The sequence below is a fragment of the Thermobia domestica genome, chromosome 16 (assembly GCF_964235325.1).
Source record: "Thermobia domestica chromosome 16, izTheDome1.hap1.1, whole genome shotgun sequence".
NCBI classification, from domain to species: Eukaryota; Metazoa; Arthropoda; class Insecta; order Zygentoma; family Lepismatidae; genus Thermobia; species Thermobia domestica.
The window spans coordinates 37,795,487-37,932,509 of NC_137469.1; the positions used below are offsets into that span (position 1 = coordinate 37,795,487).

Consider the following 137,023-nt stretch of genomic DNA (forward strand, 5'->3'; position numbering starts at 1 on the left):
ACCCCCCTTAAATTTTGGAAATTGCCAAATCTAAAAATTTGGTATGGTAGCCTAGGACCATAGTATGTACCTCTATTAGTATTGGGGGTCTATGTCGTTCCCTTTCATAGGTAAAAAATTGTCAAAAAGTCAATTTTCGGAGGTTTTTGACCTAATTTATCCCCTTGGATGAGGTGTTATTACCCTATATAGTTATATGGGCGTATACAGGGGTCCATTCCCTTTCATAACATATGGGTACATTAATGCACCCCTTTAAAAATTTGGGAGGGGTACCTTGGCCCACCCCTTAAATTTTGGAAATTGTCCAATTTAAACATTTGGTATTATAGTATAGGACCCTAATATGTATCATGATAAATTTGGATGGTCCACCTCGTTTCCTTTTAAGGGTACAAAATTGCCAAAATATAAACGTAAGCAATACGTTGTACCACGTGTTTGGTTTTCGACCTAATTTATCTCCTTGGATGAGGTGTTATTACCTTATATAGTTATATGGGCGTATACAGGGGTCCATTACCTATCATAAGACATAGGTATATTAATGCACCCCTTGAAAAATTTGGGAGGGGTACCTTGGCCCACCACTTAAATTTTGGAAATTGACCAATTTAAACATTGGGTATTATAGTACAGGACCCTAATATGTATCGTGATAAATTTGGGTGGTCCACCTCATTCCCTTCTAGGGGTACAAAATTGCCAAAAATTCAAATTTCGGGGGTTTTTGACCTAATTTATCCCCTTGGATGAGGTGTTATTACCCTATATAGTTATATGGGCGTATACAGGGGTCGATTACCTTTCATAAGACATGTGTATATTAATGCACCCCTTGAAAAATTTGGGAGGGGTACCATGGACCACCCCTTAAATTTTGGAAATTGACCAATTTAAACATTTGGTATTATAGCACAGGACCCTAATATGTATCGTGATAAATTTGGGCGGTCCACCTCGTTTCCTTCTAGGGGTACAAAATTGCCAAAATATAAACGTAAGCAATACGTTATACCACGTGTTTGGTTTTTGATCGATTTTATCCCCTTTGATGAGGTGTTATTATCCTATATAGTTATATGGTCATGTATAGGGGTCCATTACCTTTCATAAGATATGGGTATATTTGTGCACTCCTTTAAAAATTTGGGAGGGGTACTTTGGCCCACCCCTTAAATTTTGGAAATTGCCCAATTTAAACATTTGGTATTATAGTACCGGATCCTAACATGTATTATGATAAATTTGGATGGTCCACCTCGTTTCCTTCTAGGGGTACAAAATTGTCAAAATATAAACGTAAGCAATACGTTGTACCACGTGTTTGGTCTTTTGGCCCAATTTAACCTCTTGGATGAGGTTCTATTACCTTATATGGTTATATGGTTATGTATAGGGGTCTATTCCCTATCATAAGACATAGGTACATTTGTGCACTCCTTTAAAAATTTGGGAGGGGTACTTTGGCCCACCCCTTAAATTTTAGAAATTGCTCATTTTATATATTTGGTATTATAGTACTGGACCCTAACATGTATTATGATAAATTTGGGTGGTCCACCTCGTTCTCTTTTAGGGGTACAAATTGCCAAAATATAAACGTAAGCAATACGTTGTACCACGTGTTTGGTATTTTGGCCCAATTTATTTCCTTGGATGAAGTCCTATTACCTTATATGGTTATGTATAGGGGTCTATTCCCTATCATAAGACAAAAGCACATTTGTGCACCCCTTTAAAAATTTGGGAGGGGTACTTTGGCCCACCCCTTTAATTTTGGAAATTGCCCCTTTTACATGTTTGGTATTATAGTATAGAACCCTAATAAATTTTACTATAAATTTGGGTGGTTCACCACGTTTCCTTTGATGGGTACGAAATTGCCAAATTTTAGTACAACCACGTGTTTGGTTTTGGCTCAATTTATCCCCTTGGATGAGGTCCTATTACCTTATATGGTTATATGATCATGTATAGGGGTTCATTCCATATCCCCTTAAATTTTGGAAATTTTCCAATTTAAGCATTCGGTATCATAGTACATGACCTCAGCATGTATCATGATAAATTTGGGTGATCCATCTTGTTCCCTTTCATGGGTAAAAATTACTAAAATATAAACATAAGCAATATGTTGTACCATGCGTTTGGTTTTTGGCCCAATTTCTTCCCGTTGATGGGGTTCTATTACCTTATATGTTTATATGGTCATGTATATGGGTTCATTTCCTATCATAAGACATGGGTACATTGACGCACCCCTTGAAAAATTTGGGAGGGGTATTTTGGCTCATCCAGTCGGTTTTAGAAATTGTTTTAATATAAGCATTTGGTATCATAGTACAGGACTTCAATATGTACCACTATAAATTTGGATGGTCCACATCGTTCCCTTTCATGGGTAAAGAACTACCAAAAATCGAATTTCGGAGGTTATTGACACATATTTAGCACGTTATATGGTTTATTACCTTTATATGTTTATGTTCCCTTTTAAATTTGGGAATTATCAAATAACAAAATTCGGTAAACGTTTTCTAGGACCCATTGGTGTTCCTCTTATGGCCAAATATTCAAAATTTAAATGTTATTGACCGGTTTTATTATTGAATAAGTACAGGATTTATTACTTTTTTCATAAGACACAGGTGTATTTGTGTACCAATCTTAAATTTTGGGATGGGGTACATTTCTTATTGTCGTATCAATAATTGGTAATTGGATAGTATATCATTCATTGGGTAAATCATTGTGATCACGTGATCAGTTATTAACCTATGATGGGATTAGGAGTCTAGGACATTGGTACATTAAAACTTTGTAGTATAATTTAAGAATTGTCAAATGAAATTACGTCATTGGTTTTGATTATTCACGCCAAATATAAACGTAAGCAAGACGTTGTACCACGTGATTGTCCTTGATGAGGTAGTGTACAGGGATTCATTTCCTTTGTTGTGGTACTTCTTAAGTTTGAGTACACACACTTCTAGAAAACAGTTGGTTCTACTCAGGTAAACAATTGACGGACATTATTGACCTTATTGAACATATAATAATATGATTAACTCTAAGACTTAGGTATATCAGGAGAAGTATTCTTTAAATTTGGGAATGGTGATAAACAGAATTTTAACATAAGGCGCGAAATTAGAAACAATACATTGAACTTTAGTCACAGCTCATAGTCTAAGATCATTGGTGGTGATTGATTTGAAATCTGATAGCTATCCTTATTGAATCTTATGACTCATAGACGAAAGGCAATACATGCTACAACACTGGCAAAGTTATTGTTAATGCAATTTGATTGGTTGATCACTATCTTTCCTGCAATCTGATTGGTTGATCACTATCTTTCATGCAATCTGATTGGCTGATGATTTTCAAATCTTTGCTGTATTCAGTTTTAAGTTTTGTTTAACATTTAAAAATCTTGGTTTCGTTCAACATTTTGCACTCACTGATAAATATGATCAAAACCGTTTATTTGTTAATCGAATAGTTAAAAACCGGATAAAGTTTGACGGTTAACCGTGAAACGTAAAATTTTTTTAGTTTGAAATTTTTTTGCTTGAAATTTTTTTTGTTTGAAAATTTTTTCGTTTCCAAATTTTTTTTGTTTCAAAATTTTGTTTGAGATTTTTTCGTTTGAAATTTTTTGTTTGAAAATTTTTTCGTTTGAAATTTTTTGTTTGAAAATTTTTGTTCGAAAATTTTGTTTAAAATTTTTTGTTTAAAATTTTTCGTTTCCAAATTTTTTGTTTGAAATTTTTTGTTTCAAAATTTTGTTTGAAATTTTTTTCGCTTCAAAATTTTGTTTGAATTTTTTTTTGGTTTGAAATTTTTTGTTTGAATTTTTTTTTCGTTTCAAAATTTTGTTTCAAAGATTTTTGTTTGAAATTTTTGTTTCAAAGTTTGAGTTGACATTTTTAAAAGTTTGTGCACCTATTAGTAAAGAACCGGAACTGTTTAGAACAAAAACCTTTGACAACATTGTGGTGCAATAGTACACGTCAGAACCTGGGGTTGTACTTGAAATGAAAAAACACAATTCATTGAAATGGATCATTTTATTACACTCCACATACATCCATACCAGATAGTGGTTCTGGATATTGTCGATACAATGTATTTTGAACTTCTTGCACTAGTTTGTCTTTAGCATATAATTTTAATTCCAGTTGAAGTCTTTTAAGGTCTAATGCAATATCAATTGGTGGAAACTCAATGTCCATTTGATCACAAATAAACTGTTTATCAATACAGGTATGCACTAGCCGGAACTGTTTAGAACAAAAACATCTGCCAACGTTGTTTATCATGGTGCAATAGTACACGTCAGAACATGATAATGCAACGACATCGGTTTTGCATCATCGTTCGAGTTAGTATTCATGATAACGTCATCATGGCTACTTGTCTGCAGTTTCTAAATACGCGTGATGTGATGAAATCATTTACCAAGATTACTGATTTACAACAGAATGTACCTTATAGAATCTTAGCTAGCCAAATGATCCCTACAAAGTTTGGATTAAGAATCGTAGTGAAGCTTGAAAATGATAAGAATATAATTTTACCAGCAAGATATTTACCCATGGAGGCATCAAAACAAGAAGAACTGCTGCGTTTCTTAAATACTGGATCTGTATCTTTATGTTACAAAGGATTCTTGGGTCGAAGTCATCAACTTGAATTTAGTACACAGCCAGATTCGTCAGCCATTGTGATGAAATCATGAATTCAAACGTCAGCACATCAGACATAGTTGTATGAATGTGGTTGGTCGGCATGACGTCAGCAACTGTGATGAAATCATGAATTCAAACGTCAGCACATTTCTTACCAATGACGTCAGCAATAATTATAAACCAGCAAATACAGTGTCATCCCACGAAATCATTTGAGCAAGTGTTTTTCAGGAGGAAAGATGTGTACTTCTAACGATAAAGAGTTCATCTTCGCAAGCTATTATCCAATAAATATATTTCAAACAAAACATGTGATGATTGGTATCAGTGCTAGAACATTTGAACCTGTGTTCGATTGGGCAAAGCAGAACAATTTGGTGTACAACTGACCTGTGAAGAATGGCACGAATCGACCAAATGAACGATGAGCTAAATGTGACCATAGTCAAATCATTAGGCTCAAATCATGAAGTGGTGCTGCGTACAGTCCTCGAAGAGAAGATGGTGCTGTTACGTAAAAAGAGTACATTCCATGTCCCTCGCAACATGGTGTATCTAACACAAACTGAATGGAACAAATTCATCAGCGTATTTCAGTGTGTGAAACATGCAGTGGAAATGTGCAACAAAACAAGTATATTCCTTCAAAAATGTGTTATGCATATTGTACAACATGTATCTAGATATTGTGATGGTTGTCAACATCGTTCGTGGGTGCATACCTGTATTGATAAACAGTTTATTTGTGATCAAATGGACATTGAGTTTCCACCAATTGATATTGCATTAGACCTTAAAAGACTTCAACTGGAATTAAAATTATATGCTAAAGACAAACTAGTGCAAGAAGTTCAAAATACATTGTATCGACAATATCCAGAACCACTATCTGGTATGGATGTATGTGGAGTGTAATAAAATGATCCATTTCAATGAATTGTGTTTTTTCATTTCAAGTACAACCCCAGGTTCTGACGTGTACTATTGCACCACAATGTTGTCAAAGGTTTTTGTTCTAAACAGTTCCGGTTCTTTACTAATAGGTGCACAAACTTTTAAAAATGTCAACTCAAACTTTGAAACAAAAATTTCAAACAAAATCTTTGAAACAAAATTTTGAAACGAAAAAAAAATTCAAACAAAAAATTTCAAACCAAAAAAAATTCAAACAAAATTTTGAAGCGAAAAAAATTTCAAACAAAATTTTGAAACAAAAAATTTCAAACAAAAAATTTGGAAACGAAAAATTTTAAACAAAAAATTTTAAACAAAATTTTCGAACAAAAATTTTCAAACAAAAAATTTCAAACGAAAAAATTTTCAAACAAAAAATTTCAAACGAAAAAATCTCAAACAAAATTTTGAAACAAAAAAAATTTGGAAACGAAAAAATTTTCAAACAAAAAAAATTTCAAGCAAAAAAATTTCAAACTAAAAAAATTTTACGTTTCACGGTTAACCGTCAAACTTTATCCGGTTTTTAACTATTCGATTAACAAATAAACGGTTTTGATCATATTTATCAGTGAGTGCAAAATGTTGAACGAAACCAAGATTTTTAAATGTTAAACAAAACTTAAAACTGAATACAGCAAAGATTTGAAAATCATCAGCCAATCAGATTGCATGAAAGATAGTGATCAACCAATCAGATTGCAGGAAAGATAGTGATCAACCAATCAAATTGCATTAACAATAACTTTGCCAGTGTTGTAGCATGTATTGCCTTTCGTCTATGAGTCATAAGATTCAATAAGGATAGCTATCAGATTTCAAATCAATCACCACCAATGATCTTAGACTATGAGCTGTGACTAAAGTTCAATGTATTGTTTCTAATTTCGCGCCTTATGTTAAAATTCTGTTTATCACCATTCCCAAATTTAAAGAATACTTCTCCTGATATACCTAAGTCTTAGAGTTAATCATATTATTATATGTTCAATAAGGTCAATAATGTCCGTCAATTGTTTACCTGAGTAGAACCAACTGTTTTCTAGAAGTGTGTGTACTCAAACTTAAGAAGTACCACAACAAAGGAAATGAATCCCTGTACACTACCTCATCAAGGACAATCACGTGGTACAACGTCTTGCTTACGTTTATATTTGGCGTGAATAATCAAAACCAATGACGTAATTTCATTTGACAATTCTTAAATTATACTACAAAGTTTTAATGTACCAATGTCCTAGACTCCTAATCCCATCATAGGTTAATAACTGATCACGTGATCACAATGATTTACCCAATGAATGATATACTATCCAATTACCAATTATTGATACGACAATAAGAAATGTACCCCATCCCAAAATTTAAGATTGGTACACAAATACACCTGTGTCTTATGAAAAAAAGTAATAAATCCTGTACTTATTCAATAATAAAACCGGTCAATAACATTTAAATTTTGAATATTTGGCCATAAGAGGAACACCAATGGGTCCTAGAAAACGTTTACCGAATTTTGTTATTTGATAATTCCCAAATTTAAAAGGGGAACATAAACATATAAAGGTAATAAACCATATAACGTGCTAAATATGTGTCAATAACCTCCGAAATTCGATTTTTGGTAGTTCTTTACCCATGAAAGGGAACGATGTGGACCATCCAAATTTATAGTGGTACATATTGAAGTCCTGTACTATGATACCAAATGCTTATATTAAAACAATTTCTAAAACCGACTGGATGAGCCAAAATACCCCTCCCAAATTTTTCAAGGGGTGCGTCAATGTACCCATGTCTTATGATAGGAAATGAACCCATATACATGACCATATAAACATATAAGGTAATAGAACCCCATCAACGGGAAGAAATTGGGCCAAAAACCAAACGCATGGTACAACATATTGCTTATGTTTATATTTTAGTAATTTTTACCCATGAAAGGGAACAAGATGGATCACCCAAATTTATCATGATACATGCTGAGGTCATGTACTATGATACCGAATGCTTAAATTGGAAAATTTCCAAAATTTAAGGGGATATGGAATGAACCCCTATACATGATCATATAACCATATAAGGTAATAGGACCTCATCCAAGGGGATAAATTGAGCCAAAACCAAACACGTGGTTGTACTAAAATTTGGCAATTTCGTACCCATCAAAGGAAACGTGGTGAACCACCCAAATTTATAGTAAAATTTATTAGGGTTCTATACTATAATACCAAACATGTAAAAGGGGCAATTTCCAAAATTAAAGGGGTGGGCCAAAGTACCCCTCCCAAATTTTTAAAGGGGTGCACAAATGTGCTTTTGTCTTATGATAGGGAATAGACCCCTATACATAACCATATAAGGTAATAGGACTTCATCCAAGGAAATAAATTGGGCCAAAATACCAAACACGTGGTACAACGTATTGCTTACGTTTATATTTTGGCAATTTGTACCCCTAAAAGAGAACGAGGTGGACCACCCAAATTTATCATAATACATGTTAGGGTCCAGTACTATAATACCAAATATATAAAATGAGCAATTTCTAAAATTTAAGGGGTGGGCCAAAGTACCCCTCCCAAATTTTTAAAGGAGTGCACAAATGTACCTATGTCTTATGATAGGGAATAGACCCCTATACATAACCATATAACCATATAAGGTAATAGAACCTCATCCAAGAGGTTAAATTGGGCCAAAAGACCAAACACGTGGTACAACGTATTGCTTACGTTTATATTTTGACAATTTTGTACCCCTAGAAGGAAACGAGGTGGACCATCCAAATTTATCATAATACATGTTAGGATCCGGTACTATAATACCAAATGTTTAAATTGGGCAATTTCCAAAATTTAAGGGGTGGGCCAAAGTACCCCTCCCAAATTTTTAAAGGAGTGCACAAATATACCCATATCTTATGAAAGGTAATGGACCCCTATACATGACCATATAACTATATAGGATAATAACACCTCATCAAAGGGGATAAAATCGATCAAAAACCAAACACGTGGTATAACGTATTGCTTACGTTTATATTTTGGCAATTTTGTACCCCTAGAAGGAAACGAGGTGGACCGCCCAAATTTATCACGATACATATTAGGGTCCTGTGCTATAATACCAAATGTTTAAATTGGTCAATTTCCAAAATTTAAGGGGTGGTCCATGGTACCCCTCCCAAATTTTTCAAGGGGTGCATTAATATACACATGTCTTATGAAAGGTAATCGACCCCTGTATACGCCCATATAACTATATAGGGTAATAACACCTCATCCAAGGGGATAAATTAGGTCAAAAACCCCCGAAATTTGAATTTTTGGCAATTTTGTACCCCTAGAAGGGAATGAGGTGGACCACCCAAATTTATCACGATACATATTAGGGTCCTGTACTATAATACCCAATGTTTAAATTGGTCAATTTCCAAAATTTAAGTGGTGGGCCAAGGTACCCCTCCCAAATTTTTCAAGGGGTGCATTAATATACCTATGTCTTATGATAGGTAATGGACCCCTGTATACGCCCATATAACTATATAAGGTAATAACACCTCATCCAAGGAGATAAATTAGGTCGAAAACCAAACACGTGGTACAACGTATTGCTTACGTTTATATTTTGGCAATTTTGTACCCTTAAAAGGAAACGAGGTGGACCATCCAAATTTATCATGATACATATTAGGGTCCTATACTATAATACCAAATGTTTAAATTGGACAATTTCCAAAATTTAAGGGGTGGGCCAAGGTACCCCTCCCAAATTTTTAAAGGGGTGCATTAATGTACCCATATGTTATGAAAGGGAATGGACCCCTGTATACGCCCATATAACTATATAGGGTAATAACACCTCATCCAAGGGGATAAATTAGGTCAAAAACCTCCGAAAATTGACTTTTTGGCAATTTTTTACCCATGAAAGGGAACGACATAGACCCCCAATACTAATAGAGGTACATACTATGGTCCTAGGCTACCATACCAAATTTTTAGATTTGGCAATTTCCAAAATTTAAGGGGGGTGGTCCTACGTACCCCTGCCAAAATTTAGGGGGTGGGCCAAGGTACCCCTGCCAAAATTTAGAGGGGGTGGTCCTAAGTACCCCTAGGTCATTGCCCCCGGGCCAGGTCATTGACCTTTCACCCCGGTCATAAAAGAGAGTGAGGATGAGTCATTCGGGCGAACGTCGCCCACTACTACTACGGGTCTTATCATTTTCCTGTTATTCGATCACAAAGATAGCTTTCTCTTTTATATCTTTTACATTTGACATTTACAAACCAATTACAGTTTACATATAACATCTAAATCTTTCATTTGTAAATTCAATTCTTGAAAAATTCCAAAGAACTATAAATTAAATCATTTTTTCAGCATAAAATAAATATGTATTTGCAGTTTCTTGTTCCAGTAGTCGTAGGCAGCAAAAGAAACACACCAAAAACAGATCTCTTGCTATGTCGAAAACATAGGTGTAAATAGCAACCCCGCTGCGCGGGGGGCGCAAAATATACAGAAAGTAGGGCTGAAAATATATAGAAAGTGTTGCGGTAGGGCGCTGAAGCTTCAAGTTATGCCACTGCTCGAAAGTTCGGAATAAATAGACCAATTGCGAACGGCTTTTTTGACTGTAGAAAGGCCGAAAAATACCGAAAACCATTTCGAAATAGGTTCACTCGCTCCAATATTATGTTTCAAATGATATGTAAGAGGTGGCTGTGAACTTTTACTGACGATTGTCCTAAGAGAACAAAATCTGGCTTGTTAAGGAATCGTTTGAATTCCTGAAAACGACATATTCTCAGAAATCAGAAATGGATGTAATTAGGGGGTATCATTTGGGAGAAAAAAGAGGGAAGTAACTCCCTACCCCTGAGTTTGAGAAATACATATTTTTGACCAATTATTTACTAATATAGTAATAAAAAAACGTGAAACTTTTATGTTCATGGAAAATCTTACCCATCAAAAGCAAAATCTGAAATTACGGTGGTATATGTAATCCAGGCAGTGAGGAAGCACTGAACATACTTTTGGGAAATTACAATATCATATAGGGGAAAGGGTAGCTAACCTTAGGCCCACATCCAAACATTGGGCTACAAGATATTTTGAATTGCCTCTCAGAGGCGAAAGTATGATCATTTTCAATTGGACATGGCTCAATTTACTTGAGTTTGGCCACTTACGAAGTGAAAGTAAGAAAATTACAGTACTTTCAATTCCTGGATGTTTACAGTATTACTGTTTGTTGACAGTATTACTGTTTTTTGACAGTATTACTTTCATTCATATAGTTTTTCTGTGGTTTAATCAGTGGTTCTCAACCTTTTCGAGTCTAGCGCCCCCTTAGGAAATGCGATTGTCTAGAGCAGCCTCCGTCATCCTAACCCAATCTATCTCACGCACTAGACTGAACGGAAGACTTGGACGAAGCAGTCTGAGAACCAGAAAATGACGTTAGTTCTTAAAACCAGCCTTGAAGAATACCTAGGTATTATATACGAGTGAAATAAAATTGGGTTTCTAAAATTTGTTTTACATTAGCCATCTTTCTCCTTACACCCCTTCTATCAAACGCCGTCTAAATAGTCTATCACCCCAATCGTTCCTTTTTATTTCAGCGCCCCCTTTTGGAAACGAGAACACCCATGTTGAGAACCACTAATTTAGATTATAAAATGGTGATTTTGTTAACATAAAAACTGAGAATTGAAACATTAAAAGAGAAAGAAAAGAAAAGCACTGTAATTTCCTATGGAAATAACCTTATTTTTAAGTTTTCAATGGCGACTCTTTGTGTAGTTTGTAATTTGCCTCAAGTTCAAGAAAAAATTGCTTCATTAAAGTTGAAAAGAGACATTAAAGTAGAAACAATCATGAGATTTTTCCTTACTTCCCTCCTGTATTTCTTAGTTCCTTCCTCCACCCTACTCAAAAGTTTATTTTGCTGCATGTAGCTATTTCACTATTCTGTTCTTTGTAACATGATTACTTTATTTTTCATATTTCAATCCAGCTGTTTACTTGTCTCGAAAGGAGTTACGGCTGGAGACATATTGGACAGTTGCTTCCTACTCTTCAATTTGCTGTTGACAATTAATTTGGACAATTGAGCGGAACGAGCAAAAAAAGTACAAGTACTACTACAACTACTACTAGACCCTACTACTACTACTACTACTATTATTATTATTATTACTACTACTAGGCCTACTGTTACTACTACTACTACTACTACTACTACTACTACTACTACTACTACTACTAATAATAATAATAATAATAATAATAATAATAATAAGAAGAAGAAGAAGAAGAAGAAGAAGAAGAACCCAGGACTCTTTCCTGGCTATACTCACTACCAGCATTCCACTAAGAAAAAACTATTTCTTTTGTCGTTTTAAAACTTGGGGGGGGAGGGGTTACAAAATTAATATTTCAAGTTAAGTCGATTTGAAAGCTGGAACAAGAATGTATTATATGAAGTAAAAAGGCTATAGAATAACAGATAGCAGCACTTATATATTTATCTTAATTGAGAAAACTCACCTAAATGTTGGTTCCACGGAGCACGGACCCCAATGGATCCAATGTGAAACCAGTCTTCACTTTTCAATCATAAACTGAATGTTTTATAGAACCTAATAGTTGGCATTATAATATTGAAATAACGGTTTAGAGATAAATCATACGAGAATATTTATGGTAACGATTTTTTAATAATGAACTATTGTTTGATTGTAAAACAAAACAAAAATTATGTAGGAACAATCAATCTTTAAATATTGTTAGAAAAAAATATAAAATATTCCAACGATGTCTTTCATGTCACCAAAGTTCAAATAAAGAAAAAAAGTAACCTAATTACGTCCGAAATCTACCATTCTGCAATGATATACTGTTCCAATATACAGTAAACTGCAACATTTTATTGAGGAAATAACAGTTCGTCCCATCTCTTCTGCTTATTTTCACACAAAATAACATTTTTTATGTAATAACTATAGCCCGGCTTTATATACAAAATGCATATTTATATTAACATGCAGCAACATATGGAAAGTATCTTTTTCTTGCCGATGGTATTTTGTTTTGAGATGCATATGTTAGCGCATATAATTGCATATTTTGAGTGAATTTCAAAGTGCATGCATGTTTTTCTTTAAAGTTTGCAGGATACTGCATATTTCGTAAACTTTGCAGGATACTGCCATATTTCCGAATTTTATTGCTGCATACTAGCAGCATATTTCAGAGTATATTAGAAGAAAATAGGTTACATTTAAAGTGAACTGAATCATTTTGTAAATGCAGATTTTTTTTTTTTTAATTTTTTAATAGCATTGAGTTTGTTGTTCACAATCCTAGGTAAATTAACTTTCAATTGCTTTCAAATTCGGTGTTTTTCACATGCACCAGTGACTTCTGCTGATGTAGAAAGGAACTTCACGTTTCTCACTGATAAACGCAGAGGATTTACAGAGGAAAACCGAAGGAAGACATTAATACTTCGTTGCAATAGAGGTCATTAAGGCATTAAAAAAAAATGAAATTTTATTTCCTTAATGTATATTTCAGTACATATGTTGAATTTTTAATGCATATTTTATATATATATATATTTTTTTCTTGCATATCTCTGGGTTTGTTTGCGCATGGAAATCCGGGCTCTAGTAGTTACTATACTTTCAAAACTCGTGAAAAATTTCCACAGATCGTAAAGAGTGCCAATGGAAAAAAAGGGTGAATATGTGGACAGAGTGCATTCAGATTTAAAAAAAAAGTTGCTATTCGAATAATATTGAAGAACAAAAAATATTTTTGTATGAAGGTTAATAGTAGTAGCAGTGGCGTATTTAGGGGGAAACTTCCGGGCTTAAGCCCCCCTTCGAAATCTTACTTACTATAGTAAAGCATATGAAATATCTTGCAGAATTTTCACATTTTCAGGCAAAGTCCCCCCCCGAAAATTAGCAAATCCCCCCCCGAAATAAAATCGTAAATACGCCACTGAGTAGTAATAATAATTGTTCTGAGAATATAATGGTTAGATTTGGTTCCAGAAATTATCATTTACAATTTAAACTAAAACTATAGTTGACTGGGTGAGAGAATGATTATCTATGATACACAAAGTCCTTGCTTCAATCCCAGGCTGTGTAGGTTTGTGATTGAGAACAATGCATTCGTAAGTTTCCTCAGGATTATCCCGCCTCCTCCCACATTCTCATTCCACCAATTATCTCATAAGTATTCAGTCGTTACTCATTTGTTTCCTGTAACCCAATGGGTTGGACGTGAAACTAAAGATTTCAGTTCGTTTTTAAAAGTTTCATTAGTCACATACAGGGTGGCCCAAAAGTAAGTATACACTCCTGCATTGATCAAGTATAACATTCTAGCTTATAGGTTTGTTTGCTTCGGCTGTTCCGAGCTTAATATATAAGTAAAAAGACATTAAGAACAAATAATAAAGAAACTAAGTGTACCTTATTCATAACAATAAAAAAAAATGTTATATGAAAAGCAATGAGTAGAGCAGTACGGGACTGTATACCTACTTTTGGGCCACCCTGTATTTTAGGAGTGAGAATTGCATTTTATGTATGAGTATATAGTTGTGATAAATCTTTCTATCGCGTTGATAGAAATTTTTAAACTTCGAGAAAGAAAATATATTTTTATCCCATTACCAAGGGCGGCTTGCCTATAAGTGCTGCAGAGCTGCAGAACTACCAGCTATTTTAGTGGCACAAATGTATTTTCAATTGAGTTGAATTGTGTTTAATTTAATCAAGGTAATAACACGTAATGATGATATTTGGTCTAACGGTGTCCTGAAATTGTACTGCTGGATATGCTACATATCGTAGTATTACTGGAAACACCTTCTGAAGCTTAATAATATTGCAAGAGCTGTGCACGGATTGCCCTATGCTTTAGCATTGAAACCAAAATCTTCACCAGCCGCACTGTATTATGTTTTCCTTGTCTCTTAGATAGGATTTACTAGAGCTGCACTCCCAGCAGCTCAGAACTCATGAATACTTCCGAAGAAGCCGAAGACACACGACGTGATGTACATGAGGCTCCCTTCTCTTGTTTTTGATAACGGTGTTCAGTGTAATTGTTGTGCGCTTTGAAAGTAATAGTATTCCATGTTCAAGTTTGTGCAAATTTTCTGAACAAACACAATTTGTGTGACAATTTTAAGGAAACCGTAAACCTTTTGCAAATGCTTCAATTAAACCAACGACAATAGCTGAAGCAGAACGTTACTTCTCTAATTTTAAAATAGTTAAAACATTTTTGGGAAGCACAATATGTCAGGAAAGAATCAATGCTTTGGCTGCCTTATCAATCGAGCGTGATTTCATATCCATCATGCCGAGCTTTAATGATAGAGTAAAATGAAATGAAATGAAATCTTTGAGTTTTACGTCTCACGGTTCTGCCGGTTAGGCTAAAGGAGACGGTGATGATGAGAGATGAGTGAAATGGTGGAAGAAAGTGGGAGGAAACGGGAGAACCCCGAGAAAACCCACGAGCACGGTGTTTGTTCACCACAAAGTTCACTTGGCGGGGGCTGGAATAATGATAGAGTAGTAGGACATTTTGTACAGCAGAAGACACGTCGGATAAACTATTTACAAACGATAAAATATTTATAATTCAACAGTATTAATACAATTTCTATCTGTAGACATTACGTAAATCCGAAATTGTTATGGTATCGGAAAACAGTGTTTCTTACGATATGGGTATGGTATTTTTAAAGTTTGTTACACGCAACGGTGGCGTATTTAGAGAGAAGCTATAAGGCTCAAGATCCCCCGAAATTCATTTAAACTTGTAGGCATCCCAAAGGAAAAATTAAGTGCTTATTCATATGCTGTGCAATGCTTCTCCCGGAACAAAATCCTAAATACGCCACTGACACCCAATAAGCAAAACAATAGTGTTTTGGTTGCGATACAGTAAAGTTGTATATATATATATATATATATATATATTTGTTAATTTCAATTATAATTGTCATTTACGTATAACGATTAGAGTGCTAAAAGATATGCGGTTCGTGTAGATTTTATAATTACTGCAAACGGGAAATTTAATAATAATAAAAAAAAAAAAAAACACTGTGCAGAACTACCTCAGATTATGGTATCGAGCCGCTACTGCCCATTACCAAAGTTTTTATTACTACCATATTGACACACAGTATTTCGCATAGTTACTTATCCATGCTACTATTACTAAGTACCCAAGATAGCAGTTCACTTCTTCAATTTAGCTAACAGAACTCACCTTAGACTTTCATAAAGAATATTTAAAACACACAGCAAAGAAGTGTTGAGTGAATTGACAATGCAATGCGAATGTGATTTTATCCCAAATCAAAACTGTTGCTGCAGTGTTTGTAGGTCTTTTTATTTTTATTTTGAGAGAGTATTGTTTTCTTTGCTGTAAGAGTCAATTCAGGGTACTCAAGAAGGACAGGGGTTCAATTCTCCCCTCCCTCGAGTTTGAGAAATACACTCTTTCTAATCAATTTTGTATACTAGTATACTAATAAACAAAAACATGAAACTCTTATGTCAGTGGATAATTTTGCTCTCCATCCTGGCAAAATCTGAAATTACGCTACTATACTCAGACTAGAGACCGGACGTTAGGCAAAATGCCTATTCTTTAATATTAAAGATATGATCAAAAATAACGTTTTATAGTTTCAATTTAAGCCAATTTTATTTTGCCTATTTTGCCTATTACGCCCTTTTCTGCCTAAATAATTGCTTTAGTGCCTAATGTTGTCTATTCTATGCATTTTCTTCAAAATAAGACTTTATTTGGAAAAAAATATATGGTTAGTATTTCAAGAAAGGATTCTGCCTCTTCCGAGGCTGTCTATTGTGATAAGATGCCGTAAAACTTTGAACTGCTCTGTACTGATAAAGTGTTATGTGTAGTGACAAAGTTCTGTATAGAATGTATTTACCAAATATACACGGAATACATCTCAAAATTCGTTTGGGACGCTGGATCAATTGCAAGAAACCATGTCTCGCTATATGTTACTGTCTTTGCTCTATAGTAATCAATGTTAAACCGAAAATGCCTAATTTCTACCTCTATCCATGGGTAAGTAATCTTCATTAACGAACTTTTCGAAATCATTATTTTAGCTATCGATCCCAGGAGACGGAATTCAATAATTAACTTGCATTTAGTAGTTCGCGTGTGAAGCAAAACTCGTACGGGCGTACGAACTAATATTACAATATTGTAAATCCTACTTGGGTGATCCTGATAAATCGATGTGTGTTTGCCATACTGTATTTGGTTGCATTAGGTAGTAATCCTATGGAACAGAGAACGTTGAAGTATTGAAAGTCTAGGTCGTGTTATATGAATAGTTTTCGTATGTTGAGAAAGTGGTATCAGTATACCTTAATATTGAAAACAAGAAAAGATCGAAAACTATCCAAATACTGAAAACTATCGAAAAATCCCGACATTTCAAACTATCGATCGATACATCGGAATATCGCAAGTCCTACCCACGACCCTGTGCACCAAAGGTGCGCGTGTTAGCTAATAGGCTAGCGGGAAGAGCTGTGCCCAAACTCACGAAATCGGCGCTCACGAGTTCGGAACTCACGCTCACTCGACCTCAACCTCACGAAGTGAGCGTGAGGTTGAGTGAGTGTGAGGTCAGGCTAGTGAGGTAAGCATGAGGTTGAATGAGCGTGAAGTCAGGCTGGTGATGTGAACGTGAGATCGAGTGAGCGTGAGGTTAGGTCAAAGTGGTCACCTCTGGTATGCTATACCACCTATTTTTTCTGTGATGAAGATATACCGTCTCTGGTTTTTAGTGATGAAGACATACCGTTACTGGAAAATGGATGCTAATATACCTTTAATAAATCCGTTTTTATACACAGTAATTCATGAATAGCTTTACACGTCAGAGATTTAATTTCTTATTTAGAAAGAATTTCTAAGTTGTCAACATCAACATATTTCTTGTTTTTCCTACCTTAGTTTTTAAAATGAGGTGTCTCCAAAGTAGTTCACCTCTTGCTTCTGTGCAAGAACTCACGTTGGATATGTTGGTTGCAGATAAGGGTCACATGGCAGAAAGAAATGAATTATGAGCCCAATCCAAACAAAAAGTAGTGTATCGAGGCGACTCGTTGAAATTGAGATCGGAAAGTATTGAGTTCGTCGGAACTTCTTTTGTGCCTACAATACTAAAGAAATACATAATCGAGTCCGATATTTAAGAGGAAAATATGTAGTTTATGCAATCAAAAATCTGTTGTTTTTGTTAAAAAGTATTTTTGCGTCTTCCTAATAATTAGATAACACCGTGAATAGGCCTACGTGTGCACTGAGCGTGAGTGTATCCCTAGTGTTTAGATCTTTGAGGTGATTGCTTTCATTTGAATTTGATGTTGCTAGTTAATGGAAGTTTTTAGTAAATAAGAAAGCAATTCTCTTACATGCTTCCCCAATAAATTCATTTATCACTAAGTTAATCCTCATGACATAAATTTCGCTGCATTTCTTGATTATCTTACTAAAGCACAATGGGAGGCCAAATTTAAAGAATATATGTAGCTGACATAAAATAATGGTGGATTTGGTTGTTTTATATGTACAAATGTGAAGGGAACTTTGGGTGCATTCAAATCTTAAAATTTGAGGATGGGCTGATTTAGAGCTTGTCTGCTGAGGAGGGGGCTGACCTACCGGAGGTCTGGAATACTCTTCATCCGAGTTGGGGTCCGGGAGTTGTACCACGAGAAGTTGCTTAAAAATTGTTCATACAAAAACTCGATTTTTGAGCATTTTTAAAAAAATAATTCACTATAATATGAGGGAATATTCATTTATTTTTCTTAGAAAGTTGGGGGCGGGGGCAAAGCCTCTCCGTGTTCCCTTTGCCCGTAACTATATAATAGCTCTCCCATGGTTTTGATTCATTGTGTAAATAGAAATGCAATCTTCCAGGCAGCATACCCTGATTGTATTTCAATACTTAGATAGCCGGTATGTCGAGTCAAAATTGTAATGAAACATACCACCGCTGCTTTTCTTCCACTTCGAACATTGGGCCTAATGCCAAGTTATAGTGTCGTGTACATAATTATATAACATACACTATTATATAAGTATAAATACATTATTATACATACACAAATATACGTCGTTTACTTATGCAGAAGTTATTGCCTCACAATTCTTTTTGAACTTGTTTTCGGACATACTAAATACATCTACTACATGAAATCTAATCATTCGTTATATGAAGCTCACATGTGTCAAAGAGGACCCGGGAGACCCTTCATCAACTTGACTTGAGAGACACGGTGCTATACACACGAATTTTGAGCCAACAAATTACCACCTGTTTCATTCCCTCAACAACCACCTCCGTGGGAGACCTATAGCAAATGAGGGAGCCCTGCGGAATGCATTCACGGACTTCTTTGCATCTACGACCACTGAGCTTTATCACCAGGGTATAAGATGCAAGAACATCGGTAAAGGGTATTGGGTGCTGACGGAGATCACTTCGAAACATAAAGATATATACCGTGCACCGTATTGCTCTTTGTTTATCACTACTCTACAACGGTAAGAATTTTTTGGTTACATTGTATCTAACAATATGACCTTTGAAATTTTAAGAAAAAAGAAAAAGTTATCAAAAGTTGAAAATTTTCTGCTCTGTAGATACTTTTATTTTAGTCCAACTCGTTATATTTTACTGACAATAAAAAAGACTTCACAAAATCACTTTTAATGAAAACAATTTTATATACAAAGAATAACAAATCTCTTTATTATACATGTTTATATAAATTACATATGTTCATAAATACATAATTGTTCTTCGGAAAACAATTCGTAATTATCTACTCAGTCTTAGAAAAAGCGCGTGTTTACACTCTTTGGAATCAGCTGGGAAATATTTCTCATAAAATTCCTGTATAAATTCTTCCACTTTGAAACCAAACTTCTGATACAGAATAAGAGCTGGATTAGTGGCTGACACATGAAGTGTTACATCCTTCCCCATACACGTCTGAAAGAGTAAAATTTATTAGAACAAGTCCAGATTAAAATAGCAAGCATATTCCTACTATTCAATAAACGAGCAGAATAAGTATCTTACACATTTTGGTTTAAGGAGTGCAATAATAGAGACAGTTCCGATGCCGTTTAATTCCAAGTTCATCTCCTAGTGGGGATAAGACCCCTAACAGTGTGTAGGAAGGGTAGAACAGGTAAAAGTGATCAAAAATGATCGATATTAGTGTCGAATCCACATTTTTCGGGCTCGCTAAGATGATTAGTCACACTCTCGATACCGTTAAAGTTCAAATTAGTCCCCATACACATATAGAAGGAGTGAGCAATAAGACGACCGAGATTGGTGTCGAATCCCTTGTTTTTGGGGTCGCTAAGCTGTGTGTCAATCTCGATGTTATTTAAGCCCAAGCCCCTTTAAGTAAGAACGGGCATGTCAGTTGGCTCAGAATTTACAGGGGCATCGCCGAAGATGTTGCTCGTACATGTTCCAGTGTAACTTTGGAAAGCCTGGAGCAATTTCAACCAAATTTGGTACATATATGACTTACATAGTGTGGAAATAAATCAGCAAAAGGGGTGGGTTTTAGGAGCTGACATGTAACAATAAACTAGTGATCTATATTAGTGTGGAATCCATAGTTTTTGGAGACGATGACATGAATAGTGACGCCTCCAATGCTGTTTAAATCCAAGTTCAGCCTCATCGGCATGGGAAATGGAAAGAGGTAAAATAAAATAAAATATTCACCTCAAGTTCGGATTTTTAATCGTATCAATTTGATTAAAGCGCGTATTCTAAGGGAAGGGGATACGATATTTCAAAATTAATGCCAGAAGTAGAGTATCTTAAGGGTTTTTACCAGTACACTTTCATTGATATGTGTATCCTAAATATTTTCCATAAATTTATTCTCTCCGTGCGAAGAACGGACATTTTAGCTATTTAATACACATATATGAACGTTTGAAACGTTTTCATATCACGCTTTAAATCGGACTTATTTTAAATCCCATATTTACAGGTAATATTCTTTTCTGAATTTATCCAACTCGAATGTGATATGTCAGAATTTCAAATTCTTGTATTATTTTAAAATTATACTCTAAAAATAAACACGGAAGTCGTAATGTGTTATTAAATATCTTGATCGAGTAAGTTTCTTTCATAACTTTACCTACTACAAAAAAAAAAAAAAAAAAAAAAAATCCTTATCTATATTACTAATGTGTTTCATGCATCAAATACCATGCTCAGCAGCCTCTAGTATTATTTCATACATGTTCTATCAACTGTTCTCTTCCCTCATATGTCATTATGTAGGCCTCCCAGCAGGACATTGGAAAAAATATAGGACAGTTTGGTTTCTACAATAGAATATTATGTTCTGAAGCATAGAACAAAAAAATATAAATACACATTGTAAGAAAAGGCCAGCTTCACCCCAATGGACAACTACTTGTTATTGAAAATAGTAAAAACATATATATATATATATATATATAATACAGCTCCAATATTGTTAGAACATATTCGCACTACCTCAGAAGAAAAAGAAATAGGCAACTCTTATTTATAGGATTACCATAGCATTTAACACTTTTTACATTTTTCATACATAATTTTGAATACGTAAATTTAACTAATGCACGCACTACCTTCCTACTATCCTTCTAGTTCTTTTGTTTACAGATGAACTTTATTTTGACATTATTTTTCATTACTTCATAGCTTTCTATTTTTTAAAAAAAAAAATGATAACTTATTTCTCCCTAATAAAATATTTGGATCTAATTAAACATTGAATTATTTGATCAACATATTTCCCACTGAAATAAATAATGCAACAGCATTTCATTCATCATAGCTCTGCAAATTGTATATACACTTCTAACAACTGTTATTCAACATAAATTTCACGATATTTCCAGGATTTTCACCATTTTTCTGCTTTCCATGACTTTTCCACAGCGTTTTCACGACACACTTTTATTTCCAGGTTTTCCAGGACGTGTGGGAACCCTGCATATTATGCACAGCAATATTGCAAGGCGTTGCGATATGTTGGTGAATACCAACACACCTCAATGCCTAGCCAATACTGCTGCACACACTGTTGAAAGAAAATGCTAACACAGTTTGCGTTATAAGAAACTGGAGCATGACAAGTTTCATTGGGGAAGAATAAGCACATACGAAACAAAGAGAGAAAAAAGTGGACGTGGGAGGATAGGAAAAAGCAAATTAATAAAAAAAGGAATAGTGAGGATAAGTGACTAGTCCCTCAGGAAAAAAAGTGCTAAGACACAGCATATTGCTAATATGTAGCAATTTAAATCATCATTAGAACTGATCTTTGCTTGTATTTTTAATAATTCAATCAGTGAAAAATATAGGAAATAAAGGGCAAGATTAAAATATAGAACATATATAGGACAAATATACACAAATTTCCAAACTATAGGAAAAATAGGAAAACAGGACAGCTGGGAGCCCTGGTCATTTTCACTTGCCCCTAGTGTTCTTTGATGCTAGCTATAGCAGTGCACTCATATAATTCTAATCTTATTTATCACCACGTAATTTCAAAATCTTACCTGTATTAAGTGATATAACATGAAACTTCCTATACCAGCCTTCCTCCATTCTGGTCTCGTAAACAAAAAGGATATGTATGTTTCATTATAGTTTACGTCAGGTATCAGAAAGGCAAATGCTATTATCAGTTTCTTATATAGAACGACGCAACTGAAATCCGGATATTGAAGACATTCTGATACTGAAAAGAAAGAAATAATTAGTTGGTACACCAATATTCTTTTCGAATTTATTGGCGCGAAATTTGAGTAAACGTTCTAATATAAGTCCGTTACAAAATTTTGAAAAGTCCAACACCAATATGCAAAAATCAATAGACCAAGAACTACAGAAAAAAAAAAAAAAAAACCGGATCATCTTACCTACTCTAATTGGGTTAGTCCCTTCTTGAATGGGGAGAGGAGAGAGACAGACAGAAAGGAAGGAAGAAAGAAAGAAAACAGAAAGACGTATTTTTTGGCTGAGAACATTTGTTTCCCAAAGCAATATGATAAAAAAGTGCAATAAACCAAAAAAACTGCTGGTTCTCTAAACGTAAATGGAAACTAAATGTGGTTACACTTTCCGTGTTGTGGTTACTGATGTGCAAGGAAGTGACTAATTTAATTTGTTACGATCTTATCTTCTTATCCTTGATCTCAATAATTTCAAATTTCAATCCATGTTGAGGATCTTCCATTGAGTACAGTTGCATGTGTTGTATAAAGAAAAGTAAAATATTAGTTGAAGAAGCTAACAAAATGAATAATGAGCATGTCATTTGTGAGAAAGCGGAGAATTTGTCAGTATCCAGAACTACTTGGTTTTTCAATATTACATCCTTCATACCAGAAACAAAGAATCTTTTTAAGTAACTGGAAATCGGATAAGGCTTATTAGATATGTGTGATTGGTTGATGGGAGTGGGAGTCAGCATCAAGGCTGTATGAGACATGGATCTACAGCTTAAGATGGAATTCAAATCACACCAGCTCTTACGGAATTGAACCAGAGTATCCCATACTGAAGCAGCCTACTGTAATTATATAGCCATGGACGATTAACGTGCACGACGAAAAAAAAAAAAAAAATAATCATAACTATTTAATTTTCAGTAAAGCATTATCCATACTGCAAGAAGAAACAAATTATTACTAAAATATGGTCATATCATACAGTATCGAGTGAGCACGTAGATCCAATAAGCCTTATCCGATTTCCTTTTATTTATTTATTTATTACATCACCTGCTGTTATGGTCAGAGGAAGGTATCCACATATGTTAGCGTTAAGAGAACACAAACAATGGACACAATATGTAGTTAACTGAATATTTTTAGATAGGCAATACATAAATAACGAATCTGTTTCAGCAGAACAAAAGCTATTGATTGTTATTGGAAGGGAACGACATACATTTTAGCGCCATAAAAGTTCGATTCACTCGATTATATCGGAAACTACGCATAGGAATTAACCCTCAAACATATCATTTTGTTCAGTTTGACGTCATCGACTGATATATGTATCGACTTTGAACTTGAACATTTTGAGCATATCTAATTAACTTCCATCTTGTTAGTATCTTACTGAAGTGCTCGATGAAGGTTTTACCTTAACAAGTAGCATGTTTCTCGTGTAGCATCATTATTCAGGTTTACAAACAAATTCGTTTTTGTTGATTTTTCTCGAAAATTATGTATGAACATTTACTCTACTCATCCATATCATTTTATTATCTTAATGGGATTTATCGGTTGGTATATCGATTGGTATTAATTTATCAGCCATTTTCGACTCTTTATATATATATATATATATATATATATGAAACTCCTATATAGCAGACATTAACGGGGAACATAAAACTGTCCATTATTCGGAAAAAGCTTAGGTTACAACACAAGGAAAATTACTGCAATGTACAAACAAATTTAGGCAACATTATCTTACTGTTTATTTTCATACGTAATGTATGTATACTAATGCAGTTTTCTAAGTATAGTAAAAGGAAATTTCAGTACAGGTCCTTCTTCTATACTGTACTGTACTCGATTCCTACGTCTTCCAAATGGATCATTTGTAACCAGACGAAGATAAAATGCACGACATGTCATTTCATTGTTCAAACTATGCTGAAAATTGCTACTAAACAGTATGCACTATCTATCTATGTATCTATATATCTATGTATCTATATAAATATATCCCTCAACAATGAGCTGGGTAATAGTTTTCAGTGTCCGCGTCCGTTATTGAGAATGTCCACTATTCAGAAGTAACTTTTCCATTGTACCGAATAATATTCTGCCAGGGAATTGAAAAGTGGCCGTTATTGGGAGGTATCAGCTTTTTAGAAGTGCCCGTTAGGAGAAATTTCCCTGTATATATCGTTAAACACTAACAATATTATAGAATTTAAGATTTATAGTCACTCTGTGTTTAAATTACTATTCCTCGTTCTAACACTGTAACACATTGAATATAGTTTTTCTCGGACAATCAGCCAAGTGAATTCTATATCGTCCAACGTTTCGCGAACCGACAACATTGTTCCCGTCTTCACGGTAAAGTATGAGAGACCAAAAACAGAAGCCTTTATTATATAGGTGACGGCAGGAAAAGGGCGAAATTTGATTGGTCTATGTGGACGTCCAATCAGTGTCAGTCTATGGACTAAATTGTGATTGGCTGGTTGAGTGGGTTAGTTGGCAAACTCCGATTGGTTATTTTGTATATGTTTTCTTCCAATGAGGGAAAGCCATGTTTGGCTGCGTTGAAGATTGGTATCCTTATTAAAGTTGCTGCATTCTTCTAGTATTGCTATTGCTTTACTAGTTGCTGCTTTCTTTACTTTTCTTTCCTAGTAGTCTGAACACTTTACTATCAAAGTTGTTTCAGAGAAAGAGATGTTGTATCATTCAGTTATGCTATGCTCTATCAATTCTGATTTTTTCTTTTTTTCTTTTTCTTTTTTTTTTTTTTTTTTTTGCTTGCTGTAGTTTGATGTAATCGGAATGTTCTTTTCATCGAATTTCAATTGTAACACATTTTTTAAGCGCCCTTGATCAAAGTCCAAAACAGGACATTTATTCTCTTAATATATGAACTATTGATACCGAACTATTGATACTAGCATTTTATTACCTTCTCATAACGCGAATGGCTATAACTTTAACTTAAATATGGAGATGAAAGAGTAAACGTTGCTAGTCAACGAAACATATTCACCAATGTGTCCTTTCTTCGAATTTTCAAATGCTTTCAGCACTACTGAGTTCTTCAAGAGGAGGAGGAGGAGGAGGAGGAGGAGGAGGAGGAGGAGGAGGAGGAGGAGGAGGAGGAGGAGGAGGAGGATGATGATGATGATGATGATGATGATGATGATGATGATGATGATGATGATGATGATGATGATGATGATGATGATGATGATGATGATGATGATGATGATAATAATAATAATAATAATAATAATAATAATAATAATAATAATAATAATAATAATAATAATAGATCATTAGACTGTGGTGCATTAGATCAATAGTAGTTAGTCGTTATAGATCACTTCGCATAATATTCGGTTAGACACAATACATTTTAACACTATATATATAGCTACATTGATTTTTTAAAAAAAAATATTTTCCCTATCAGCTGCATTGGTGAGTACTTTTCTTTTATGCAGGCAATTCTTTCCTTTAGCGCAGAAAAGTTTACAATGAAAATGTAATCTCAGTGATACTTACAATCAATTCCTGGCCAGAAAAATTCGGAGCATAGATTGTTTATCACAGGAATATGCTGAGGTTGTACGTAACTGTAATCTATGGGTGCTAATTTCGGAGGTTTGAATTCAGGATCATTTCTGTGTGTTTTTATAATAAGCTCTTCCATAACTTGTAACCATAAAGGTTTCGTCTCGTAATCGCGGCGAATAAAAGGCTTTAGGATCCTAGAAAGTAAAGTGAAAAATTAAGATTTATAAGTGCTACGTGCTGACCCACATCATTAACACACAAACTTAAAGCTTAATAAATCTTATAAAGTAATAAAGAGAATATCTGCCAGATTATGTTTGACTTAATAAAACCAACATTATTATGCTTATATATTTATCATGTGAAAATTTTGAGGAACCTTCTGTTTCCTTCGTCGGCCCGATTTACGTAGAAAAAACTAACACCAAAACAAACTCACTGTCCTAAATCATAAATTAAATTAAAAAGCGGACGAAGCTTCCTGAAAATTTTCGCATATTTTAAAAGAAAATCTACTATAATAGATTGAAACTGGTAATCAGGGTATTTATATTAAAAAAAAAAAAAAAAGTTTTGTATAATTAATAATAATAATAATAATAATAATAATAATAATCGCTGTTCAACTCACAAAATATTACAAAAATAAGACTAGCTAAATTTACCCATTTGGGGCAACTGAATTCGAAAATGACCTTCAAATTTCAAGATTAGCTCTAGTTTTAGAGTCTTGGCCTCAAGTTACGGTTTTTGCATTAAATTTTGGATTTCCACAAATAAACAGTTGGCAACAGTGCAATAGCGTATTATATTTTTCATAATATGATATCTGGACATTATATTCCACAGAAGTATTTCAACATTCCGAATAATTTCTGCCATATTAGCGATGAGCAATCATTTGCTTAGAGAAAGTGTTCAATTTCGTCATCGATAAAAACAGTGTTTTGTTTGTGTGTAGTTTGGCTGTTAGATAGAGGATCCAGATAAAGAAAGAAAAAAAAAAACATTCATGTTTACTGCACAAAAAAATATTCACGTTTACTGCATTGTTTCCGTCGAAACTCAATGCTTGGATTAATGGAAAAGAACGTTGTATACCGTCTGCAACACCCATGGTTTAGTGGAAGTCTAGCACTGACATTACTGATTGTTTATAGCTCTGTATGACTCCTTCTGTTAGAAAATGAATATCCATGAAGAGAAAATAATAATAATAAAAAAAATGTATAATCTAATATACTCTCTACGATTTGTCCTGTGTTCCTCATGACACACGACTTTCTATTTCTGAATCTCCAGGAAATGTTTCTATGAACTCTAACGAAAATAACATTGTCTCTTTACATTGCAAACAGAAAAGATAATAGTTTCCTGAAATGCGCACTAATTGCAAAGCACACATCCCTCGTTTGACGGCCGGTCTTAGGAGGTGCGCGGTCCAATTGGGAACAATTTTGATGGGCTCCAGATTTCTAATCAACCTGCAATATGTTATTGTTTCTACCTGACAAGCCGAAAATATATTACACTCTAGAGCGGGGGTCAATTAGGAGAAATCAGCTTAAAGTTGACCCTGGTTCGAATTATAACACAAGAGCTCAATTATCTGATCAGAGATCTAGAACACCCCGAAAATTACGACAAGATTTAGGCATCGCGGTTACAACAGTGGAATTATCTACACCACTTCGTGAAAGTGTTGGCATTCCCGATAGCAATAAGAAATTTGAGATTCTTTTTATAAAAATAATAAAGACGATTTCAATATATACTACAAACTCATTGGGGGCCTGGTGGATGAGTTGAAATGAGGTGTAACTCTGATCAGTATTAGGTAAATTTGTAGTTAGTAAATATATTACATTCTATAAATTTATTGTGTTGTATCACCATGGCAATTGAAATGGAAAATTAAGCTAAGCAAGCTCACTAACAAAGCGTGCAATATGTAAATTGCTAATATGTACGTCTTAGCATACAAATATTCCAGTTAATGACTTCTATCAACATGCAAAATTTCATCAAGATTCTTTAAACAGCATATGATATAGGATCAATAGTGGAAACTGTTGTTGCGATCATAGACCTTCGCATACATATATTCTTTTTAAAATCTAGACGTAAGAACGTTACTCTTAGTGACCTGCATCACCATGAGAAGTTTGTTCAAAGATCATGGGAAACGCAGTCCTCCCTAACAAAAGAAAGAAAAAAAAAAGTGCGTAGCACAGCACAAATGAGTTAACTCACTTAGCTCAATAGTGCCATTATCTCGAAAATAAAAGCTAATAAGTATCATTTTCGTGTTTAGCAACTTCCTCACCCAATAAATAAATAAATAAATAAATAATATTCCGTACCTCTAACTTTTGAAATATTGTTAAACAGTGAGTCAATTGTTGAACTCATGTTCTATTCCACGTTTTAACATCTTTCTTTCTTGGTAAATAGCATTAATTAAATTTTCCGTGCACCTTAATTAATCTAATATAAGGAATGCAGAAGATTGTACACAATAAAAATAGTCAACTTTGAACAACTTGCCTTGGTAGTAAACCCTCCCTTCACTACTGATTGTGTTTGTAATGGCCAGCGGTCCGAATGATCGCCTGTAGCAAATTCCTGCATAGAATGGGAAGGAGAACGTCTCACCATATCCTTCGGCAATCTTCCGAAGACTTAGCAAAATATGTGGACGACGTTGAGCAGGTGCCTGTTAGAGAGGTATAAATCTACGATAGTCCATTGGTGAGGGTTCGAGACTTTCACAGGGATGAATGAAAATGGGATTGCTTCCTCCCTCTTCTGTCTTCCTTGCGTGGAACGCCTGGGGTGATCGACGGGTATGCTGGTGGTCTTGTTCATATGGTCTCGTCACCGTACATGTGGTGGTTGTACGTATCATACAGAGGGACAACGAAGTTGTTTTTGAAGTAAGCTGCTTTAGCTTTGGTGTTAAAAAGCACTTGGATGAGTGGCAGCGTTCCCCGATTGTAATATCCTGCCACCACCAGAAAACTCTTAGAAAACATTTTCCTTGCACTGCAGCACAGTTAGAACGGATCTTGTGGTGTATTTGACGGTAACTCTGTTGGTCAGGTAGAATCAATCCTCATCCAGGTACATACACACATACTTTCATTTGTCCCCTGTAAGATATGTTTCATACAGTTTACTGCCGTTTGTGAACCTCTCTTGGATATAGTGTTCTGTAAGGTGATGTTCGTGAGCCTTGTGACGCGCTTTTAGTGTCTTTTGAGATACCGTGCCGTATGGTCTGTGGTGCACTCTATTGGCGATTCGAGTAGGCCGGGGTCATGTTCCGACCCGACCACGTACCGCAGGGACCTGTTGGGTACATAATTGGATAATGAGATCCACATTAGCTTTGCTGCTGATAAACTTTTCCTTTGCACCATTTCACTTTAGGTGATTATAATCGGCAGTGTAAAGTCATAAATGAATCGCTTCCAGAAAGATGGCACTTTTACCTTCGTCGTTTCCCAGATCGTGCTGCACTGATACAGGCCCCAGTGCAGCTAACAATACATCGACATTACAATGGTCAAATGCGACGTTCTGGACGGCCAGTGAAAGTCGACTATTATTATCTTGGGTAATTTTCTGTACTAAAAGAAATATTTGCCACCAAAATCAAGGAATGCATTAGAAATATTAGAAATGATTTCCCTATTTCGGTACTTTCTCAATAATTGACAACTTTCATGCACTAATAAAAGGTTAGTAAAATCTTGAATATTGAATGGAAAACAATGGAAGTATCTACATTAAACCATGAACCCCCGATCAAATTTGAACTCGGGTGACTTAGATTGGATTGGGGATTTGGATTTCGATTTCTGGGCTGTCGCCATCTAAGGCCATTTAGCCTGTTTCGTATATGAGGGATGACGTTCCTTTGGCGAGCACACTATTCGATGAAAGGGAAGTAAGATGAAATTGGGGAAGGAAGGGAGTGGCCTGGGAACATTATGTTAGGTACCATCCCGGCATTTACCTGGTGTGAATGACGAAAACCCAGGAAAAAACCTCACTTAAAATGGCTGGCCTGAAAAGGTTGTTACACTTAATCGACCGAGTGCCCCCACCGGAAATCGAACCCGGGATCGCTCGCCGAGTTAGATTGGAATTAGACCACATTTAAACTTATTTCTGGCACCTTTGGAAAAGAACAAAATTTGGGGCATGGTAGTTAGAAGCCATAACTTTGACACGCCTCGGTAAATGAAAAAGTAGTATTTTCAGTTAGAAGATCTAGGTATATTCCTTCGCTTTTACCCTTAAATTTTATTTTCCTTTTTGTTTCTGTCGCCCACCGAAGAAGCCGGTTATGTTTCAAAGCGCTGTGAAGACATTTTGGATTGAGATGGATATATAGATGAGATTGGAGATAAGTTAAAATGTAAGTTTGTAATTTTTTTCAACAGTGACTTTTGTAGTCAATGTTCAGTATGTATTTTTATTTTTCACTTAAATTTTTCCAGCGTGGGGAGATTAGCTTCATGCAACAGAATATTGAGTATATTTCTTTAGCTTTCCTTTCCCAATGATGGCAATAGAAACTACAATAACGTATAAATTAACAAGTTTTTTTTCCCCTAAATGAGAACAAGATTTAGAAAAAAAAAAAAAAAACATTTTTAGTGCTAAGGTTATCACACTTTTACTTACCTTTCAGTGTAAGGACTAACGAAGCAACTCGGCTCGGTCCCCATTAAACGTGCATAAAATGAACAAGAATTGGAATTGGATTCATTGACATCCTTCATTTTTGGCTTCTACAAGAAAGATAAAAGGGAAATGAAAAACCAATATATTTCAAAAAGAAATAAATAGCCCTCATAGCAGCGACCTAAAAGAAAATGATTAAAGGATAGCAGTTTTAATTTGGATATAATGCTTATTCATCTGGTGTACCCTCACCTTATTCTCGCTACTGTTTTCTAAAATCATTGAATAATTGGGTCAAATTTTCGCTGCCTTCCAAAGCTATATTTTTGAGACAAAGGTGGTAAGAAGAAAAGCATTAACAGGGGATAGAATAAATGTCAATTAATCACATGAGGATAAGCTATGTACACTAACAATATTATAAAATATAAATACAGGCATTACATAGTTCCAGATACTGGTTTCCACAGTATACACGATATGTTCAGGTATTGTGTCTCCCCTTTCGTTGTTGGTAGTGACCACGAACGTGTCATTGTTGCAATTTCGTTTCGCGAGTACTCATGTTGGACAGGATTCTCACCTATCTGGCGAGCACGTATTTCTTAACTTTTCCTTTTTCCAGGTCTAGTTATATAATGTAAAAAGCAATTTTTCCCCACCAGACGGTTCCTCATCGACTACGCTTGTACATACATATATATATATATATAAACATCCCCTCCTAAATAGCGAATAAGGCACGGTTCTGAAAAGTAAAATTCTCTACTTAAAATTACCTGACTTTTTCAGCTTTGCGTGAAATTCACTGACTTTTCCAGGTTTCCCAGGTCGGTGAGAACCCTGTCGGAGTTCAATTTTTTATTCTTGTTTTCGAACCTAAAATACACGTTGCGAGGTTTTAACTATTGCCAGATTTCCAACATAAAGAACATATTCCTTCAATAAATAGATTATTGAAATAGTAAGTAGACATTATTGATACAAATATTTGAATGAAACTATTAACGATACAATTACAATTCCAAGGTCACACATTAATTTGGATTGCGAAATTACACTAAGTAATACAACAAGGGCATATGAAGGAAGAGTATATCGTTGCTGAATGTATTTAAAAAAGCTTCTTTTAGTTTTTAATTTTCACCTCATTTTCAAAAGACAACGGCATTCATCAACATTGTGTTTTAGCATAAGGTGTGAAATAGAGTTACATTGTTTATACTAAAATAAATTAGAAAAAAAACAAGCTCGTATAAAGGTTCAAAACAATACATATAAAAATGAATCTACTTCAAAATATTTTGACATGGCTGCACACGTCAATACCGATAAGCAATGATGATAAGAGGGGTGGCTCTGGGAGGGATTGATTCCCTCCCGGGGCATATCTCTGATCTGTGTTGAACATTATTTCCGAAGTACTACTTTCACATCCTACCTTGCATATTGCAAGTCCTCTGGAAGAAATCTGAATTTACCAGTGCTGAAAAGTCAAGCAACAATGAATTTTCCGATTGCGGAAAAAATCGTCTTTCACTTATTTGTAGCAAATCTTCGTTATAAACACAGGCTTTTATTTAACGTTTACCACGTTTGTTCCTTGTGTTTTCTACCTATTTATTGTTCTAAATAGCTTTTTTTCCCCTATCTTCAAAACTCTTCAATACGTACGAATCCAATAATGTATTTATCATTTTGCATTACTTTTGCTTTCGCGTTTCAGTGATATTTTGAGGATGTTTTAAGTGTATCCAATAAGATCAGAGAAAAATGAGTTTAATTACTTCAAAAAAAAAAAAAAAAACTTTCAAAATATTTTACTAATCTTTTAAATTAAATTTAATTTTTTAAATAATGATTGTCAATATATTGCGAGCTGGGAATCAGTAAAACAAGATGGCGGAATGCTTGCAAATTTCCACCAACGTGGAGCAGCGAAGTGTCATTAGATTTATGTTAGCAGAAGGGTTGAAACCAATCGAAATTTATCGTTGGATGGGAGTGCAATATAGTGAAAGTTGTACGAGTGGGCAGATAAGTTGAAACTGGGTGTAACAATTGTTCAAGATTCGCCATGCGCAGGACACTCTGTCTGTGCAGTCACAGAGAACAACACTGTGAGGGTTGATGAGCTGATACGGAAAAACAGGTGTATTACACTTCTGTTCGACTCGAACAAAAAATTTTCATTCTTTTCTTCTGTACGTCACATTATTTCTTATCCTTCTAACAAATACCATAAGCAACTCTTTTGGAACTCCAGTATTCTACGATTTTAATTGTCAAAATATGAATTCTTACCTGAAAACGATCTAATACTCTGCTATCCGTAGAACCTTTTTTCCGTTTTTCCATGGACCTCTCTTCACCAGTAACAAATTTATCCAAGTTGAATAACGGTAGATGATGTTCTCTCTTTAATTTTCGAACTACAAGCTTTCTGTACAGTCTTCTTGCAGCAGGTACGGAAAGTGCTTTGGCTTTCTTACTTAGATGATTCAGTAGCACCTGTTCTTCGTAATTACTCATAGGAATACACCTGAAAACAACAGTTTAAAATAATTGCAAATATACAATATCATATATTTATTCGAATACAAGCGCTCTCCTAAAATACGTCTGTCGGTTTTCTGAATCCATTTATCATACGAATACAAGCACTTCTATAAGATCACTACAGATTTTTTATGCACCTATCAAACTAATGGCTATTGTTAGCAACAGAGTCAGTGACCTATTACAAATATCTTTCCATACAGAGATACCGGTAGCACTTCTATCTATTCTGAAAAACACCGTGTCTGAACGTACATGCAGGGTTATGATCTGAAACATTAAACAATCGATAACAGAACTACTTTATATTGTAAAAATTCGCAAATTATTGTTCTCCTTCCAAGTTGAATTCTCCTGTGAATTTTGACACAGAAAATTCAAACAATGGCAGTTTTTTTTTGGGGGGGGGGCGATTTAATAATGTTACGTCAAACTACTCATTTTCTCTTTTGTCAACTCTATTGCTTGGTGTATTTAAAAAAAAAAAAGTACTATTGATTATACGCGCCTTAATTATAACACCTTAATTTCGAGAAAAAATAACTATTTATATTCAAGTAAATACGACATATATAAATCTATGACACATATATAATATGAACTTACTTAGCTTTAAATATAAATCAAAATCGTATAACAGAGGCTATTCCGAGTATGTGTGGTCAAATAGTACTTATCAAATAGTTACGAAAATCCATGGTGTGCTCACTGCTATCGAACGATAGCCCGATAATGTAGTTTCCATTGCTGCATGCTCCGTTGGAGAACTACGATGGGGATCTTGTTCCATTCCTCTTTTACAGTTTTCCAGGTCCACTCATAGTTGTCACATGATTTTTACCTAAAGCTTTTTTAAGCAGTCTTAATTCGCAAGTCCATTGGACTTGTCTAAAGAATTCATAGGTATTTCGTTGAAGGAAGTCTGTCTTTCAATAGTCTCCTTCATATTCTGATAGAATGCAGGAACGATCTTGAGGTATGTGATGAAGCTTTATCTTGATGGATCGGGCCATGTTCACCTCGTTTCCGTACATTTCTGATAGCTCCAGCTCGTATATCGGCCTCAGGATCTCCTCTTAGTAGCACTGCGAATTGGCTTCGACGTACTTCTACACCCTATGAATCTCCAGTTTACACCTTGGTGACAGTAGTCGGTAACCAATACGAACCATTTCGGAAAATTCTCTTTGCATGCTCGAACTACTTTGTAAAGCAATTCGGCCATTTGTCTCTGTACATGATAACTTATTGATTTACCGAGTTGGAAAGATACACCTACGTCCCATCCAATATAGCGACGTACCGCCACCTTTGAGTCGGTCAGATGATGCTCGTACAGCTTCCAAACGTTACACTTGCTTTCCCATCGGTGGGCATCGGTAAGGTGTAGACTGATAGCCTTGAATACCTTTTCAAGATTCAATCTTTGGAGCAAGGTGCCGTTAACAGTTCCCAAATACATATTTAGACGATTCACTATCCATTCTTGGGTTGGAGGTTCCCCTTATCGAGTACCGACTTCTCCTCTCAGGAACCTAGAGTACCGATTTCTCTTTAAATAATTTTTGTCGAATAAAATGTGACAAATCTGGGGCAACCGATTTCCCTCTAAACAGATATAATCAAATACAATATAGGAAATTTGGATATTCAATTTCCGTTGAATATTTTCTTTTTCCGTTTTTTTTTTTTTTTTTTTTTAAGTTTCTTTCTTTCTCTCCCCCTCTCTTTGACTGTATGTTACTGTAGCCTACTAATGCATTAAAATCTTATTTTATTACATATTGTGGATTTCTACAGTCTGTTAAATCAATATTATGGAAATTGGAAGGTCAGCGTAATAATGTATGTTGTTGTATATTAATTTCTTTAATGATGTTCTTAAAAAAGACACTAAATTTAAAATAAACGTTTCTTATATATAGTAATATGTATATTCACAAACTTATTCTTAATTCGTTAGTGCCTACTCCCACAAATGTGTGCAGTCGATATTGTTCATTTCTGGGAATTAATTTAAGTGTAATTTTCAGTTTGAAACATTGTTAACATAAACATATGAAAAAAATCCTGACTATTTTTTTTCTTTTATTTAAACCATAATGGTGTGCCGATCACTTCCCTCGGTTCCACTCAACAATAACAGAATAGAATATTTATTGACACGTTAAAATATAATTATTATTATATTGAAACGAAACCAGCACAGACAAATGTTCTTTGAAAGATACCTGAGGATAAGTGACTCATTTGCACAAGGAAAGGAGATGTCTTTTGTTGATAGCTGGACTCATATGCTGTCTTTCATGTCCTAAACTACTTCCCAGTTCTCTCTTTCACGTTATAAGCCACTTCTCAGCGCCGGCACTTCTGGTCACATGTGAAAAGCAGCGCAAGCAACAGCTTTGCCGGGGCTTCCACAGGCATTGCCGGCCCTATGTGTAAAGTACGTTGGTGCTGGCTCCGGCTTTGCCGGTATCGTGTGTAAACACACTAAAGGTCACAATTGCACGACGTAGAAATAAAAAGATTTATTTTTCATTCATTCTTTCTTTTTAGAACTACTAGCTACAGAGAACTCTTTAACAATGATATGGTGTTTAGAAATCATAATAATGCTACTACTAACGTTCTTCCTATTATTATTATTATTATTATTATTATTATTATTATTATTATTATTATTATTATTATTATTACTACTTTTACTACTGTAGCATCACTTTTGATTTTCGGCATTTGTAAAAATCAGTCTAAATTATAAAGTTCAATGTCCAAAGACCAATTCGGCTAGTGCATTAGCAACAAGGAAGAAAAACTTGAGGTTTAAAGCAATATTAAGTCATTATACTCAAACAGAATGTAAATGCAAACGCATGACTATGTTGCAACGTGAAAATGTTAAGAAACAACTGACATTGTAATTTCCTGTATGTTTTTAAAGAACGCTTAGTAGAATCGCGAGCTGTCAAAATTTCATGACACACATATATTGGGCAAGCCATGAGGTGACAAACGTCTGATGTTAAAATAATAATAAAAGAACCCAATTCAAGACGAAAAGGAACAATGAAAACACGGAAGTGTTAAATCGTATAAAACTTTATGATTGAGAGATTTCGGGTCTTTCCACTCTATCCTTGCTAGGAGTCTGTTAGACGTGGTCTTAGTCTTTAGAGTTTTAGTTGCAAAATTCTAATAATTAGGCATTGGCTGTTGGTCGCCACTCAGACAGTATAACTCAGTTTCTTGTCTTGACACTGAGTCAGATCCAGATGCTGAATGTTAGTTATTCTACGTTCAAAGCTGTAATCCGATATCAAAAGTCACATCTTAATCTGATCGAGTCGACATAAAGAGAAAGATAGAAACCATCACCTACATCAGATTCATCGCCACAGATTTGAAGTCACTTGGTCCATCTATCCGGAGAAAAAGACGACGACGGCAAAGGTGCTCCAGGACCACTTGGAAGTTCAAGGTTAGTCTTGTTCATATGTACAGTTCCATTTCTTGGCAAACAATGTAATCTACCCAGACACTTGATAAACATACTTTTTAAACATTTCTAAAGAATTGTGAATCACACTAAATTTCTTAGAACCAAAATGCATTCATGTTTTCATTTACACATTATACAGCGAACCACAAGGGGTTAGCCTGGTTAGGAGTTACTACTCACAACGGAGTGTGGGTGGAATTCGCTCTTTCATTGGTATTGAAAATAAGTAGTTTATCTCACCCCAATTCATACCAAAGAGAGGTGGGGCGAAATGGTAGAGGCACCGGGTAGATGGACATGGTGACTCCAAATCTGTGGCGATTAACCTGATAAAGGTCTTCTTCTTCTTCTTCTACTACTACTACTACTACTACTACTACTACTACTACTACTACTACTACTAATAATAATAATAATAATAATAATAATAATAATAATAATAATAATAATAATAAAAACGTCTCAATCTGTGTCACGCTAATTCCTAACAGATGTCACTACCTTCGCTGCCTGATGCCAGTAGTTGAACCTAGCATGCAGGCAACTTGCCGATTTAAAACTATTGTGACAATTTAATTGCAACTTAAAAACTGTATTGCCTTAATTTAATTATTTCAAAATACGGCAAGAACAGTAACCATATTTAGATTATTACTTGTACAGCCGCAAATTAGTTGGTGAGTAGAGTTTAAAAATAAAAATGAATGTAAACAATTAGAGTTTTTAATTAAGCACGACTTTCACCTAGTGTACAGCAAACCGAAAGCTTGCTGGTGAATAAATAATAATATTAATACATTAATACGTACCTTGAAAACCGTTTCAGCTTAGCATTATTTTCTTCTGACATAAACACTTCCGTTGGATCACTCCTTTTTCTTGACGCAAACCAACTTGGAACTTGCAAGGGCTCAGCTATCACATTTTCAATTTCACTCTCACCAGCTAAGTCTTGTGTAGTCATGTTATTCGAATTATTACTTGTTATGTTTGAGTATGAAAGGTCGTTTTCGTCAACTTCAACTTTAACATCTTCAACTTTAATATTCGTGTCTGTATTACACGCAAGTGGATCTGTCTCTTCAGTAATATTTGTTTTGTTCTTAAAACCACATTTAAGCACAGTTTCTTTTTCTTCTTTCACTGAAATCGAAGGGTTATTTTCCGATGACAAATCTTTGGTGGACGGTAATAACGAATGAATGTCTAACCCTGCAGGCTGGCCAAGAACATCCAACGCATCCGCATTCTCAATATCAATATTCATATCAATATCGGGAGAATCATCATCAGCAAATAAACAATCTGATAATGTTTCCGTTGGCTCCACGTATTTTTTAGAATACATATCATTTGTACCTCTACTCGTACTGAAATCGGGATACTGCCAAGACTGTGAACTAAAAACATCGTTACTACAGCCTGGAGTAGTGTCATACTCAGATCGGAAATCTGTGCTATTTTCATCAAAAGCTGACATGCTAGAGTCATCGATGTTCTGACTAGAATAAAGCGACGCCGACCGAATACTTTCTCTATCACTGATATTAGATTCCTGATCTTCAACAGAATCCTGAAAAAAGAAACAAAAAGAGCGCAATAACCATTTAGTATTGGTAAGATTGACTTTCAAGATAGCAACAGAAGAAATAACAATGATTGGTTTGAAACAGCTTTTCCGTATGCGGATTATGTAGGCTGGATTGCAGATGATATAAGAGTCAATGCGAAAGTCTTACTGTGTGCAAGTTAATATCATGAAAGTGCATGTAGATAACACGTAATCGTAATCACGGAAATAGAGAAATCAGTAAAGAGTAGACGGGAACAAATACTTAAATGAAATGAAATTTCTAAAGAAAATATAGTAAGGTAGAGACATCTTTACAAAAATGAAATGTCTTTGCATAACAAAATTCACATTTAAAGGGTTTATTGGATAAAGAGCTTAGGAAAAAGTATTACAAATTTGAGATTTGTAGCAAACTAAATTTGACGTCGTTATTCTTGTGATTGGTGAATAATTTCTAAGAGATGTTGCTAATGTAAAAACATTAATACATACATCAAGATGCGTAAAAATTCAAGAGTGACAACTCTACTGGCAATTTATTCCAAATTTTTATATCCCCTTTCTGCAGAAGACTATTCATTCAAATGTTCTTAGCTGAATACACATTCATGCAAATTCTTGATCCAAACAATATTTACGTGTCGTACAAAGCGCTTCCGCTTTAAAAAATACAGTTTTTGTTGAATATTGAAAATCAACAAATATTCAGGTTGAAACTACCTGGGCACGGCGTTGTTTAAAGAGTACCAATCTGTGAGTAATCTGACTTACATTAAGACATTTATAAAGGCTGTCGCAGATGACGTAAAGTGAAACAGAGCTTGTTCTGTCTTGGCAACACTGCCTATGGTCTCGGCACTAATCTCATCGTGTAGGATGATTAATTCTGTATTGTAGCAAAGTTGTCATATGTTTCTTATCACCGATTGTTTTGAAACTCGTTAATTCTTTTCGTCGAAATCAAAAAGGACAGTCCTTGCAGTGTTAATTTTAACTTATTAACGAAACCTCGTATGGAAAAGTTCCAAGAACTCTCTCTCTCGCAAGCATATACATATATTTATGTTTGTATGTGTGTGTGTGTGTGTGTCTGGCTTCGATCAAAGCGCCCATAACACCTTATATGGCGAAAAAGAAAGAAAATCGCTTTACAGAGCATTCCAACAAGTGGTCTCATCGCTAATTTTAACCACTGTATCAGTCAGTAGCGTTGCTAGTGAAAACCGGGATTTTCCCTTTGGACTCAAAGCACACAAATGTTGGCTGAAGACACAATTCATTCGGGCGGCAGAATCCGAACGTGGCAGGGGTGCTAAACGCACCCAGCGCACGCCCACCCTGTTAGTGGAAATCTAGTAGGTCTTGCGTAAAATCAGCGACTGTGTTGTAGTTAAGTGAGTGTTCAAGTATCTTTTTACAACTGTGATCATCAAAAGAGGAATTTTGTCAGTTAATGTGTTTGAAGAAGAATTCTAAAGACATTAGCGTGGAAACGTTTGATCCACTCGAAAAGCTGAAGTTGGGGTAATCTAGGATTTCGACCCACAGGATCAGCAGTGTTCTTCTTCAACCTTGTGCGACCGACTAGTGTGAATAGCAGCGAACTCCATGATTAACACCGAAAAGGCCTCTATTGTGAGTATGATATAAATTGAATGCATAGTCACCAGTCGTGATGATAAAAGCAAATAAGAAAGAAAGATAAATATCGAGTTCAAAATCAAGTAAATCTTTTTGTACATTGTAAAATTTTATAACATGTAGTTAATGGTATTGTTTGTTCATAATTGGATGTGAAGTTATAGTTTCAATATATATGTTATGCGATCACGTTATTGACCTTTGCTCAATTATAGAATTAAATTTTCAACAAGTAACTTTGTGTTAATTTCACAATATATCCAAACAAACACTAACGGTGCTTGTATTGAAATTCATCGTCCCCAGCTTGCGGTGGAAAGTAAATGTAGACATGGTACGAGAGTAGTTTCATTGCGGCAAGCTGGGAAAGAGAAAGAAAAAAATGAACAAAGAGGAAAAGAAAGAAAAAGTAGTACATATGCTTTATAGTGTTTGGATTATTAGTTGTATTTCGTTTACGTACGTTAATAAAAAAATAAGCCACAACAAAATGATCTCATTCTAAACCACGTTAGTGAGCAGGTGTGTTGATTTACGTTGAACATGTTTCGTTTACCTTTCCAGGTTTTTGTGCTTAAGATTGCTTTTCGCGATGAGTATTCAAGATGACAGGTTGAGTTGAGTTGATTTTGAGTTTAACGACCTTTTTAGCAGCGAGGCTATATAAAACGGGACCTACTGATTAACGTGGAATTCAAACCACATGAGCTCCCGCCGGGAATCAAACCTGGGTCTTCCACGCCAAAGGCGCGCACGCTAACCGCTTAGCTACGGAGGAACTCTCAAGATGACAGAGACTGTCATAAAATTTTGTTGGCGTTTACGGAAAAGTGTTGCGGAAACATACATATACCAATCTAAGACACAGATCAATCTGACAGACTAAGTAGAGACACAGTGTATCTATGGCACAAGTTGTTCGAAGATGGGTGCGAATCAGGCGCTTCCGTGATTAACGAGACGCTAGTGAATACTGTTGCAGTAATTATTCCTGATGATGGACATAAGTCTATGAGAGCGCTAAGTGAACATTTAGGCATAGCGAAGGACACCGTCCATTGAATTTTGCGTGATCATTTGAAAATGAAGAAGGTTTGCTCTACATGGGTTCCGCATTTTCTTACAGCACAACAGATGTAGCAGCAGTGTGTGGTGGATGTTTACACCCAGTGGAAGAGCGGTGTGGAAGATGATGTCCTCATTCTGGATCGAATCGTAACTGCTGATGAAAAATGGATCCAAGACTTTCACCCGCTTACAACATTCCAACAATTCTAAGCGAGGTACAACAATGCAATATAAGTTTTGAGGAAACGTAATGCAAGAAATGGATTAACAACGAGGACTGGCTACTATGAATTACAATGGTGAGTTCAGAAATCGTTATTTTTCTTCGTTTGTCTATAAATGTATTCTTCATAAGTGAGTATTGAAGTTTTTGGGAGTTTTCTCAACAGCCTCTGAAAGTTGTTTTGTAGAACATCTGTGAGGAAGAGATTAACCAAGGAACAGGTAAATTCCTACTCGATCTTTAAGTTTCAAAATGTAAAATTATCCGAAAGAGCTGACAGAAGGTAAAAGTGTGTGAATTTTTTCGGATCGAAATGAAACTACGCAAATCATCTTTTTTATTGAAACTATAAGTTATAAATATTAAATACACTTACCACTGACACAAAATTTCCATCCGAACTATCTTCGATTGTCGTATTGTTTGAAATTCTTGCAAAATCTTTTATTTTTATACCTGATTGCATGGGTGAAGTGCTAGAAGACGACCCATCTTTAGCATTTGATTTTGAACCTTAAAAATATAAACATAAATAGTGTGAAGGCGTATCACGATATTATTAACAGATCATAAGTCAGACATTTTACTTATTTTGAGATTGAACTGCAAATAATAGTGAGTGAGTAGGATACTATGTTTCTTCTCAACAATTACACTACTTCAATAACAAGATATTACTTCAAGATATTACAAGTCTTACTAATTTTCAATATTTTACGGTCAGCCTAACATCTGTAGCTCGCTACGCTCCCTCATATCTGACACCAATAGATGTCACTAGCGTGGAGGCAATTTGCATACGAGCCGAACGCTTGGGAGAATTAACCAGTTTTAATGATCGTAAGTTGGAAAAAGAGAATATAAAGAAAAACTGTTTACAATGTAGATAACTGTGATAAAGTAAGCTGCATAATGTGCACTACTTTCTACTGTTACAATCTGACAATGAAGGATAATGTCCGAGGTAAACGTGTAATTTACCTGAGCTAATCACTGGAATTTCCCTCATTCGAACTCATCTCTAGTCAATGAATTTAGAGTATTACTTACAAGAAAATTCAACTTTGAATTCTAATATACAAAGTTTCGGAAGAAAAAGTTCAATTCCTTGTGGTGATGAATGTTATCAAAATACTACCTACTACACGTATACTATGAACATCATTCACAAAAGCTAGAAAATTGCTTACCATTAAAAATTGAAAGATAGGTGAAAGAGTTAAAGAAGGTAAAATTTAATAAAAACTTACGCTGCAAAAGCATAAGTTCTGGAGGAAGAAATTGGCTCAATTTCCACCATCCCGACTGGTTTAACTCTGCAACTCCCGACGTAAAATATCGACGACTGTAGTTAGAAATCGCTCCAGCAATTGTTCCAAATATATTCTTCTTCTTCTTTTTCCTGTGAAAAATTAAAAACTTTGAGTTCAGATACATATACTGATTTTTAACTCAACTCACCTTGCAGGTCTAAGAATTAATATATAAATCACATAAAAACCACACAAATTACGACAAAATTTACTGTATATTTCTGTATATTTTCTTATAGCATTGTGACTATCTTCACAGTTTGGGATTAAAATAGGTCAAGTATAGAACTATAGTTCACCCATCCACCCCCATATCAAAAATATATTCCACAATCATTTTCGTTAAATATCTTCGATTCTGGTATAATATGTGGCAGATTTTCTTTGAGACTTCCCAAACATACCTTCTGTACGGAGTTAAAAAAAAACAGTAAAGAATTAAGTAGTGGCTTTACCTACCCCTCCCCGATATCTTCCATGATAAATTTTCTAAAATTCGCTTTTGATATAATATAATGTACATTTTCTTTAACTCATTTTCGTAATCCCAAGTGCTTTGGATTAAAATAAGTCAAAAGTGAGTGGTGAATTTAGTCCCCTAATGTACTATAGATTACTCCCCTGCTTCTCGGAATAAAAAGAAATGTGATCCAAGTCTTTCGTATACTTTTTGAGGCTTTACAATCATTCCCATACTTGGACTTAAAATCAATCGAGATTGAAAGAGTGAACTTCCTCAGCTTTAATATATATATATATATTCTACGATAACTTTTGTAAATATTATTCGATTTTAACATACTATGATGTATGTGTTTATTGCCGCTGTCACATAATCTCTATTCTTATAGTTCAAGTCAATTAAATGAGGACTGACACCCCCCCTCTTTCCATCAAAAGATTTAAATCAAAATTCTATGATAACTTTCTTAAAAAATACAATGTCGTCCAATATGGTCTAATTTTTTCTGAGAATTTCTAATCATATCAACTGCTTGTAGGTGATATGAACCAATAACGAGGGAGCGCAGGCTTCCTAATTTATATAACATACTACCCTTCGACTAGCTGGAAACTTCGCCCCGAGACCCTCATATTTGCTCGGCCTACGGCTCGGCTTTCCTTTCGTTCTTCGCACGGTAAGAATGCGTTTATGGTATTATTCTATGCGAAAAATTTAAACCCATTTTTCTCCTTAGAATACGCATTTTAAGCAAAGTAAAATGATAAAAACACATGTCAGCCCAAATGCTACTATGTTCAAAAATCTATTTTAAAGTGGTTCGTCCGTTTTTCCTTGATGATGAGACGGACGACATCGAAGACGCTTTTATAGATCAAGAAAATAGAAATTGTCCTCTTCTCTCGTTAAAATGAGAATTTACGAAAACGCTGTGGCAGAATTTCTGGCATATTCCCATTTGTTTTTAATAAGAAGTTCATATACCAAGTTCCATATCCGTAATATGTCTCTAATCTAAGGAATTTCGACATATGGCCCTCTTAATATATCAATTACAACGTCCATCCTATTTTCTTCCCTTCTAAAGAAAATATCAAAAAACGCTGACTAACGTCTTAATTATTTTAAATTAAAGATTAATACCAATTTTCATATTATTAACCTTAAAGGATTTCGAGATATGGCTATTTTATTACAACAATTATAACTGTCATCCTTCTTTTTTTCTTAAATTTTTTTCGTCTCTTCTAGGGGAAATGTCAAAAAATGCTAAAACAAATCTTTAATTATTTTAAGTGAAAAGTCTAAATACCAAATTTAATGTCTTTCATCTTAAGGCATTAGAGATATGGCCATCCTATTTTAACAATTGTAACTCTCTCTCTTTTTCTCTCCCCTTGTAGAAAAAAATACCAAAAACACGTCACAAATTATTTTAAATGAAAAGTCTACGTACAAATCTCTTGTTTTTAATCTTCAAGGATCTTGAGAAATGGTCATCTTGCTCTAACAATTTAAACCCCACCATTTTTGTGCCCTTCTCGAAGAAATTTAAAAAAACTGTGAAACACACGTTTAACTACAGTGTGGTTCATAAGTCTTAGTACAATGGATTATTTTGGAAACAAACATGATTAAAGCAAATCTGACTAGCGGAGGGCGGACTAGGGTAAAGGAGCTACCGATTGATGCTTGCGTGATGAATGGCGGCCATCTTGGATTCAGGTTAATGTTTTCAAATAAGAAGGTAGGCATGTGAATAATCAATTAACACTGTTTTTTGCAGGGGAATGCAGTCCTGCAAGCAGAAATGCGTTATCATGTCCCGTTCCAAAGTTATGACGCGCCAAAGTTGACGGTTTTCTGTTTCCTTGCAGGGAGAGCGACATGGCACTAACGCTGTAAGAAAGACCTGACGCCCCAAATTTGACGTGTTTTCTTTTCGTTGCAGGTAGAGAGAGAGATGGCACTAATGAAGCAGGAAAGAACTGAGATCATCCTAATGTCTGGGAAAAGAAGCAGTCATGTGAATGCCCAGGACCTCAACGCGCGCCACCCCGAAAGACCTGCAATAAGCCACAACACCGTTAGCTACCACATTAGGAAATTCAGTATAACTGGTAATGTTGCCGACAGATCACGGTCAGGTCTCCTACGAACCGCGACAGATGAGGAGACATCCACAATGGTACTTACTGCGAGTGTGAAAAGTCCGAAGCGCAGCACAAGATAACTATCAGCGATAACAGGCGTACCACGTGCTTCTGTGATGAGATCCATACGAACAAGTGGCATAACTTCAAGCTGCAGTTTGTCCACAATCTTTTAGAGGATGATCCAGACCGGCGCATGGAATTCGCCAATTGGGCTTTGTCACAATATGACCGAGATCCGCATTTCCCAGCCAGCGTTCTCTTAACAGACGAGACAAAGTTTTATTTGGATGGGAAAGTGAATCGCCAGAACACGCGATATTGGTCGTATGCAAACCTGCAGCGATCAATCCCTACAAGAGGGTTACCCCTGCTCATATCATGGTGTGGTGTGGCATATGGAACACGTCAATCATAGGACCCTTATTCATTCCTGGTACTCTAAATGGTGTCCGCTATCTGGACATGTTACAGGAGTTGGTGTTTCAGTTGCTTCTCCGCCCTGATCCCACATTGCCGCGATGTTTTCAGCAAGATGGTGCCCCACCGCACTATGCGCTGCCTGTGCGGGAATGCTTGAATCAGCATTTTTCTGGACGTTTGATCGGTCTCCGGGGTCCTGTGGAGTGGCCAACCCGGTCGCCGGACCTCACTCCCTTGGATTTTTTTTATGGGGACACTTAAAACACCTGGTGTATCAGAAGAAGATTCGGGATGTTGCATACCTACAGGGACGTATTCAGGATGCCTGTAATAGCATCAGCCCCGCTGTGTTGTTACGCACAGGAGGACTGGATTGAGAGACTCTGGTTGTGTATTGCAATGAACGGGCAACATGTGGAACACATCCTGTAGGTAGGACTTTGGGGCGTCATAACTTTGAAACGAAACATGATAACTCATTTCTGCTTGCGGGACTGCTTTCCGCTGAATAAAAAGCGTTAATTGATGTGGCACATGCCTACCTTCCAATTTGAAAAAAATAGCCTGGATTCAAGAAGATGGCCGCCATTCACAATGCATTCATCAATCGATAGCTCCTTTACCCAATCGTGCCGTGTGGACTTTGTGGTGGACAAACACCGTGCTCGTGGGCTTTCTCGGGGTTCTCCCGTTTCCTCCCACTTTCTTCATTCCACCATTTCACTCATTTCTCATAATCACCGTCTCCTTTAGCCTAACCGGCATAACTGTGGGACGTAAAACTTACAGATTTCTCCTTTACCCAAGTCCGCCCTCCGCTAGTCATATTTGATTTAATCATGTTTGTTTCCAAAATAATACACTGTATTAAGACTTATGGACCACCCTGTATATTTTAATAGGAAGTTCATATACCAAATAGCATGTCTCTACCTTCAGAGATAGCGATATTTGGCTATAATAATTGCAAACCCTATATCCCCCATCCCGCTTCCTGGTTGATTTTTTTTTTTTCTTTCTTTTAAATCCTACCTTAGTGGCAACTTACATCACAAATCCTACGCATTGTCAAAATTTCAAGTTTCTAGCTTAAGTGGTTTGGCCTGGGCGTTGATCACTTCCTTACTCACCCAGGAATTTTCCTGACCGTCACTATTGATATATGCGTTTAGTTACGACAATGCCGCTTTTTCATGCGTACTTACACATTCTTCCCAAACAAAACAGTCCAATGTTTATCAATAAACGTATAAATATGTGTTTTCCAGTGGAAATATCCTCTTTTGCTCCAGCCCTCTTTCTTCAGATGAAGATTATATAGCACCAGGAGTAGAAGGTTTAACCTGTATTAAAAATACAAAACACATTGGTCTTCAATGTAATACTAGACAATACATAACAAATATATAATATTCATCTTACAATCGCATGGCACATAGAATATAATCTTTTTGATATTAATGATGTAATGTATATATGTAAAAACTAACTTACTTGTCTAATTTATATCCCTTTCATTTTTAAATGAAATCTTTAAAGTTCCACGGTTATTTCCTTTACGATAAAACATGGATGCTTAATTAAAGTGAATATTATGAAAGAATTGGTGGAAGGACCGCGAGAAAACCCACAAACACGATGCTGTCCATCACAACCTCACATGGCCGGGAATCGAATTAAGAATCCCCTGTACCGGACGTGAACGCTCTAGCACTGTGAGCCATTGTGCCTACTTCTGTTCCGTTTAATCTCCAATATTTCGTGCATTATTACCTGTACTTTTCATCAAAGCTTAGGGTAGGACAGAATAGGAATAAAAAAATCTCTGTATTAAAAAAAAAAAAAAAAAAAAAAAAGTAGAAAATTTCCCAATAATTCATTTGCATGTAAAAGAAAATTTTTAGTAACCAAGTCCATTGTTGTCAAATTAATGAAAGTATAGTGAAATAAATGTTACTAACAGGAAATTGATTATCATGTTGTATTTGTCTTTTTCAGTTTCTTAATAATCACTTTATTCCAAACTGCTTACGTTGCCATTATCAATGCTCAAAGGTGTTTTTGGTACATATATAGAACGGTCGGAGATAGTTCTCTATCTTTCCGACTTTAATTTAGTCTTTCGCCGAAAGGGTTAGACTTTTAAAAAGTTAGTAATTACAATGCTTTTGGAAACAACTACATCAGGGTTTCTACTGATCTGGAGAAATCTATTTCCCTGACTTCTCCCTGACCTTTGCACAAGGAAATTAACTGACTTTCATGACAGTTGTAAGATGACGTTGACATATACATAAGGAATAAATAACGGTGAATGTTTATTTATGAGAACATTTTATTCTATAGAGACAAATAATAATGAATTGCTCATACGTTAATTCCACTTAAACCCATAAAAATCTGAGCAACGTTTCACACTGTGATCATTAATGGATGGCTAAGCTGAAAATGGTGTACAATTAATGTTAGAAAAAATACATTTTATAAAATTTCTCTGACTTTCCCTGTCTTGCACCTTTTTCCCTGACCACTAGGAACCCTGTACATGCTTCCGAAACCATGTAAAAACTACAATATTTACATCAGCACTCTCGTGATTTCTTTTCTTTTCTTTTTCTTTTTTCCTTTTCTTCGACAAACTGAAAATTATGTCAAACTTCCGACCACAAATACGTAGTATACTTTTTGAAACATAAGAACTGATTTTTTTTTTAAAATTGCATTAAATTTCTACAAGCATAATTTTATATTGAAGTTCACCGCAAATTTTATGTATCATACATATTTTTTTATTACGCTTCTGATAATGAATGATTTAAGGTTGATTTTAAATCTATTAACTTAAACTCAAGAATGCGTATATATATATATATATATATATATTAGTACCGAAATTTTTAGCAGGAACCCATACTTTCGTCAGCAGCTTATTATTATATGAACACAGAAACATAATCAATATTTCTTTTTTTTCTTTCTTTAACTTATTTTCTTCATACAGTACAGATAAATACCATCTTACTTTTCAAGTGATTTACCTGAAATGCTTTAAGAATTTTAACTTCAAGTGTGCAATTGAGACATTAGCGCATCAGATGCGTGAAATCTTTTCATAGTAGTCTTAAGAATTACTTGTGAGCAACGATTAAGAGCCTGGCTCCCATATTCGCTGAATAGGCATTATTGTGAAGATATGACTTCTAGACGTGACAACCTCTTCTCATATAATGCATAGTAGATTACTGAGTCTTGAAGGGAAATTAAGCACAAAAATGATATATACTGCACTATGTAAATTTCTCCTGTGGATAGACCATTTTTATCTTTTGACAAATTGAAATACCATTTTTCACCTTCAATTACTGTGTGTTACCTTCAATTTATATTATTATTATTATTTTAATTCCTCTTTACTTTAGCTTCCTTACTGAGGTAACTTTTTACCCCTCTATATCTTCCCTTTGTAGAATTATCTTTTCTCTAGTCATATTTTGGAGACATGATGGCTCAGTCATAGAGCGCTTACCTCTGGTGCGTGAGGCCTCTAGTTCCATCCTCACCCAAGTACGTTTGTGGTGGTCAACATTGGGTCCGTGGGTTTGCTAGGGGTACTCCCATTTACTTCCACTTTCTCATTCCACCAATTCTTCCATCATCATTCACTTGCTTTAATCATCGTCTCCCTTAGTCTAAAGGACATAATAATCGTGGGACGTTAAACTGAACGATTTCATTTTCCATTTCCAGACATTGCACAACACATTACCATACAGAAAGCGTATTCTTTACTGCATTGTCACTGGCCATGAAAACTGGTGTCTTTATTCCATACGAAACAGCAGAAAAACAGCTCAGCCCCGGCAAACACCTTCATTCGCGGAAAACTATGTTCTGGGTATAATGGAACAGAAAGAACGTAATTCAATACAAATCGCTTAAGACTAAACAAACTTCAATGGAAGTTCTACTTTCAACAACCGCATCATCTCAACGAATCAATCAATGAAGAGGATTATGTAACATGTGAATAACAGATAACAAAACAACTGAACATCGAATATCATAACAAATTGTCATGACCTTGGGAGAGGTTAATTACCAATAGATTAAAAAAAAAGAAAAAAAAACTTGATCAATATTATTTTGTAATAGTAACTTAATATTAAAAACTTGCGTGCTTTTTAAAAAAAATAGCTTTAAAAAGACTTAAGAATTTGAAACTCTACCACTGTCACGTTAAAGATGGATACCAAATAAGAATAATATTAAACATACATATATGAAGAATTTACAATAAACCCGATTTAAAGCGTACACCAAAAAACCTTTCCAATTTGAGTTTTTATATATATACTGATATTTATAATACAGAAATAAACATTTATTTAGATGTTTGTTAGTAAATCTACAGAGTGGTCCTTAAGTCTTAGTACAGTGGATTATTTTGGAAACAAACATGATTAAAGCAAATCTGACTAGCGGAGGGTGGATTTGGATAAAGGAGCTACCGATTGATGCTTGCGTGATGAATGGCGGCCATCTTGGATCCAGGTTGATTTTTTCACATAAGAAGGTAGGCATGTGACACATCAATAAACACTGTTTTTTTGCAGGGGAATGCATTCCCGCAAGCAGAAACACGTTATCATGTTCCTTCCAAAATTATGACGCCTCAAAATTAAAGGTTTTCTGTTTCCTTGCAGGGAGAGCGACATGGCACTAACGCTGTAAGAAAGACCTGACGCCCCAAATTTGACGTATTTTCTTTTCGTTGCAGGTAGAGCGAAATAGCACTGACGAAACAGGAAAGAATTGAGATCATTCTAATGTCTGGGGAAAGAAGCAATCGTGTGAATACCAAGGACTTCAACGCGCGCCACCCCGAAAGACCTCCAATAAGCCACAACACCATTACCTACCTCTTTTAGGAAATTCAGTGTACCTGGTAATGTTGCCGACAGATCACGGCCAGATCCCCCACGAACCACGACATATGATGAGACATCCACAATGGTGATTGCTCCGAATGTGAAAAGTCCGAAGTGCAGCACAAGACAACTATCAGCGATAACAAGTGTACCACGTGCTTCTGTGATGAGGCTTCGCCATACGAACAAGTGGCATCCCTTCAAGCTGCAGTTTGTCCACAATCTTTTAGAGGATGATCCAGACCGGCGCATGGAATTCACCAATTGGGCTTTGTCACAATATGACCGAGATCCGCATTTCCCAGCCAGCGTTCTCTTCACAGACGAGGCAAAATTTTATTTGGATGGGGAAGTGAATCGCCAGAACATGTGATATTGGTCGTATGGAAACCTGCATGCGATCAATCCCTGCAAGAGGGTTACCCCTGCTAACATTATGGTGTGGTGTGGCATATGGAACACGTCGATCACAGGACCCTTATACATTCCTGGTACCCTAAATGGTGTCCGCTATCTGGACATTTTACAGGAGTTGGTGTTCTCCGCCCTGATCCCACCTTGCCGCGATATTTTCAGCAAGATGGTGCCCCACCGCACTATGTGCTGCCTATGCGGGAATGCTTGGATCAGCATTTTCCTGGACGGTCGCCGAGGCCCTGTGAAGTGGCCAGCCCAGTCGCCGGACCTCACTCCCTTGGATTTTTTATATTTTTTTATGCTGTATCAGAAGAAGATTCGGGATGTTGCACACCTACAGGAATGTATTCAGGACGCCTGTGATACCATCACCCCCACTGTGCTGTTACGGGTTCAGGGGGACTGGATTAAGAGACTCCGGTTGTGTATTGCAATGGACGAGCAACATGTGGAGCACATTCTGTAGGTGGGACTTGGGGGCGTCATAACTTTGGAACGGGACATGGTAACATTTCTGCTTGCGGGACCGAATTCCCCTGCAAAAAACAGTGTTAATTGATGTGTCACATGCCTACCTTCCAATTTAAAAAAAATAATTCTACTCCAAGATGGTCGCCATTCACCACGCATGCATCAATCGATAGCTCCTTTACCTAAGTCCGCCCTCCGCTAGTCATATTTGATTTAATCATGTTTGTTTCCAAAATAATCCACTGTACTAAGACTTATGGACAACACTGTATTAAGGAAAAGTAATAAATTGTATGTATACTTTGGAGTTCTTACCAGGGCATCTTCTTCCTAGTAATACTCTCTGTTTGATCTTCGCTGCACTCTTGACATATAAAAGAAAAAAACACATCCCCTTCAAGCCCACCAGGAACACCTCCACTTCGAAGGCATTTTACGTGAACTTTGCTATTACATTCTTCACACGTTAGGCTTGCCAAATAAGTCTCATCGCTACACAGGCAATATTTGCAGCATTTATCCATCGTTTATTCTTGTGACCTTAGTTACTAATCTGAAAATATAAAATCATTAATAAGCACATTTGAAGATCATGCGATAACTCTCTCTCTCTCTTTATATATATATATATATATATATATATATATATATATATATATATATATATATATATACAGAGTGACCGGTAATTCGATGCATTCCTTGCAAGGGGATATTCTACAAGTACTTTGGAACATTTTTACCTTTATGAACCGGAGGTCGCAAATCAATAGTTTCTGAGCAATTTGCACATATGTGATTGCTTTGAAATTTTTCGGGTAACAAAAGGTGCGCGAGAAACTTTTACCCTGACCCACTTGCACATTAGTAGAGCGATGAAATTTAACATGTGTAATCCTACATACCTATGTAGGTCATGTGATAATGTACAGTTCGTAACTCTGCACCATTGCTGTTTTATAGGTCTGAACGTGAAGTAAGGTGTAGTGGTATAAAATCCATTACTGTACCTCACAAAGCAGCGCGGCATCATCGCATAAGTATTTGTTCCTAGGAGATGACTGCATGGTTGGGAAGAGGTGGAAAGAAGACGGTATGTGATCAAGAGAAAACGCGAACTATGACGGATTTCATGCCCAGGTTCGTGCATCTGTCTGGCCAACATTCGAGCAGTGAACGGGTGCGTTGTTTTCCAGGAGGCGGACACATTTTGTCAGCATGCCACGCTCTGGGATTTCTCAGAATCCCGAAACGCACGCAGCAGTGAGGCATAGTATATCCTAGTAATTGTGGTACCCTGGAAAGCAAGTAGTAATACCCCATGCTAATCCCACATATTATGATCATCACTTTGGTCGCTCAGAGTTGAACACGGACTTCCTTTGTTGGTGATACATAGGCACACTGTCATTGGTTTGACTAGGTGTTTCCTTAGTTTTCTTCACTCCCACCAGGCGAAGGCCGGAATGCTATCTTCTAGAACGCCAGGGCCAGTTCCTACCCAAATTCTAGACCCACCTGAAAGACCGATGTGATCCCGGAGTTGGAGGCTCGAACCCTTACTTGAGTCATTCTCTTCCATAAATAAATAAATGAAGAAACAACAATCGAATACATAGCTATAATATCTTAAATGTGTTATTTTGTTATGACTTTTCAAGATTTACATTTTTACCCTTGTAGGAAGCTTATAATATGAAGCTGTCATTGTAGCAATTGGTACGGCAATGGTCGTAATTTTGTTTGAGTTGTTGAAGCGATGAATTCGATTGCTATGACTTACTTTCTTTCGTTATGTATTTATGCAAGGGAATGACTCAAAGGAGGGTTTGAACCTCTAAGTCTGGGATTACATCTGTCTTTTGGGTGGGCCTAGAATTTGGGAAGGAACTGGCCCTAGCCTTCTAGAATCCCGGCCTTCGCCTGGTGGGAGCGAAGGAAACTAGGGAAAACCTAGTCAAAACAATGACAGCGTGCCGACGTATCATCAACAAAGGAAGTCAGCGTTCAACTCTGAGCGCGATCACGTTTACTTGGGATCAGTGTGGGGTCTTACTATTTACTTTCCAGGCAAAGAGTACCACAATCACCTGGATATACCATGCCCCACTGCTGCGTGCGTTGCAGGATTCTGTGAAATCCCATAGGGTGGCATGCTGACAAAATATGTCTGCCTCCTGGAAAACAACGCACCCGTTTACTGCTCGAATGTTGACCAGACAGATGCACGACCCTGGGTATTAAATCCGTCATAGTTCGTTTCCTCTTAGTCCGCGTTTTCTCTTAACCGCATACCATCTTCATTCCACCTCTTCCCAACAATGTAGTCATTTCCTAGGGGCAAGTACTTCTGCGATGTTGCCACGCTGCTTTCTGAGGTACAGTAATGGATTTTGGACCATTACACCTTACTTCACGTTGGGACCTATAGCACAGCAAGCGTGCAGAGTTATGAGTTGTACATTACCACGTGACGTACATAGGCATGCAGGATTACACATGTAAAATTTCACTTCTCTACGATATGTGGAAATGGGTCAGGGTAAAACTTTCCCACGCACCTCTTAAAGAGATCACACATGGTAAAAAATGTTCCAAAATACTTGGAGAATATCCCCCTTGCAAGGAATGCATCGAATTACCAATCACCCTATATATATATATACATACTATGGTGTAGTATATACTTGTTACAAGAAAATATGTCTGCAGAAGCAACAGTGCACTCGTGAGTTATACTATTTATGAGGACGAAAGACACGCCAGTACTATCATTGATAAAACTTGTTTCTACGTACCGAAATAATGACACTGTTGGTGACGAGAATTCAATGCAGGATATGCTTGATCAACCTGATCACGGTCTTCCCTCGTCAATAAATGATGTGGTTCCACACGTGGAAGAGGTGGATGCGGAGACTGAATAATGAGGCGCGGTTCCACATTTCATATGTAGTGGCATAAGATATCGTTCATAAGAGATTATGTGAAATTCATGGTTCCGTAAGCATAATCCTGATTTCTACTGCAGTAGCATGGAAGAGTACATTTCTTGCTTGAATAAATGAATCAACAAAGTTAGCGACTATTCGAAAGGTAGTGCATATTCTAACTTATGTGTAACTTAATGACAAAAACTGGACGCAAATTAAATAGTTGAAAAGGCTCACCCTGAAGCACCTATAAATGAAAAAAGTCGCATCGATGGTCGGCTCGCATCATCCTTGGTGCGATGTGAAAAAACTTACAAGAATTTCTTTATTTAAAGATGCTTTAGGTTGAAACTTTTAACTATATGTAGAAAATTGTTCAGTTTACTTTTGGACCGAATATGAACGCCACTGACATCTGAGAAATGACACTAGAGCGACGCATCTGCTGTCGTAAGCAGTAGCGTACTGGAAGTTATAAGTGGGTAAGTGTCGTCAAATGGCGTGTATATTAAATCGTTACTGGGAAGGGTATGTCATGGCTCTTTTTTCCTATACACTCATCATGAAACAGTGTCGGAAGAATGGGTTCACATTTAGGATGACTATTGAGGAAGTTATGGATAGGTCAAGCATGACGTATTTTCGTCGTTACTTACGGTATCTCGCTTCCAGTGGATTATAAAGATATGAGCTACTTATAAAACTTAAAATGGTTATGTTTTACGTTGGCTTATAATGAAACAAAGAATTGCAATTTTTATTAATTTCAGAAAGAAGGATATTTAACGAGCAAATAGATCAAAGATACGGAAACATATTTGCGTACATGAAAACAAATAATACTAAAACACCTAATTTTCTCTTTACCTTTAGACGTTTTGTTTGAAACCAACAATGTGAATTTTAGAACCCTGCACTGAGGTTAAGAGCGGAAGTGATGAAGTTACTTGACTCATCCATTTAGCCCTTTACAAACAGGACGTCTTGGTGAAACAGTTGCCCATGAGAAGTACCCGGAAGAGCAAAATGATACTCACAGTATTGTAGGGAATTCATCGGTTGGAGTACCAAGAGAATCCACTGGCCTAACGTGCGATGGGTCATCGATTCAATTTCGCATCTTCAACTGTGAAAACTGTCATTCGTACGCGGCTTCGGCTGACGTGCATCCGTAAGGCCCGCATACACCATTTGCTTTTGCGCTGCATTGCAGAACGAAAAACGAACTGCAGGAGACTATGAATGAAAAGCAGCTGGCAGAGTCCAAATGGCAGACAGTCGTCACAGTATATGAAGCATACATCCATTTCACTGCTGGTGGTCATATTCTAGCGTTGACACAGTATGACAAAAATGCTAAGGGCAGTTGCAACTTTATTTGCCACAGCCAGAAAATTTTCCTCCTGGGTTTTATGACTATTACCTCAGTTATGAGGAGCACGCATGGTAGATGAAAACATGAAATATCCGTACTTTTTTCAAATCAGTACGACACCTTTCTTTCGGAGTGGCATCCCACAATCATATGGTAAGAACGTCAATCGTGTGAGGCTACATTTGGGCAAGTCTTAAAATTCTACCGCCAAAACATCTCTGCGTCTTGTTCAAGAAATGGAATGAGAATTAGGAATTCATACAATTCCGTTTTAAGACACCTATTGAAAGCCCTGATGTATGTCCGATGGATTTGCGTGGCTTTGGCCTGTTGAAAAGACGTCTCCAACATAGAAGTCATCGCTGATTTCTGGAAAGCTTGTAGAGAGGAGATTTTCCTTGCTCGTGCTTCGCCATGAAGCTCAGTGCTTGTCCTTTGTACGAGAAGTTTTATGCAAAATATTTGAACCCCCTCTCCTCCTTTAGGATACGTATTACCCAAGTTATGATGCATTTTTCAATCAAAAGTAAAATGAGTAATTCCCTGCTCGACCAAATGCTTGAAACGTATATGTTCATTTTAAAATGTTCAGCCGTTGTGTCGTGAAATACTGACACACAAAGTAGAAACTATTATAGAAATTGCTCCCTTTCTATCTTTGAAAGCGGAATTTTTGTAAACTTTGAATAAGTTTTTGATGAAGAGTTGATATACCGAGATTCATTTCCCTAACTTGAGAAGCCCAGACTGCGAAACTCAATTTTTGATATACAATTTGAATCTTCTTTCTCTCTCCCCCCCCCCCCCCCATTAGGACACGTATTTTAATCAAAGTGACATGTTAATAAAAGTTAGGTCACACTATGTGTATGTTCAAAGTTTCATGTCAAACCATTCAAGTCTTTTACCATGATGATATAATAGAAATGTCGATTTCATTTTTATTTATATGAGTAAGTTTGCGGGTATTATTATAAACCTGTACACAGTAGGTGCGCAGGCGTCAGTAAAATAATGCTGTAGAGGTTATTCGGAAACTATCTCCACGAAGAGAAGTGATGCTTGCTTCTATGAATGTACCACGTATTCTTAAGCCGCACGAATAATTTCGTTTCGTATTAGAGTAAATGCTCATAATTAGTCAAATCAGACACATTAATGTAGTTCAGGAATTGCTATATCAATTTTATTAACCTTCAACTTATACTAATCGTAGCGCGATATCAGTAAACACCATTGTAACTACCTTACCAACTGCTCTAGCGATGGTTTGACTGTAATCAATATGGCTGCGTCCAGTGAAATTCTTAGCAGGCGACTCTATTAGCGTATAGTACTATTTTGAAGTGACCAATAGTGTGTCGAATCGGCATTATTAAATATCAGAATCAAACTGCGTGTTGAGTGAACAAACCAGTAATCGACCACTTGAATGGAATATGATACGGTACCACATTTCAGACACTTGGATTATATGCAGGAGCGCCCGCCAATCGACGTATCCTAGCCCATCTATTTTATCGTGATAGATTAATCCAGCTTACACAAAATTCGTATTTTAGAATGCTTAGAAACTCTTTTTTCGTTAAAATAATGATCTTGATATGGATCGTAGATTTTAAGAAAACTCAAATTAAATCAATCTTCTGAAACAATAAATAAATACCACGTATCCAACATGATATAAATTGTCGCATTCATTTAGTAAGATTGCGGTAGGAATGATTACTGACAGCTTTACTAGAATTTTAGTTCATTTTGTGTCAAAAATAATATTAACACCTACTACAATGATTGTGTGTTTAGAAATACATAATTCTACCTGCAAACCGGAATGTAAAGAGACTGAGTTCACCACTACTAAACTTTCTTCCGTGGTACCGTTTGCAGTAATAATTCATAGGATATTTTCATACTATAAATATTATTGTAAGTGTTTGTTTTGCATAGTTGAGCTAGAAGTATTCAAACATGGAGAAATTTACAGGAGAAATAAAGTAGTGAAATGGTTTCGGATACTACATCGATCTTGTTGTTTTTGCAACATTCTAAGTTACACGCATACCCACTGTTACTGACACGCCTGCTTCCTATGGACACACTACCACAAGGGCCCACTTGTTACGCCCCTACGTTGATTCGGTTACATACAATTCGTGCTTTTACGTAAACCTACCATAGGTTTGTTGATATTTTTCGCACTATTTTTACGACATATTTCCAAGCACTGTATTTCTACCCATAACATTTAAGTCTACCTAAAGTGAATCTACACGGAGGGCACCCAGGGCTTATTGTAACTATACAAGAGTATTAAAGGATGAGATATTACATTTACAAGCAATTTAAGTGAAACATCCAAGCTCACATTTGCGTAACATACCGACACAGCTAAATTGCAAGATATAAATCTTACACAACATACTTGACTTGCGGAAGCTCCTTACCAAGTTTTAGTGCAAGGCAAATTGTTAACTTTTATAAGGCACAGGTTACAATTTTCAGCAATACACGTACAACTGGAAATACACTGCAGTAATAAACATTCTGGCATGTATACTTCTATCAAATTGTTATAAATATATAATTAAAATACTTATTAGTTTGACAATTGAATTAGTTTAGTACACAATAATATACATCCCAATTGTAAACCGTCGAGTATTATTTCATTACTCCCATTCCTATCTTTGAACTTATTTATATAGTAATTCATACGGTAAAATACTTGTTGAAATAATATAATTATCACTGTCCATCGAGTGTCAGACTATTACGATACCTAAAATTCAATACATGTCATTACACATTGCACCGGCAATAAAATAATTAACAAAATGCGCATCCCGATATTGCGGTTGTTCTTGTTTTGCTCAATGACTGTGTTGCCAGCTCGGAAGGTAAAAAGTAGAATAATCCAAAAATAACGGATATGAAATATTTGTAGCCAAATATAAAAACGAATTATTTTGCAGCTATACACTTTTACTAATCATGCATATACATCTCTCCCGTATATATACCTTTATTGATTAAAAGGAAACACCTGGAGTTGGAAATACGTCAAATATCTGGGTTGCTAACATTCAAGCGGCGACCTGTTTCGGACCTTCAGCTGTTGTGTGTTAGGCCACATTCCATGTTATATCAGGAGCAGTATAATTGCAATGTAGAATAAACTGGGCAGATAGTGATAGCAAAAAAAAAAAAAAAAAAAAAAAAAAAAAAAAAAAAGGGGGGTACCTTTCTGATTTCCAAGGAGACTTCTTTGCTTAAGTCAGTTTTGTGTGCTCTGAAGTACACTTTACAACGTTTACAGTATGCTTATTCTAGCAATACACAAATTACTTGGGATGTGAACATCAATTTCAGCGTAGCGCTAGGGTCAGCAAAGCATTCAGAATGCTTTCCACGTTCTTTTTGACAACCCACTGTTGACATGTTCTCAGCCAGGGGCGGATCCAGGACCGACTTCTGGGGGGGGCGGTGGGTTGTCATACTGCTACTTTTAAGGGCTTCAAACTTTGGGATGGGTTTTATTTATATATATAAAATAAGAAAGTTTACTCTTCTGGGGGGGCGATCGCCCCCCCTGGATCCGCCTCCTACTCCGCATCCTACTCTTCCTCTGCATCCTTCCTTCTTCTTTTTACCCAAATGTGAAGAATTAGGCCTCTTTTACACTGTAGGATAGATCCTGGGAAATCTCTTAGAATTTATCTTCGAAAAAATGTTATGACATATTTCAGATGAAATCCCACCTTTTTGTATACATTCACATGAAGATTTTTCCTGCTGGCCTTATTACGTGCTTGAGAAGTTCAACGCATTTCTCACAAAGTATTAAACTCACAGACGCAGCGGCAACGAAATATTCTTTCAAAATTATATTACACATTTCATTCGTAAATTTCACAAATTTGTCAGATCTAAAATAGGGTGGCACCAGAATAACTACGCCCATGTTTGTCAATTGTTAAATTGTACACCTTTTTTTTTTTTAAAAAAAAAAAAAAGCATACTGTTTCTCACCTGATGTCGCTAAATCGAAATCTTACGAATTTGCTTTCCGAAATATAGTGTGCTCTAAACAACAGAAATCTTATAACTTCGTTCAGAACATAGTGAATAACATGCGAACTGATACCATACGCGTTGGGATTTTGACTCTACGAAAAATCGTAAGAGATTTCCTAGGATCTATCCTGTAGTGTAAAATAGCCCTTAGAAGGTTGAAAGAATATTCTCACTCAAGATAATTTAATATTGTGTTGATAGTGGATATAAAATTTAAGTTTTTTTTCTGTAAAACTTTTTAAATTTCACTTGTCTGTTAATATCTGGCATCTGTGTAGGTATTCGCAACAGTCAGGGGTGGACTGGCCATAATCAAGTACCGGCCCGATGGCCGCTGCGCCCTCCTCACATCAGTGCTTGTGCGACCTCCTCAGGAGGGGCTAAGACCCGTCTTAGCTTCGGGAAGGCGCAGAGTTTCCTCTCTGAACACATTTTTTTTAAAACAAAGCTACATAATTATTTTATAAATTCGCTAGCCTTTGGCCAGCTAGGGCTCCACCTGAGACCCCGGCATATGCTCGGTCTGCGGCCTCCCTCCTTCTGTTTCCGGCGTGGGAATGCTATTAATGATATTAGATTTACCCCTAAATATATAGATTTGACTCTAATATCGGCCATTTTGGACGAGTTTTACATATCACCCTTACCAAAGTCACGCTCCGCCCCAAATCCCAGTATTTGCTCGGCCTGTGGCCTCGCTCTTTCTGTTTTTGACTTTGGGAATGTCATTATAATGATCTTAGAGACCCTGAAATTTATAGATTTGACTCTAATATCGGTCATTTTGGATGATTTTTAAATATCAACCCTCCCACCCCACTGCTCCGCCCCCAGATCCCGTCTCTACTCGGCCTACGGCCTTGCCCTTTCTGTTTTAGGCTTTGGTGGTACCATTAATGATCTCAGCGACTTCGAAATATATTGATTTGACTCTAATCTCGGTCATTTTGGATCATTTTTACATGTCTCTCCCTCCCACTCCCGCCGATAGAGGCGCTAGTGGCGTTACATAAAAACAAGATTCCGTTCAAGACTTACAGATGAACATCTGGAATCATTGTTCTTGATGAACTCAGAAAGAGATATTCTGACCAAAATAGACAACAATCTTATTATTGACAAAATGTGTGAAAAAAGCAAGGAGATGCGAAGGCTGCTTCAAGCATAAAGCAGTGACTTTACTTTCATTTTCCAGTTTTGTTTTTGAATTTCTTTTTTCGCTAGGTAGGTATATAATTCTAAATTTACTTTTGTTAATTTGTAGTAAATGTTTCATGCATACTTTTTATTAACGGTTTTGAAAATAGATGAAAAATAAGTTAATGTTATGATGAACATAGATTTAAAAGGACAGAAGTATGAAAAATAGCATAAGCCCCAAACTTAACTCAAATCTTCAGTTATAATTAGGCTATTAACAAATGTGGCCGAAGAATTTAAACAACTTGTGTGATTTTTGTAGTCTCAATTAAAGTGTGCAGATTTATATAGGCCTAATATACGAGGCGTGTTTTTTAAGTAAGGTCCGTTTGAACATAAGTACACAACGAAAGGTTATTTCAAAAAAGTAAATGTATTTTCGGAAAGTACATACTTTACTCTATTTTTCGACATAGTTACCAAGTTTGTTCAAACACTTAATCATACCTCTCAACCAATTTCAAAATACCCTCTTCATAAAAACTTGCCTCCTGCTCCGATAACCAAGAGTTCACTGCCGTTTTCACATCGTCATCATCATTGTAACGATTGCCACTGAGGTGTTGTTTGAGGTGGAGGAACAGATGGTAATCGCTCGGCGCAAGATCAGGGCTGTAAGGTGGGTGTTCTAAAACTTCCCAGCCAAAACTGTCCAACAAATCGCGGGTCTGACCTGTAGTGTGAGGTCGTGCATTGTCATGGAGAAGAACAATGCCCTTTGTCAGCATGCCACGTCGTTTGTTTTGAATCGCTTTGGGTAGCTTTCACAGGGTTTGGCAGTATGCTTCTGCATTTATAGTGGTTCCTCGTTGCATGAAGTCGACCAACAAAACACCATGCCTATCCCGAAAAACACCGACGCCATGATTTTGCGCTGGGACAGAGTATGTTTGGCCTTCACCTTTACAGGCGAGTGTGTGTGTCTCCATTCCATACTCTGTTACTTCGATTCGGGCGTGGTATGCGAAACCCATGTGTCGTCTCCAGTTACGATCTGACTCAAGAAGCCGTCACCTTCTTCGTGATAACGAGTCAAGAACTTCATGCCACAATCAAATCTTTGGTTTTTGTGGTCCTCTTTAGGAGTTTCGGGACCCAACGGGAGCACAGTTTCCTAAACTTTAGGTGTTCAGAAACAATTTTGTAAAGCACTGATCTCGACACGTGAGGAAATTCGTTTGAGAGACATGTTATTGTGAAGCGCCTGTTCTCACGAACCCTCGCTTCAACGGAAGCCACCAAATCGTCTGTAATCGAAGAAGGGCGACCGGAGCGGTTCTCATCATGGACGTTGTCAGCAATGATGACGAGGAGACAGGGAAAATGTTCTGTACATGAAATAACGTTTTCGCTATGGTTATTAATTTTCTCTATCTTATAATAATGATAACAATGAAGATCTTTTAAATTAAGTCTTCATTTGCATCTTATAGGGCAGTATATTCACATGATCATACTTTAAAAAAAAAAACTACTTAATTTAAATTCATATTATTTGCAATAACTTATTTATAGTTACAGACTACGTTTCCTTTTCCCCTCTTCTTTTTTCTGTTGGGAAGAGCGAAAAGAACCGTACACCTTCTAGGCAAACACGGCACTAGATCACCACGAACCTGAAAGACCAGCTGAAGCACACTATGGCTAAATTAATCTTATCGCATAATTTGTCATAAGAACTGCACACAACAAATTAGGAAAATTTTGATGAGAAAAGGGAAAATTTTGAGTCAGTCGAGGGAAATTGTCTTAAACCTACGTCCAGCGTTGCCAGACTGTACGATAATTATCAAAACATACGATAATTTTGGGCTTCGGTTGATAGAAAATAATAATTATAGAACGTACGATAATTTTAGAGTTGAATAGAATGAACATTTTCCACTGGTATTTTCTTTGTGCTTAAGGAAGAACAGCTGTTTGTGCGGAGATGGGCAGGAACAAAAATATCGACTGTAAAACGAAAGAGCAAACAAAATGACATTTTCCTTTCTGAATCCACAACCGCTTCAGCGGACAAATCTCAGGTCAGCAAGATGACCATAAAATCATAGTGAAACTCGGTTTTCTTTTTGGTGAGCAAGGAGAACAAGGGAATTGATTATCCTAACTGTTTTTTCACTTTTCCCTACCATTACACAGCTTTATAAGTCATGTGTGGAACATATATACATACATACATACATACAGAGGTGTATTTAGGGGGTTTCCGGGCTTAATCCCCCCCCGAAATCTTACTATAGTAAAGTATATGAAATATCTTGCAGAATTCCCATTTTTTCAGGGAAAGCCTCCCCGAAACAAAATCATAAATACGCCACTGCATACATACATACACACACACACACACACACACATGTATATATATATATATATATATATATATATATATATATATATATATATATATATTATATATATATATATATATATATATATATATGATAAATTTGTTTGTGTAATCTGGCAACGCTGCACTGAAATGAAGATGAAGAAGATGGAGTTCAGTCCAGCTGTTGTTATCGTCTGCATGTGTTTATTTGGAAGCAAGTGCCGATTTTTTATATATACATATATATTATGCTTTATGGATGAAAGTAACTAAACTTCTTAATGAAATAAACATGGAAGAATAATAATGAAGAAAAGAATTGAAACCATCAATATATAACTTAAAAAAATGACAGACAGACAACATGCTTTTTCTAGACCAAATTTACTATAAGTTAGCGCAACTTGTTTGCTTTTCTTTATCAGTACATAAATGATTCAGCTGATTTGTTCTCAGATTTGACAAACTCAAACAATACTTTAATCTAATACACTAATATAAATTCGATGCTTTCTGGTATAGGTATTCAATACTATTGTGTTGGGAGAAGATCCTTAGGGTAAATTTAACTTAACGAAAGTAAAACCTTTTTTAAATTTTTAGTTGAAAGCATTTACGAAAGTCTTCACTAGACGGTTAAGCTTTAACTTAACTGACACCTTTATCTTTCTTATTGTTAAGTATGTAATTTATAGTGGGAGTTAGCAATATAGCTTTTAGACCCATATATTGTATTAATTAGCTTAGAATACACAGCATTCTATAAAATAGTGTAGTTATGTGCGTGTGGGTGACGGCTTTGTATTTCATAATACAATACTTAATAACTGTGTAAAGATTGCTCGACTTCGCAGTATTATACACACCGGGGAAAGGCAAAGGTCGTCTGTACATGCATTTTTGACGTAGGTCCGTACTGTTCCAGCTTAGGAAAAATTCGTGTAATATGTAGTTATTAAATCAGGAAATGCACTTCTAATACATTTTTTTGTTGTGACAGGAAATCCGTGGATGCATATTTGATTGAGGAGGTCGTAACCGTTATGAGTATAAATACAGCGTCGAGACATAGGCTATACAACTACAGTACAAAAGAGAAAGGATTGAGTATAGCCCGCTCCCCCCAGTGATTTTTAACGAATCATAGTGATTCTAACGATTCATATTAGTTCATAATGAATCGGAATCGCATGTTATAAAGATTTAAGATGTAAATCTTGTGGTAAGGAGGTTTCAGTATAAGTAGTAGTATTATTAGTAGTAGCAATAGTAGTAGTAGTAGTGGTGGTGGTAGTTAGTAGCAATACTACTACTACTAGTAGTGGTGGTAGTTAGTAGCAATACTAGTAGTAGTAGTAGTAGGAAAGGGTTAGGAGCCCCGCAGGGGTTGGTTGGGTTCTGTTCTCGATATAAGTAGTAGTAATAGTAGTAGCAGTAGTAATAGGAGTAGTGGTAGTAGTAGTAGTAGTAGTAGTAGTAGTAGCAGTAGCAGTAGCAGTAGTAGTAGTAGTAGTAGTGACTCTTCCAGTTCTGGTGACAAAGAACTGGGGGGAGCGGGCTATACACAAGCCAAAGCTTGTGCTAGATGGCCACTAAGAACTACGAATGCTAACTAACTGGATCGAGGCAGGGCGAAGCTGGTGAGTGCGTCTGAAGGAAAGAGGCCCATCAGCAACGGTGGGTATGCATGTAAGAACGGCAAAGTTCTAGAACACAGGTTCTCCTTCCCATTTTGCTGTAACAAAGACAGAAAACCCCTGCCCTGCTGGGCCCTAACCCCCTTCTCTCGCTAGCGCTCGCTCTGCAATGCTATGTGAATTAAATGTTAAACTTTGGTACAGAAAAGAATCAATCTAGCTACTACTATATATAGGGAGACCAGTGTTCTAGAACCTTCCCAGTAAGGACAATGGGAAACGCTGCGTTCCTCATATTACTAGATGTCGTGGATTTTCTCGAGCAGACGGTTATACCAAATAGAAAATTTATAGGTAAAATACGATGTGAAATACTTTTCGTGAAGGAATGAGAGTATGAATATAAATATTACTGTCAGTGCATAGTATATTGAAATGAACTTTTAGTATTGTATGTGTAACTGTGCTCTTTATTATCTTTGTTCATACGTATACTCGCCGTCGCTGACGCGCTTGCTCCCTATGGACGCACCCCCTCGCTACCGCTCGGGCCCCTCTACTGTGCTCCTGCCCTGACTCGGCTAGATAGCATTCATGCTTTTTAGTGGCCACCCAGTACACATTGGTTCGTGTTATATATACTTTTGTTTTTATGCCATACGTCCACACTGTATTTATACTAAGCCCTCCTGAAGTCAATCTGCAAGTAGTAATAGAGTTCCTCATTTAGTAAATGCTCTGCTAAAAGATGTACAAAGCTCTAACCTAAAGATCCGTTTGCTCGAGTAATACCAGGACTTTTTCCGAAATGTGGAATTTTCCATCGCTAGTCCATCATGACTTCATTTATGGACTATTACGTGCTTAGGAACATAACTTCGAAATACTTTTTAACATTATCAGGATGTCGAATATAAGATTACCATATATATTTTGATTTTTTATATATTCCTCTTTTGAAGTAGCTAATATTAGAAATTTTACAAATGTATGTTTCCGTAAACTAGAATAGGGCTCGTGGGAAAATAATATCGCGTTTTTCTTGCGGAAAATTCTGACTGTGCTTCTATTATTTTTTAAAATGTTGATATCCTTATTTATTTTATTTTATTTTTTTTTTTTTTTTGTTGTTTTTTGTTTTTGTTATACATAGCAAAACTGCCATAAAATGTATTTTTGGAAATGGATAAATTGAGTAAGTTCGTCACTTCCGCCCTCGACCGAAGGTCACCCAAGAAAGGTCCAAAACTCGATAAAAATCACTTTCAATGTAATCATCTTAGTTGTACCAATAATATACTAACAAAAAGCTCAAAAACCAAGATGGGTTTTAAAGTAGGTTTTTCCAGGTGGGTCCAACCCGAAAAAAATCACCGGGTTTTTACGGGCTGGGCCCACTTGGGCAAACCCTGGTTGGAACGTGAACAAAGGAAACCGTCTGAATTTTTATTGATTGAGAAATACACATACAGAAACAATTCAACAGAAAATAGAAATTCTTTTGTGCCTGGAATGTAACTGAATTGTAGGTTGTGCTGAAAGAAAATAAAAATTAAAATATGACTTTAATATTAATCTGATGATAATTCACTGTCCATGATTTCAAACAAATAATGTTTATATTTTCGCAGAATTTAAGTCTAATATGTTATGTCCAAAGATTTGTAATAATAATAATAATAATAATAATTATTATTATTATTATTATTACGTGCAATTCATCGTGAGGGCAGGATACGTGCACACATTTAAAGAAAACTTGCTGTTACGTGAAATATGTATGTCTATCCTATAGATTAAAAGTGATAAGTGTAAAATTTAAGGATAAGATTTTCTTCTTTTCTGATTTCATGTAATATGTATTTCATCGTGTCAATTAGTAGTTATGAGACTTGTATGTTAGCGTAAGCTATTTAGAGGAATAATTAGCAATATCGATGTCGATCCAAGTTTTAAAAACAGTAAAAATTATAAATACTTTAATAAGTGGAATTTCATGGAAAACCCTTCATAATATATATATATATGAAATGATGCCGGGTGGCCTTGAATATTAGATAAAGCAGTGGCATACACAGAAATTCGTCAAGGGGTAGGGGTTTAAGCTCTCAAGTTCATATAATCTGAGGTATTTGTGTACATATCTTAATATTGTAAATGTATGTTGTATATCTTGCTCAAGGGAAATTTAAACCCCGTAATTTCCCTTATGTATGCCACTCACACAAACTAAATGAGAAATCATTTTTACCCTTTCTTTAGCAGCAAATGGTCATTTTATTAAAGTATGTTCTAAATTTCGGTGACAAAATTGCAACTGGTCTAGAAACATGTCTTATTACTATCCACAGTAATACTTACTTAAGTTTACCATGTCTGTAGTACCTGAACGATATTCAATGAAGGTACTATATTTTTGGTCTTAGCGCAGAATCGTTATAATATGCCGGAAACCTTATCCAGTGTGCATGCCGTCAAGCTGCCTCTAATAAACATGTGGTAATTATGTTTTGGTGGTTCCATTAAGGGTGATGGATTAAAACTGTTGGCTGTTAATAAATGTGTACTAATTATTATTTTATTTCTTTACGGTTCCATTAAAGGTGATGGATTAACACTTGTTGGCTCTGCTATTTATAATTTTGTGTGGTAAGTAAACTGGCATGGCTTTATAGTAGTAGATTTTCATTTTACTATCTTTGTAATTTGAATTTAATCCTTATGACTAAGCATAAAACTAAACTGGATAGATGTAAAAATATAATAATAATAATAATAATAATACATTTTATTGTCGAATCAGCTACATAGCCATAGACAACGTCAAATTATAACTTACTACAATAATGTACAGCAATAGTGATTGTTCATTATCTACAATAAGTACTAAAGTACTAAAGTTCACTACAATAACATATCTTAAATATTATTTACCTTACAAAAATCAAATATTATCGTACTCAAAAAACTCATCTATTGAATAAAATGGTGTTTTTACTAACCAAGAATATAATCTATTTTTGAAGCTACCCATAGGTAGTTGTGTCAGTTCTATAGGTAATTTATTATACAACCTCACACTCATGGCTTCATAGCTATTTTGTGATTTTGTTAATCTAAAATATGGTACGTTGACACGTCTATTATTTCTAGTGTTGTATGAGTGTATGTCATGCCTATAGTGTATTTCTGACGTTTTGCCCTTTATGTACATCAACACATTGTATATATATAAATTGATTACCGTCATTATTTTTAATCTTATGAATAATGGTTTACAATGACACGTATTCTCTGCATTCATCATTATTCTCACAACTTTTTTCTGTAACAACAGAACGTCCTTCACATGGCTACCATTTCCCCATAACAGTATACCATATAGTAAGATACTTTGAAAAAACGCGAAATATGCGGATCTTACATAGTTTTCTGGTACCTGATTCCTCAAATTTTTTATCAAATATATAACTCATGAAAGTCTTCCTGTAATATATTGAATATGAGAGTCCCATGATAATTTGTTATCAATAATAATGCCCAAAAATTTTACACTGTCCAAATTGTTCTCGGTTGCCATACCTCTTAAACTGAAGTTTAAATGTTTCGTTTTACCTTCATTAAGGAAAAAAAAAAAAAAAAACATTCGTCTTAAACCACGATCCAGCTTCAGATAGTGTTCTTTCTGTGATTTCTTCTAATTTTTCCAAGTCGTGGCTAACACTGAGAAATGTTGTGTCATCTGCATATAAAATTGAGTGACTAGTTACACAATTTGGTAAGTCATTAACCATTATAGTAAAAAGCAAAGGCCCAAGTACTGAGCCTTGCGGTACACCACATACAACCTGTGCAACTTGTGACTTTTCCCTTCCCACATATACCACTTGCCTACGATCCTTAAGGTAAGTCCTGAATAAATTTAGACCAGTATTTCCTACACCATAATACGCCAGTTTATTTAATAATAGAGTATGGTCAACACAGTCGAAAGCCTTGCTCAGGTCACAGAATGTGGCCCTTGCAAAACCCCTGGACTCAAAAACTTGTAAAACCTTGCTTACTAATGAGTCTATAGCATCAACCGTAGACCTCCCGGCCCTAAATCCAAACTGTGAATCACTAATTATATTAAGTTGTTCCAAATAATCACATAACTGTATTTTTATAATGTATTCGATAATTTTTGAAAAGATAGGGACCAGCGAAACAGGACGATAGCTAGCTGTACAATATTTGTCTCCCTTTTTATAAATTGGAACAACCCTAGACAGCTTTAGTACGTCAGGGAAAGTACCTTCATTTATACATCTATTTATGCAATATGTAAGTGGACTTACAATGCAATCAATTACTTTTTGAATTAGTGTTGTTGATAAATCATAAATATCAACACTATCCGAGGACTTCATTCTTTTAACAATATCTAAAACCACTGCGGTTGTTACCCCGGTAAAAACTAAATTATTCTGTACCCATCTATTAGAATGCGGTTCAGTTATGTCAATATAACAAATCGTTTTCAGGGTATTGAAAAAAAAATTCAAGGTTATATTAGACTTAATGTTCAAGTTGCATTAGCTTTAGCAAAAGAAAAGAAAGACACAACGATAAAGCTATTATTTATCATCAGAAGTTTCCAGATTCTTGTTTTGTGGCCAACCAAGAATAAGAGTCAACATTGTTTAGCTTAATTAGTACTAAAAAAAAAAATTAAAATTTCATAAATTCTAATTGTATAGATTATTTTTGAAATTATAGAGCTGAATTTGTATGACTATTTATTCGTGCCAATTTGTTAACAATTTAAATCATAACAGATTAAAAAAAAAAAAAAAAAAAAGTTGTCATTAAACATTTGCCTCGATCGTGGTATCTCTATGATACTTCATTAACATTTTTATGCAATGACATTGTTATATTGCTTTAACATATCCAGATTCTTCAACATGATTCTCGAACATATTTCGTTAGTACATATAGAACATATTATTACTCAAAGAAAAATTAACGATCCATCCCTTCTAATTAGGCGTTCATCACTTATCATATTCCTGTCGTTCATTAAACAACATGTAAATTATGCAGCCATAGGCAATATCATCGCTACTACAACTCCATTTTTTAATAATAAAAAAAAATGAGTAGCATCATGCATTGCTTTACTTTAATCTATGCATTGTTCGCATAACACATTTAATATGAAAACACTACTAATAATGAAAGTGATATATTTACAAATGTCTAGCGAGAACGAAAGAAAAAAAAAATTACATATAATCGACAGGGTTCAATTATTGAAACGCCTCTTAAAGAACTATTATCATTTTTACCCTTTTATCTTCGTTTACAACTAAGTAAACTTAGAAGGATGGATACGCATAAGAGCAAAGCAAGTTAAGAAAAAAAAAAACATATTTTAATATTATCGGTTTCGATGAGACAAATATATATGTATATAGGCACGAACATTTAATTCCGCACTGTAACCACGGCACGTTCAAAGTACATATCTACCTAACTGAAAAATAAACAACCACAGCACGAAATAGTATTTTATAAACAGTAATGTCAAACTCCGGATGTATGTCCAGAGCGAAGTTCTCCCGCATCGGCACAGATCTATTACTCGCACTCATCAAGATACGATATTAACATCGGAGGACATGTTATATTCAAATTTTCCTAACCTACAAAACTAAATATATGGTGCAACGAAATGAGATCATACATACGAAACAAGATTTAAACCACTAATGTATTAAGAGATAATATAAAAGGGCACACGACAAAATAAGTTCGACATATAATTTTACCGACATTACACGTATTGAATATGCACACGACAAAATATGGCAAGCACGGATACAAAATACATTACAAATTAATATCAAAGGAACACACGACAAAATATAGGAAAGCACGCTCAAATCACAATTGTTACCGGTTTTACACATAAGAAATGGAAATTTTATCTAACCTACACGCATATATTACAAATACGACTAAAGACACTTTAATATATTAGAGCACTCTCAAAGAAATTTCATCTTAATGTTTACGACTGACATACATCACGAAGCAGTATTGAAGCAAATGAAATGAATTACGAAATACTTAAATTCTCAGACACGGAATATTCGTATGTGCGTTCATAGTAAAGGTTCCCCACAAAATAGCATATATCACATTGCAATATATAAAAGGCACGTATTAAATTTAGAAACACGGGTAAAAGAGAATCTCCTAACCTAACCTACATAGATACTATAGATCACACACTTGCAAATTAGACCTAACTTAACCTACAACAAATATTTCATAAAATAAGGCATCATCACGAGACATAATTCATTAATGTGTTTAACATAACCGATCTAACCTAAATATTCAAAATTTTCAAGGTACATTGTCATCGAAAGGTACGTACAAAGTAAAATATTACCCTAATATCAACATACATATTTTCAAATTTACGTAGAGACACACATAAGATTTAGTAATTCAATTATACATGCTTGTAGTATGGGTGGATGATGACGATTGACAAGTTCAGAGACGCGTAACGCCCTTCGATTTAACTAAACATAGTAATCTCGAAGAACTCCATGACTAAGCAAGAAAAACAAAGAGAAGAGGTTACCATTTCAAAAGGTTCCACAGGTTATGTAAGTCCAACCTCTCAGTCCACAAGGTGATCGAACTTCGCAAAGTAGGTTTCAACTACTTGCGTTTTTTTTTTTTTTAAAAAAATCGAAAGATGACTCCTTCGGTACACCGGCTACACACTCCACGAACGTAGAATATCTTTCCGGTACGCCGCCGCAATCAACTTCGATAAGTTACATCTCCCACTCCATTACTGCATATGTCTAATAATGGCGGAGATGACATTCGATGGCTTGTAGCCGAAAAAGGTTTCACTAAATTTTGACTTTTGTTAGACTCCTCCGTATCTATTTCTTCCAAATAACATCTCAGGTTAGTCTAAATCACGATTTTGACTAGGTTACAGGCCGAATTACACTTTTAGTTACAGAATTTCTAAATTTTTGGAGGAGCTAACAAGCCATCGTTCTTCCACACAGAAATCTATCAATTTACTGCGTCATCTTACACTCGTAGCCAGGCCTCTATAAACGCGGTTTCTACTATTCTCTTTGATTATAATTCGCATAATTTTACCATAAATACATATCGATACAAGAACCTAACTGTAAAAATCATGAATCTCTATATCTATTTTTAATATCTAACTTACCAAGAATTTCGTACGGTAATTTATAAATATCCTCTTAGTTATTTCAGGTGACTATTTAATTTTTCTCCATAGCAACAAGCGACTTATGATGACTCTTAATCCGCCATATTTCAAATTGTTAGCTTCACTTATAGCGATTCGAACGCCCTCTTGCGGCAATAACCAGAGGGATCGCCATATCAGCAGTAATATAGTGTAACAAGTGAACGTCTAGATGACTCACAAATGAATAAAATCTAATAACACAGCTATTTTAAATTATTCGGTAAGTTTTTAAGCTAAAAATTCAGTAATATTCAGTTTTATTTATATTAATTGTTCCAAAATACTATATAAACTGTGAAGAAACGGTTACATGGTTTGAAGTGAATCGGTAAAACTGGATTTTTTTTTTTTTTTTTTTTTTTTTAAATAATAATACTCAAAGTTTTAATTTAACTTTCCGGATGAGTTCACGTGCGTACTTCATATCAAGATTGAGTACATGTATTCTTTTGTGCCATTCCTTATACTAACAATATAAAACGAATTAACATTAAATTAGTGTAAACTTACACGTAACAAAACTGGGCACAGTAATATTATGCGGGAACCAACTTCGACTTTAACCGGTACACATAACAATACGGATCCAATGTAAACAAACCGGTAATCGGTCTGTTACATCAAAGACCCCTACATTTGTATTTTTTCGTATTTCCTCAACCGATTTAATAAAGAATGTGTTAAGCTCATCAGGGGAAATGGGTATACTATCCCTATTACCAACTTTAGCTACCTCGTTAATTAATTTCCAAGCCTCTTTACATTTATTGGGTTCTGCCTCAATTTTTGCTACATTATATAAATTTTTTGTTTGCTTTAACGCTAATTTATAATCCTTTTTTGCTTTCAAATACTTTTCTTTGTTGTTTTCTTTTTTATCCCATCTGTATAATGCTAATAATGACATAACTGTACATTTCATAGTTGCAAGTTGGGTAGTATACCAATTTGTATTACCATTTATTTTTTTTATATTCTTTTTGTTAGTCTTAACTTTAACTTTCCTTTGAGGAATAGATGTATTAAACACATTAAAAAAAACTTGCATGAAACGCTCAAACGTTTTATTAGCTGATTTTATAGATATAGGTCCAGTTAACACATTCAACCAATTTACACTATTCAATGAATTTCTAAAATGTAAAATTCTCTCATCGGATATTGGTCTTGCAATTATGAATTTACTCTCCTCAATTACATATTTCCTAGCAATTTCTTCATATTCCTAGCAATTCCTAGCATATAATCTTCAATATTTATGTTCAGAATAAGATTACAAATGCAAACTATTTATTTAACTGAATTTTCAGCCAACTTTTTGACTATGTATTTCGCACGACATCTATAGTGATGGCAAGCGCCAATTGCACTAGGCTTAAGCAAACATATGATTAATTACATTACTCTATATTGGATTCGGAATAGTTCTGGAGACCATATTAAATGTACAATGTGCAAAGTGGTATAGAAGTCGTTACCTGTTCGCGGCCGAGGGCTAACGCGTGTGACTTCTCTATTCATTGTCCTGAGTTCGATTCTGGGGAAGCTACTTGCCTCGGATACGAACCCGAATAATAATTCGGACCTCACTTTATACAGAAGTCCCGGCTTCTAGACCTCCGTACGTAAAACTAAAAGGTTTCATTTCTAGACCTTGGTGCCGAAAAAGACTGTTAAATCCAAGTCAATTCATCCCGACTCATATTAGAACAATGTTGGTATAACATAGTCATGCAGGTATCGTTTCATATTTTATAGTAAAAGAATACAATGCTTTTTAATGCATACTATTTCAGTCAACATAAATATAATTTATTTTTAGTTGTTAATCAACATATACGCGAAGTCAGTTTGTTATAATATTACGTCGAACAATGAGTTTTTTTTTTCTTTCTTTCTTATGTATTTCTCAGCTGTACAGTCAGCGAAAGAAGTTCTTTCCGTTTGGTAAAATTTATTTTGGGAATAATAGTGGTATGCCTGGAAAGTACGGAAAATTACATTCTTTTTACTTTGCTGAAAACTGTATTCAAATTGTCCTTCCATTGTGAAGGTATTTACGAAACTAATTTTTTTCAAACGAAAAAAAGAAAAAAACTTTTGTCGATAACTACAAAGTTAGTTATTAGTAGCTTGCACATTGAGGTAATTTGCTGGTAGCTTTAAGTTGATTAAGTAATAATTTTACCCCATATACTTATATTATTTATCAAATTGCTGACTGAGCGTGTCGCTGATGCATCCATGAAGATTCAGTTTTTTATGTATTTTGTCAGGGTCGATTGATTTCAGTCAAATGACTTTTCTAAAAAAAGAAATCTTTGATTTGAATCAAATATATTTTACTTAAAAACACGAAAATACAGTATTTCTGACCATTCTAAGACACAAATGAATGCCAGTCGGGAACCAGAATCTTGATTCGTATTGTGTGATGGTAGGATCTTGAGGCTTTTCACTAAGATCATATCAACTTCTTTGAATTTTAGTGAATCACGTAAAAAACAATAAAGAACATACAAATGTTGAAAGTAAGTCAGATGGTATCTGTAAAACGCTATTATGTTGTAATGTCTATTTGGTAGAGACAATAATAGTCCGGGATTTTTCCTTCCACCAATTTTATTATAAAATGATTCTCTAGAAAATTAATTACAAAGTTCTTGTAATATAAATAAGTGTTTCCAATATTGGACCTGAGAGCACGTAAAGTGGCCTCGGTCTTGATGAAAGTAAAGATTAGGTTTGTACGGACACTTCTTTGCCCAATTCGGCCTCCAAGCCGTTGTAAAAGGAATCTCCTTAACTAAAGGAGCTGGTCTCACGAGGATACCCCCTTTTGTCCAATGCGGCCTTCAAGAGTAAGTTGTAGCTGAGAATCTCCTTCGCCCAAATCAGCTACCAGAGATTAGGTGAGGTGATTTCTGAGTGTCTCGTTTCTCCTCGGGTTTCGTCGTGCAGGCCTCGTGTCCTTCTGTTTACTTCATGTGTTGTCTGCTTAAATTGATGGCTATAGACAATAACACGTATTCTATGGTTATAACACGTGCTTGAAGGAATGGTAAACTGAATTGTAGGGATCCTTACAACATGAGCTAATAATAGTTGTCAGGACCATTCGTATAGTGCATAAATTTGGGTGTGCCCAACAATTATGTGATAAACTGACACCCACATTCTTAGTCTATAAGAAAAGGTTTGGAAATGGTTATTAGTTTATTTAATAGCATTTTATATTTTTCATATTCTACATTGTCTTTAAGGTCACTAAAGTAAAAAAAATGGGGATAAGCTCAGCGCACAGTCTTAATAATGCAAGTTCAAACAGTTGTTTTTTTATTTATTTATTAAAGTTCATTTTTTTTTTTTGACAATGTACTTAATTTAATTATTTCACATTGTACAGGAGAAAGCTTAGATCCATATAACATTCAATATTCACATATATACGTTTCTTGAGTTAATTCTATTTTCTTTGTCTTTATTATTTAATTTGAATTTCTCCCTTTCTCTACTGCCAAAACTTGGGATGTGAAACTATTCATAATGAAACACAAAATAAGTAGCGTTTCGTTCAAATGCAATGTCTTCAAGATAAGGAAAAAGATAGTCAATAATTAATGGACAATTGTACTTATACAACATCTTATAATCATTATTTTTTCCCTGGTTTTAGTCCAAATAACATTTACTTCAGAAAGCTTTTTTTTTTTTTTTTTTTTTTTTTTTTTTTTTTTTTTTAAGGATCAATGGCTGAGAGTCCAGATGTAAGTGCATGGAAGGTGTTCACTAAAGATCGGAAACACCTGAGCTTTAACGAAGGTAAGGGGATTTTATTTTCTTACTGCTTATTTAGTATCTTTTTTAATTATATTTTTAGACTGAGTAAGCATTATATCCATTATTTTGGAGTACTAAGCGAAGTACACATCCTTTTTTTTTTTTTCATTGATTTTTCCCCGCTTACGCTGCGTGGATATTTTGGACGTTTCGTTTCCATCTTCCTCAGATACACAAATCACTTGCCTTTCACCACCATTTTTCCACTTCGTTGGCTAGATAATCCTCATCTCTTCTCTTGATGTAACCGCAGCTCCTTCGAGGCTAAGCGGTTAACATACGCGCTTTTGGCGCGGGAGACCCGGGTTCGATTCCCGGCGGAAGCGCATATTGTTCGGATTCCACGTTAATCGGTGGGTCCTGTCTCATATAGCCTCGCTGCTAAAAGAGACATTAAACTCAAAATCAACTCTCTTGATATAACCATATCACTGTAATCTTCTTTTTTGTATTTTGCCTCAGATATCCTTGTTATTAACTTTTAAGTTATTTCTATATTATTTATTTGGTATCAGCAGGAATTATCCGAGAGCTACAAAGCTTTAGAGATGTGCGAACGTACTAGTATTTATCTAAATAAAAGATCATATCTAGGTTTTACCTTCTCCGTATGGATTTATTTCCCTTTCAATGGCAAATGTGTCTATTTGCCTTTGGTGAAAATTATAGTATGCCTAGAGACATCTCTAATACCCATACCTCTCGTCTTGGTTAGTCTAGCCTTCCGTTTCTCATGCTGATCCCACACCACAGACAATTAATCTTAGATAGAGACAATTAAGAATGTTCCCTCCAAGTGAACTTTGTGGTGGACAAACACCGTGTGCGTGGGTTTCCTCGGGGTTCTCCCGTTTCCTCCCACTTTCTTCATTCCACCATTTCATTCATTGCTCATCATCACCGTCTCCTTTAGCCTAACCGGCATATGCGTTGGAGGTAAAACTTAAAGATTTCATTTCATTTCATTTACAATTAAGAATGATCCACTTCTGCTTTGCGCAGGACTTTATTCAAAATTAAATGAAATAGAATGGATCATTCGGTTTAACGTCCCACGTTTATGGCTTTAGGCTGAGGAAGAGGGTGATTAAGGCAAGTGAATGATGATAGAAGAATTTGTGAAATGAGAATGTGAGAGGAAACGGGAGTATCCCGAGAAAACCCACGGACATGATATTGTCCACCTCACATTTACTTGTCCCGGGATTGAACCAGGGACCCCATACACCAGAGGTAAGCGCTCTACCGCTGAGCCACTGTGTCCCCAGAATTTTATTCAAGGTTCATTCAGTTATTTTCTACCATCGAACTGGAAAGAGGTAAAGAATGCTGATATCCACCCCACCCCACCCCATAGTGACGTGACCAAGACAGAGCAATGTACTTACATGACATACAGTAGAATTTTTAATGGGTCGTTCTTTGCAGATATGATACATGATAAACAATATAAAGGGATGTAAGCAATTTAAAAGAATAAGCTAAATTTTATTAAAATACAGATGAACAATGCAGCATCTTTAAGCAAGATTGTATTAGGAAAATCAGAGAGAGCATTTCTCTGTTTCTTAAATTTTAATATGTTGTCTCATTGTACATTAGAAATTCCTTCAGAAGGTAATGATAATTTTAGGGAAGAAATTATGATACATCTTTCTAAAATTTACTGTAATTATCAGTATCAGATCTTTTCCTTATCCTCAAGTGAACCTTGTGGTGGACAAACACCGTGTGCGTGGGTTTTCTCGAGGTTCTCCCGTTTCCTCCCACTTTCTTCATTTCTCATCATTACCATCTCCTTTAGCCTAGCCGGCATAATCGTGAGACGTAAAACTCTTTAAGATTTCATTTCATTTTCTCCTTAGCCTTAAGGATCTTCACTACAGCGAAATTAAACTATCGCTAATTTTAGAGTTTTTCTGTAATATCTTCAAAACAAATAAAAATACTCGAAAAGCGAAAATGTAGTGAACTAGACAATACGATTGTGCATGTGATACCGTTATCACAACTCATCTATCTGCTCTCGATTTGCAACTGTAGATAGATTTAGTATTTTTTGCGGGTTCTGTAAATAGCGTGATACCAAAAGCGGATAGATGAATTGTGATAAAGGTATCACATGCAAAATCGTATTGTCTAGTTCATTACGTTTCTGCTTTTCGAATATTTTTATTTGATTTGAAGATATTACAGAAAAACTCAAAAATTAGCGGTAGTTTAATTTCGCTGTAGTGAAGACCTTTAAATGTAAAATTATACACTAATAAGAATTTAACATGAAAAGCTTATTTAATAATAGTGCTGCAAGCGCTTTTGTGATAAAGAAGAAATAAATTATTTTTTCTTGATTTTTACAGCAAATGAGTCCAAATGGCAAGAGCCTTTTTATTTTATCCAAGGTGCTGACCCACAATTAGGACTTATTCAGCGTTACATAGAGAAGAATCCTAAACCAGGTTGGGAGAAGGAGATTGCTTTAACGAAAAAAGCAATCGAAAAGATAAATCGTATGAGACCAAGACCCAAATTCTTTGCTGTGTGCGGTGATTTGTGTGACGCCATACCTCGTAAGTATTTGTTTACAAAATTTGGTAACATTGTTGTCCAAACAATAGGCCATCTACCAAAAGCAGTGAGAAAGTGGATATTATATATTTCATTAACGGTTCAGATTGCACATGTCAGCATAGGAATCTCTATAATGTTCGGTGATAATACTGTAAATTATACGTAATACTGATGATATAATGAATACTATATAATAATTATAATGAACATTTAATTTTAGAAGATGAAGTAAGTTTTTTTTTATTTATTTTTTTTAATGGAAGCTATTGGATGAATATTTATTATTTTTAAAAAAATGTTCCTATCTTGCATCTCGGACTTGAGAATTATAATGGCAAGCTTATTTCAGGCTTTCTTTGGGCCGTTTTTCAATGCTTCTACTATTACACCGCTACTAAAACATGATTATTATAAACTCTGTCTAATCCCCCCCCCCCCTCACATGAACAAGTTATGAAAAAATTAAATATTAGTCATATTAAGATTGCATGAGTATATATATACGAAAAATCGGTAACTATATGAATTTGAATGCCTGAACTGTCCCTTCTTGATGAAATTCCTTGTACTCCACTGGTTTCGTCCATCCATAGAAACTCATGCTTCAGTTTCTCTTTGTAAAGAGGACAAGGTAAGATCAATCCACAATTATGCAAATTATTTTGGTTTATATTATAAAAACATTGGAGTACACAGAAAATAGCTCCATCTTCTTTATATATAGCTCAGTTGGGTAAAGAGCTCAGTTTCGGTCACAGGTTGAAACCGTGGTGGGAGCATACACAATATCTCGATACAAACCCGAGAATTGAGGTCCGTCTTTTATATCTTTGGCGTCTTTTAAAATGAGATTGATACTGAAATATATTATGACTAAGCTCTTCAATATGACATTAGCAACATGACATATACACCATAGTTAATGAGATACACCCCAAAGTTACGATAAACTCTAAAACTTTAATTTTTGTTTAACTATAATTAGGGATGTGCCGATACCACTTTTTCACCGATACTTAAGAGGCCGATACTGTCGGTACCGATACCGATACTTTTGGACATATTTCTTATATATTATCAGGAATTTTCAGAATAATAAAATGATCTACGTTATAATAGGGTATATTAGATATAAGTCCAAAATTTTACATACAAAGACAAAAAGCAGAGTTTTGTATTACATTCCACACAAAAAATATATTTCCTCTAAATTTAATCGAACTCACATAAAATGAATTAAAATGCAGCAAATATTTATATAGTGTAAGCTTAATTCTAAGAGTTAGTGATTGATATTTAGAGTGTTAATGTTCTTTGACAGTTACATTGCATTTATTAGTCTCTACTACATACATACAGTGGCGGCGATTGGACGTTTAAAGTGGGGAGAAGCAAGACATGATCTGAACATTTGTGTATCAATGTTAGTTTTCTTGATTGTTTCTAACACTGTTTGACGAAAGGTTGTATAATTAATAGGATACTACTTTTTCAGTTAAAATACCGTGTATTGTATATCATATTTTATTAAGTAAATTGACAAGAGCAACGAAAGTAGGCACTAGCGTTTTGTACTCTTAAACAACGAAGATCTAAGAAGAGATTTGATTCCTTGCTCATGAACATCTTAAAATTCTGTCTGGAAAATTGTTTGATCTGACAAATGGCCAGTTAGTCAGTGGCCAACGGTCATTATTTGATACCAAAATGTTCATCATCCTCTAAGGTATTGATCAACACCAACATCATCTCTCTGTGACTTACTGTTCCCAAGATATTGGCCAAAATTCCGATTTCGGGAGATTTAAGGAGCCATTTCTCGGGAACCTTAAGTCATAGAAAGATGATATTGGTGTTGATCAATACCTAAGAGGATGGTGAACATTTTGTTAACAAGTAGTAATCGGTGACCACTAATTATATCAGCATTTCAATATATATATACGGTGATAAAAAGTGACAGCTCAATATAGCTAATTCAATAGATTCCCTAATACGCAGTTTCCAAATTTGTAAATGTATTATCTATTGAATTTAATCAAATACATTTAATATACAATTTCATACAAATTTCGAAAAAAAAAATTTCTTTTTTTTTTTAAAGTTCGTTCTGACACTGCTCTTCCAGTATTCTCAACTGTTTCTTTCTTATTTTCTGTTCAAAGAAAAAATCCAACGAAAAGAGCTTCGCTGCGTCTGCGAAAAGGCATTGTTGTGTCTACTAGTGAAAAAAGAAACATTTTTTTCTTTCACCACCAATTTGTAACTGCGGAATACCATAAATGCTGTGGCAAAACAGTGGAAAAGGTAGAAGTTGATTCTTATTACTCTCTTTTTAATCAATATTCCTTGCTCTTAGAAAGAAGAAATGACATTTTAGGAACTGTCGATTTTTTGTGAAATTAAAGAATAACTTGTGAAAAACTTTTCTTGTTTTGCGAAATGTTCTCTAAATTAGTTTCAAAGTGGCTGACTAATATCGAGATCTTGTAAGAAGAAATGAAAGTACGCTGGAATTATTGCGCTCCAAAAGGTTAAATTTGGGGCATTTTCCGTAGCGATTAAAACGCAATTCATGTAGCTTTCTTAACACCACGGGAAGACAAATAACCAATACGTACTCATGCCACGACAAATATTATATAGCACTATTTTTTCTATGAACCAGTAATACGTACAAAAACTTTACATTTTCAAATTAAACCATATACATTAAGGGGTTACTTCAAAAAAGTGGGGGCAACTGCCCCTAATCGCCGCCCCTGCATACATATAATGTAAACGGATACTACCATTACAAATTTTTATTGTTTATAAAATTATGCCTGGTGAACCAGGTGTTGCTGTGTGTACCTTAAAAGTAAGTGGGTTTCTTAAGCGAAGTCGAAAATGATAAAATTATTTATTAACTTTAACCAGTAAGTAGGAGAAAATAATGAGAAAATGAGCGTCTTGTGAGTTTCTTCCATAACATTTTTTTCTGAATCGAAACCTCTGTCTCGTTTGGGACTCAAATAACGGGTCTGCTATGCTGATCATAAGCGCCCGAAGGGGGAGGGCAGGGTGAGTCCGGCCCGCCTGGCTCACGAAAATGTATACATAATATAGCAAACCACGTGTATTAAATACCAGACGTAATATAGCAACCATGTAATGGACCCTCCCTAGAAAATTTTCTTCGGGCGCCCATGATCCTGACTGAGGGCCTTTGGCTTTTCTTCACCAGTATTTTTTATGGAGGGACTAAAATTATCAATTGACTACGATTAGTGCAAATCAAGGCGTACACATGCATAATAAAATCGATGAAATATAAGTGTAACTGTTAATATTAAACAAATTGAAAATAGTTCGGTAAATATCGGTGTCCATTTACCGATACCGATACTCCCAAAAGTGGCCGATATCACCGATAACGATATATCGGTACATCCCTAACTATAATATATTTTGCGTAGTGAAGGCAAATATTATTATTAGCAGCGGCGTATTTACGATTTTGTTTCGGGAGGGGCTTTGCTAACTTTCGGGGGGGGGGGCTTTGCCTGAAAATGTGAAAATTCTGCAAGATATTTCATATATTTTACTATAGTAAGTAAGATTTCGGGGGGAGGCTTAAGCCCGGAAGCCCCCCCCTAAATACGCCACTGATTATTAGTGATATGAAGTGTGAACGTGAAATAAAAGCAAGGATAGGAGTGGCGAAAGAAACCTTTAAAAAAACTTTGAACAGTTTAGAAAAAGAATCATAAAGTGCTTCGTGTAGAGGATTGTACTTTATAGATCAGAAACATAGACATTACGCAAAAATGATGAAAAACGAAGCAGGAAACTTTCAAAATGTGTATGTGAAGAAGAATGGAGAGAATTAGTTGGCTCGAGCGGAAAACGAATGAGAGGGTGTTAGAAATAGTGGGGGGAAAATGACAATTTGAAATATTAAGAAGAGGAAGAGAAACTGATTGGGACATTGGTTAAGAAGGAACTGTTTCGTGTGGGACGTGCTAGAGAGTATGGTGGCAGGAAAAAGAGGGAGGATTATAATTAATGGACGATATCAAAACTGAGATATCGTACGTGAAGACGAGGAGGTTAGCGGAAGACCGTAGAGCATAGAAACTTCTCAGTTGCAGCAAGTGACCTGCCAATAATGGTAGAATACCTATGATGATGATATATTTTAAACGTAAAACGTATATATTAATTGACAGGTCATATCGAGCTGAATAAGATGGCATGCTTTAGAGCAAATTCGCATGCGTAGTTTTCGAGAAATTAGTAAAAAACTAATTTGTATGGCGCTGAAAAGTATGTCGTTCGTTGCCGGTAATAAGTGAGAGCTTTTATTCTGGTAAAGCAGATTGTACTTATTGTTGTTTGTATTCTCCTAACAGTGACACTATACTATTTTTCATATTTCTTACTTTACTCTTCTAGATGAAGAGCGAGATATTCGAATTCAACAAGAGTTGGATTTCAAAAAATTGTTTCTGGAGCTTAATCCCGAAATTCCTCTTGTATTTTTGAGTGGCAATCACGATGTAGGTGATATTCCAACTAAGGAATCCCTGGAGTGGTAAGTAAAAGAAAACTTGGGCATATTTATTTTGCAGAGTTTTTATAGTCATGTTCTTACGTTGAAAAAGAAAGAGAGAACACAGGAGAGAAACACATAATTGCTGTCTAATCTTTACTCCGAATCCGTGTTAAAATGCTCCGAATTTACAAACGCTTGCGTTTTTGATTTTCTAGAAAGTAAAAGGTTAAAAATAAATTTAAAAAATGAAGGAAAGAAGCAGGTATATGAAGATTTACGACATGTGGTTAAACAAAGCAGAAAACTATATAGAATAATAAAATAAAATAAAAATTATACATTAAAATTTCCTGGGGAGTCAGCGCAGGGTATATCAAAATAGTAGTGAAAGGCAATTTTACCTCAAGCAAATTTATTAATTTATTAAAAAATTATTTGTCCTCCATAATTTATTTATTTATTTTTCTTTCAAAATTTTGCACTTATTGAGAAATGGCAGCCACATTTAACATAAATTTAGATCCACATCCGTGTTCGTGTTCCTCCAGCCTAGAGCACGTTTCTCAAACTATGGTTCGCAGACTGCAAGTGGTTCTCGAAGTATTTTTTTTTTTTTTTTGATTGAACATTAGTCCAAAAAGGAAAAGTAAAAATTCAAATAAATACCGTACCACATATTATACGTAGTTGAGAATCTCAAACAGAATTAGGAAATTATAAAAGCAAGCGTCTCTCACTTCCTCTCTCAGGACTGACATTTTATGGAATTTATTACCTTTCTACTCTTTCAGATATTCTTGATAACCTTCAATTATAATTAATAATAGAAACTAATATTGTATTTTTCTTCTGTTAATACCAAAATAAAATTAAACGAATATTAATTAATATTACTTTAACAATATAAATATACATATATTAACATGTGCTCAAATAAATTAATAAAAAAGGATAAATTTACTTTCGAAGGGGACAAAAGTATTGTGGTCCTTAAAACATTCTGGGTGATAATAGTGGTTTTCACTTGAGAGAAGGTTGAGAAATGCTAGTTTAGAGCATATAAAATAATCTCTAAAAATTGCTTAGTTTTTCTAGCAATTTCAAGGTTCACATTCAAATTCAGGTATTAATTTCCATGACTGAAAAAGTAAAGTTTCACTGACCCGCAACACCGCTAACAATATCATGTATGGTTAGATTTGAAAAAAAGCAAAAAATAAGTTTTTAATCTGGCTCCACCATTCTCATAGCAGTCCAACGATCCCATTTATATTTTTCAATACAATGTAAACATACTTACTTTTTTTTCCTATAAATACTTATTAGGCAAATTTCCGATATTTGTAATACAATAAAACACTAGTACCAAACAATAGTTATACAGAACAATATCTTTAATATCTCGGCATTCTGAATACACTCATAAACAAAAACAAGTAAACATTATCTACAAGTAACAAACCTAACTCATTTTTCTTCTGTATCATTTGAATTTTTGACTTAATTTGTTGTTCTTCCAAAAGCTGAACTATCACCACCTTTCGGCGCTCCTAAACTTCTTTATTATAGAAACGTTATAGAAACAATTTTGTTTTGACTCTTTTTCGTATCATCTTCTTTTGGAATCTGCCTTGATTCCAGAGACAACTCGTGAGGGAAGTCACAGCGTAGGAAATTAAAGTTTTATATATTACACAAAGAAAAAAAAATTCATGACGACCGGAACTCGAACCGAGAACTTCGGCGTACCGTGCCGATACGTTAACCATTACGCTACCCAGTCCACTCCCTGAAGAGCAATGCACTCATTCTTAAAGTTGGTGTTATTTCACTCAGACAACATGATTTGTACTTCAACTTCCAATTGTGAATGGACAACCCAGTGTTACACCTCTGACTGTGTTATCATTATTATTAACGAATGGAGGAAACAGCTGATTTATAACACACATGTTCCTCTATTGGTGCAGCGCCGACGTTTCCAGTCCAGTCACTTTGTGTATCATTAAATTCGCAACAATACCAACTTCAAGAGTGAGAGATTATATGGCTGTCCAGAGAGCGGACTGTGTAGCGTAGTGGTTAACGTTTCGTCACGATAAACCGAAGATCCCGAGTTTGAGTACCGGGCTAGTCATGCTCTTTTTCACTCTTTATGTATCGCTGAATTCGTACCAATACAGGCATTAGTGTTAAAAATTGGTTCTTTCCTCCATTCATTAATGTAAAGTTTATAGCTTCAAAATAAAGGAAGAAAATTTACTTAATGTACTAATTGTCGTATATAAGAACTACTACATTTAATACGTTTACTTCTGTCAGTGTAAAAGCTATAAAACTTGAATTTTGACGAGTGTGACTTCCTTCGTGAACCACCTCTGCATGATTCTGAGATAATTTCTATATCTTCTGTGGGTAGCTGAAAAAAAAAACTCTATGACTTTTCTGTGAAATATAGTAGATTTCCTTGACTTTCGACATATTTTGAAGCATTTCCCTGAATCATCTTAATTTTTCCCTGACCTCCAAGGTCATTGTGAACCCTGTATATGACATGTGAAATATGGCGTAGTGTAATATTGATAAAATACATATAGTACTGAGAATGGCATGAAATAAAACATTCTTAATGCGTAATAATGAAATTTCTATTTCTGCAGCGCAGTTGCGTTAGATGGTATAGTTCTTTATACATTTCTCTGATTGCAGGTATCGTTCGTCATTTGGTGACGATTTTTTCTCATTTTGGGCCGGTGGAGTGTTTTTTATTGCTTTGAACTCCCAGTACTACATGAATACAACGAATGTTGAGGATGTAGCTACTGAACAGGAGCTATGGCTTGAATCACAGTTGGAAAACATAGAAGTGAATGGATGTAAGCATGCAGTGATTTTGCAGCATATACCATGGTTTCTGCAGCAGCCGGATGAACCACAAGGTGGTTATTTTGCTGTTCGTCCTGATCTTAGGAAAATTATGCTGGAAAAGTTCAAAAAAGCTGGTATGTATTTATTCAAGGCTGAGTTTATATAATTTTCTCTTGTTTATGATATATTTATTTCTCCACGCTAGTGTAGAGCATATAATACAAGCTCTAAAAATTACTTAATTTTTCAAGCAATTTGACATATAAAACATGTTACAATTGAAGTATTCCATGACCGAAATTATCTAAACTGGGAGCTAAATGTATAATTTCAATACTGGATTGATGTAGTTATCAACAAATGTGTATTTTTGAATGTGTTTTAATAGATTAAATATGATAAATATATTGATAAAAATAAATAAATGAAATAAAAGTCGCAGGATTTTCCCTGAAGGATTCGAGATTTAATTGTATTCCTTTCAAACTATTACTGCATCATAATTTCATCTAGGATTTAGATTTCTGGGCTTTCGGCATCTATGGTCATTTAGCCTGTCACATATGAGGGATGACGTCCGTCGGCGAGCACATTATCCGGGGAAAGGGAAGGAAGGAAACGGCCTGGGACCTATATGTTAGGTACCACACCGGCATTTGCCTGGTGAGAATGAGGAAAACCCAGGAAAACCTCATTCAAGGTGGTTGACCTGAGCTTCTTACACTTTTGAGACCGAGTGCCCCCACCGGAAATCGAATCCGGGACCACTCGCACCGAAGGCGAGAGCGTTAGCGACTACGCTACATAATTTCATCTTATAATAATAGCTGTGATAAATATACTTCGTAAACAAAGCTACTGAATTCAGGAGAGATGTTGAAGAACTAATTTCTATCAACAGAGGACGTGAGTCTTGATTTGATTTAATATTTCTTCAGTAAAATATATGTGGGTGTTGATAGATGCATTATGAGTTGGGAAGAAAGGGCTCAAAAAGACGTATGTAACATATGAGCAAATTAATCATGTTGGTTGGAATTATGTAAAGCAAATTAATAAAAATAATGTTGGTTGTAATTATGTAAATTTGCGAAGATTAGTTGAGAGATATGTAAACGAATTTAAATAAACTAAAAGAGAGCCTATTCATTCAATTATTCCAATGTGAGAGAGACGAGTGTAAAAGAGTAGGTTATAAGAACGTAAATAAAACATAGTTTGAGAGTCAGTGGAACCACTAATTAATATTATGAGTATCTGGTACAACGTATTCGTTAGACGTAGCAAGGAACTTCGTGTTTATGCCAATTGATACACGATCGCTCAAAAGAGTAGTAGGAGTTTATTCGGACATCTGAAACAGGAAAAAGTGTACAACTCTCAGCAATCTATTATTCTTCAGTATGGAAGCGATGGCTTTAATAATACATTTTTACCTTAGTCTTTACCACTTGATAAGGCTTACAAAGACTGAGCGAAATATTGTAAAAAAAATTTTTGGATTCAAATTGTCATGGCCAGGTACGCTTTTTGTATATTTTATATTGATAATGTCACACATTTGTAAAATGAATTGAAGATTTGAAAACAGGGTGTCTACTGAGTTTCATTTTCAAAATTCCAGTATATTCAGTATAACTATCAGAAAAATTCCTGTACCTAATACAATGATTTTTTAAAGTTCTTTAGGAATAATCACTTTTTGATGATTTCAGGTTTGTAACTGCTTTACCATCAAAAGAATATTTTATTTTTAATAAATTTAGTTAACCTTGATTTTTTGAAATACAATGATTTTTGATCATTTTTAAAGGGCCTCCCAACTCTCCTTACAGCCCTCCTCTCCACCCATTGCTTTAAATGTCTAATTACAAAATGTATACAAATCTTCCTTTGGAAAAAATTTACAATCTCAATGAATACAAAATTGTTTCATAAAAGACTATTAAAACAATAACAAAGAAGTATTGTTGACAAATTAACAGTTTCATGATTTTCCAGTATGTGGATCAAAATTTCAGTATATTTCCAGTATCAAAATTAAATTCCAGGGTAATTCAAGTATTTCCAGTATCAGTAAACACCCTGGAAAATCTTAATATGAAAAAATTAGATTATTCTGTTACTAGGCATGGGTAGTATATTCCTGAATTCTGTCGGTGTAGAAATGGCGGAAATGTAAACTGTTAATTTTGTGGTACAGATAGCTGCGCGTCTTAAAGTTCAGCAGTTATTTTGTCAGCAAATAACAACTTTATTTGAGAGTGCAGAACGTCTTGAGTACCTATAATACGAGGGCCATTCAGCTGTTGATAATGTTGAATAATAATAATAATAATAATGTAATATCTTACGCAATTTGTATAGCATTCAGATAATACTTAAAAAGTTGTGTGATATAACGCAAAGGGCATTTTTATTTATTCATACCATCAATGTCTTAACGTAAATAGTAGGCTGGCATTTCAGCTACTGTAATTCTGCACTTTTTGTTACTTTCACAGCCGAAAACAAAATAAAAATTAATTGTGTTTAAGGTTTATTGAATATAGGAAGTTCTACGGTATTTGTTTTCAGAAAACTAAATAAATATTCAGCGTGTTTTCTACGTTAGAATAGTTATGGTGAGAAATCGACACTTAAACATATGCTATGTATTATTTGTGTGTGTAGTATACCCGAAGGCTATTTACTTATCGTAGCTAGACGAGAGCACTAAACCAGTTAAACGGTGGTAGGATTTCCAGTTTATTTCCTTTGTGATTTAAAATGTGTATATATGACAGGCTGGAAATAGGAGATTGGAGTGTGAAGGGATAGATAAGATGCTAATTAGAACTAAGGTTACTATGTACAAAAGTTGAGTAATTCATTACCACATGTTAATTAATATTCTTCAAGTATACAAAGCACTGATTTCTTTCAGATCTTATATCGAAGAGTCAAAATCTTGTTAAAGGTAGTGTATCCTGTAACACTTTTAAAACAGTATATCAGGATTATAAAATGTTTTTCATAATATGTTATTGCTATCCTATAAACTGTGAAAAGGAGAATGTCTGACACATTTATTATTAACGTAATAATACCATTAACTTTATTGTGCCTGTATATTTATCTTGTGAAAAATTTCAGAAACACTTCTATTCTCTTCGTCGTCATGACATACGGAGAAAAATACTAATATTAAAACATACCTCACATTCCTGCTAGTCAAAATTAAATGCACAGTTTTATAACTTCGCTATACAAAAACAGACCATGATCACTGTCTAGAAAGCACTCACATGACTAATTTATCAAAAACTGGAAGACATAATATCGTAATATAACTGAAAATGTGAACAACGATAAGCATTCACTGGCACTCAAAAGAATATAAACGCAGTAATTGTTGTGCTTCACATTTCCTTATGTCTAGTTGCTTCTTTGATGAAAAACACATTTATTTTTTTGGAAAGCAAGATATGATAAACTGCAAGGTAAGTTAATTTTTGTAAAACTGTTGATGATACTACTCAAATTCTTATCCAGACTCTCTTTATCGATGGGCATCGGTGGCTCTGTGGTAGAGTGTTCATCTCTGGTGCATGGGGTCCTTGGTTCGATCCCAGCTTGTGCCAAGTGAGCTTTGTGATGGATAAACACCGTATGCGTGTGTTATCTCGGAGTTCTCCCACTTTCTTCATTCCACCATTTCATTCATTTGTCATCATCACTGTCTTCTTTAGCCTAACCGACATAACGTGGGACGTAAAACTTAAAAGATTTCATTTCATTTTTCCTTTTATCGAGAATTAGTTCAGACTTTTTTCTTGTCCTAATGCCATAAGAATCACGTGTTTCTTTCCATTGAAGAAAATATTGATATCTCTAATACTGTGATTGGACATTCTTAAATGTTTTGATAATCCAAGGACAGCCTAATCGTGATCCTTAGAATCGCTTATATGTTCGTAATTCTGATGCTGATATCTCTTATAGTCAAACAGTTACAGTATATGGCCAGTATTATCATATTGTCAGGTGGCTTCATAAATTTCTTGCATAAGTAGACTTTAAAGTGCTTTTCATTATTAAAGAATGATTTATAGCTAACCTTGAAACCATACGTATCAGCACTTTGTTCAAACTACATGACAGTTTTGATCAAATGGGAAGGAAATCCACAAATGTATTGTTTTAGCGTTGGCTTTTTCTCCGTACATCGTAACCGAGAAAGGAAACAAAAGAACTTGTGAAACTTTTCACACGCTTTAATATATATAAAGGCATAATAAAGTCAGTTTTATTATTAAATCTCACAAACTGCTAAGTATTTGTCACGTTTTTTAAGCAAGAAACCGTTCTGATATTTGATTATTATCATCATTATTTAAGGTATAAAGAAGATATTTTGTGGACATTATCATCGAAACGCTGGAGGTTTTGATGGTGATTTAGAAGTTGTCGTAACTTCAGCTATTGGTGGTCAACTTGGAAATGACAAATCTGGCGTTCGAATAGTCAAAGTACTACCAAATAAAATTGAGCACGAATACTACGCATTAGATGATATTCCAGAGCAAATTAAGCTGTGAATACGCAACAGGTAAGAACGATTTACTTTCAATATTCATTTGGTTAAGTTGGAAAGATGCCATTTTTACAGTCAGGTTCAAAACTGCATTAATATTTCTTTCCAATCGGTTGATTCAGGTAGTTTCCTGTAACTTCAGGTAGTTTCCTGTAACTTAAAGGGCGAAGGACTATGGTGACCGACTTTGCATATAATTGAATTATGTGAAAACAGCTATTGTACACCTTTTTCAAAGTCGGATTTCACTACCTCTTATTTCCAAGTATATCCCTCAATTGCCTTATAGTGCTGGATCAACACTGAAATTTCTCTGCCTGACTACATGCACAATTTTTCGGCTATATAGAATAATTAACCTAAAGAAAACGTGACGTATACTAAATATTAGCTTCAGAAGTTATTTAGGGAAAGATAAATAAAGAGCATGTACTTTTTTAACGTATAGTAATAACTACTCGTTAAGAACATTGATTTGGGAAGGCCAATATACGTAATACATATATTGATATCTCTGTGCATAATAGTTAATATGATACATATTTTGATTTTCCTTTGTGTAAAATTTACTGGCTAGAAATGCAACAATATTTTAAAATCAAATTCTGGATACAAATTACCAGGAAGCATAATGTAATATACAAAGGGTTTCAGGACGAGGGACAAATATGTAATACGATGTTACGCGGCGCACACCAAAAGTTCGTGTCGTTTCGTTCTAATTTCCAAGAACAAGGAAATACAAGAAACTGCCGTATATCACAGAAACTCCCATTCTCGTGATTTTGTTACTAACGGAAACTTCCTTAAAAAAAATAAATAAATAAAATAAATAAATAAATAAAAACGCTCTCTGCATGGAGACTTTTCAACCGGGGTCAGAGCCCTCTTATATTTGCTGGATAACGTATCCCGCTGGAAGCTGTGCTTCTGAGTACACCTACGATGACTTTATACTGAATAAATTTCTTATAATAAAGTGTCGCTTCATTCTGATTACATTAAGTTAAACTATAAAAACTTTGACGTTTAACAGCACCTTACACATTGTTCATTACTTGATTTGTTAGAAAAAATAATATTAAAATCTGATACATCATGTTTTTCTTTGCCGTGTGTGTTTGAAGCAGTAGTGATACTTGTTCCATGCACTGTTTCCCTGTAGTGGCGATAATGTGAACAATTTTAAAAAACGATTTCATGTTGGTTTTTATTTCGTATAATATACTGCATGTATATTATATATATAAATATTTACAAATTATTACTAAATAAAATCAGAATACATATGTGAAACACCTATACACAATTCTTTTACTTCAATTACCTGCGGAGTTGTCATGCTCCAAAAATGATGAAAACAGTAAATTTCCATGCCGTTTGCTTGCCGTTCGGGTGTCTCATAGGAATGTCTGGAAGATCTTTGTGTTTCCTTTAATGTGCAAACCCCTAAAATTCAAATACTTCATCTGGTACTCCTCTCTGAAAAACTAGCGGTTTTTTTTTTTTTTTTTTCGGAGGTTCGCTGTGTCAGCCAGACAAATGTATGGAGATACTAGTCAGTGAAAGAATTTCACACCTGTTATTCTATTGTACCTTCGTAAAGAGATGTGAAGTTCCAACAATAGTTCAACTCCAGGCTTACTGTCGTCTTTCATTTCGGGTTTCTATCTCTCACGATTAACTTCTGTTTCCTCTAACTTCTTTAGGTATCTCTGGCATCTTTATAAAATTTGCCACTTTTAGTTTATGAGTTTGCCATTTTTGAATAGATCTTGTTTATTGACATGTGGGTGTAGACTTTTTTTTTGTTGTTGCTATTTTTTTTTTTTTTTTTTTTTTTTTTTAGTTTTACATGATGTTTCTGAAATGTTTGCTTGGTAGATATAGACTAGATGATGATCTATAAAATATTATTAATAAAGTACAGATAAGTTATATATATATAGATCTATCTAATCAAGGTTATAAATATCTTATAATCCAATGCAAATTAAATATTAAAATTACAACAAATTACATAAAACTTTAATGCTAAATGACATGTCACTCAGCCTGGACGCGTGGAAATACCTCCTTTCAGCTCTTTAGCTGGTCGAAAATTTGTCGGAAAAATGTGGAAACAGCCACAACTCGACAACAGAATATCGGATAAAAAGCAATATTCATTAATTTTAGTCGTAGGTTCCACTAATGTAAAGTGGATGTAGAACAGGGCCAGCGCAAGGATTAACCTCAAAGAAAAGACGGAAATTTGAGACCTTCAAAAGGACCTTGGGGTCCGTTGCTGGATAATTGTGGTCAGTATGCTATGTAGTATGGTCAATATGCTGTGCAATTCAGCATTGTAACGTTCCACATTAGGATTAGTATCTTCTGCGAGTGAGGTGGCCGTTTTCGGAAATGTTCTGTTCGTTGATCACGATCAGTTACTGTTCTGACCGTTTTCGTTTGTCGTTGCCGATCGATGTTTTACTTAGAAGTGACAATCCGATACAGGATTATTTCCCGGTTATTCCGTACACTCGGAAAACCGCGCACTTCCAAACGGCGATTCTTATTGGCCGATGTAACTCATGTGGCGCTTATGAGTCCAACTGTCACCGTACCATTTGCGTAGAACCGCTGAACAACAGTGGTATGGTATGTATTAGGGATGGGCAAAACCGGTTTTTATAAAAAACGAAAATCGGTCTCTAGAAAAACCGAAATACCAACATTTCGATTTTCTCCAAATATATATATATATATATATTACACACGAACGCTGGAAAAAAAATTCGAGAAAACGTGCTTTAGTGAACAAACGAAAAGGACGCTGGTGAACACATAAAAACCGGGCCCTATGCTTCACCTTCACTTTTGTATATACAGAAAACCGAAACCGGTTTCGGTAAAAAAAAAAAACGAACCTGTTTTTGGAGGAAACCGGAATTGCTCTTGAAACCGAAACCGGTTTTTAAATTTTTCAAAAAACGGTTTTTTGCTCACCACTAGTATATAGTATTGTGTATGAGATATTATCTAACTCATCTTTGATTATTAGAACAATTTTCCGATGGTCTGCTTCTATGATGTTTCTGAGGAGCTCATCAGGAACATGCTGTTGGTCAGTATCAAACTTATCAATATTGTCACAGAGACTAAATTTCAGAAACCAACGACATATTAGTGCGTTCATTCACGACCATACCACATGTGCAGAATGCCTCAGATTGAACTCAAAGAAAACTGTCTAGCAATTCAATGGTACCCTTCACGCAATTCAATGGCACCTTTTTTTAAACAGCACACTACTTCCTGAATTACTGATCATCTTTTTCAGAACATTTAAGAAGTGTCGTAAGCGTGACCTCGGTCCAGCTATTGGTCCATTACGTAGGATGGTTTACCACCGAACGTAAAAACAGACATTTCAGTCGAACCAATCCAATAGAATGTAAAGTGAAAACCAAATAACTATATCGAATATGTATTTTAAGCGATAGGTGGCTGAATCGTAAACATCAAAAGACCAAAATAATTCATAGCCTACATGAACCCACGCTTGAGAGAAAAAAAAAATCCATATAACCTGGAGAAGTAATGTGAAGTGAAATACTACAAAAGACAAGTGATATTTGCATTACGTAAGATAGCAAATAATGATACTGAAATTGGCAGTCTATAAAGATCTATTAGTAAAGTAATCAGCATAAAATAACTAAGAAATGCTGTACCCTGTAAATGAAAATATGTATGGTTATGTGTTTATACGTATTAAGCAAATGTGGTATATGCGTACTTCAGTGGTGTACACATCACGCATTTACATTTAGTTCTCTCTCACTTCGTTTCTTCACAATAATATTTTTTTTTAAAAAAAGGAAACGAAAACATTAATTTACCGTCGTATGATTAGTCAAAATAAAGCACACGATTAACAAAAGTGAATGACTTGGTAGAATGCAAATGTCGAAGGAAATGGAAGAACTCCGAGAAAAACCACCGATACCACATTGTCCACTATAAATTCCCACGATATGCATGGATTACTGCACAAGCAGGAAACCAACGCAGCAGTGGTGACACCTGAGGCATCGTGCTCTCTGCAGTAATAATTTGTTAAGTGCATACACCGTAACTATTTATCACTAATGTTCATCTCCAATCGTTGTCTCCTTACTTCCTCTATTACTACTAAATATTTTTATTCGAAACACTTCAATGTTAACTGCTTCCGATTTATCAACTTGTTTCTAGAAAACCTCATAAATTTCTGTCTTGTCTTTGAGGTTAACTTTTGCGCCACCCCTGTTCTACATCTGCTGGTATATTGTGGAATCGAGGGATAAAAATGATTGATAAACCTTTTTACCCGATCTTCATCCGACGCTTCGTTCTCGAGCTAGGATCCTTTTCAGCATCGTTCCGTCAAATTTTCGGCGGGCTACTACTACGAATTGACGCATCTGTTCACCTATGATGATCTGTTTTTTCATCTCTTTGTGTAAGGTATCATTTTCTAAAGTTCTTTGGTGTTATCTCCGAATACCCTATTCTGTATATGCCAGTCTTTGAAGTGTGGAAACTCCTCTGAATCCAGAATTTGAGCCTCATATTGTCTCATGGAAGGAAGTACTCTTTCTACCTTTACTTTTTGTAGAATACGCAAGGTATTTCCTACTTCCTTTGAGGACTAACCTTGCCCCCGCCTCTGCACCATATCAAATTGTGCATTGACATCTGAGAGAGGAAATAATGAATGTCTCTTTTTATCCGACTTCGATCCCACATTCTTTTCTAGAGTTACAGCTGTTTTCGCATTTTTCCGACAAATTTTTGTCTGGCCATAGAGCTGAAAGGAAATATTTCTGCAACCAGTTTGGTTTATACTTCTTGTCTTATTTAGGTGTCAGGAATCACCCTTAGAAGGTGTTGAGATTATTTCCGAACACCCTCTGTATATCTATAAGAGGGTATTGGGATAGGGATATAGTTTGATGATGTTTTAGGTCCTTTAGCATGTAAATTTTCAGCGAAAGAAATTGGAAATATACAGTGTCTTTATAGAAGGTACGATTTCAACCTTTGTTGACAAATATTGAATAGAAATCAATGAAACGTGACTGGATTGATCACCATTGCTTCCATTGAAAGGTAGCCACTTACAGAAAGTAATTATATATTAGAATAAAAGCTGGTGGCACGCACTCCGGTTAACTCTAAGGGTGAATTGTACCACACTAAACAAATCCCCAGTAGGCTATCAGAAACCTAAAAGACTTTGGCCTAAGGTAAAGCCAGAGAAGGCAATGTGAAAAGCAAGAATAAATAAGATGGAATAAAAATCTGTGCAATGAAATTAGTGCTTTTCTAGGTAAAATTCCTAACGATGTGTGGTCAGATCAGTCATCTCAGCGAGCCAAGCCCTATGGCTAGTACTAGATAAAATAATTTCACTACAGTGGTACTTACATGTATATTCGTTTATCCAAGATCCAAATTACTGCTTCCCCTCGCAGTTGATCGTGGATCCAAGACTAGGTTGCACTGATGATGATGAAGTCTTTATGTATTAAAATAATAATAAAAATATATCACGTAACACTTTGGCAATCGATAGATCAAATGGCATTGATCGAAGGATCCTTATAGATTCTTATCTTAAGTTTATATAGGTGATTTTTAGGGATATTGAAGAGTCTTTTCGGCGTTCCCATGAGACTGCTTATTGGAAAGAATTGATGATGAAGAGGGGTGTCTATAATCGGCGTTTCTGTGAGATTGGACAATGTGCTGCATTCCAGGAAATATATATATAAATAAAATTTTTAAAAATCACAAACTTTGGCTGAATTATACAGTTCCAGATCAGCCCAAGGCTGCGATTTATTTATTATTGAAATTTGGAAGAATCGCTAGTCTCAAGAAGAGACTTACAGATATAGTCTGCTACACAATATTGTAGCATGATATATTGATAACAAAATTTAATATATATATCATAGTTGACTTTTATAATACTTCAAATGCAGAAACTAATTATATACATACTATTTTATAAATAATACTTGTATATGGTAAAAGTTATTTCTGTGTTATGAAAACATTGATGATCGATGGAGAGTTCCAGGAAGCACTCGCAACAGCCAAGCTGCCCCATCTCTCCAAGTAGCAGAACACTAGGTGGTCCTTACACGGTGTATTTACAAACATTCTACATCTTCTCTACTAATTTCATTATACAATATATGAAAATGAATGTAACTTATTTTGTTACGACAATTAGAGATTTATAATTTTGTTTTAGAACAGTGGTCTCCCATCTCTCTCTGAAAAGCTTGTAACTCTTATGCAATTAAACAGATGCAAACCTTCTGTGACCAATTGACATATTTCATTCAAGCAAAAATATTAAACTTTCCTATACGATTACGAGAATGTAATCTTTCAGCTAGGGAAGTAGATGGCTACGTTTCCTTGAACAAGACTGTCAAAATACAGAAATTTCTTAAATAATAATAGTAACAATGATGTAGGTAAAGTTTTTTTACCGAAATTCCTTGAACCTCAGAAATAATAATTCTGGATTGATGTTCAGGTAATTTAGGTTTCTGATCCACTGTCAAGAATCTGTGTTTTAAGCTTTGGTATGTATTTTCGAAATATCCTGTATATCAAAATAAAATCATTCTCATAGTGCACAGGAATTCGTAACAGTTACTAAAATATTTACTGAATTCAATTTCTGTATTCGTATATCCTTTTTGAAGCACACAGTTTTAAATTATTTTACATCTGGCAACTTTAGAAATACGGTGCATAATAGCAAAATACAAATAAATAAATAAATTTAAAAAACTACCTTTTTGTTCAGAGAAAAAACTTACAGGCATAACGATGAAGTCGAGGATTTAGGCTTGAAAAGCAAGGTATAAATTAGAAATTAGTATTTTAACATAGATCATTTCTCATATTCTTTTGTCACTTTCTAGGTTCTCTGGAACCAGAAGACCTCAAAAACAGCAATGAATACGAAAAAAGACCAACCCGATTACCTGTTCCAATGAGCTGTGTCAGGAATAACGTAATGAGGACGAAGTAATCTTATTTGGATAGTTAATTTACTATGATGAACAAACATACTGAAGGGATTTATACCTCTTAATTGCTTAAAACAGACAAATGGTGGTTATATTTACTGTATTTTTCTAAAAATATATATATTTACGATAGTAAACATTTTGTAAAGTTATTTCCTACCAATGATCCGTTAACATACAAAATTTAGTTATTGAGAAAGGACTTAAAGGGGTAAGTTTCTCCGGTTGTGTGACAAGTGTTTCTCAGGTCGTAAGAGGACAATCATACAAGGCTGATAAATAATTAGTATTTTGGATGAACAAACAAGTCGTGACATTTGAAATCTGCGCAAGGAACGCATTTCATTGTTCATGTACTCAGGAAATTCGTTGTATTTCTGTATTGATCTCGAACACACCGCTCACCCTTAACTTCTCACATACTTCCACACCGACCTCGGCAAAAACTGGATTATTCATCAAGAAAATATTGTGTTATTCTACATTTGCACTGAAAAGTGCTGCGTAACAGTTTATTAATGCGCTAAACGAATTCGTTAATTTTTTGATCCGCATTGTGTATAAACTACACTCAACTAAAGCATAAATGAACCGCATGCAAACAAAACGAAGCTGACCAACACGATTTTACTTAATTATTGTCAGTCCAGTTGAAACGTTCGTGCAGATATACAGTTCTTTGCAAGATGACCAATGTAAAAGAAAATGAAGATGTCTATGTTGCTGTAAGTATAAAAAATGGATAATATAAATAATGAAACAAAGAACCCGACAAATTCATTTAATGCATTAATAAACTACAGATGTATCATATATTTTATTTTTTGACAAATAAGCCAGTCTAACCGAAATGAGTGTAGAAAGATCTTTAAGTGGAAGAGGTATAATTATTTTTTTCTCTCTCTCTCTTACAAAATCTCGACGAAGATTGCACATAGGTGATTAAAATTATATGGCAATAATGAAACAGAAATCAATATAGGAATACTGCTGAATACATGAATAAGTGGTGATATCTTTGGTCAACGACATTAGTTAATACTGGCCAGTATTTCGCCTCTGCGTGTATACATAGAGTTGCTTAATCAGGGTGTCAAACGGTCATGAAAGTCAAGAAAAAGTCATGAAATTTAGCTTTTGGATCACGATTTTAAATCTGTACAAATGTAAGTGCAGACTGAAAAATTTTGTTGTGTAAAACGTCAAAATTTACCACAATGGTCGGCTCTCGACGCTACAAATTGCAAACAAAGCACGCTTCTATCGCATGCATGAAAATTCGGCTTAATTCGCGCCCAAATTCGCTCTTGACAATGTTACAAAATTGTATGGTTTGGTAAAGAAAAAGTCACGAAATTTCATTTTGGAATTTTAGTAGACACCCTGTTAATGAGTGATAATTTTGGAAATATGGAAGACTCAGTTAATCCATAAAGATTTATGTTGCCTTTCTGTGGAAAAAAGTTAAAATGTGCTGAATCGTTCAACAATTACAAAAGTACTTGGTAAGGCTTTTGATCCCGAAGTGCTGTTCACCGTTGCGCTGATTGATTTGAAGCTGGTAGAATATCTCAAAAATTCTTAATGCACATCAAAATACAACTGTAAACGACACTGATAATGCTGTTGTGAGGGAGCTCTTCTAGAGGGCAGAAGAGATTACTGCGATATTGGCTTTCGTGAGCCGCAGAGCCCTGAGAGTCTGCTCGGTAATTTGGGACAGTAAGCAACGTTTCAGCTTCTAAGATACTCTGTATGCTGAAACCAGAGAAGAAACTACACAGATCTCATAGTTGTTTGTTATGGATATCTTTTCTGCGACTGACTAACAACTGACGAAATATGGATTCATGCTGTAATTTGATCCGCAAACTAAAGTCAGTCGTTAAAAAGTAGCCCACTAAAAGGACCTCTTAAAATATGTCCTTCATTATTCTTTTGTTGTTAAGGTAATACCTTATTTTAAGATAATTTTGGTAAATTACCTAGCAAAGGAATCCACAATAAACTCAATATTATTATAACTTTTTGTCACGCCTATTGCGACTGGCAATACCGACCTAAGAAGTTCTATAAGCGACGATTGCCGTAACATGACCACATTATTGTTCGCCATTAGAAAGAAAGTTTAGAAGACTACACTGGGAATTACTCCGTCCACCTTATTCACCTGATCTAGCGCCTGCAAATTATAATCTCTTCTTAAAACTAAAGAAACTTCTGCGTGGTGTGTGTTTTAAAATTACAAGCCGTACTAAAGAATGTGTGTGACTTGGTTTGATCCCGATGAGAGCAGTTAATTTTCAGTGTTTATCCAGAACTGAAAAAATAAATAAATCTGCTTTACATCCCATGGTTATGTAGGCTAAAAGGAGAATGAATGAAATGAGGAGGAAACAGAATCCTGAGAAAACTCATGCACTCGGCGCTTGACCAGGATCCCAGGATCACAAAGCTTACTTGACGCGAACTGAGATCGAGCCAGGTACTCCATTGTAGCGAACATGCGAATAAAATGGAGTGAATTATACAAGCCTTAGCGCATACTTCGATGTAACCCGTATCATATCTTGGTCGGAGGAATGTAGCGAACATGCGAATAAAATGGAGTGAATTATACGTTTATTTTAACAATCATCTTTGAGTATCAAGAAATTCACATTTCTTGTGTGAAGCTGTAGACATCAAGTACGATTTCAGTACAAACTGTTATTCTGGAAATAGAAACGAAGATGTCACAGTAACACACTTTCCCCAAATTAAAATTAAAAACCCATATGAGTAAACCAGGATGCTTATTCATATATAAGCCCAGAATTAGAAAGTTTACTCGTCCAGTCTTATCCATTTCACACGAGTGAATAGTGTGTCAGCGCCGTCGCTCTGCGCGAGGACCCATAGGACCCGGCGCCAGTCTTCAGGGATGTAACTTCAAGAATCAGAGGTCCAGGTAGCTGATCCGGCAGTCCGAGTGTCCAGAACCGTCTATACCCAGGACGACCTACAGGAAGGACTCCAAGGTTTCAGTCCAAATCCGCGGAAGGTAGACGCCAAAGGACAGCCGCCAGCCGAGTTCGAACCCAGGACTACAAGGTTCCAAGCCGATCAGCGAGTCTGCGAGGCAACGCCATTGAGGAAAGAAGAAGAGGATCCAATTTCCCCGCCGGGGAGCCATATGCTATGACTGCCATTATAAAAAGTTAATTATGCATCAGTGGGATGCCTGTCACGTAAATAAAAGATTAAAAGGTTGGTTTTTATATTTTATTATAAAATAGATGATGATGATGGTAAGATGGATGATTAATATTGAATTGACTAGGTAAACCTTTTGAGTAGTTGTAAAGCTATCAGCGCATCATTTCAGACCTGGAAACATCACGAAACAATCAACCCTACTTCGCTCAATAATAATAATAATAATAATAAAAAAAAGTTGAGGTACTTACATGTGGTACTCCGTTTAGACACCTTCCGCACCTGTCCCTCCTTTTTTTTCTTTCGTCCCATTGAAAAGTTGTCAGTCTCACAACACACTTGTAACTTGAACAGCACGTTGTAATGACAAATGAATGCATTTCGTGTAATAACACTTGCTTTTCGCGAAAATGAATCACTACTTCACACGCGTTACTTTTTTTCGCACGGTAGGAACCACGTTTACTAATTGCAAGTGACTACCAATGCAAATTACGTGTTTCTCACTCAAACTTTCACTACGAGTGTTGCCAGTGTTTGTGATTACCCAGCATTGTCTTGTGACACTTTTCCACGTCGCCCCACTCAATATGCAATCGTATCACCATTGGATTTTTTTTTTTTTTGGTATAATTACTCGAAATTATATCCTTTTTTTTTTTTCTTTTGACACGCATGTTTTGAAATTCTGCATGCAGGTGTTTTTTTTCAACTTGGTTTTATCACCAACCTGCAACCCCGTATTCCCTGTTCGTATGCTTGTGACGTATGGGATTCACCAGGAAGTCAAAGTGCACTGATCTCCCTTGGTATGCCAATACGTCAGGATCATGACGAAAATAGAGAACAACACGGTTTTCTGAAGCTGTGGCTGGCCACCACATTACTTCCAGAAAATTGTGCTTTTCTTCTCTCTCTCTCCCCTCTCTGTAGTGTCACTTCTCAAGAGTAGGTCCAAAAAAAAAAAAAAAAAAAAGCACTACAGTACCAATACCAATTTCACGGTAGCTCCTTATCCTGCAGACATCTTCCTTTTGTCTTTTCAGGAGTCATGTTCAATATGCAGTTGTCAGATGTCATAATGGTTACGCTGGTATGTATCGTCGTCGCTGGACTGTTAGCTCTGCTCATCTTTTGTTTTTGCTTTTTTACGAAAAACCGCAACTGTTGTTCGCACTTTTCCAGACGTAATATCACGTCACAATATAGGGCTACACCACGACAACACACAAATGACGCTGAACTTGATCATTTGTTTGATACTTTACAACCACCCGAAAGCGATTCAATCAACACCCCACCCCCCGAAATTTTGCAGACACCGGTGTCCTGCAACATATCCCCTCCCATATTCCCCAAAATGTCCCCCAACATGTCCTCTCTCGTCCCCCTCCCCCATAACCCCGCCCATGTCCCTCCGTGGTGACTTCTCTCGGCAACTCATCTTTTAGTTGACAGTCAACGCGCGAAACGTCACGTCACGTTTGCCCCTGCTATGAGAAATGTCCATACCCACGTGAACTCTTCCCCCACCCACCCCCGGAACTCCCACAGGAGCATCCCGTTGGAGCCTTGGGATACGCTTTCTTCACGTAGGAAAACGATTTTACAAACATTTTATCCTTTTTTTTTTTTTTTTTTTTGTTTTGGGTATATTGTATTTCGTTTACGTGTGTGCTCTTTCCCCCACTCCATACCTAACTTAGTAGTAATAGATTACTCTCTCTAAGGTTTACTGGAGTTCACTCAAGACAGTTCCACTATGTGATCCATAGCTATATAATCAGGATTTGAACCTCGAGAGCTCGAATATGGTTTTCTTGCTCACACCGATTTTGCATGGAACATCTTATAGTGAAGAATTGTTTTTTTTTTTTCCTTTTTAAGTGATGTTTCCCAGACGAATACAGGACTTTCGTCAGTGTTCATCACCTCCCCTGTGGACATCTGTTCAACATGCAGTGTTTTTTTTTCTTCATTTTTTGTGTGTTTTCCCCCAAACAAGGCTTCCTGTCACCGGCGACGAGAGGCAAGGACATTGAAGTTGCCAGTCCAGGACTTTCCCTTGATTGTGGACGTTCAGTGCAAAACTTGTGTAAACACTGATTTTTTTTTTTGGGGGGGGGGAGTGATGGAATATACATTTTTCCTTTTTTTTCTTTTTTTTCACCATATCGCAAGAACCAGCGAGAACTATTTTGCATTTTTTGCAATAAGCCACAAAAAGGCATTCATTTTTTTCTTTTTTTTCAATTTTCTTTTTTGTATACCTCTATGTATATATCATTCATCCTTCATGTCTTTTTTTTTTTTACATGAAAGATCATACCCTTTCACCTTCCTTTTTTCTCAAGCCTCATGCTACGTGGAATATGAAATCCATGATTTTGTAAGATTTTGTTTACTCACCGTTACCTTTAACGTTGACTTCTGCCGTCCAAACAGTGCATGCATTCCCCGACAAAGTATACAGTCAACTCTGTTCATACAAGTGTTTAACCAGGTCTTCTTGCCTCAGACCCGAATAGACGAATTATACAAGCCTTAGCGCATACTTCGATGTCGCCCGTATCATATCTTGGTCGGAGGAATGTAGCGAACATGCGAATAAAATGGAGTGAATTATACGTTTATTTTAACAATCATCTTTGAGTATCAAGAAATTCACATTTCTTGTGTGAAGCTGTAGACATCAAGTACGATTTCAGTACAAACTGTTATTCTGGAAATAGAAACGAAGATGTCACAGTAACACACTTTCCCCAGATTAAAATTAAAAACCCATATGAGTAAACCAGGATGCTTATTCATATATAAGCCCAGAATTAGAAAGTTTACTCGTCCAGTCTTATCCATTTCACACGAGTGAATAGTGTGTCAACGACGTCGCTCTGCGCGAGGACCCATAGGACCCGGCGCCAGTCTTCAGGGATGTAACTTCAAGAATCAGAGGTCCAGGTAGCTGATCCGGCAGTCCGAGTGTCCAGAACCGTCTATACCCAGGACGACCTACAGGAAGGACTCCAAGGTTTCAGTCCAGATCCGCGGAAGGTAGACGCCAAAGGACAGCCGCCAGCCGAGTTCGAACCCAGGACTACAAGGTTCCAAGCCGAGCAGCGAGTCTGCGAGGCAACGCCATTGAGGAAAGAAGAAGAGGATCCAATTTCCCCGGCGGGTTTGAACCAAGGACCTCGTCAACCGAAGACAAGTGTTAGTGCGTCGCATAAACGTTCCAAAAGCAATAACAGATTCGTAATCAGTAGCCAGTTCCTTGGACAGCATCAGGCAGTGATATACGTGAGTAGAAAAAACCATATTTGAATTGTTTTCTCTAAGAGGTTCATTTGAGGAAAAAGGAAGTCATCACTCTATGACTACGCATAGCCTTGCATTGGCATGTTTTAACTTTCCCGTCTCGATCTAGCCTTCAGCTAACGAGACACCTGGTCATAAACCGAGACCCTTCTGGTCAATGTGTAGACCGGTGTAATCAGAAATTTAAATTCTTCCCCTTTGTTTAAAGAACTCCGGATCTTTCAGTTTAATCATCCATCTTACCATCATCATCATCTATTTTATAATAAAATATAAAAACCAACCTTTTAATCTTTTATTTACGTGACAGGCATCCCACTGATGCATAATTAACTTTTTATAACGGCAGTCATAGCACCTAAGTACCGTTATACCATACACCAGAGGTGAACGCTTTACCGCTGAGCCACTTCAGTCCCCTTACCAGAATTCTGTAAGGCAACTCGAATTAATGGGTAACAAAACCTTAATCTAGGATGTTAGCAATAATGACATTGAGAACCGATGCGATATCCACGCTACTGGCCATATTGTTTCATAGGCTAAACCGTGAGGAAACTAGACCCTTACATGTTGTGTTCTCGTCCCTTTAAAAATTGTATGCAAAAATGTACTGGTCCGAAAATTTGTCCACCATTGGCTGTAGACGGCTATGAAGAATCAAACGGAATGAAACGTTCTAGGTGCCGCCCGATAAAACTCTTTCTGCCCTATTCAAAACGACTCTCAATTTCACCCCTTTCAATTCGATTCAATTCCAGTTATACTTTTGTTTACCCAATTTTCCCATATTTCTTCCAAACTTTAAACTAATATTTTACATTTCAGAATAAATCAGAAAAATTACATAAATTATTACACTTTAACTACAGTTATATTAAACAACAAAGTTATTAAAAAAATGAAACCCTAATTCATACGAGGTATTTTTTAGAACGGAATATTTAACATTGTAAAAATTGATTAACTTATGTTACTACTATATGGCAAGTAATACTGGTATCTATAAAATGTTGAATTCCAATTTATTTCGAACTTTTTTGGTTTGCTCTGTGCCCCAAATGGCGCATTCTTAGCGACATATTGTACAGAACTTTCTGTTGCTTAAAAGATGTCTTAATTTGAAATAGGAAAAATAAGGCAAACTTGAAGATATAATACGGGTATAACGTTAGGGTGGAACAGAGTAGTTCTTAGTGCGCCATAAAATGCTTTATTGAATGACACCTAAAACGTTTCAGTGCATTGTTCTAATTCTCCCTATCCTTCTTGGTTAATCAAATATTAATCACCGAAAAGGAAACTGGGAAAATTCACACACTAATATACAACACAAAAATAACACATCATTTATTTCTAGATTAGCATAAAACATTATATATAAAATAATCTTTACAAAATATTACAATCGATATATACGGCAATCATAGATTTTACATATTATATATATATAGCATGCGTTTCATTCTTCGCTTATTTAAGTTTAATCTATTCTATTTACGTTCCGAAAAAAATATAAATTTTTCAAACATTTGTGGATTTAAAATACAACGCAGACGACACATCGAAAAAAACGTCAATTATTGCGTATTTTTACAATGATGTTATTTTTAAAAATAATATTTAAGAACAATATATTTCTGAGAAATGCTATGATGATTATAATAAGGCTGAAGATTTCAACATTCACAGAGCGGCAGAAGGCAGGAAAAACTAAGTTTAGTGGAAAAAAATGATTATTTTCAGGTATTTTTCTGTTTACATGACTGTTTTAATTTTAAAAAATCACCGACAAAAGTTATTTCCGTTTGGTCAAGTTTATTTTCGGAATATCGGTGCTATGGTTGGAACGTACAGAAAATTACATTCTTTTTAATTTAGTGTAAACTACTCAAATTGTACTTCGATTCTGAAATCATTTACCAAACGAATATTTTCAAACGGAAAGAACTTTTGTTGTTAACTCTACAACAGTATTACACAAGTAAAAATAAAATTTGACCAAAGCAAACATTCATTATTACTAATCTGTTTTACAGTTTCGGTAGTATATCATTACTTTCATCAGACACACTCCGTAATATAGGACTATAACACAGATTTAATAATAAATAGGCGTTTGCCTTGGTCAAATTATATATTTTTATTTAAAGTATACATATTTCCACAGCTAGAATGAGCAGCGTTCAGATTAACATCATGTACTCCAAAAATATTCTGCTTGTAGAACGCATCAAATTTAGCCTGCCGGACTGGTCTACGAACCACTACTTGATTTTTAACTTAGAAAAATAAGTTTTCATATTGTGTATACGTATTTCATTAAATGCACATACAAGTCAACATAAATTATGCTTACAAGACTTGGGGAGAACACATACTAGAAAAAGCTCTCATTTCTGTTTCATCCCTCATGAAGCCGGCTCCAACTGAAACCGACATTCATCCGCCACACATATATAATGATCTTAACGCTCCTACAACGAATCACAATATATCCATTCCTTATTTCCCAGAAATACCAAACGATTTTTTTTTTCAACCGTATTATCCTTTTTGTTCGCTTGTCTGAAATTTTTGCTGTTCCGCTGCCTGAGATCGACTCAAAATAAACAAACGTGGATGAAAGCCGAAAAATATTGTAACATTCATTTGTTAATATACTAATTAATTTGTAAATTGTTAATATATTAATTCATTTGTTAGTGCTTTCAGTAGTATGTGTATGTTATTCTAATTATGTAAGTATAATTTATTCTGACTTAAACGTATATATGTACAACTCGGATTCATGCACAATCTTCATATTCATGTTTTTAAGCGCTTGCATTCGGACGCCAATCCATCTGTGCTACTTCGTTTGCCTTCTGTGTTTTGATTATCTTTCTTTTTTGTCGTATTCTGGAAGAAGAAAGAGAACTTATTCCCTATTTTAAATTTACAGCACATTCAAAAATACATCACAAAATGCAATTAGTATCCCAAAGTGTGTATTAGTGTTATAATGTACGGTTCCCAATATTATCATCTCTTCATAATTTTCTAACCTTTCTGTTCTTGTTTGTTTGTTTTCTAACTGACATAACACTACATTAAATGAAACCAAAATTTGTATACGTGTATATATTAGCATTAAAATAATAAAACATGATTTGATAATAATGATAAAAATAATACACTTATGTTTTTAGCTTGTCCTTATACGTTTAAACGATTGCTTGTCATCAATATCAGTACGAATCCTTTAAGGATTTTCACGTCGCTTTGTGGACTCCTAATTACCAGTAACACTCCTGTACCGTAGAAATATTACACTTCGTTGACATCAAACACAACACTGAATTTAGCCCTCCCCGCGTGACTTTGGTGCACGAGGTCCCGGTGGGAAAGCCTTCCAATATACTCATTAGAGGTTCGGATTTCACCTTAAAATGTAGGTCCACGTCTCATATAGCCTCGGTGCCGGGAAAGACGCTAAACTCCAACAACACTAAATTTACTTTAAAAGAACCCACTTGATTCACTATCAGCACAAGGTGTGGCCCGTGTTTACGCCTTTGGTTCAAACTCTGGGATGAAGAACCAATTTTCTGAATTTGTGTCCATAAACCTAAAGGCTTGTCTGGGCTAGAATTTCGAAAAAACTGAATATTTGAAAGTACTCCCTGTTCTCTCTTCTGATTTTCGTCATTCGTGAATTTAAAGTTAATGTTTTATTATTCAATATGCATCCTATCAGTTCATTAGGTATTAATAATCATTTACAGGTTTATTAGTACAAAAGGAAAGTGCACTGTCATAAAGTTAAAAAGTAAATGACCCCCAAAAAAAATTACACACTAAAAGTAAATGACAAAAAAAAAAAAAAAAAAAAATTACACACTAACAACTTTGTTGGATGTCCTATATCGATAGATTATACTAACACGTTCCAGAGGAGCTACAAGGTCAGCCCATGGTGCTTACGTAAAATATGTCCAAATATAAGGACAATTACTGTAAGTAAAGTAACTAATATATCTTTTGAAAGCAAGGTTTGTAGTTTTCAGAAATGCCTTTAAAATAAAAACATGTCCAAACTATGATTTTATTTGCCATGCTTACCATTTGGTTTCTGTATCAAGTCGGTACAATAAAGGCAAGTTTATAAATAGAGGTGTCTATTTACTTATGATATACCTATGTACAACATATCATATCATAGTTTGTACATTTAAACTTTAAATTCCTCTTTAACTTATAAGTCCACGACTTGTACAGCCTCGGTGTTGAGAAGGGAGTACACATTCAAACCAAATAAGCTTAATTCAATAGTGAGGTAGCAAAATATAATATGTCAGCTTTCACAATCTTATCAAGCCATGAAAGTCGAGAAACTTTCTGCAAGCAGGCATGATTTTTACACTTATTTAATCTGAAGACGCCGACACAAAATTGGAACAACGTACACTCATTCGATCCCTGTTACAAAAGGGTTTAGCGGGGAAGTAGATTTATGAAGTTATGAAGACACGTTGCAAACACTGGAGAAGGAACCGCTATCATACGCAATAACCAGTAAAGTAATGGGTTGCAGAATTCAAACGTGACCGCCAGAGCATCGTACACGAACCAGGCTCAGGGCCAACAGTATCCACTGACGAAAATATCAAGATGGTGCACGATCTGATTCTTGATTATCGCCGTGAGACTGCAGCAAACATCGCTAAGACTTTGAGCATATCGAAGGGAAGAGTGCAGAACGTTATCAGCAACGAACTGTTGATGAGAAAACTTAATGTTCCCAGAAACCTCCATCTCTACTAGCAACGACAAAGACTGCTGCTCTTGGAGCAATATTGACGGCGCTTCCGTGCTGATACGGGATAATTTTGTAACACAGTTCGTGACACAAAACGAAACCTGATCCACCCAGAAAACAACACTCGAAGCAGTGGAAACACTATTAGTTTCCACCTGCAAAGAGACAAAGTGCAGGCTTCTGCTGGGAACATGATGGCAAGTAGTTTTTGAGATGCAGTTCTCCTTATTGACTTCCAGCAAAAAGGTGGCAGCATCACAGGATCATATTATGTAATCAGAACATGTGAGACACCATTGCTCACAAGAGACATGGAAAATTTGACAAAGATGTCATTTTCCATCATGATAATGCTCCACCACACATTTTCCGAGCTCTCATTAGACTCTGAAGGACGCGTAGTTCGACTTGTCATATCCGTTATACTCACCAGACTTAGCACCATCCAGTGTTTATCTCTTCCCCAAACTGAAGCAATATTTTCGTGTTACACATTTTCCGTCGGACGATGCTGTTGCTAAGTGATGTGACGACCAAGATCAATCCTTTTACTTCAGGACATGTTAAACCTGGAGAAAGGTGGGACACCTATGTTACGCTGCAGGGATATTATGCTGAGAAAATGTTATCAGTTGATACATTTGTAGTCACTCTTTCATAGGTAGGCGCACTACTTGTCAACCAGCTCTTGTACATATTTTTGTAAAAATCTTTGATCTATCTGGTCTTCGCAAAATCCGCATTTCCATACTAAAATGAAATAAAACATTTGTTTCAATAAGCTATCTCAATGCATATTATTACTGGTATCAATATTTTCAGCAGTCACTTAACTTCCTCTTTTAGTATCTGTTCTGCAGGTATGTATGGTTTATAAATATAGCTATTTATGTGCAGCTTCGTTGATCAGTAGCTAATGTTTCTATTTTCTGTGTGTGGAGCTCTGGGTTTGATTTCCGGTGGGGACGCTTTCTTCACATACAACTTCACTTTAAATAACAGATATCACTGTATAAGGCCTTAATCATGAAAAAGGACTAAAATCTCCAATAACCTGACGTTTAGATAGAACTTCAATTTATTTCTGTGATTACTCTTACTGCTTAAGTCAGTCTAAAGTTTATACTAGGGAGCTTCAAAACCAGATTTTCCTCACAGAAAGATGTTTACCGACCCATATATACTAGGACTTTCTTTTCCCCTTGCCAAAATTAGCTTCAGATATTTGGTGGTACTATTTTTCCGCAACCTGTGTATTCTGATTTGAACATAAAGCCTACTTACCGTCTCGTCTAAATGCTGAACGGCATATTTTTTTGTCCATTCCTCCGCCTTTTTGTTAAATTCAAGCCGATTAAATTTAAATTCCTCTGCCTGTTGAGAGACAAATTAATATAGATTAATTAATATAGAAATAAATAAATATAGATTAATATAGAAATAAGCAGAAAATATTTTCAAAGCTTACTTTTCAATAAATTTGATCATTTTATTTACATTATACTTCTTTCTACTATCTGAATTAAATATATTATATTTTCAGATATATATTTTTGGTTTCCTATGCATTAATCAGAAGAGTAAAAAATATTAATATTTGCAAACAACGACGCAATAACTTGGAGAGTGCAATTGAATTCTTGCAACAAATGTACAGAGAACTATTTTTTCTGTATAAGCAAAGAAAAAATCAAAATTCTAAACATTTCAAGAACAACATAAACAAGATTAACATATAAAGCTATGATGGGAAATCATTGAAGATAATCAGTTTTAAGTACCATAATGAATTATGTACCAGGAACTACATAAGTTGTATGGTTTACCCAACATTGTTAGGGTCGTCAAGTCTAGGAGGCTTAGGTGGACGGGTCATGTAGCTAGAATGGCAGAAAGTAGAAACGCTTTCAAAGTCTTGACAGGAAGACCAATCGGAAAACGACCATTAGGAAGACCTAGGCGCAGATGGGAGGACAATATTAAGATGGATCTCGCAGAGATTGGAATACAAAGTAGAAACTGGATCCAGTTGGCTAAGGATAGAAGTCAATGGAGAGCTTTTGTGAACGCAGCATTGAACCTCCGGGTTCCATAGGCCATAGAGTTAGTTAGGTAAAGAATTAAAAGGCGTAAATTCACCTCTAATGTGGAAGTTTCATCGTGATAAGAAGGCTATCCAGAAAATAATTCATGTTTGTAATAAATAAAAAGAAAAGTAAAAGTAGTTATGTTTTATTATACATTTTAAAGTGACACTCTTACATTATTTTTCGACATAGTCGCCATACAAGTTTAGGCACTTATAGAGAAGAACAAACTTACGAAGTCCATTGTCATAAAAAGCTGCCGCCTCTGGCTTCAACTATTCCTGTACACCAACCTGAAGGTCTGCGTCGTCATCAAAGCTATGCATTACCAGCTAGGTCTTCATATGGTGGTAGTCATTTGGTGCGAGATCCGGGTTATATGGCGAATCGTCGAAAACTATGTAATGAAAGGCTGGAATCGATAGTTGGGGTCTCAGAAAAAATAAATAAAATCTTTATTCAAGCTATTTCTCCAGGAACCTTTTGGTGAACTGCGTATGAAGCCCTATTTTGCGTTGTAGAACATCTAGCGCAGCCTTTATGTCGCCAGCAGATGGATGATAACGAGAAAATCTAACAGTTTTGAAACAAGAGGCCCCTTTGTTCAGTGACTTTCTAAGAAGTTATTTTCCCAGATAAATTTTGCTTTGTTTCTGGACTCATAAGACCCGAGCTCACTCATTGGTTCATCATTCTACCAACACACAAAACATAAACGTCACACGCAAATTTTGGCCAATGGGCGTACAACGAGCTTTGAGCATCATTTGGCAGCAATAATAGTTCGCTCTGAACTACTAAACTGCTTACGCCGTTTAAGGAGTTTCTCTGTCATCAAAACTCCACTATAGCCACCAAAGATTTATGGTGTGCATTATTGGCATGAAGTTGTGGGCGCCGTAGTATTTGTCAACATTCGTCTTAATAGTTTGAAGTATTAGTTTAGCTGAATGCTGTTTGTGAATGCAGAGTACGTGTGCAAGATCAGAATTGTTTTGTAAAAGCCTGCAACCAATCACACGAGATTTGGAGTACAAGTCACTAAAAGTTATGTACGTTAGTATGTAGTTCATTCTCAAAGTTTATTAGAGTACAATATACTGGACTCATTTTACAACACGTATATGTTTAATTTGTTTACCTATATTAATTCACCCACCAACCACCAATATCTCCCACCCTGATCGCGTCAAATGTTCCCTGCCCTATACCTTGGTCATTCACACATTATTATTATAGAAAGATTACACTTTTTGTATTAGTATAATTCTACTTCATCATATTATTATATCATATTATCATATTATTATATAGAAAGAATTATACTTTTTGTATTAGTATAATTCTACTTCATCATTAATATAGGAATTAAGAAAAGATATAAAACTTTTCCCTAAACTTACAATATCAGCCATCAACGGATCATCTGGGTTTGGCTGTGTCATGAGCAACTGTATAGCAGTCAGTATTCCTGAAATATTTATTGTTGGTCGCCATTTACCAGCAGGTGGAGCACGAAGCAAATCCAGGCATATTCGACCAGATGCATCAATATTTGGATGATACACTGGTGTTATAAATCGTAATCTCGGTGGTTCAAATGGATACCTGTAAAGATACATTATTACAAAGGACTCTTAGGAAATAAAACACTTCTGTTTGACTTAAATGCAAGTTTATTGTTGTCTCTTTAAGCATTCTGTAATAGTAAAAAAAAAAAAAAAAAAAAGGGGGGGGGTATATTTGTTTCATGCTCTGTATTACTAAACACCGATCAAAGCATGTAAGAGCTTCCAAATATGATTTTGTTTGGATGACTTTTTCTTTTTTCGTACCACGCGGACATGAGTCCAACGCTCGAACCACTAAACTACGGTTTTTCCTAAATATACTGTATATGCCGAATTATTCGCCTGCTTGTTAAGTGTATTGTGACGGTTTAGATTTTATGGATCTTAGCTACGCTGTTAACGAAATTACATGTAAATTCTGCAGTTACTAAAGAAAATTAGAGTTTGTTTACATTGTTAACAACTTACAACATTTTTGAGGTTATGCAACATAATATATATTTGTACTAGGCTATTTGGCAATTATATAAAACGCGATATTAACGATAACCACAATATTACATCCACCTTTCATGCACTTGATCCCATACCATCCTAGTTTGTGATGAACAACATCATGTCTTAGGTTTTTTTGGTTTCATTCTATGATTTTTATTTAATCGAATCATCACTCGCCTAGAGTAACATTGTTCTTTATAGCCTAAAGGAAATAGCAGCGGAATTTGAGCTGAAGATTTAATTTAATTCTATAAAAATTCTTGAAGCTTCACAAACCTTTCAGGAATGTTGATTTCCAATCTGAATACGCCTGTTTCGTATGGACTGCCCTCTGTTCCCATAATACCTGTAATACAATTAATTAATTAAGAGAAATTAATAACGTACTTAATAATGCCCAATAAATATCTTGATAAATACTAATCAAAGATAGAGAAGTGAATGATAGTACGAAGCGTATCTGCAAAGTCCGGTTGCAATCCCTGTAGAAGGACAAATAATACTTTTGTGCGTAAGTTGGCTATACGAGCTTTCACTGACATGAAATTTGCCACATACATGTCTTTGCCGATTATATACATACTAATATTATAAAAAGTACCAGGAGAATTCGTTATCAAATTATATTTCTAGAACAACATATTTATAGACATGCGACAATAATTTTGGACATGAGTGTACATATTCAAGAGAGCAGCTAGCACTGCTTCATCCTCAGCTATATCTTCCAATTAAATAATGCATCCAGATCCAGTAAAAGTATGTAGACTTTATGAGACATTACCTGCCCCAGCGAAACTAGTAAGACTTACTTTTCAAGTATATTTTGTACATGCATAACTATATTGCCAATTATATTTTGCTTTTCTGTTTTAAATACAATGTATTATTGATGGTAGACTACAAAAATTACATGTGTCGACTCAACCAAAACTAGAATAAGTAAGAATGCTTCAAAAGTAACTGAAGTTATTAAATTCGAATTCCGAATCGCTCAATTTTATGTGAAATAACCACTTTTAGGTTTTTCTCATTTTTGACAAACGATAATGTCACACTCTTAAGAATATACATACTCCAGGAGGGTGTCTGGTATTTCCATTTTCAAAAGTTACCAAACCTATGTGTTAGCCACTAGATCTGAGAGGGATTAAAATAATCAAGATCTTTGTTCAGTTTAACGTCCCACCTTTGTCCCCGGAGGCTAAAGGAGATGGTGATGATGATAATGAACTAAATGGTGGAATGAAGCAAATGGGAGGAAACGGGAGAACCTGAAGAACACCCACGCATGGTGTTTGTCTAGCACAAAGTTCACTTAGCAAGGGCCGAAATCAAACCAAGAATCCAAAGCACCACAGACGAGTGCAATACCACTGTCACCGTGACCCCAAAATAATTACAAGATTTGACTAGTAGGACTGAGGAAAATCTTAGGAAACTTGGTCAATGCTAGCCAGGGGGTTCGAACATGAGATCTTTGCACAGTGGCCGACGCATCATTACAGTTACCCGTACACTAGCACCATACATTGATCTGTAAAACAATCCTAATGAATCCTTGAGGTATGCGCATTACTGTCCAACTGGACGCTGAGTGTGTGTCTGATGATTCCTACACAGTATTCTTTCTTATAGAAAACTAGTAATGCCAAGTAAACATAAGCATTGAGATAGTCCTCCCTGCTGGTCTAGTTGCTAACGCGTACGTCTGTGGTGCAAATGGTTCCAGGTTAGATTCCTAGCGTAAAGAGAATACCGTAGAACGTTAACTATTAAAAAAAAAAAAATAATAATCATATAAGCAATAAACAAATAAGCAAAGAGAGAAACAATTCAATATACTGAAAATCTGAACTTACTGGCATCTAAAACATCCATTGAGTCTTCTCTAGGAAAACACGAAATCCCTGGAGGAGGATTGGTCCTCATAATCTCCAGTTCCCTCTTCATACGTGTAGCCTTCTGCATCCTTCATCAGTTTCAGGCTACTACGACAGAAAAAAGTATATTATTAAGTAATAAAACAAACCGCTGCATCCATATGTAAAAATTTTATGTCACATTAGTAACTCGTTAGAATGCTTAATTCGGGTCTTATCCATATCTTTTACGATTATAAGTTCGTAACTTGAGTGGGTTGCTTCTGTTTTGGTTACAGAAGTCATTACACATTGATAGTACCTGAACCCCAATTTAAAAGTGGATCCCGCTTTTCATGACCTGGTTTTACACAAACAAGTAAAGTACAACCATATCATGTAATAAAAATAAGCATTAGGATAATTTTCGAATATTTTGGATACACCTGATTTTTTCTGAGGTTGAATTAACGGTAATAGTTTTGTACTGAAGAACCAAATAAATTTAAAGGAGGAAATAGTATTGTACTTAACAGCTTACAAAGGAAAGGGTACGCAAATTACTTCACTTGAGTTTATAATAGGTTGCTTGGATACAATTCTGAACGAATTAATCAACTAATTCTATCGTTGAGGAATTTAAGAACATTTAATTCGTGGCAGGAACAACCATATGTTGAGATGTGTCGCACACAATCTTCGATTACTACCCTTCTGATAGTCATGTTGCTACCCATAACTGACAGCAGGACATTTTGCGTTCAACATTTCCCTATTTCTTTCCTTAGTCACATTTCCTGCACGATGTCTGCCTGCTAAGTGGCATTGGTAGATCGAGGGTAGGCACAATCCTTGCTCCATCCTGATCGAGTTTTCCACTCGTTTTCCTCAGTACCACTAGGCGAGGACCGGAAAGGAATCTTATGTAAAGCCAGGGCTCCTGTCTTTCCACATCCTTGGCCTTCCCCTATCCCAGCCTGAGTTGCTTAAAGACCATTAATAAGTTCAAATTCAAATTCGTGAATGTGCTTGTGTTGCTGTACTATTGATGGCTGGCAGTGTTCGAACTTACTATAAGGAAATAAACGCACACATTTTTGTTAATAGTATTTTATTTTTTAATTATGCTGCTTCTACGGATCAGCGCAATGGGCACAAATGTGACTTCGTTGGAATCTGTAGTCCATATTTCTTCCATTGATGTATCACTGACATTATAGGGTCACATTACACATTGATATGTAATTATGGTCACTGACATTATAGTCAATTTCCCAACCAGCATCAAGCGAATAATAGTTGTAATTCTGTAACCATGGATTTCCCGACATGTTGTTGTACGAACTTTTTCACTTGTCTCTCCACCTTCCATACGAATTTCTCCCCATTTGGCCGTGAATATATATATACCGACCGATTGGGATGTGATTCCTAACACCCAAAATAAGATTAAAAGTATACCCAACCTGAGTGCATAAATTTTTCCTTTCGCAGATATAGCCTGCCGAAAACATGAAAAAATGAAGTTTAAAGGTCTATAGCTCCAGTACTATGGGACCTACAGTAGTCGGGTCCAGACTTCACTTAGGAATTAATATGTGCGCTATCCAAACATACATATTTCAGAATCCTAAGGTACTCATGTAACAATTTTTATGGAGGCAGTTTGGCTAAGGGTATATAATTTGAAGTATTCTCCAACTACCCCTATAAAAATTGTTGCGGAAGTACCTTAGGATTCTGAAACATGGATATTTGGGTAGGGAACATACTAGTTCCTAAATAAAGTCTTGACCGACTACAGTAGGTCCCATAGTATTGGAGCTATGGACCTTTAAACTTATTTTTTTTTTTTATGTTTTCGGCAGCCTCTAAGTCTGAAAGGAAGCATTTGTGCACCCAGGTTGGTCTATACTTTTCAACTTATCCTGGTGTCAAGAATCACCTCCCAAATGTTGTTGGTGTTATTTTGAAACACCCTATATACATGGGACCGTATAACCAAGGCTTGGAAAAAATCCACTCGTCTGCTCGCCAGTGGCAAAAACTTTTTTTTTTTTTTGCACACTGGCGAGTAAAACACGATCAATCAAAAACGTGAATTCAAAAATAAATAGCAGATGCCATTTTTTTATTATTTGTAAGAGACCTGCCAATAAACAAAATAAAAAATGTATTGATATGATTAGTGTATCGCAAAGTGATTTTTTTTATTATATATATATATAAACACTGTGACTGGAAAATGGCCTGGCTACTAGATATTTTGGCTGGCGAGTACTTGCAAGCAAGATTTTCAGAGTCCTGCTTATAATTGTTGCTCAGATTTAGTAAAAAGTTCCCTGTGGCGATGAAATTACAGTAGCTCATATTCCAAAACAGCGAACCTGTACACTTTAAGGGAATTAGTTCCTTGCTAAGATTTTACTTCTTTAAATAAGTGCCGACCAATAGGTTTATATATTATGCTACAACATTCAACAGATGAAGAAAACACAACGTAACACAGAATACTGTCAAACGTTCTAGAATATATGCAGAAGTACCGATACAATCTTGCCACCTGTCTCCTATGATAGTGTCTCGATACTAATACATTTTTAAAATTTAAATTGAAGTATCATATCACCGGATTTACTCGCGTAATAGTCGCACTTTTTGTACCAATTTCTAAATGCGAAAATCCAACTGCTACTATTACGCGAGGAAAGGTGCCATTCAATTATCGCTATGATCAAAATAGTTTCGAATTTTGATACAAACAGCATTGTGTCAACATAAAATGGAGGGTGTAAGTAGGTTATCTGATCTTTGTTGACAGATGGGTCACGGTATTACGTATCAGTAAACACGAGAAGTTTTTTTGCTCGGATTCGCGCAAGATAAACAATTTCGAAGGAAGTCTCGTTCACAAAGACAAAAATCCCGCAGACTGCGACTTTTATGCGAGATTTTTTTTGGGGCGAATATTTTTACTTCAAACTTAAAGTGCGACTATTACGCGAGTAAACATGGTATTTAAGTACATTCTTACACAAGTTTTAACAATAATGATAACAATTAATGAAGAAAAGTTTTTTATGTTTAGTACGAATGATCCTAATTGTGTTGTGTTTGCTCATACCTTTGAACATTTTTGACTCTCCCGACAAGGGAGGGGAAAATTATTGGAATGACGTGGTTTTATTAAATTACGAATTTCATCTAATCTTCATATTTTGAGATCCCCTGAATACGTTTATGTAGTTTTTAGAATGATATAAGAATCCGCGATTATTTCAACACTGATAATATTAAAAACGGCTGAAGTAATAGTCCTAAAATTTAGTTAAGCACAAATTATTAACCAATTTCTCTCGAGCTGATTAGATTTTGACAAAAATCAAACAAAGGATACAGAAGAAGGTTGTGTCTGACAAAAAATCTCCAGATATTCTAGATTTTTTGTTTTATAAGAAGAAAAAGGATGCTAGGAAAATCGTAAGACTGGGTCTTCGAATCGACCACACATGACATTACTTATCTGAAGCAAGAGAATATTTTCAAGCAACTTTGCAACAGTCATGCATACCATCCAATAGCGCTCCGTGTACCACAGCCTGAGAAACCATGTTCTATAGTGTTATATTCTTGGCGCATGAACAAGTAGCTAGGTACAGATTGATATACCATGAAAAAATTTCCTCATGCAGAAAATAAACGCAATTTATTCCGTTAACTTCCACTACCTTTTCAGTATGACAAAAACGTGCAAAAAACAAACCAATTTGTGCTACGTTGCCACAAAACACGAATGCAAAAATGTCGCTCCAGTGGAGCCGCGAAGAAGTGATATATTATTATACGAACTACGATGTTAGTTTCGCATCACTCCACAGATATTCGCCATTTCCTTAGCTGAAAACAAACATTTTAACACGTTAAATATCTTACAAAGTCGTCTCTTTTATAATGAATCATGTATAAACATATATTTCTGTTAGTAATATTACTTTATACGTATGAAGTATGAACTGTTTACATAGTACAATATGATGGGAATAGAGGTAACTTTGCAATGGTATTTGCCCCATACTCCCTATCTACTCCATTTCTTCCCTAAGCTTTATAAATATATGGTTACTTAAAATAGATCAACACCGTGTTTTCCTGACGTACCCCTAAAGTTAACATGCACAAGCATTCTAAGCAAAATTGCATTGAAAAAAAAAAAAAAAAAAGGTACTCGTCGACTTTAGGCACATCACATTCTGCAAAATTTACAGGTAAAATTCAATACTCTGGACGCAAAAAGATTTTTATAACGGACAAATTTCTGCAGGGGGAAGACTAAAATAGTAAGTAATACAGCTGTATATGGAATATTTCTGCAAGGCTTACAAGAGAAGTATTTTATATTTAAAACTGCAGCGTTACTAGTGTAAAACTATAGCTACAAGAACTTGTATAACAACGTAAACTTTGTGTTGTTATAACTTTTGCTTACGTGCATATCCACCATCGCTGACGTGCGCTGCTCCCTTTGGACGCACCTCCACACAAGTTCACCAACTTCGCCCTGCACTAACTTTTAAGATAACATTTATCCTTTTAGGGGCCACCTAGTACCGGTTGGTCTTATTTTACAGCAATGTTTATGGTACATGTCCGGACGCTATATTTTACACACAAATCATAAAAAATTGGTAATTATCTAACAAATATTTCTAATGGATCCTTATGCTATGTAGGTTATTGTGTCGAACAGCGGAAATCTCTTGGAGAATAATGAAGAGGAAATTAGTGAAAGAATTATACCTTTTCATCAATTATTTCAAGTGATGATCCTTAACTTCAGCTGGACGAGAAAAGTCCGAGTGCCATAGCACAATTGATTCATCAAAATACTTCTACCTAATTCTCTTTAACACTACTAACAGTGATAATAAGGGACTGCATGAGACTTAAGACGTATTATTAGGTTACGACTGTTACATTGTTAAAATACAAATAAATAAATAAAATAAAATAAAATAAAGGCCTTTCATTTCGTCCTTCTAATTGACGGAGGCGTGCAGGTCAAGCCTTGACACACTACTCGAAATAACTGTTAAAAAATTACACCTCTTTCACTACTTTCTTTCTTATTGTTCTCCAATAGATTTGTTATGGGCCACATAAAATTACCCCATTTCGTATAGATAAAATTCAAGGAAACTAGAAGAAGTAACTCAAATATTACAACTCTCTTACGATTTGCGTATAAATATGCCATAAGAACTAGTACAAAAAACAAACCTGTGTTAGGTGGCCATTAAAAACACTAATGAAATCTAACCGAGTCAGGGCGAGCTGGTGGGCCCGTGTGTGCGTCCGAAAGAAACAAGTGTGAAATGAAATGAAATTTTTGAGTTTTACGTCCCACGTTTATGCCGGGTAGGCTAAAGGAGACGGTGATGATGAGTAATGAATGAAATGGTGGAATGAAGAAAGTGGGAGAAAACGGGAGAACCCCGAGATAAACCACGCACACGGTGTTTGTCCACCACAAAGTTCACTTGGCGGGGGCTGGGATCGAACCCGGGACCCCAAGCACCAGAGGTGAACGCTCTACCACTGAGCCACCGCGGCCTCTCCGAAAGAAACAAGTGTGTCAGCGACAGTGGGTATATGTGTAAGCGAGGATAATGGAAACAAGGGCAAATTTTTACTTTGACTCCAACTGTGACTTCAACCGATTCATGTGATCCGGTTCCCGGAGCAGTTTAGGAATCATTCCTAAACTGCTCCCGGAACCGGATCACATGAATCGATTACAATTACTAACACAGTGAAAGTAATGTACGATGTTAAGAATTATACTATAAGTACAAGGGCCACAATGTTACTATACGATGTTAAGAATTATACTATAAGTACAAGGGCCACAATGTTACTATACGAAGTTAAGAATTATACTATAAGTACAAGGGCCACAATGTTACTAAACATCAATTCAGGTGAAGCGGTGACTATGAATTTTGAGATCTAAATGGGGGGCTACCGCCCCCCAACCCCCCCGCTCAAGTACCATAAAAACATCCAAAATAATAATAAATAATCACACCACTACTATAAAGCTAAGATAAGAAGGGAAAAATTAAAAAAAAAAAAAAAAAACACTCGTCTCTAATCATAAATCAGTGCATGACAAAGAAAAAAAAATTACATCTCAACAAGACAATAGGACAAGCAGCAGCAAACCAAATACTTTGCCTAATATTCAAATGCAAAACAAATCAAGAATAAAAATAATATGAATTAAAAAAAGAAAACACTCACCATTTCGCCATAGGAGAAATCTCATGAATAATGAACTCATAACTGCTGATTCCACACACGAAAAAATAAGATACCAAGAACACATGCACAATACTCAACATTACTGAAAAATGTTCCTTTCCGCACACACGTCGTTTTATTAAACCGAGCACACTTGCTATTATTACAAACAAGAAACCAATAAACGTCCACTTTTAGAATACGTCGAAAATATCTTCAGTTTACACCACAACTATGATAGGTTTTCTCTAACTCCATTCAACCAATTCAATTACGCGCTCCCGCATGCCACAAACAGCAGCGCACACATACATGCACACAGAACATGTGACTACTAACCAACTACCATATGACTACACAAACACCTAGTGGGAAAAATATGAACTAAGACGTCACACCAAACAGGCACGAACAGTTCTAACAAGTGACTCACGCACAAACAGTTCCAGGAAGTAACTGAACCTATAAGAACCGATTAAAGTCACAGTTGGAGTCAAAGTAAAGACTTACCGAAACAAGTGTGTTTTGCCAATAATTACGACTTTTTTAATAGCACTTGTCATGGTTTCATACTAGTAACGCACCACTTGTATATAAAATACGGCACAGCTTTTGTACACTGTGCAGCAATACACTGCCGGTGGAAAATAGTATATAATACGGTCATCTTTAATATGCAGTCCCAAATTTTACCCGTCGTAAAGCACATGTAACGATTTTAAACCTGTAAGTCTACACTAGTAAACGTAAAATACAGATATATTACTTTGTATTTAATTCTGTCACCTGGAGAAATTTGTCCCTTATAAATATCTTTCCAGGGAGAGGAATGAATTTTAGTTGCGAACTTTGCTAAATACGGTGTGCCAAAACTTGACCAGTACCGATGGAGGAATATTTAGTTTTTTTCTTTTAAGACACGAGAGAGCTTCAAAAGATGAGCAATTTCTTTCAATGATCTTGTCATTTAAATGAGAACTAAATATATGTCATCCTTCTTGAGTTACTGTACTATCTAATTTGTAATACATTTAATCACTAATTGACTCTTACGAGTCCATTGAATAGTAGAAAGTTAACAATAGCTTCTTTAGCCATCCATTGTATGTTGCCGTAACATGTAAAAGGATCCATACCGAGAAGTTAATTTCTGTAGAAAGGATACTCGATGATGTTGAAAAAGAACACATTCAAACAAGAGATGGTATTGATACGGGTTAACTTTACAACGCCTGCTCTAGCAGGTATACTCACTCAGAAACGAGAAATTACACACTAATAATCTTATGCAAATGGATCAAAACTTATTTAACCTTAAGCTAACCTTTTCCTAACCCCTACCCTACTCTTCTATACTTTTTAAAAGGGCCCTACTTATCGATGCGCAGCTGGAGCGTGTCTTGTAAAGTTTACCCACTGATACTTAATAAGGAACGCAAGTTGGATAGTAAAGTTTCAAAGTGTGAATCATATTTATTTTCCAGAGACCTCTGAAAAAAAAAAAAAAAAAAACGGGTTAAGTGCCGTATCGCCGGTCCAATTTTAGGAAATTTACGGGTCAATTGGAAAATTTATTTAAGTTTGGGAGAAAGAATGAGAACAAGGCAGGTAAGGGGAATAGTAAAAGTTAAAGAAAGTGGTTATATTTGTTGATTGTTTTTCATGTTGTTAGTGGCACTGTATGTGGAGGCGGATGGACTATTTCGCGGAGAGGTACACTTGTTTTACTACACGGATCCATAAATTGCAAAATGTACAGAAAAAAAAAAATTGGCAAGTCTTTAATTTGCCCATTTCATGTCGAAAACAAAACCCAACCAACCCCTGCCGGGCTTCTAACCCGTTCCTACTATTACTATTACTCCTGCCTCTACTAATACTTATCCTATAGATCCGTATTAAAGTAATACTGCACGCCTAATGTAACATAATCTAACGTAACTTAATGTAATCCAATAAAATATAACCGAATGCAATACATTTTGGTGCCTTTTTTCAATTTTCAAAATGGTTCGGCGATACGGCACAAATGCCAAAAAAACAGACAAGCATTACCTTACTGCATACTTGCACTTCAGATTAGATCAAATAGGAATACCCTTGCATTCTGGATTTGATGAAAAATTAAGAAAGGAATGATCGATCAGCTGATGAAGAATAGTATGATTCTGAGCGTAACTTCTGATTCCGATTAAGTATACGGTAAAGGATCTTCTATTCCACTTACTTACACAGGACATTTGAATGCAGATTAGAACAGAATTCTATCTACATTCTGTTATTATGCATATTATTATTTTCCATTTTTCTGTTTTACGAACACATACACAACTTTAAACCACTTACTTATATCAATCGCATTACCCGCCTAGCACAAGCAATGAAAACACATTCGTATCTTCTTCTTCTTCTACTTCGAAATCTACTACAAACTTTACCCAGAACTAGGGTTTAGGTTTTATTTAGGCAGCTGCGAACTATATTCCCTATTACACTTTGTTGGTTTGCTTTGTTTTATTCTGTCTTTAATAGTCCAAAATTTAAGTTAAAAATTCCTTGTCAGTGCGGTTCCGTATAATCCTTGAAATCAAATAATTAGGTCTTCTCTGAAATTGTTGATCTCTGTTGATATACATAAAATTATTTTTTTTTAAATTTTTATCAAACTTGGATATAAAAATTATTATATTTTGTCAATTTGATTATACGGACTGTTCTTAAAAATAAATTTCAATTATAATCTTCTAATTGTGAGTTTTCGCTAAATTGCTTTATCAGATTAGTCCGTTTTTATTTATTTTATATTTGAATTTCATTTAGTTGTAGAAAATCTATAATGGTGTGAATGATTTTCCAATTATTTGATGCCAGAAGATTTTGTAAACAGTATGATCCATATCCAAGATTTTTAACTTTAAAAAAAAAATTAAAGTAAATAATAATAAAGAAAAATATATATATATATATATATATATATATATATATATATATATATATATATATATATATATATATATAATGTATAAATAATAATAATAAAATGAATTGACTTAATTTGTGTTTTCTGTGTTTTGTATGATGTTCCCTTTCCTTGAGACGACATGCCGTGTCGAATGTATCACTGACTAGTGACACCGAACCTACCGGGCCCGTATGGGCTCGTCATCAGCAGTCACTGACACACTCACCAAGCCAATCATCTACGGAAAATAGAACTCAAATTTGGCCCGAAATATAAAGCTTCCAAACTCTCTTCCATCTCGACTCACAGTCCGATATCCAGGCCTGCAGCTCATCATCCACATCCCATCCGGAAATAGGCTGTGAACCACGACTACAGACACAGGACACCGACCTCCGAGTGGAGCTGGCAATGAGCGCAATGAAGATCTTAATGTTGTCTGTAAAAGCCCTATCTGAATTTTTTTTTAAAAAAATCTTGAAACAGAATTTTGTAAATAATAAAAAAAAAATCCAAACTGAGATTTCGATCGAAACTGATAAAAATGAGAAATTTCTACAGATTCGGTTGTTTTCAACTCGGTCGCACTAAGGAAAGTCTTTTCCCTGAATTTCCCAGCTATTTCATTTCCCCAGGAAGCATATTCTGTACATACTGCTCTCTATTCTGATCATGCTTCGCATGCATCCCAAAACATCGACTACATATTTCTATGACTTCTTAAAATTATAAGCTAATTAGTTTTAATATTCGAAAAGAAAGATGCGTTCACGGCTAGTAAGTTTTATTCTTTAAAATATTCATGAAAGTATCATCGGACAAAATATTCGATAACAGGAAAATATTTTACATTGAACTGACATACCCATCTAAATAAAATTAATAAAATCGATTTCTATACTTTTCAGAGCCGAAACATTCTATTCTTTACTTTTGTTCGTATTCTCGAAATATTCATATTCCTTAATATTCATTTAATATTCTCGTCTTCTAGAACATTGACATTGTATCGACACGCAAAACAAAACAAAAGGACACAATAGAAAATACAAAACACTACTGAAAATAATAACTTCACTACCTACATGTTGTGGTTAGCTTATTTTTGCTTCTGTTTACATTTTCTTTGGTGCTTACACTCCTCTGTGCGTCGAGATTGTGGTCGGCGTGGAGGATTTACGCTCTTCGCGACCTCTCTTCAGCTCGGACCCACATGACAATCTAGCACAGGCAAAACATTCATGTACATACTGACATCACACTTAAACCTAAAGCCCTAATCTAACTATACTAACTTAACCTAAGCAAGCATATATTTATAAAAAAAAATCACACATATATTTCATAAAACACCACACTTATTTTGCATTTATATTTTGTTTCGTATCCGCTACCACTTTCCTACCGAGGACGCAGTGGTCAAATTTTGCATCAGTGTCGCTCTGAATGTATATTGAGATTAAAAAAAAAAACATTTACTAGTAATTATTAAGAAAACTGCAATTTCTAACTTGATGGGTATCAGAATTTTTAAAATATTACGTAGGTTTAACCTATTAACGAAAGTTTTCAGTTATCGGTACGCAAAACGCATGTACCCTTGCACTTGACAGTAGCCGTGAATCTGACACTTGTTTACATCTTCAACATTCGTAATTATTCTATTTCAAAACCAAAGAAAACATGCCAAAATAACTAAAAGTTGAATTTTGATCAGAATTACCGAAATGGATACTTTCTAGATTTTGGGGAATCTAAAACATCTCTTATCACTGGGGAAAATGTGTGTGTAGTACACACATTTTTTTTCTTGAGATTACAACAATCGCTCTGTGCTGAGATTCTAGCTTTCTTTCCCCCCCCCCCCCATCGAATGAAACCACGATGTCACATTGCCTGAATCTACATGTGTGCGGCGTTGAGGGAAACTTTACGAACTTAATGCTTCATATTACGAATATTACACATACACCAGAAAATATATTCACACATGTTTGTCAGAACAAGGAAATTTTGACGCCAAATACCTGGATTGAGTTTCACTTTCACTATTCCTTACTTACTTGAATCCTCTTCTTACACAGACTGAACGGATATATTAATAACACAAAAAAAAAGGTTCCTGTTGACTTTTCCACCCGAGATTCCTGGGAACCTCGGAAAACGTGGTCTCAAAACAGTTTTAGGATACTAACTCCTACAGCACCTATCCAGACAAAACCATCGAGCGTGGCTTGACTTCTTCTTCCTCGATGTCTGCACCACTACTCAACGTTCTCTCTCCTTCACCGTCTCCTCTGGCTTCTCTTAGGCTCTCTGGCTGATCGAGAACGCAAAATTTGCTAAGGAGCTCATTCCATAGCACTAAACATCTACATGCTAGTATCCATTATGTTATACCAAATCACTTCACAATTGGACTATTTCTGGATTAATAAATTGTTGAAAACACCAAACATCGTTCGTTAATCTCCTATGACAATTTCCAATATTCGCCGGAACGAAGAATTTAACACAATTTAACGTGATCACAAATTATTCCACTTTTCGGCAGACGCTAAATACTGCACGTCTGACTCTTGAAAATGGCTGACGCCGTAAGACAAAGAGTTACAAGAAGATGATCCCTAATTGGAAGATAATCATGACGTAATGACCGGATGATAGGCTTCTGTGTGAAGATCAAAGAAAACCGAAATCTCAGCCGCAGCTGTGATTGTGGATTATCCAATCAGATAATTTTACTTCGAAACAAAGAGATGCACCAAGAAGAAATTATGGCTGACTTTATTAATTTGGAATTTTGAAGAAGATTTTACGAAATAAAATTTTTAGCTTTCTTGAGAAGATTCCCTATGCCGAAATATGAATAGAAATAAACTGAAAACCATCGAAAAAGCTGAAATATACACTTATTTGTCTAAAATAATAATATATTCATGAATAAATGCGTAAAATATATAAAATATAATTAATAATCATGTAATCTTCATATAACATCTATCGAAACGCTCTGTTGTACTAAAATTACGCAAAATTCTCGATCTACGGTTTTCTACTATAAAATAAAAGTTTCTCTTAACATTCTAAATAAATTTTAAAATTTTCCTACCGACATACAAGGCGCTCAAAAGCATCGGGCCATGTTACGTTATGCTGGGCATAAGGTAACATCCTCCGGGAGCTTCGGAGAAAAAAAAATCTCAACTTATGAGTTCTTCTTAAGTTGTTTTTTTTCTCTCTTTTTTTTTTGTTACTACTAAATTACTAGACTATACAAGATAAAACATTTTTTTTCTCTCTTCTAATTACAACTATACATTCTAATCAATCTTAACCTAACCTTAACCTATAAACTAAGTTTTTTTTTTCTTCTCATCCTTCTAATAATTCTTTTCTTTTCTCTTCTGAGCAGCGAAACAGTTTCAGATTGTCAAAACTCTGAACTCCTATGTTTTCTCCCTGCAGAGTCTGCAATCTCGCCGAATTTCGAGATACAGATACCACTTGGTAAGGTCCGACGTATGTGTGCATAAATTTAGCAAACACCTTTTTGGGTATTGACGATATATGATGAGTTTTCACCATCACCAAAGAACCTTCTGTGACGATGTCTTGCTGTTTCCGCAGCTTTCTCTCCTTCTTCGGTTCTGCTGCCGGAACAGAAACTACAAATTTCTTGTCTTCATTCACTTGCACCGTCTCTTTGGGCCAAACGAAGTTTTCCTTGAAGCTCTTGGATGCCGAATACGTTAAGAAACGCTCCGCTGGAGTACATCCGAGAGCATCACACCAAGAGTGATTGCACAAATCTTGGGCTGCTTTTAGAAAATTACTCCATTTGGACTGGTTGTCACTGCAATACAGGCGGAGAATGCGATGAAGGTCACGATGTCTGCGTTCGATAATGCCATGTGAAGCCGGATGGTATGGCGTGGTAAGTATATGCTTTATCCGGTGTTTTTGACAAAACTCTTTCCAGACGCCCGATAAGAACTGCGGATCTTGGTCACTCACCAAATACTTCGGGTATGGTAGCTGATAATAATATCTCTTTTCAAGGACCGCCACAATCTCTCTTGTGTGTGCCGTCCGAAGAGGGAAGAAACACACAAAACGACTGTAGACGTCCAGGATGGACAAGATATATTTATATCCCTGGCTCTTAGGAAGAGGCCCGACCAGGTCGAGGCATTGCTTCTCAAAGGAAGAAGACGCCTCAACATGACAGGGCTCCTTTCTAATCACCCTGTAGGAGTACTTGGTTCGTGCACAAAGAAGGCATTCTTGAATATACTTTGTAAAAGTCTCACGCATACCTCTCCAATGGAACATGGCCTTAGCGAACGACAAACATCGTTTCACTCCAAAATGGCCTTTGTTGTGAATTGCCGAAACAATATTTTTCACTGAGCTGGAAGGAATGACCAGCAACCAAACAGAATTTTGAGAATTTCTGACGTAAACCAAATTATTCTCCACACGTACCCTAGTATTGTTTTGACAACCCTTCCAAATGGCATGTAGTTTTCTACAATACGGATCTTTCCGCTGTTCTCGCTTCAGTTCCGTGACATTCAAGAAGTCCGTGTCCTCCGCGGTCAAGAAATTTACAAAATGATCCTCTTCTGCCTGAGGAATCTCTGGAGGATAGCGACTCAACAGGTCTGCGATTTCATTGTCCGTGCCTTTGATGTGAATGAACTGAAGATCAAAGCGTTGCAGTTTAAGCAGAAGACGAGTTGTTCGCGCATCTAGGTTCTTTAAACTGAAAGCATACGTGACTGCAGCATTGTCACAGTGGACCGTAGTCCGACGACCTAATATGAAGTATGAAAATTTCTCGCAGAGGAAAAGAAACTGCAGCTAATTCCAACTGGAACACCGACAACGAGGCCTCGTGCGGTTTTATTCGCCGACTCGCATACGCAATAACCTCCGGATCATCCTGTCCCGGGGGATATTGCGCCACATAGCCGGCCAACGACTCCGCAGACGCATCGCTGTACAAATGAAAATCAAGATTGAAGTCTGGTTGCGCAAGTGCGGGAGGACTACTTAAAAGTTCTCTCAACTGATCGAATTTTTCCAGTAACTCCGGAGAGTATTCAATCTTTCGGTCCTTCTTCAGAAGATCATAAAATGGAGCTGTCAACCCCGCAAAGTCAGGAAAATGTCGCTTTCGCCATCCCACGAGACCAAGAAATCTTCGTAAAGCTTTCTTAGTCCGCGGCAGAGGAAAGTGACGGATGGCTTCGTTACTTTTGGGATTAATTTCGACTGAAGATCCTGAAATTATGTGGCCAAGAAAAGAAATTTGTGATTGAAGGAAATTACACTTTTGAAAATTGAGCGAAAGATTTGCCGAACAAAGAGTTTCAAAGATCTTTTCCAAATGCTGAAAATGTTCGTCAATAGATGATGAAAAACAAAGGACGTCATCAAGGTACACAATAAGAAAGTTTTTGAAAGGTTCTAAGCCGAAAAAAGTATGCATGATCGATTGGAAAACGGCTGGAGATGATTTCAAACCCATGGTTAGACGTGTCATTTGATACTGACGACCTTTGTAAACGAAACTGACGTATTTGTAAGAGTCTGGATGGATCGGGACACTGTGATATGATTGCGTACAGTCCAATGAGGTGAAAATGGTTGCACCACTGACTCGCGCGATTAGATCGGAGATCGGTTCGACTTGAATCTTTGGTGCAATCACACGCTCATTGATACCACGCAAATCAACTACAGGCCTTAGCTCTCCAGACGCCTTACGCACAATATGAACAGGGCATCTGTAAGGTGAAGGACCTTCTATGATGATTCCGAGTTTCAACCATTTGTCCAGCACTTGCTCAAATTCTTTCTGGAGGTGAACAGGTACAGGATACAACTTTCCTACCACGGGAACGTCGTCTGAAAGCTGTATTCTATACGGCTCAACCTTCACGACTCTGGGATTCTCTGTAAAAAGACAACGAAACCTGATTAACAAAGAAAATAAACGATTCCTAGAATCCGAATCTAAATCAGTTCTCCGAGAAACAAAATTTTGAATGTCTTCTGTCGAAATAGCCGGTTGGTACTAAGAGTCTTCCTCTTCATCTGATGATACTTCCGCAACTGTGACTCGACAACAATGCTGCTTTTCCATGTTGATGGAGATGGTCTGACCAGAATCAGTCTCAAGAGAGACTTCTTTCGTTTTACAATTTAGAAGAACATGATACCGAATAAAAAAAGGAAAACCTAGAATGCAATCTGTTTTCAATTTCTGAATCACATAGACTGGAACCTCGAAAACGTAACCTTGAATCGTAAAATTTAGAATCTGAAAACCCTTGACTTGAAAAGATTCGTCTCCTGCGAAACCTCGTAAGGAAACGTTGGATTTTGGACGAAGTTTAGCTGACGGATAAATCTCCTTGATCCTCCTCCAAACGTCTCCAGACAACAAATTCGTATCCGCTCCAGAATCCAGAATGCAAACTAGAGTTAAACTTCCAACTGAACAACTTAACGTGGGCGAAGGATACGTTAGAAGGATACCTTTTTCCGCATTGGAGTCACACTCCCTCTCGTCGATCACGAAACGAATCGAGAACAGAGGCGTGCCCAATTTTGTTTCCCGATTTCCGGAATCTGCCAAAACATGGAATTTTGAATTTGGAAGGTTAGAATTAAAATCGAACGAGGTTGTTACCAAATTGGAATTTTGACTACTCGCTAACCGATCTTGTTCTTTCTGGGGAGTTGAGGAATCCACATCGCAGTCCACACTCTCCCCTAATGAGGGCTGCGGTATGCATTTCCCAAACTATTCCCGTTCGTTTCTGGTGGCTGAGCCATCGTAGGTACGAATGTCGTATATTGCGGAGGCCATCCAGTAGACATCGCCATGTTCACTCCTGGGGAAGAAGTGGACGCGGGAGCCGCCACTCCCCCTCCAGGAAGTAAATTCGGCGCATATCCCGGATAGGCCTGCGCTCCTGCTGAGTTCATCGCGTTCGGCGCGCATGTCTGAGATGTACCCCGCGGATACCCGTAACTCATCGCTGCTGGATAGTAGCGTTGGTTGTACCCATACGGAGCATTCCGATTTCCATTACTATCTCTTACCCAATTCGGTCTTCCTTGATTGGGCCATGGTCTTCGAGACTGAAAATTCCTTCTTCGACCCCGATTTCCGGAAAATCGGTCATCTCCTTTGCCATTGGAACTTCCTTCCTTCCTCTTGCTTTCATCTTCCTCCGTCTGAGACGAAGTATCTTTGGTGGCTTGTTTCCCTGACTTTTCTGTATTTTTGACGACTTTTGCCTGACGTACCTGAAAGCGTCTAAACTTCTTGTCCGTGACCGGTTCACTAGGCTCTGGATGTCCCTCTATCTCAGCTATTTTCACCATAAGGTGTTGAATGTTCTTTGGCTCAACAGCCCTCAACAACTTGGCATCACCAGCCGGTAAACAATCCAAGACTATCTCAATCACTTCGGTTTCATCCGGGTGTTGTGCCACAGCATAATATTCTGCTACAATTTTCCACGCAAAGTCCGTTAATCGGCTGTACTTCGCTCGATCGTATTTCATCCCCTGAATGAACTTCTTTTGCAACCTTTCCATTCTCGCAGAGAAATAGTGTTCTCGGAACAGACGCACAAAATCCGCATAACTATTAATGTCTTGACATACAGTCTGAAACCATGTCTTGGCCCCAGCTGTTAAGCAACAAGGTACCAAGGTTAGACGTTCGTGTTCTGATGCCGAAATTACCTTAAAAGTCTGTTCCAAATTTTCTAGAAATGTTCTAGCCAAACCGTATTCACCAGAGAATGTGGGTAAGTGATTTAATTCAGAAAGTCTTAAATTTAGAGTTCGCTTGCCAAAGCCTTCCTCGCTTCTACTGGGGTTCACGGGAGAATTGTGGCCAACGACAGGGCTCTTTGCACCCAAGTGATTTTGACCGAAAACGGAATAGTGTTGGTAATTTTGTCCAGAAATTAAGTTGTCTGGCATTGATACCACCGCGCGACCACATATTCCCTCCTGAACTCCAGCACACGAAGGAGTCATGTCTGCTACACTACTAGAGGACACCACATGGTTCAACCGACAACTAGGATTGGAAAATCCTGACACCTGAGGCGAAACTAACAATGGATTCGCCCTCCTGGACAACGCCTGACAACCTATTGTCTCAACACAGGACGTATGTGACTTGTTTGAGTTCAACGTACGGGAAGATAATTCAAAGGGAAGGACATTTGTGCCGTGAATGTTGGTCGGCTGACAGACAGAGACAGTCACCGTGGGAATAGTACGAGTCTCCCCAACTGAAGAGACCGGTACATCCACTTGGATGTCCGACTCGGTCCCGTCAGACTCGATTTCATCACCGACAACAAAGTCTCGCGCTCGTTTACGACTACACCGTTTATCTTTTCTTTGGTTTTGTTTTCCCTCTAACGTCTGAATCCTGGCTTCAAGTGCCTGACACGACCTTTGGGTACTTAGTTCGAGATGTGAGAACTCCTTAGTCAAGTCATCACATCGTCGATTCTGCGCTTCAACCGATAACCGGAGACCTTCCTCAACGGCATCTACCCGCGCGTCTATTTTACTCTGATAGTTCCCAACAGAGGTATATAAATCACGAACTTCCGACCTAACAGCCTCTACGTCTTCGTTCACATGGGCTACTTTTTCATTAATTGTTTGTAACAATTCAAATTTTACATTATCGAATTTTTCATTCATTGCCTGAAAATTACTATTAATGTCCTGGAATTTCCCGTCAACCTTTTCGAATTTTTCATTTAGGGTTACAGTTAAAGTTTGACTGAAGCGTTCCATCATGGCCGCAAAGTCCGTTAATTGCACATTTGTACCGGAAGCTACGTTTCCTCGACTTCCTTCCTCCTTATCAGAATCATTCGGGTTACCCCGCGTTACACGTTCGCCCTCATCACTCTCAGTTTCCGGAGATTTCGGCAGTGGCAACACTGTCACCTGCTTCGCCAGGCAAGGCTTACATAACCACGGCTCACTGCTTTTGTCTAACTCCTGCACTTGTTCCTCCGACAAACCATAACACTGGGCATGTACCCATCTAAAACAACTGTCACAATAAACACTAAACCCTGCAATTTCATCAGAACAGCATATGTATTCACTCGGATGACGAGATTCGTTACTTGATCTGCTACCCACAGACATTTCCACTTTCATGAAGGTTGTTTCCCACAACATCACGCACCTACAGATTCAGAAGTGACCATGTTTCATTCAATGTAGCGATTGTCGTAATGATCCCCATTACAAATACTCTGCTGTGATCGTTTGTTTTCCTTAGCGCTCGCGTAGGATTGAAACAACAGAAATCCTGGATAAGGGGTCGCCATTTTAACCTTTAAAAAAAATATAATTAAAGTAAATAATAATAAAGAAAAAAAATATATATATAAATAATGTATAAATAATAATAATAAAATGAATTGACTTAATTTGTGTTTTCTGTGTTTTGTATGATGTTCCCTTTCCTTGAGACGACATGCCGTGTCGAATGTATCACTGACTAGTGACACCGAACCTACCGGGCTCGTATGGGCTCGTCATCAGCAGTCACTGACACACTCACCAAGCCAATCATCTACGGAAAATAGAACTCAAATTTGGCCCGAAATATAAAGCTTCCAAACTCTCTTCCATCTCGACTCACAGTCCGATATCCAGGCCTGCAGCTCATCATCCACATCCCATCCGGAAATAGGCTGTGAACCACGACTACAGACACAGGACACCGACCTCCGAGTGGAGCTGGCAATGAGCGCAATGAAGATCTTAATGTTGTCTGTAAAAGCCCTATCTGAATTTTTTTAAAAAAAATCTTGAAACAGAATTTTGTAAATAATAAAAAAAAAATCCAAACTGAGATTTCGATCGAAACTGATAAAAATGAGAAATTTCTACAGATTCGGTTGTTTTCAACTCGGTCGCACTAAGGAAAGTCTTTTCCCTGAATTTCCCAGCTATTTCATTTCCCCAGGAAGCATATTCTGTACATACTGCTCTCTATTCTGATCATGCTTCGCATGCATCCCAAAACATCGACTACATATTTCTATGACTTCTTAAAATTATAAGCTAATTAGTTTTAATATTCGAAAAGAAAGATGCGTTCACGGCTAGTAAGTTTTATTCTTTAAAATATTCATGAAAGTATCATCGGACAAAATATTCGATAACAGGAAAATATTTTACATTGAACTGACATACCCATCTAAATAAAATTAATAAAATCGATTTCTATACTTTTCAGAGCCGAAACATTCTATTCTTTACTTTTGTTCGTATTCTCGAAATATTCATATTCCTTAATATTCATTTAATATTCTCGTCTTCTAGAACATTGACATTGTATCGACACGCAAAACAAAACAAAAGGACACAATAGAAAATACAAAACACTACTGAAAATAATAACTTCACTACCTACATGTTGTGGTTAGCTTGTTTTTGCTTCTGTTTACATTTTCTTTGGTGCTTACACTCCTCTGTGCGTCGAGATTGTGGTCGGCGTGGAGGATTTACGCTCTTCGCGACCTCTCTTCAGCTCGGACCCACATGACAATCTAGCACAGGCAAAACATTCATGTACATACTGACATCACACTTAAACCTAAAGCCCTAATCTAACTATACTAACTTAACCTAAGCAAGCATATATTTATAAAAAAAAAAAATCACACATATATTTCATAAAGCACCACACTTATTTTGCATTTATATTTTGTTTCGTATCCGCTACCACTTTCCTACCGAGGACGCAGTGGTCAAATTTTGCATCAGTGTCGCTCTGAATGTATATTGAGATTAAAAAAAAACATTTACTAGTAATTATTAAGAAAACTGCAATTTCTAACTTGATGGGTATCAGAATTTTTAAAATATTACGTAGGTTTAACCTATTAACGAAAGTTTTCAGTTATCGGTACGCAAAACGCATGTACCCTTGCACTTGACAGTAGCCGTGAATCTGACACTTGTTTACATCTTCAACATTCGTAATTATTCTATTTCAAAACCAAAGAAAACATGCCAAAATAACTAAAAGTTGAATTTTGATCAGAATTACCGAAATGGATACTTTCTAGATTTTGGGGAATCTAAAACATCTCTTATCACTGGGGAAAATGTGTGTGTAGTACACACATTTTTTTTCTTGAGATTACAACAATCGCTCTGTGCTGAGATTCTAGCTTTCTTTCCCCCCCCCCCCCATCGAATGAAACCACGATGTCACATTGCCTGAATCTACATGTGTGCGGCGTTGAGGGAAACTTTACGAACTTAATGCTTCATATTACGAATATTACACATACACCAGAAAATATATTCACACATGTTTGTCAGAACAAGGAAATTTTGACGCCAAATACCTGGATTGAGTTTCACTTTCACTATTCCTTACTTACTTGAATCCTCTTCTTACACAGACTGAACGGATATATTAATAACACAAAAAAAAAGGTTCCTGTTGACTTTTCCACCCGAGATTCCTGGGAACCTCGGAAAACGTGGTCTCAAAACAGTTTTAGGATACTAACTCCTACAGCACCTATCCAGACAAAACCATCGAGCGTGGCTTGACTTCTTCTTCCTCGATGTCTGCACCACTACTCAACGTTCTCTCTCCTTCACCGTCTCCTCTGGCTTCTCTTAGGCTCTCTGGCTGATCGAGAACGCAAAATTTGCTAAGGAGCTCATTCCATAGCACTAAACATCTACATGCTAGTATCCATTATGTTATACCAAATCACTTCACAATTGGACTATTTCTGGATTAATAAATTGTTGAAAACACCAAACATCGTTCGTTAATCTCCTATGACAATTTCCAATATTCGCCGGAACGAAGAATTTAACACAATTTAACGTGATCACAAATTATTCCACTTTTCGGCAGACGCTAAATACTGCACGTCTGACTCTTGAAAATGGCTGACGCCGTAAGACAAAGAGTTACAAGAAGATGATCCCTAATTGGAAGATAATCATGACGTAATGACCGGATGATAGGCTTCTGTGTGAAGATCAAAGAAAACCGAAATCTCAGCCGCAGCTGTGATTGTGGATTATCCAATCAGATAATTTTACTTCGAAACAAAGAGATGCACCAAGAAGAAATTATGGCTGACTTTATTAATTTGGAATTTTGAAGAAGATTTTACGAAATAAAATTTTTAGCTTTCTTGAGAAGATTCCCTATGCCGAAATATGAATAGAAATAAACTGAAAACCATCGAAAAAGCTGAAATATACACTTATTTGTCTAAAATAATAATATATTCATGAATAAATGCGTAAAATATATAAAATATAATTAATAATCATGTAATCTTCATATAACATCTATCGAAACGCTCTGTTGTACTAAAATTACGCAAAATTCTCGATCTACGGTTTTCTACTATAAAATAAAAGTTTCTCTTAACATTCTAAATAAATTTTAAAATTTTCCTACCGACATACAAGGTGCTCAAAAGCATCGGGCCA

At 35.8% G+C, this 137,023-nt stretch overlaps 3 protein-coding genes across 16 annotated transcripts; 1 reads left to right on the plus strand and 2 right to left on the minus strand.

The window, feature by feature from the left end:
* Positions 1-19,416: 19,416 nt before the first annotated feature.
* Positions 19,417-58,786, minus strand: Atac2 (Ada2a-containing complex component 2). 2 transcript variants are annotated; one of them, XM_081742327.1, is made up of 11 exons: positions 58,631-58,786; positions 51,856-52,093; positions 46,930-47,067; positions 42,623-42,774; positions 41,749-41,885; positions 37,677-38,440; positions 33,111-33,348; positions 30,807-30,913; positions 26,100-26,305; positions 22,371-22,552; positions 19,417-19,767 (listed from the first exon to the last, which is right to left on the minus strand). In XM_081742327.1, the coding sequence occupies exons 2-11, from the start codon at positions 52,062-52,064 to the stop codon at positions 19,594-19,596; spliced, it is 2,307 nt and encodes a 768-aa protein (XP_081598453.1). In that variant the 5' UTR covers positions 52,065-52,093; positions 58,631-58,786; the 3' UTR covers positions 19,417-19,593. The 2 variants fall into 2 exon arrangements, with proteins under 2 accessions (XP_081598453.1, XP_081598454.1); XM_081742328.1 differs by lacking the exon at positions 58,631-58,786 and adding an exon at positions 58,296-58,320.
* Positions 58,787-63,608: 4,822 nt separating this feature from the next.
* LOC145673021 (serine/threonine-protein phosphatase CPPED1-like) lies at positions 63,609-98,014 on the plus strand. Of its 9 annotated transcripts, none has more exons than XM_081742331.1 (8): positions 63,609-63,671; positions 67,698-67,743; positions 76,145-76,222; positions 78,601-78,810; positions 83,249-83,387; positions 86,058-86,350; positions 90,597-90,807; positions 97,770-98,014. In XM_081742331.1, exons 3-7 carry the CDS (start codon positions 76,150-76,152, stop codon positions 90,794-90,796), a joined length of 915 nt encoding a protein of 304 aa, XP_081598457.1. In that variant the 5' UTR covers positions 63,609-63,671; positions 67,698-67,743; positions 76,145-76,149; the 3' UTR covers positions 90,797-90,807; positions 97,770-98,014. The 9 variants fall into 9 exon arrangements, with proteins under 9 accessions (XP_081598457.1, XP_081598455.1, XP_081598463.1 ...); XM_081742334.1 differs by lacking the exon at positions 63,609-63,671 and adding an exon at positions 63,829-63,850; XM_081742330.1 differs by lacking the exon at positions 63,609-63,671 and adding an exon at positions 63,867-64,016.
* A 7,702-nt stretch (positions 98,015-105,716) lies between these two features.
* LOC145673022 (ubiquitin-conjugating enzyme E2 T-like) lies at positions 105,717-123,969 on the minus strand. 5 transcript variants are annotated; one of them, XM_081742339.1, is made up of 6 exons: positions 123,856-123,969; positions 115,210-115,338; positions 113,624-113,693; positions 112,682-112,886; positions 110,476-110,565; positions 105,717-107,291 (listed from the first exon to the last, which is right to left on the minus strand). In XM_081742339.1, exons 2-6 carry the CDS (start codon positions 115,316-115,318, stop codon positions 107,199-107,201), a joined length of 567 nt encoding a protein of 188 aa, XP_081598465.1. In that variant the 5' UTR covers positions 115,319-115,338; positions 123,856-123,969; the 3' UTR covers positions 105,717-107,198. The 5 variants fall into 5 exon arrangements, with proteins under 5 accessions (XP_081598465.1, XP_081598467.1, XP_081598464.1 ...); XM_081742341.1 differs by having other exon boundaries at positions 115,210-115,335; positions 123,860-123,886; XM_081742338.1 differs by having other exon boundaries at positions 123,860-123,886.
* Between the last annotated feature and the right edge of the window lie 13,054 nt (positions 123,970-137,023).

Bases quoted from the DNA above. Each gene is read 5' to 3' on its own strand.
- Atac2 (XM_081742327.1), bottom strand. From the start codon at position 52,064: ATGGATAAATGCTGCAAATATTGCCTGTGTAGCGATGAGACTTATTTG. The intron at 42,775-46,929 runs GTAAGTACGCAT...AATTTTTCACAG, and splicing joins GTTTTGTTTGGGAAGAATGT to GAAAAAGAAGAAGAAGAATA. The intron at 22,553-26,099 runs GTAAGTATCACT...CTTTCTTTTCAG, and splicing joins TTTCTGGCCAGGAATTGATT to TATCAGAATGTCTTCAATAT.
- LOC145673021 (XM_081742329.1), top strand. From the start codon at position 63,623: ATGGAGTTCAGTCCAGCTGTTGTTATCGTCTGCATGTGTTTATTTGGA. The intron at 78,811-83,248 runs GTAAGTATTTGT...TTACTCTTCTAG, and splicing joins TTTGTGTGACGCCATACCTC to ATGAAGAGCGAGATATTCGA. The intron at 86,351-90,596 runs GTATGTATTTAT...TCATTATTTAAG, and splicing joins GGAAAAGTTCAAAAAAGCTG to GTATAAAGAAGATATTTTGT.
- LOC145673022 (XM_081742339.1), bottom strand. From the start codon at position 115,318: ATGCAGAAGGCTACACGTATGAAGAGGGAACTGGAGATTATGAGGACC. The intron at 112,887-113,623 runs GTTTGTGAAGCT...GTATCTTTACAG, and splicing joins GAAATCAACATTCCTGAAAG to GTATCCATTTGAACCACCGA. The intron at 110,566-112,681 runs GTAAGTTTAGGG...GTCTCTCAACAG, and splicing joins ATCCGTTGATGGCTGATATT to GCAGAGGAATTTAAATTTAA.